We start from the raw sequence: 144,179 nt of genomic DNA on the forward strand, positions 1-144,179 counted from the left end.
CCTGTGGCACTGCCGAGGTGTTATCAATGTGGTGTGACATGGAGGTGATCACCCTGTGGCACTGCCGAGGTGTTATGGAAGCCCAGGTTGCTTTGATAGCGGCCTTCAGCTCATCTGCATTGTTGGGTCTGGTGTCTCATCTTCCTCTTGACAATACCACATAGATTCTCTATGGGGTTTAGGTCAGGTGAGTTTTCTGGCCAATCAAGCGCAGAGATACTGTGGTTATTAAACCAGGTATTGGTACTTTTGCCAGTGTGGGCAGGTGCCAAGTCCTGCTGGAAAATGAAATCAGCATCTCCATAAAGCTTGTCCGCAGAGGAAGCGTGAAGTGCTCTAAAACTTCCTGGTAGATGCTGCGTTGATTCCGGACTTGATATAACACAGTGGACCAACACCAGCAGATGACATGGCTCACAAACCATCACTGACTGTGGAAACTTCACACTGGACCGCAAGACACTTGGATTGATGCCTCTCCACTCTTCCTCCAGACTCTGGGACCTGGATTTACAAATGAAATGCAAAATTTACTTTCATCTGAAAACAGGACTTTGGACCACTTTTTCTCCTTAGCCCAGGAAAGACGCTTCCGATGTTGTCTCTCGGTCATGAGTGGCTTGACACAAGGAATGCGACAGTTGTAGCCCATGTCCTGTACAAGTCTGTGTGTGGTGTCTCTTGAAGGACTGACTCCAGCCGCAGTTCACTCCTTGTGAATCTCCCCCAGATTCTTGAATGGTATTTAATTGACAATCTTTTCAAGGCTGCGGATATCCCTGTTGCTTGTGCACCTTTTTCCACCACACTTTTTCCTTCCTCTCAACTTTCCATTAATATGCTTGGATACAGCACTCTGTGAACAGCCAGCTTCTTTAGCAATGTCCTTTTGTGGCTTACCCTCCTTGTGGAGGGTGTCAATGACTGTCTTCTGGACAACTGTCAAGTCAGCAGTCTTTCCCATGATCGTGTAGCCTACTGAACCAGACTGTTGGACCATTTAAAAGCTTAAGGCCCTTTTACACCGGCCGACACTTGGCCATCATTGATCGGCGCTCGTTTGCTCCTTTCACATGGAGCTATGGATGGGGACGAGTGGTCGTTACTCCGATCGCTCGTCGCCATACATTATTATCATGTCGGTAGTGTGTCTCCCTGTTTACACAGGGAGATGTTCTGCCGACAAAGATAATCTTTTATTTTTTTTAAACGATACGACCAGCAGATGATCCAGCATTTGCTCCTTCATCTGCTGATCGCTGCCCTGTTTACACAGGCAATTATCGGCAATGAGCGTTATATAAATGCTCATCTGCCCGATAATCGTCCTGTGTAAAACCCCCTTTAGGAAACCTTTGCAGGTGTTTTGGTGTGACACCATGAGTCTACAATCTAGAACTTTTAACCAATATTCTAATTTGCCGAGAGACTTTATTTTGGGTTTTCCTAAAAGAAAAAAATGCTGGAAATAGATCACTCTGTGTGTAATGAATCTATATAATATGAGTTTCCCTTTTTGAATTGAATGACTGAAATAAATTAACTTTTTGATGAGGTTCTAATTCAGTGAGAAGGATTAGTATACTGGAGGTAGCTGAACCTGCCCCTGCACAAGAAGTAAATAGTTGTCTATATTTATAGTAAATTCAGTGAAAACAAACAAGTGATTCTTGTGAAAAGCTTGAGTCTTCCTGTTATATAAGACAACATGTTTCTCTTGGTCTTATTTACATGTCCTGAACAGGACTAAATCAAAACGAGGTACAGGGCCGGCCATTACCCTTGGGGGGCCCACTTGGCTGCCAGGCGCTGACACTGCCATCATCGGTGATATCTATGCGCCTAGTACGCATGTGCGTCATCACTGTCCTTGATAGGTGGATGTTTCCAGTCCCTCTGATTGGCTGGACGTCCTTTCCGTCTTAGAGAATAGGGGCTCGTCTGATTGCCCCTATCTCTATTGGTCTCTTTTGTTTTTACGCCCACTGTCATGGCATCCCGTGGTTATAAGAAGGGCTGGCTGGAAACACGCTGTCAGTAGCCCCATTTGAACCCCTGAGGACGCTACGTTCGTAGCGAAACATGTCGGGGGGGCTTCGTTTCATGTTTTAATTCAATGCTCCATTGGCAGTTAGTTATACTCTCTACATAATCATACTAACACAGCGTTCTGCAGGCGCTGTCTCTACTTTGACTCTTAGTACTGCTCTGATAGATTGCTTCATAGCAACGTGTCATGCAAATTCCTCACTGTCAGTGAGCATTGGCTAACTTTTAAAGTGTGTGTTTCTTTGTACTGTCTATTTAGCAAATAATTAATAAAAGTTATATTTTAGCTTACACTATTGCAGCCAGCCGTAAATTAGGACTTTTGTTTGCTTAACAGCAAATTAGTTAAAAATGTTGTGGTAATATAATGCCCGTCGGCTAGCAGGGTCTTCTATTGCTTTAATAGACACTGCCATCATGGCTCCTCCAGGAATGGAATCCCTGGCCAGAGCGTTGAAGATGGTCTGGCCGTTGATTCTGCTCATGGACGAGCCCCAGACAGTGGCATAGCTGAAGCTAGGGGGGCCCACAGCCCGCCCTCCCACACTGGCGCAGTAGCACTGCAATGAATGAATCCCCTACATTGCTGGGCAGGCCCGCCCACTGTGCTGTCCAGCCAATCAACCCGCTTCTAGCTGTTTCCCTCTTCCTCGTGATCTGGAGGGAAAGGAATGGCTACAGAAAGAACTCACCGTGTGCAGTCTGCTCCTCCCCCGCTGTACGAGCCGCAATGTCCCGCTCAGGAATTCTCTCTGACCCATACACCAGATGTAAGTAGCTACTAGTAATGCAGCTATTAACCCCTTCATTGTGTATGTCTGTCATGCTGAGCAGTCACCTCGGGGCTGACTGTTTAGCATAACAGAAAAAGTATAAATAAATACAAATGTGGGAAAGAGAAAGAGAATCACCCACCTCATAAAACTCTTATGTTAATAGGTGTCATTCTAGCAATAGACAGGTCCTGTAATATGACACTGGAGTGGGACCGTCTACCTCAGGGGAGTGTGTCCGGTGGGACACTAATTGTAGTGCACACCAGGTTGCAAGGAGAAGGAAGATCCTATACTCCATCTTTGATTCATGTTCATTACTTATTGCAGGTGAATATGTGAATAAAGAATATAAATCCCGACCGCACCAGCGTTAACTCATTAGGTGGGCAACAAAAATGGCGATGAGGATGGGATTGAGTGACCATTCATAGAAGATACAGGGCAGAATTCACTCAATGAGAGACAGAACAGAAGCTAAAGTGCAGCCATGTCAGTGAGATCCTGCACAGCACTGGCAGAGTCGCCTCAGACTGACCATGGTTGTGGAGAGCTGGATAAAGGACATCACTAAGTCCTTGCTGCAATTAACATTTGATGAATTGGGGGTTGTCAGCAAGTAGATTAAAGTGCCAGAGGAGGAAATCTCCAGAGCCCGCAGGCACCTCCTGAATGCTATCAACAGGCTGTTGAATGAGGTGGGAGAAACAGAGGAAGAAGATGTCACCTGTCTGTTCCTCCAAAAGTTCAAACCGTTTATTATGGATCTGCAGTCAGAGAGGCAGGGGGGTGCGCAGGCTGAGGAAAGAGAGGCCCTCAGAATGCAGGCTCAGTTGGAAGATTTAAAGGTACAGTAGTACCCTGCTCTACAAAATGCATTCCCGGAATCCGGAAAGCTGCTAGAAAAAGCTCTATGTTCTAATAAGACACCAAGTCAAGAAAAACAAGAGGTGGCAGACAAACAAACTAACTGTAGGAGTTCACCACAGAAAATACAGCTGGAAATGACGATCCGGAAAGACTTTAAAATCAGTGGCCAAATTGGTGGAAGAGGACAGAAGGACAAACTGTCTTATACAAATCTCATGCATCAAATAGACATGGGACTGCAAAAAGGTTACAGTGAAGTAGAAGTGATTGAGGCCGTAGTTAAAGCAACAAGCTCTGGCCTGAATATAAGAAATATGTTAGAAATAAAAAGTGACTTAAAGGGAACCTGTCACCAGCATTTTACCTACTGAACTTTACTTATCCCTCACTGGCCGCTGCTATCAAATGTTCATTGCCGTTATCCCCTCTCCTAAACTCTTCCTCCGACTGTAAATAACGGTCTGCAAACATTTTGCGCCTTTTATCGCAATAATCAAGTGTCCTGTTGTACGCACACCGCAGAAGAGGACATCAATGCACAAGTGCAGCATTTTGTGTGCTGGGGGAAGGTGAGGAGCTGTCAATCAAAAGTAAGGAGGCGGGGTAACCTCGGAAAGACTTGAGGAATGAAGATATGACTCTCTTCACACGCAGATTTGACTCTTTTACGCTCATTAGCATAGGATGTGGAAACACAAAAAAAACTGAATACTAAAGCTACAGCGCCGACAGAAGATAATTATAGGTTATATAGAAATGATTTTTCACCCACTACCACCTGATATTGCTGGTTTACTAGGTGAAATGCTGGTGACAGGTTCCCTTTAACACTGCCACAGCTTAGGACAATCTTAAAAGGACACTATAAGGAGGAGAGTACCTCTGGCTTGTACCACCGACTAATAAATATCTCTCATGATAGCAAAGAATCTCCTCTTTCCTTTTCAGGGCAATCAAACGCAAGGAAAGACATGTCTTTACCCCTAAAGAAGTGGTAGCAGAGGAGAAATTTGGAGCTGATTTGATTTAACCAGTTCAGGACCCGGCTATTTTGAGACTTCAGGACCAGACGCCGTTTAGCCCTTTTTAGCACGTGTTAGTTAAATGGCTATAACTTTTTTATTTGTTGGGCTAACAACGTGATTTTTGTGATGTTTTTTCCGTAGACAATGCAGGTTTCTTTTTTTTATATCGTTTTTATACACATCCTTTTTGCTATTTTAGAATTTTTATTCTTAAAGTTTGAAAATAATAGTAAAAAAATAAGCTTTTTTACGTTTCAGCTATTTTTTTTGGTAATACGACAATGATTGGCGGGGGGAACGTTTTTTTGGGGGCGGGTATTTTATGTGTATTTATTATTACATTTTTTTGCACTTTACTTTACTTTTATTTTTTTATTACTATGGTCTGTCAATCAAAGGTCAAAAAAGACCTTTGGGGAACTTTATATATTTTTTTCTTTCTTTTACACCATGCTTTTCCACTGTAACTGGAGCAGCACAGCAGCCCCAGTTACAGGGGAAATCAGCCCTCTCATAGTGACGATTGTCACTAATAAGGCTGTGCTGGGTCTAGTAAGACCCAGCAGCAGTCTGCTACTAACAGCACCCGGCGATCATGTGACCAGTCACATGAACACCGGGAGCAATAGAGACAGCGGCGCGGCCGCTGCCTCTATTCCTATACACAGCGTTCATTGAGCGATGTGTACAAGTGATCGGAGAAGACAGAAGCAGCAAAAGCTGCTTCTATCTTCTCCTCAGGGTCCCTGGCAGTCACTGACAGCCGGAGACCCGACATTCAGCTGCCCGACTGTTTGGGCAGCAAGTTAAAACCCGAGCCGTAAAAAGTCTATGGCTCGGGTTTAAGGACTCTGACCGCTGGCCGTAAAAACACAGCCAGCGGTCGGGAACCAGTTAAAGGAAATTTCTGAGGTCAGTGGAAACAGGACTACTTTGTGAATACATTAAATTCTAACTGAAACACTATTTGGATGATTCCACTGTCACTGATGTATTACTTGAGAAAATGAATGAAGCTGCAAGTATAGAACTAGAGAGAACAGAAATTAAAGAAGTGCTCCTCCAACAAGATCACCAAACTGAATGAATTGCAGGCTGGTACTCAGACCATCCAACAAGGAGTGCCCACAAAAGTGGATCTGTCTGATACTCAAGTCGCTTCACATGCGCCGAAAACAAAGCAAGTCCCACCTATAAGGAATACAGCAGGGACAAACTGGGAGGAGGCTGTGAAAGAACTGAGGAATGAGTAACGCTTGTTGTCATTGCTACAAGTGTGGCAAAGAAGGACATTATGCTAGAGGAGGTTGTGCACCCAGATCTACACTGTTAAAAGACAGGAGGTTGCTGGTGAGGGACAACCAGTACCCTGTGCCAAGCTCCAGTCCCAACCACATCAAGTGACATCCTCAAGTATGGAAGCCGGAGACAATGTATTACACATTAATTTCCAAAATGTGTGTGGGCGCATCAAACAACTGGAGTTTCAACAGCTTCTGCCAATGTCAACGCCTTGCCTGCCACACATAGAAACCTTGCAAATCTTCTTAACATTCGTTGAATGTCTTCTTCTGCCTCTTTTAACTATGCGCTCTGGTATTCTTAGTCCGTGTGCATCAAACTCACCTTTATTAATGACGTATACCTTTCTAACTCTCTCATCCTCCTGGCTCTTACAGAAACATGGCTACACCTGTCTGACACTGCTTCCCCTGCTGCTCTATCTTATGGTGGTCTCCATCTCTCTCATACCCCCAGACCTGAGAACAGGCAGGGTGGAGGAGTAGGTATACTTCTTTCCCCACACTGCACTTTTCAGGTCATTCCCCCGGTCCCCTCACTCACATTTCCCTCTTTTGAAGTCCACACCCTCAAACTCTTTCACACATTCTCCTTCCGAGTGGCAGTTGTCTACCACCCCCCAGACTCACCACTTCAATTCCTGGATCATTTTGCCTGACTTCCACAATTCCTATCATCTGAAACACTATCTCTCATCATGGGTGACTTTAACATCCCCATTTATAACCCAATCGCCTCATCTGCCTCCCAGTTTCCATCTTTTACCTCCTCCCTAGGTCTGTCACAACTTACTAACTCTCCAACACATGAAGACCCGGCATTCTCTTGACCTGGTCTTCGTCCGTCTCTACTCAGTTTCTGCTTTTTAACCCCTTCCCGACATTTGACGTATCCATACGCCAAAGTCGGTTAGGGGAAGTATGGAGCGGGCTCACGGAGTGAACCCGCTCCATATGATGCCGGTGTAGGCTTTTTGTTACAGCCGACACTTCAGAGTAATGAGCGGCATCGCGCTCGAGCGCGATCACGCTAGTTTAACTCGTTAAATGCCGCCGTCAATAGCGACCGCAGCATTTAAATCGTTAGAAGGAGGGGGCGACCCCCTCTAATAGCTCATCGCGCCCCCCGCAACGCAATCGCGGGGCGGCGATGGTTGCTATGGCTGCCTGGGGGCCTAATGAAGTCCCCCAGGTCCACCATCTTTGTGCACCTGTTAAGCGCTGCCTCCGGCAGGGCTTAATAGATGCCTGTCAGAATCACGATATACTGCAATACATTACAGTATTGCAATATATCGTGCAAGCAATCTAATGATCGCTGGTTGAAGTCCCCTAGAGGGACTAATAAAAAAAAGTTAAAATTAGTTAAATAAAGTTTTTTTTGGTGTAAAAAAAATACAAAATATTAAAAGTAAAAAAAAAAAACCTTTTCCAATTTCCCCCCTAGAGCACAGTAAAAAAATAAAATAAATAAACATAATTGGTATTGCCGCGTCCATAAAAGTCTGAGCTATTACAATATATCATTATTTAACCCGCACGGTGAACGCTGTGAAAAAAATAAAATGTAAACGCCAGAATCTCTCTATTTTTTTGGTCACCTAATCTCCCACACAAAATGAAATAAAAAGTGATCAAACCGTCGCATTTACACCAAAATGGTATTACTAAAAACTACAACTTATCCCGCAAAAAATAAGCCCTCTAACCACTTAATCGACAGAAAAATAAAAAAGTTATGACTCTCGGAATTTGGCGACACAAAAGAAATTTTCTTTTTTACACTTAGGTTTTTACTTGTAAAAGTAGTAAAATATAGAAAAAAACTATATATATTTGGTATCGCCGTAATTGTATTGACCCACAGAATAAAGTTAACATGTTGTTTTAATTGCATAATGAATTCCGTAAAAACGGCGTGCAAAAAACCATGGAGGAATCGCTGTTTTTTTTTTCATTTTCTACCCCATAAATAATTTTTTCCCGTTTATTAGTACATTATATGGCAAAATAAATGGTGCTATGAAAATCTACAACTCGTCCCGCAAAAATCAAGCCCTCATAGTACCATATCGATGGAAAAATAAAGACATTATGGCTTTTGGAAGGTGGGGAGGAAAAAACGAAAATGAAAATCTGAAAAAGGGCTGCAGAGGGAAGGGTTTAATAATTCTCCTCTACCACTCTCTGATCACAACCTTCTCTCCTTTACTATCAGAAATTCTCTGCCTCCACAGGACATACCTACCTATCAGATATACTACATGCCATTAACACTCAGCAACTCATAGACAGTCTACAGTCCACATTGTCCCCTATCTATTCCCTCTCCTGTCCCAATCCGGCCGCCAAACATTACAATAACGCTCTCAAAAATGCTTTGGATGAAGCAGCCCCCCGTACACTCTGAACTACCCGGAAAAGACGTCCAGAAACCTAGCACGCGCCTCAATCCCACTTTTTTTCAGCGGTGCCTGAGATGTGCCGAACGTCTGTGGAGAAAATCGCATTTGGCTGCAGATTTCCTCCATTACAAATTTATGCTGAGAACTTACAACTCTGCCCTTCACAAAGCCAAATAATTCTATTTCACCTCTCTCATCTCCACACTATCTAATAATTCATAACGCCTCTTTGATACTTTTCATTTCCTCCTTAGTCCTTAAGTGCAGACTAATCACAGATCTCAGTGCTGAAGACATGGCCGCTAATTTTAAAGTTAAAATTGACAACATCCGGCATGATATTATCTCCCAGTCTCCTAGTAACATCGATCCCCTTCCCTCCCCCACTCCCTCTTATTCACTTTCAGTGTTTGACTCAATAACAGAAGAAGTTGTCTCCAGGCTCCTTTCTTTTCTTGTCCTACTACCTGCTCGAGTGAGCCTATCCCTTCACACCTCCTCCAGTCCCTCTCCCTCTCACTAGTCACCTGACTAAAATTTTTAACCTCTCTCTTTCTTTTGGAATTTTCCCTCCTCTTTTAAACATACCATTATAAACCCATTACTGAAAAAAACAACTCTTGACCAATCCAGCGCTGCTAACTACCGACCTGTCTCTAATCTCCCCTTCATCTCCAAACTCCTGGAACGCTTGGTCTACTGTTGCCTTATCCGCTATCTCTCTGCTAACTCCATTCTTGATCACTTACAATCTGGTTTCTGCCCTCTACACTCCACAGAAACTGCCTTTACTAAAGTCTCAAACGATCTCTTGGCGGCTGAATCTAGTGGAAAATCCTCTCTCCTGATTCTTCTGGATCTCTCTGCAGCCTTTGACATTGTAGACCACAAACTCCTACTTAACATGCTCCACTCCATTGGCCTTAAATACACTGGTCTCTCTTGGTTCTCTTCCTATCTCTCTGACCGCTCAGTCAGCTTGTCATTTGCTGGTTCCACTTCTCCTCTTCCCCTTGCTATCGGGGTTCCTTAGGGATCAGTCCTAGGTGCGCTTCTCTTTTCTCACTACACAGCCCCTATTGGACAAACCATCAGCAGATTTGGCTTCTAGTGCCATTTCTACGCTGATGACACCCAATTATATGCCTCTTTCCATGACATGACCCCTGCTCTAATACAAAACACCAGTGATTGTCTGTCCGATGTCACTAACATCATGTCCTCTCTCTATCTGAAACGGAATCTTTCTAAAACTGAGCTCCTTGTGTTTCCACCATCTACTAACCTACCTAAACCTGATGTCTCCATCTCAGTGTGTGGCACTACCATAACTCCAAGGCAGTAAACCCGCTGTCTTGGGGTTGTTTTTTAATCAGATCTTTCCTTTACTTCACACATCCAATCACTTACACGCTCCTGTCACTTTCAGCTCCAAAACATCCCCAGAATACGTCCTTTTCCTACTGTGGAAACAGCCAAAAATCTCATTGTAGCTCTGATTCACTCTCATCTTCACTACTGTAACTCATTACTAATCGGTCTTCCCCTCACTAAACTCTCCCCTCTCCAATCTATCCTGAATTCAGCAGCCAGGCTCATCTGTCTGACCAACCGCTACACCAACGCCTCTACCCTCTGCCAGTTACTGCACTGGTTGCCCATACCCTTCAGAATCAAATTCAAACGTATTACTCTCACCCACAAAGCTCTCCACAGTGCTGCACCGCCTTACATCTCCTCCCTCATCTCTCTCTTCCACCCTTCTCACGCATCTCTCTCTTCCACCCTTCTGCCAGCGATCTTAGATTAACATCCACCATAACCAGAACCTCCCACTCCCGTCTCCAAAATTATTCTTGTGCTGCACCAGACCTCTGGAATGCACTACCCCAGACAATCAGATTAATTCCCACAGTTTTAAACGTGCCCTGAAAAACACATCTTTTGTACAGGCCTATAACATTCACTAATCTGACTACTTTCCCTAGCCCTCTTTTACATTAATCATGAGAACTTGACTCCTTCATTCAGCATTATCCCCCACACTCCTTGCACCCTAATGCTCTTCATGTCTGTCATACACAGACACTGGCTGGTAACTGGGTCATGCAGCTTTATGTGTACTACCCCATATGTATAAAAGATGGCGGGAACATTGTACTTAACGAGCATTTTTTACATTTTGTGTTTCCCTTATTTCCTCATAGATTGTAAGGGTCCTCACTCTTCTTGTTTGAATTGTAAATTCGTTTTGTCACTATGTAATGTCTGATATTGTCTGCACAATGTACCCCCTGAATTGTAAAGTGCTGCAGAATATGTTTGTGCTATATAAATAAAGATTATTATTACTATTCATGATTCCTCTATTACAATTATTGCATACTATTCACCTAACACTTATCAGGTAGCTTTTTTCAAGCGCATGTGGCACCAGTTGCACCCATTGATGGAAGGCCCGGTAGTTTTAGGAGGGGACACTAATCTGGCCTTGGATATGTCACTCATATCGCGTTCTCTCCACTCTAAATAGGTTTCCCCTAACAAACATAGCCTTCCGATGGCACACTTCCTACATTCTATTGATGTAATTGATACTTGGAGAAACTGTAACCCTGGTACCAGGGATTATACATTTTATTCCTCGGTTCACAAATTGTATACATGTTTTGATCATATATTTATGTTTTCTTGTTTGATGTCGGGAATACAGGACGCTAGCATCCTGTCGACCCCTTGTTTAGACCACGATCCGGTTCAGGGGCATGTGCTAGCCCTGTGTCAACAGCCGCCGATAGTCCCATGGAGGCTTCGCACGGAGTTGGAAGCATACTTTGTATTAAATGAACCACAGGATACCTCTCCTATAAGTAATTGGGAATCTCATAAAGCAACATTAAGTGGGAAAATCATACAACTGGCTTCACGTTTAAAGCAAGCTAAAGCTTCTATTATTCATAAAGATAAAACATATCAGGAAGTGTCACGACAACTTAAAACAAATCAGACTGCCGATCTCAGATTTAGGTAGAACAGACCTTAAAATGTGCCTGACTAGTTGGATGAAAAAGAGTTTGCGGTGGTCTCACCGTCGCTTTTTTACCCAGGGTGATAAGCCTGGAAAGCTACTGGCTAGACGACTGACACCCAGAATGTCGGTGGTGGCACCACCAAAACTGAGATTATCGAATGGTATCTTATCCCAAAATCCTAAAATTATTCCTGAATATCATGATTTTTACTCCACTATATGTGCTCAACCCCCTAATGTTAACTCCCAAAAGGCTCACTCTTTTTTTATCACAAGCCATATCGAAATCCCTGTCCCAAAAAGATAATGAATTTTTAGAGTCTGAATTCACCACGAAAGAAATACTTAATGCAATTAAGACACTACAACCTAATAAAGCTCCAGGCTCAGATGCCTTTTCCTCATCCTATTATAAAAAAAAAATAAAGACATTCTAGTTCCCTATCTGACCCTTCTATTCAATGCTTATATGGAATACCAACAGATCCCTGTCTATATACACCTCATTCCGAAACCTAACAAGGACCATAGTGATAAGGAAAACTATCATCCTATATCTTTGATTAATGTGGATTTGAAAATCATGACCAAGGTTCTGTCTACTATAATTAACTCATTCCTCCCCAAATACATTCATGCAGACCAAACTGGGTTTATACTTCAAAGACAGGCAGGAGACCAAACCAGGAGAGCTGTTGATATTATTACCTCAGTCCGGTCCAATTGGGATAGAGGGAATTCTCGACAGGGAATGCTTCTAAGTCTAGATCTACAGAAAGCTTTTTATTCCTTTTCCTGGTATTACCTTTTCTATGTATTGAATCAGATGGGATTTGGGACACATTTTCTCACGATATTGAAGGGACCGAAAGCCAAAATATACACAAAGGGATTCCTATCCGATTTTTTTTTCTATTAGAAGGGGTACACAACAGGTTTGCCAATTATCACCTGCTTTATTTGTCAAACTTAATACGACAGTATCAAAATATCAAAGGAGTGTCAATTGGATTGGTTGAGCATAAACGTTCCCTGTTTGCAGATGATATATTAATGTTTATTACATTGCCACTTACTACATTGCCAATAATATTTAATTCCCTTGATGCTTTTGGGAAACTGTCAGGCTTACGCGTCAGCGACATGAAGGTCAGGTGCAGTGCCGCATCTGCCATGAGGCCAGGTGAGCCGACGGCCTCAGGCGGCACCACCTACCCAAACGGGGGGGGGGCGGCATTTTCAGCCCGGGACGGCCTGGGAGGGGAGAGACGTGCCGAACGTCTGTAACACTCCTCCTCCTCTCTGACGCTGCACACAGCACATGCAGGCAGAGAGAGAGGAGCAAGTCTGCAGGAGGAGCGACGAGCAGCAGAGGTAAGTTCCTGCTGGGACCGGGACCCGTGACGTGAGTATACTGCAAGGGGGGGGGGTCTGGGCATTTTACCGACAGCAGAGGGCTCTATGGGGCTGGAATAATACACCCCATAGAGCCCTCACATCACTATAATGAAAGGATTAGTGTGGGTGGGGGAGGGTCTGAGCGTCTGACTTACTGCAGAGAGCTCTATAGGGGGGGATTCTGCCCCCCCCCCTTTAGAGCAGTCAGTCAGATGCTCAGACCCCCCCCCTAACCTTTCAGTATAGTAACTAGTCAGGGCTCTATGGTGGGGGGACAATTCCCCCCTATAGAGCCCTCTGCTGTCAGTAAAAGCCCCCCCCCCCCTTGCAGTACTCCTGGCTTTGTAGCTTTCCTGTGCTTAATTAGCGTGGGAAAGCTACAAATAGGGCTGTGACTGGTGAGTCTCACAGTCACTCACAGTGCACACTGAATGCGGCAGCTGCGGCAGCCAGTCTGACTGTGAGTCTCTGACCAGTCACCACCCACACGCAGCAGAGAGACAGGAGAGACTAATAGTAAACCCTCAACTACTACAGTTTCACAAGCATTGACTATGATAGCTTCTATAGTGTAGTGGTTAGCTTGTCTGCCTTACACATGGAAGGTTGCTGGTTCAAATCCCAGCTGGGGTTTTTTTTTGTTTTTTTTTATATTAATATCTTGTATTGGGCTTTGTTCACACTAGCATTAATATATACGTTTACCTCTCTTCCGTCAGAGGAAGAGAGGATCGATACGTTAAACGGAAAGCAACGGTTCCATTAGAATTACCATTGCTTTCAATGGTAATTCTTTTCTATCAGTTGCTTTCCGTTTGCCTCCGTTCACTAGGTTTCCGTTCTTTTGAATGGAAATAAAAGTTCTGCAGACTGCACTTTTGTTTCCTTCAAAACAAACTGAAACTTAGCGAATGGAGACAAACGGAAAGCAACTGATACAAAAGAATTACCATTGAAAGCAATGGTAATTCTAATGGAACCGTTGCTTTCCGTTTAACGTATTGATCCTCTCTTCCTCTGACGGAAGAGAAGTAAAGGTATATTAATGCTAGTGTGAAAGAAGCCTTAGGGCCTGTTCACATCAGCGTTGGCTTTCCGTTCTGGGGTTCCGTTGGAGGTAACCCCGCAACGGAAAGTCAAACTGAAACCACAGCTTCCGTTTCCGTCACCATTAGCGCAGTCGACTGCGCTATTGATTCCGTCACAAAAGCGGAAACCTGCCGGAATGGTGACGAACGGAAACCATTAGCAATGTTTCCGTCACCATTGATTTCAATGGTGACTGAAACGGAAGCTGTGGTTTCAATTTGACTTTCCGTTGCGGGGTTCACCCGACGGAAACCTCCCACGGAACCCCGGAACGGAAAGCCAACGCTGATGTGAACAGGCCCTAATCCTTCCCCATATACCTGCCCCCGCTAATTAAAATAAATATATTATATAATGTATATAGCGCTGTATCCTGTATCCGTCAGGTCAGCGGGTCCTGCAGGATCGAGCTGTTACCGATCACATCTAAGTTCATAACTTAGATGTGATCGGTAATAGGCGACCTAATGGATTCAGGTCTCAGCGCAATATACAGCTGCTCTGTATACAGGATACAAAGCAGCTGTATCTCAAAAAGTGCAAATCATTTTCAATAAAAAGTAATTAAAACTTGCACCATTCGCAGTAATAGATATCTTTATATATCATAGTGACATGTCCGAAGTTTTCATCAGTGGGGGACCGAGCACTGAGGCCCCCACCGATCACTAAAACGAAGCAGCAGAAGTGCTCGGGTGAGCGCTGTGCCGCTTCATTTATGATCGACTTTCAGCCGAGTGAGCGGTGTACGGACTCCTAGACTTTCTATTGAGCCCGTACACTGCTCCAAGGAAAGCCAAACAGAATTGAAGCGGCACACTGTTCACCCGAGCACCTCTGCTGCTTCGTTTTAGCGACTAGTAGGGGGTCTCAGTGTTCGGACCCCACTGATCAAAACTTCTGACATGTCAAAAGTTTTTAAAAAAGTTGTTACACTTTAAAGAGAATCTTTCACCTGCCCACAGATTTGCATTTGAGTGCAGCATGTAATGGTCAGGGCTGCACAAACTCTGGGGCACTTTATATATTTTTTTCCTTCCCTCTTTCCTTACTTAGATATCGATGCCGTAATGTTTGGCGCCGATATTTAAATAACCCCATGAACTGCCAATGGGGCGGTAATCGGCAAGGGGGCGTGTAACATCGCTGTGACACTGTCCAATCAGCTACGGACAATGTCAACAGCAAGAGCTGGAGAGAGGAGAGCATGTGCGCACGCACGCTCTCACTCTTCAGCTCTCGGCAGGCAAGTACAAGACTGTGATCTCAGGTGAGAGATCAGTCTTGTCGTCCTTGTCTGCTGAGAGCTAAAGAGTGAGAGCGTGCGTGCGCGCACAGCTCCGATGCCATGAAACAGAAGAAGAAGAATTAACACTCTTCTCCTGTTCCTTACTGGTGGCGTAGGTGCGCGCTCGCGCGCACGCGCTCTCTGTCCAGCTCTTGCTCTGAAACTGTCTGTAGCTGATTGGACAGTCTCACAGCGATGTTACACGCCCCCTTGCCAATTACCTCCCCATTAACAGTTCAGGGGGTTATTTAAATATCGGGCACCAAATATTACAGCACCGATATCTAAATAACGAAGGAGGCTATGAAAAAAATGTAAAGTGCCCCAGAGTTTGTGCAGCCCTCTCCATTACATGCTGCACTCAGCTGCACATGTATGGGGAGATGAAAGGTTCTCTTTAAAAGAAATGTGTTATAATTTTTTTTTTTATTTGATATGTTTTATTTTATGGGCCTAATTTTTCTTATTATTTTAATATGTTCCGGAAGGTAGCTATTTATTCATATGTTTGTATGTCTGTGGGGGCAGCCAACTTTATTTTTATTTTTCATACTGCTAATTTTTGTTTTGCAGGTTCCGCTGGACCATTTGGACTACGTCGTAGATTCGTTGGACTACTTCGCTGATGTAAGCTTTTTTTCTTTTTTTTTTTTAATAAAATGGTTAAAGTGGATTGTGTGGAAGAGTTGCCATTTCAATAAAATAAATTACTTTATGTCTCTGTTTTTTAATACTTCATTACCGCCTTAGTAATGGCTGCTGTCTGATCGAGAGCGTCCATTACTAAGAAGGGGCTTAGTGTTAGCCAGTAACTAACCCCTATTATTACCCCGGTACCCACCGCCACCAGGAGTACCGGGAAGAGCTGGGTACGATCCAGCACCCGACCATCTGAAGTGAAGGGTACTTGGGTGGCCGCAGGCTGGTACTATCAGGCTAGGAAGGGACAAAAACCATGGCCCTTCCCACCCTGGTGATGCTAGGCTGCTGCTTTATTGTATCTGGCTGGCTATGAAAAATGGAGGGGATCTCACGTAATTTATTTTTCAATTTATTTTTAAAAAATGACGAGGGGTTTCCCCAATTTTTCATAACCAGCCAGATACAATAAAGCAGCTGCAGCCTAGCATCCCCAGGGTGGGAAGGGCCACTTTTTTGGCCCTTCCCAGCCTGATAATACCAGCCTGCGGCCTAACAGTCGTTTCAGATGGCCAGGTACCGAATCGTACTCGACTCTTCCCGGTATCCCTGGCGGCAGTGGGAACCGGGGTAATAATAGGGGTTAGTGATAGCCTTTTTACTGGCTAATGCTAAGCCCCAGCCTTAGTAATTGAACGCTGTCAATCAGACAGCAGCCATTACTAAGGCCATAATAAAGTATTAAAAAAAAACAGACATAATATTTTTTTTTTATTGAAATCAAAACTCCCCCATGCAACCCTCTTTCACTATTTTTATTTTTTTAAAGTAGATCATTGAAGTAGTCCAATGAATCTACGACGTAGTCCAAACGGTCCAGCGGAACCTACCAAAAAAAAGTTAGCAGTATAGAATGTAAAAAAATAAATAATTTGCCACAATAGAAACCCCTGCTCCGCCGTTTGCTCTTGTAGGCCACAGCCTGGTTTAGGCCTGAGGCCTACAAGAGATCGGGAGCACACTGATGACGTCAACTGCCCGGCACGATGACGTCACTGCATCATGCCGACCACGCCGGGCCACTGAACTCTGTTAAAAATCATAAGTCAATTAGGTAATAAAAAGGGGGCATAGAAGATGTTAAACCATTTTCAGTGTTAATGCTGCGTTGCTGATCTATGATACTAAAGTAATACAGTAAAAAGAGTTCTTTAAATCTTCTCTATACATTAAACAGCACTTTACAAATAAACAACAAATGTTTTCCTATTTAACCCCTTAATGACCGGGCCTGAAAAGACCTTAATGACCAGCTCAATTTTTCTGTTTTTGCCTCTCTGCGTTTCAGCAGCCATAACTTTTTTATTTTTTTATTTTTTCATTGACGTGGCTGTATGAGGCCTTGTTTTATGCGAGAGAAATAGTATTTTTTTTTCCCCACAGTTTGGGGGTAAAAAAAAAAATTTCTACGGCGTGAATATAGGAAAAAGCGACTCTCGGAATAGTTTTTTTTGTTTCTTTTTTATCCCGTTCACGTTTCACGCTAAATAACCCATTAGATTAATTCTTCAGGTTATTACGGTCGTGTAGATACCTAATATGCGTAGGTTTTTTGTTTTTATTTAGTGTAGGGGCAATAAAATGTATTTAATGCAAAATAAAGACTCTTTTTGGGACTTTTTTTATTTATTTATTTGTTTTGTTACTTTTTTTTTTTTTAATCACATCAAGGGATAACTTTATTTGTAACTTTATTTTTTACTTGTAATGTATTAGCATACTTCTGTACGCTAATACATTACACTGTGTCACTATGACACAGGCTGCTGATCGGGCAGCACATAGTGTGCCCGAACAGCAGGCACATGGAACAGACAGCTCTGGGGTCCTTTGTAGGTCCCCAGGGCTGACTGCAGAGGGATTCCCCATTGTTTGATCGCATCACTGGAATCCCGGTGATGCGATCAAAGAGGGGAATTCCCTTTGATCTTGCCGCGGTCACGGACCGCGGTAATCAAAGGGTTAAACAGCTGGGGTCCGAATGTGTGCCGACCCCAGCTGTGTTCAGGAGGCTGCTCTAAGCTCAGGAGCTGTTAGTAACAGCTCCTGCTTAGAGGATGAGTGCTCACACAAGCGCTCATCAGCCTAATCTACAGCGACACCAAAAGACGTCTCTGTAGACTAAGCACCCGCACCGCCTGACGTCAAAAGACAGTGGGCGGTCGGGAAGGTGTTAATTTTTTTTAATATATATTGCGTGTTTGATGTGTAAAGGTAGTAATGAGAAAACTCTGATAGATTGGGGGGGGCGCCTTTTTATAGTTCGCCTCAGGCAGCAGAGGGGCTAGGTTCACCCCTGGTCAGGTGACTCAGGTCAGGTGACTGGACTGTCACCGACCCCAGCCAGAAGTGGAAAGCCGCCGCTGCATGTCCTGACCTTCTCGGCTTCTCCTAATGGTAAAGCATGTCAGGCAGAGTGGAGAGCGGTAGGCTGACATGATTTACAGTGTGATATTATTTTATCAAGGTGGGGGGGCTGTGTGGTGCTATTTTCAAGGGGGGGGCAGTGGTGCTATTTTCAGGGGGGGGCAGTGGTGCTATTTTCAGGGGGGCAGTGGTGCTATTTCAAGGGGGCAGTGGTGTTATTTTCAAGGGGGGACAGTGGTGCTATTTTCAAGGGGGAGCTGTGGTGCTATTTTCAAGGGGGGGGCTGTGTGGCGCTCTCAATCAATTACACGTCTTTCATTGCTAGATTAGTTGTAACCCTCAATGATTTTCGTCAGTAAATAAACATCTAATCCTTTTTTAAATGCTGACATAGTATCTGCCTAATAGATGATAGAATACTATTCAATGTGGATGGCTTCTATATCTTAATACACCCGTCAGCTCAGCTCATTAACCCACGAGCATGAAATTAGTTTGATTTGCATATGAAGACTTATTACTATCATTGGGTATTCATGTTTTCATGAACCAGGCTGCAAGGGTCAATCAGACAAGCAGCCATTTCAAAGCAGGACAGCACAATGCACTCAAACTATTAAATAGACATACATAATAATAGATCCATCAACAGCAGATGATACGTTTCCTACACTGTGCAGAGTAAAAATTGCATGGCACAAGAAGTAAAGACAGCAAAAATACTAGAATCATCTTTTAGTCTCTCTCTCTCTCTCTATATATATATATATATATATATATATATATATATATATATATATATATATACATATATATATATGTGTGTATATATATATATATATATATATATATATATATAGTACTGTGCAAAAGTTTAAGGCAGTTGTGGAAAAATGCTGCAAAGTAAGAATGCTTTCAAAAATAGAAGAGCTAATAGTTTTTTTTTATCAATGAGAAAAATGCAAAGTGAATGAATAGAAAAGAAATCTAAGGCCTTGTTCACGTGGCGCTAAAATAAAGATGTGTGAACGTGTCAAAAATGCTAGCGTTTGTACACACTTTCAGCTATTTCTTTTGGCGTGCAATTAGGACTCCCATTGACTATGGGAATCAGGCGTGTTTTCAGCACGTTTTACGCGCCAAAGAATTGACCTGCTGCTTTTTTTCACGCTACGCGTTTTTTAAACATGCACATGTAAAACAACGCGTCGTATGTACTAACTGCACACTGTCCCAATTGCAGGCCGTGTGAACATGGCCTGAATAAAACCAATATTTGGTGTGACCCCTCTTTGCCTTCAAAACTGCGTCAATTCTTCTAGGTGCAATTGCACACAGTTTTTGAAGGAACGCGGCAGGGAGGTTGTTTCAAACATCTTTGAGAACTAACCACACATGTGGATGTAGGTTTCCTCAAATCCTTCTGTCTCTTCATGTAATCCCAGACAGACTTGATAATGTTGAGATCAGGGCTCTGTGGGGGCCATATAATCACTTCCAGGGCTCCTTGTTCTTCTTTACGCTAAGGATATGTCTTAAGGACATTGTATGTTTGTGGTACTTGTCCTGCTGCAGAATAAATTTGGAGCCAATCAGACGCCTCTGTAATTGGTATTGCATGATGGAGAAGTATCTACCTGTATTTCTCAGCACTGAGGACACCATTAAACCTTACCAAATCCCCAACTATTTGCTGAAATGACGCCCCAAACTTGCAAGGAACATCCACTATGCTTCACTGTTGCCTACAGACACTCATTATTGTACCACTTTACAGCCCTTCAGCGAACAAACTGCCTTCTGTTACAGCCAAATATTTCACATTTTGACTCATCAGTCCAGAGCACCTGCTGCCATTTTTCTGCACCCCAGTTCCTATATTATCGTGCTTAGTTGAGTCGTTTGGCCTTGTTTCCATGTTGAAGGTATGGCATTTTGGCCGCGATTCTTCCATGAAGACCACGTCTGGCCGGACTTCTCTGAACAATAGATGGGTATACCTGGGTCCCACTGGTTTCTGCCAGTTCTGGCCTGATGGCACTGCTGGACATCTTACGATTTCGAAGGGAAGTAAGCATGATGTGTCTTTGATCTGCTGCACTGTTTCCTTGGCCGGGCGGCGTGGGCTGATGCCGATGAGAGCGGTCGCATAATCCCGAGCTCCGCACCTAGCCTTCTACACAGCGGCTCCCACGCGGCTATAATTGTCAATATTTTGGCTCCTTAATAAATAGGAACCACCACAGCAGTCTCCGGTGCCTGGAGATCGGTAAAGGAAAGCCCAAGAAGAATGTGCCGGTCAAACTTACCTCTTACTACCAGCTGGCGGGAAGCTCGCAAAATGGTGCCGATCATCATCTGCATGCAGAAACAATGGAGAGGGTTGCTCCTGCACCTCTTTCCACAAATCATCGCTAATCCAGCTCCTCTTCCAGCTCAGGGGGTTCTACAAGCACCTCAGCTTTGCCATTTACAACTGATTACAGGTCAGTCCCTTCCCCTCCTATAATCTCTAAAATTAATACCTCAGCAGAGTGTAGCCCTCATAATGAGCCCGCCATAACCATGAATAACATGAGGAATTTAATGTCTGAACTGAGAGCTTCTTTGCAAAGAGACTTTCAAACAGCTTTTACTTCCTTATCTAAAGATATAAAAGATATTGGAGAACAAACAGCTCATCTTGCATATAAAATGGATGAGTTTACCTCAGCATACAATACTTTAGTGGATGCACAAAATGAAACGACAACATGATGGTGATTAAACTAAAATGAGCTGACCTGGAGGATCGCTCACACAGAAATAATATTCGCTTTTGTGGCATCCCTGAAGCTATTTTACCAGGACAACTCATGGAATTCTTAATTGATTACTTCTCTGCTCTCCTCCCAGAGGCGGATCGAAGAGACTTGATCATAGACAGAGTACATAGACTTCCCAAACCCAAACAATTACCACAAGCCACTTCAAGGGATGTGCTGGCAAGAATCTATTTCTACCAAACAAAGAAATCCATTTTAAAAACAGCATCAAAAAAACAAAAATATTCCTGAGCGCTTTACATGTATCTCCACGCAGATTTATCAGCAACTACTAAATCGCAAAAGAGAAATTGCGCCTGTTACCAAACAGCTACGTGACCAAGATATTCCCTACAAATAGGGTTACGCAGTTAAACTCATTCTTTCAAGGAATGGCACTACGCACATTCTTAATACTCCCACAGAAGCTGAGAATTTGATGAAAAAATTGTTTCCTAATTTTCTGAAGCAGGAGCAATAACACTTCAAGAAATGGAAAGCTCCCTCTCTTTCTCAGGAGTGGACACAAGTTGGATCACTGAAACACTCGGCTTCTCAACCTGGTTGAACATTTCTGAAATAGACAAACGTGTTCCTTTGCTCATCCTGAAATACAGTGGTTAGATCTACTAACACTCCACGATCTAAGTAAATATTCGCTCTAAGTGATGTACTTTTATTTTCATTTTTTTTGTCTTATTTTCTCTGTATTTCAGGCTTGTTCCCATCTTCTTTCTTAGCCTTAAATTTAATCAGAATGCTAGTTAGGCTTTGCAGTTACTATATATTTTTCAAATGTCCTATCACCTTCCCAATAAGCCAAATTTTCTCACAAAAACATGGCAAGTTCATTTTGAATGATAACTTATGTTTGCTATATGGTTTGAATGTTGCTTAACTATGTGATCATTTCACAAAATAATTTGTTTATACTTTTTTCTATACTGTGGAAACATTCTTCTTATGGAAATATTAATATATAGAGTTTTTATGTGGAGAAATCAGCGGGGTAACGTCCTTACTCTCTACGTTTACATAGCACCCTATTGTTCTGCTCACTATGGTTTTCAAAATCTCATCTTTAAACGTTAAGGGCCTTAACAGCTCGTTCAAAAGTTCTGTCTTGTGGAAGGAATGTAAATTGCGCAATTGTGATATCCTTTGTGTGCAGGAAACACACCTTTTAGAAAAAAAGACTCCTATAGGGTCAGAAATAAACAATTTCCTCATATTTTTTGCACCCCTAACAAACATAAAAAGAAAGGGGTTTTAATAGCTATTAAAAATTCTCTGGTCTTTCAACAGATTCAAGTTATTTATGATAAATGGGATAGATTTCATTATAGATAACTAATGACTTCTTCAAAAAGTACTTAACTTAATCCCTCCATAGGGACTAGATCACGCATCAATTTCTGTTAGGGTATGTGCACACACACTAATTACGTCCGTAATTGACGGACGTATTTCGGCCGCAAGTCCCGGACCGAACACAGTGCAGGGAGCCGGGCTCCTAGCATCATACTTATGTCCGATGCTAGGAGTCCCTGCCTCGCTGCAAGACAACTGTCTCGTACTGAAAACATGATTACAGTACGGGACAGTTGTCCTGCAGCGAGGCAGGGACTCCTAGAATCGTACATAAGTATGATGCTAGGAGCCCGGCTCCCTGCACTGTGTTCGGTCCGGGACTTGCGGCCGAAATACGTCCGTCAATTACGGACGTAATTAGTGTGTGTGCACATACCCTTAGAGAACAATTCAATAATGTACCTACTTCTCCATGGTGAATAAATAATTATCTTTAGAACAATGAAGATCGTTGCACTCAGATAGAAAAAAATGTAAAAGATTATTTTAATTTTAATGACCCTAAGGACACTTCTGTCTTTAATAATTGGTGTGCACACAAGGCAGCTCTTAGGGGTCACCTTATAAAATGATCTGCAACAGCAAAAAAACTAAGACAAGCTAAAAGACAAGAACTTCTTCTTAAAATCAAATGAGGACCTTAAAGAGACTCTGTCACCACATTATAAGTGCCCTGTCTCCTATATAAGGAGATGGGTGCTGTCATGTAGGCGACAGTAATGCTTTTTATTTAAAAAAACGATCTTTTTTCACAACGTTAGGAGCGATTTTGTTTTATGCTAATGAGCTTTCTTAATGCCCAAGTGGGCGTACTTTTACTTTTGACCAAGTGGGCGTTGTACAGAGGAGTGCATGACGCTGACCAATCGGCATCATGCACTCCTCTCCATTCATTTACACTGCACTAGCGATATAGTTATATCACTATGTGCAGCCTCATACACAAACCCTAACATTACTACAGTGTCCTGATAATGAATACACATGAAATCCAGCCTGGACGTCATGTGTACTCAGAATCCTGACACTTCTGACTCTTTTTTTGTGAGATTCCGGCAAGTGAAACCAAATCTCGTTTAGCTCCGTGATCTCGCGAGATTTCGTATCCGTTGCTGGAATCTCACAAAAAAGAGTCAGAAGTGTCAGGATTCTGAGTACACATGACGTCCAGGCTGGATGGTCCTGTGTATTCATTATCAGGACACTAGTAATGTTAGGGTCTGTGTATGAGTCTGCACATAGCGATATAACTATATCGCTAGTGCAGTGTAAATGAATGGAGAGGAGTGCATGATGCCGATTGGTCAGCGTGATGCACTCCTCTGTACAACGCCCACTTGGTCGAAAGTAAAAGTACGCCCACTTGGGCATTAAGAAAGCTCATTAGCATAAAACAAAATTGCTCCTAACGTTGTGAAAAAAGATCGTTTTTTTAAATAAAAAGCATTACTGTCACCTACATTACAGCGCCCATCTCCTTATATAGGAGACAGGGCACTTATAATGTGGTGACAGAGTCTCTTTAACAAGTCCACAGTCTCTAAAGAAATAATCTTAGAACTAAAGAAACTGAGAAATCAATTCTACCAATTATTACATCATAAATGTGAATATGCATTGAGAAGAAATACAATGCTTTATTACTGGCAGGGTAATAAGGCTGGGAAAATGCTAGCCAACAAATTTAAAAACAAAACCTTAAAAGCTAAAATCCCTTATATTGTCAACTCAGCAGGGAAAAAAGTCTTCAACCCCCCAAGAAATAGCCAACTCCTTTGCAGAATACTATGGCAATCTATATAACCTTCATAACCGTGGGCTATTGGCAACTTCTTAAAATCTGTAGACCTGCCTCTGGTACCTGCTGATAAGCTGACAAAACTTAACTTACCTTTTTCAATTTTGGAAATCCAAACTGTTATAACACAACTTAAAATTAACAAATCCCCTGGACCAGATGGTCTTACTAACGAATATTTTAAATGTTTCTCCCATATTATTGCTCCGCACCTACTTTTAGTGTATAACCAAGCAATTGAAACTGGCATATTTCCACAAGAGATGCTACAAATCCTAATAACCCTACCCAAACCTTGCAAACCACCACACAGACCCTAGAAGTTTATACCAATCTCACTATTAGGCTATGTTCACACGGAGTATTTTGCAGGCAGAATTTCTGCCTCAAAATTCCGTTTCGAAGTTTGAGGCAGATTTTCCTCTCCCTTCACGATGATTTTTGCGGCGTTTTTCGTGGCGTATTTCGCCCGCGGCCATTGGGCTCTGCGGGCATAAAACGCCACGAAATACGCTTTCCCTGCCTCCCATTGAAGTCAATGGGAGGTCAGAGGCAGAAACGCCCGAAGATAGGGCATGTTGCTTCTTTCTCACGCGAGCCGGTTTTACCGCTCACGGGAGAAAACCGTCCCCGCCTCCCATTGAAATAGACGGGAGGCATTTTCGGGCCGTTTTTTATGAGCTTTTTGGCGCGGTTTCCGCGGCAAAAAACTCGGCAAAAAACTCAGTGTGAACTTAGCCTTATATAGTGATCTAAAAATCTAGTCTAAACTTATCGCTAATAGACTTATTGATATTCTTCCATCTGTAATGAAAAATGACCAAATAGGATTTATAAAAAAAATTGACAGACTGTAGATGGATCCAGGAGACTTATTAAACTTCTTCACTTTGTAGAATTAAACAAAATACCTTCTCTGCTCTTGTCACTTGAAGCAGAGAAGGCATTTGATAGGGTGCACTTGGGGTTACCTCCATTTGGTCCTAGATAAGATAGGCATAAAATGTCCCATGTGTATTGCTATCTTAGCCCTTTACTCTAGTCCTTCTGCTTCAGTTTATGCAGCGTGGTTTCTATCACCACTTTTTACTATTACAAATAATACTAGGCAGGGATGTCCCCTATCCCCATTGATTTTTGCCCTTCTTATGGAACCCTTAGCTGAAAAAAAAATCAGACTTTCGCCATTGGTTAAAGGTATTACTATAGGAAATTATGAACATCGAATCGGTCTCTTTGCAGATGATGTTATAGTAATGTGTTCTTCTCCATCAATATCTCTCCCAGAAAGAAACAATATCCTCCTGGAATCTAGTAATATTTCCTATTATAAAATAAATACAACGTAATCTCAAATTCTCAATATGCGACGCTCTTTAACCCTTTTAGGACTGAGCTCATTTTGGCCTTCAGGACCAGACCCATTTTTTAAAATCTGACATGTGTCATTTTATGTGGTAATAACTCTGGAATGCTTTTACCTATCCAAGCGATTCTGGGATTGTTTTCTCGTGACATATTGTACTTTATGTTAGTGGAAAAATTTGTCAATAAATTCATTGCTTATTTGTGAAAAACACTAAAATTTGCAAAAATTTGCAAAAATTATGATTCTTCTCATTTTAAATGTATCTGCTTTTAAAACAGATCGTAATACCACACAAAATAGTCACTATTTTACATATTCCATATGTCTACTTTATGTTCGTATTGTTTTTTGAACATTCTTTTATTTTTCTAGGACGTTACACGGCTTAGAACTTTAGCAGCAATTTCTCACATTTTCACGAAAATTTCAAAAGGCTATTTTTCAAGGACCAGTTCAGGTCTGAAGTGGCTTTGAGGGGCTTATATACTAGCTAGACTCCATAAATCACCCCATTTTAAAAACTGCACCTCTCAAAGTATTCAAAACATCATTCAGAAAGTATAGGGGAAATTTACAAATTAAATTTTTTTGGGCCGAAATTCATTTTTAATAAAAAAAATTCTGTAACACAGAAAGTTTTACCAGAGAAACACAACTTAATATTTATTGCCCAGATTCTGCAGTTTTTAGAAATATCTGACATGTGGCCCCAGTATGCTAATGGACTGAAAAACAGGCCTCAGAAGCAAAGGAGCACCTATTGGATTTGGGGCCTCCTTTTTTTAGAATATATTTTAGGCACCATGTCACCTTTTCTAGGGGTATAGTTAGGATTTTGACCCCACAGGTTTTTTGCTAAATTTATTGGAGTTAGTCTGTGAAAATTAAAATCTACTTTTTTTCTGAAAAAACTTAGAAATGTTTAATTTTTACAATGAATAAAGGAGAAAAAGAACCACAACATTTTTAAAGCAATTTCTCCTGATTATGACAATACCACATATGTGGTAATACACAGCTATTTGGACCCACGCCAGAGCTCCAAAGGGAAGGAGCAATATTTGGCTTTTGGAGCACAAATTTAGCTGGAATAGTTTTTGGGTGCCATGTCGCATTTGCAAAGCCCCTGAGGGAGCAAAACAGTGGAAACCCCCCAAAAGTGACCCCATTTGGGAAACTAAACCCCTTAAGGAATCTTTCTAGGCGTATAGTATGCATTTAGACCCCACAGGTCTTTTGCAGAATTTATTAGAATTAGGGCGTGAAAATGAATATCATCGTTTTTTCCACTAAAATGTTGATTTTTTTTCATTTTCACAAGGGATAAAGGAGAAAAAGCCGCTCAACATTTGTAAAGCAATTTCTCCCGAGTACGACAATACCCCATATGTGGTCATAAATGGTTTTTCATTAGAAATTAATTAACCCTTTCAGGACTGATCCATTTTTTGCTTTTCATTTTAGTTGTTCCCTCCCTGCTTTCTAAGAGGCATAAAGTTTTTTCTTTTTCCATCAATAGAGTGGTGTGAGGGCTTATTTTTTGTGGGAGGAGTTGTAGTTTCTAGTGACACCATTTAAAGTACCATTTAATTTACTGGGAAACTCAAAATAAAATTCTTTGCAGGCTGAAATTGGAAACAGCTGCGATTCCTCCATTGTTTTTTGGGTTTCGTTTTTACGGCTTTCACCGTGCGGTAAAAACGACAACTTAAATTTTAATACGGCTTAATACGATTAAGGTGATACCAAACTTAAACAGGTTTTTTTAAAATATTTTACTACTTTTACAAAGTAAAAACTATTTGTTAAAAAAAACAAACGTTTTGTTTCACAACAATCCGAGAGCCGGAACTTTTTTTTTGGTCGATTGAGATATGTGAGGGCTTATTTTTTGCGGGACGAGCTGTCGTTTTTATTGGTACCATTTTTTGGTACATACAACTTTTTGATCACTTTTTATTACATTTTTTTAGAAGCTAAGGTAACCAAAAAACGAATAAAAAGTCTTTATTTTTTACGGCGTTGACTGTGCGAGTTAAATAATGCTATATTGTAATAGTGGAGGACCCTTGACGTGGGTTGCGAGTGTATCTATTTCTGCCGCAATATCATTGTATGTTATGTAAGGTAATGGTTAAAGGCATGGTGTGCAGAAATACATACCAATACCTCATTACAATTATGATTTTTTCACTTTTTCAACAAATAAATTTGCAAACACAATACACAGTGTTGACACTTGACGTCAACGCAGTGTAGATACACACTGTATATATGTCCTGCAGTGGCCTTTCTATAGGGACCAAAGCACTTGTCCGAAGGCTGTTTTCAAATAATTTGTTCCTGCTCTCAATAAACTCTTCAATGGCAATATTGGGTAGATTCACAGGAAATTCAGCTTTTTCTGCCTTTCACTTCAAAAGTAGAGAAGGCTGAAATAACTATGATACCTCCCAACATGTATGTTGGCGAAACACACGGAGCTAGAACAAACGAGGGGAAATAAACGCTCCTACGAGCGCTGCGGCCACTTTCAAACAGTACATAGAAGGGGGACCCAGCATTCACAACCCGCCAGATCAGCTATTATTTGAAGAGCTATTCCCAGGATAGTCGGCAATTTTTAAGAGGCAGGATAACCACTTTTACATCAAACAGAATGTTACAAAAAATGAAAATGATAATTTTTGTTGTTGGTTAAAGATAACACACGTTCACAAATGCATATTGCTAAAATCCATACCAATATGACGTGTAATGTGGAAATCGACATACATTTTGCATACAATACAACTAAACATACATTCCACATACAATGTACGTAACCATACATTAATCTGAAATGTATTGTACCTAATAAGCAAAAAAAAAGACAGGGGGCGTGGCTTGGATATGGCGGTGTAGAGACGTGTGTGCTCGGAGCTCCGGACCCATGCCACAGAAATCCCCCGTTAACCCGTTAGTGACCGCCAATACGCCTTTTAACGGCGGCCACTAACGGGCTTTATTCTGATGCATATGCCTTTTTACGGCACTGCATCAGGATAAAGTAAACAGAGCAGGGAGTGTCAAATCTCCCTGCTCTCAGCTGCTAGAGGCAGCTGAGGGCTGGGAGCGTCCCTGCTCTGCCGGGTGAGATCGATATTAGTATCGATCTCACCCGTTTAACCCTTCAGATGCGGTGCGCAATAGCGTGCACCGCATCTGAGTGGTTTTGGAGAGAGGGAGGGAGCTCCCTCTCTCCCCCACCGACACCCGGCGATAAGATCATCGAGTGTCTGTGTCTCCGATGGCAGCCGGGGGCCTAATAAAGGCCCCCAGGTCTGCCTTGAGCGAATGCCTGCTAGATCATGCCGGAGGCATGACCTAGCAGATGTCTGTCCGTTTTAAACGGACAGGCAGTAATACACTGCAATACAAAAGTATTGCAGTGTATTACAATAGCGATCGGAGAATCGCATATTAAAGTCCCCTAGTGGGACTAGTAAAAAAGTGAAAAAAAGTTTAATAAAGTTAGTTAAAAAAAAAATGTGAAAAAAAATGAAAAACCCAGCTTTTCCCCTTACAAACTGCTTTACTATTAAAAAACCAAAATAAAGCAAAAAAGTTACACATATTTGGTATCGCCGCGTCCATAATGACCCCGACTATAAATGTATTACATTATTTAACCCGCACTGTGAACGCCGTAAAAAATGTAATAAAAAACTATGGAAAAATTGCTGTTTTCTGTGAATCCTGACTTAAAAAAAATGTGATAAAAAGTGATCAAAAAGTCGCATCTACTCAAAAATGGTACCAATAAAAACTACAAGTCTTCCCGCAAAGAAAAAGCCCTCACACAACCGCATCGGCGAAAAAATAAAAACGTTACGGCTCTTCAAATATGGAGACACAAAAACAAATAATTTTGAAAAAAAAAGCGTTTTTACTGTGTAAAAGTAGTAAAACATACAAAAACTATACAAATTTGGTATCGTTGCAATCGTAACAACCCGCTGAATAAAGTTATTGTGTTATTTATATCACACGGTAAACGCCGTTGATTTAAGACGCGAAAAAGAGTGGCGAAATTTCAGGTTTTTTTCTGTTCCCCCCCCAAAAAAAGTTAATAAAAGTTAATCAATAAATAATATGTCCCCCAAAATGGTGCTATTAAAAAGTACAACTTGTCCCGCAAAAAACAAGACCTTATACAGGTATGTCCACGCAAAAATTAAAAGGTTATAGCTCTTGGAATGCGACGATGGAAAAATGTAAAAAATGGCTTGGTCATTAAGGTCTAAAACAGGCTGGTCATTAAGGGGTTAAGGGCTTACTCACCGATCCCCGGCGCAGCATGACGAAGGGGAGAAGCCGCAGGAACCCGCCGGATACTTCGGGAACTCCCTCCATCGGCCGATACCTTCGGTCCTCCCTGGATGGGACTCCGCCGCGCTCCTCATCTTCTCCTCCTGTAGGCCGCACTCAGCCTCTGTCGCCTCGTGGGACTTCTCCGCCTCCCCCTCTCACAGGCCAGGATCTGCCCGGCGGCCGCTCGCGCCTTCCTGGACGAGAGATGTCATCACCAGCAGGAGGTCAGTGCTCAGCAGGTGGCCTCGGGTCGGCTCCCCAACTCCAGCCCACGGCCCTTCTCCCTATACTGCCTCAGGCAGCCTCCGGCCAGGGGACATCAGGGGCGCCATTGCACGCGGCCGCACAGCAGCTGCACCCGCCATCACAGCCGTGTGCACTGAGTCAGGACACACCGGCCATCTTTAGGGGGTCGCTGGCCACAACGACACACTCGAGGGAACCCCAGTCAGTCTCTTCCCAGGGTCCGCCGTTATCCATGGAGCGAACTTTAGCAGAATTATGGCAGATGGTCAAAGTGCTCCCCACCAAAACCGACCTCGATCACCGTCTTGCCCGGCTGGAGGAGAAACACGATCGGGCCATTGGTGCGGTCACACAGGAGGTACGTGCACTGACCACAAGGGTGGAAACGTTGGAGGGACAGTATTCCATATCCTCAGTAGACATCTCTGTCTTATCACAGTCCCAGGCCACCCAAGCTACGCAAATACGGGACTTCTCTTTACACTTGGATGATGTAGAAAACAGGGGGAGACGGAACAATTTGAAGCTGAGAGGCATACCAGAGTCTGTCACCCCAGATGGACTTTATGACACTGTGTCACAAATTTTCAACAACCTTCTTGACCGACCGCGTGATATGGCCATCGAAATGGACAGAGTCCACAGATTAGCGGGCCCCCGGAACAGAGACGGCAATCGACCCAGGGACGTGATTTGTAGAGTACATTTCTACAAACAAAAATAAGAAATTGCCAGGAGAACCTGGGAGAAGGGGTCTGTTCCCTTTGAAGGCGCTGACATTACAATCCTGCCAGATGTTTCGAGGCTGACACTTTACATGCGCAGATTAGTCCGTCCCTTGCTGGAGGCGACGAGGGCAGCTGGCGCAACCTACAGATGGGGACATCCCTTTCACATTATTCACCGCAGGTTGGGACAATCCTTTGCGGTCCGGTCCCCAGATGACCTAGAGGAAGCGTTCCGGTTTTTGGAGATCTCACCGGTACGGTTACCTGATTGGACCGAACCTCCGGCACCGTTTGCACTCAGATGGGGTCCGTTTCCAGAAGTCGTGTCCCACTTCCCGCCTCGTCGTGGAGCGGAGCAACCCGTGACCCGACCTCCAGAGCGACGATCTCCGCACGGAGACCGCAGATTCGGGCCTATGGATTCCCGGCCCCCAGGACACCACTCTCCTCGAAGGGACTGATCACCCCTCTGTCTTTACATATGGACAGATAAATGCACCTTTCTCCCTCCTTTTTCTCCTGCAGGGTTCTCATCGAGCGGTGACTGCTGGCGTTGAAGGGGTTGCTTCAGAGACATTGCTCTAACGGAGGGTTTATGTTGGTTGGGGTGGTTACTGCTGTTTAGTTTTGAAGGGGATGGTGGGCCCATTTGATAGATGATCTGGTGGGTTCGGTGCTTCGATGCAATTTATTTGAAATTCTTACTGTTGATTGCTGTGCTTGTGAGACACTGTTTTCTACACTCCTATCCTTCCGCGTTCCCCATTAGGGTTCCGAGATCTGCGCTGTGGCGGGAGGATTCCTCTGGGAAGGCGTAGCTCTCGTAGAGTACTGGAGGTTTTAGCACTCCAACTTTAGAGTGTTTGTGTTTTTCGCTCTTCTCTTCTTCCTTTCCTTCCTTCCTTCCTTCCTGCCCTCCCCCCCCTTTTTTTGCTCATACCTCTATCTGTCACCATGTCTGACATAACTGTTATCTCTCTGAACGCACAGGGACTGAATATTCCCGAGAAGAGGTCCTCCATTCTCCGTCTGCTGTGGAAAAGGAAAGCACACGTGGCGTTTCTGCAGGAGACTCACTTTCGGGCTGACGGTATACAGAGGCTCACAGACTCCAATTACCCGGACGTGTACCACAGTACGTCCCCTGACTCCAAGACCAAAGGGGTTTCTATCTTGATTTCCCGCTCTCAACATTGGGAGCATGTGGAGACTTGCACAGATGGAGTGGGCCGGTACCTCTTCGTGAAGGGTAAGCTAGACAACACACTGTACACTCTGGCTACCTACTACCTCCCCAACACTGGTCAAGTAGCCTTCTTGGAAAGGGTATATGCTACATAGTTACATAGTTACATAGTTTATACGGTTGAAAGAAGACACATGTCCATCAAGTTCAACCAAGTGATGGGAAAGGTGAAGTGGGATGGGAAAGGGGAAGTAAAACATTTCTACACATAGGAGCTAATATTTTTTTGTTCTAGGAAATTATCTAAGCCTTTTTGAAAAAGCCATCTACTGTCCCTGCTGTGACCAGCTCCTGCGGTAGGCTATTCCATAAATTCACCGTTCTCACAGTAAAGAAGGCTTGTCGCCTCTGCAGGTTGAACCTTTCTTTTTCCAGATGGAGGGAGTGCCCCCTTGTTTTTTGAGGGGGTTTTACATGGAACAGGATTTCACCATATTTTTTGTATGTGCCATTCATATATTTATATAAGTTAATCATGTCCCCCCTTAGTCATCTTTTCTCAAGGCTAAATAGGTTTAGTTCTTTTAATCTTTCCTCATAACTTAGATTCTCCATGCCCCTTATTAGCTTCGTTGATCTTCTTTGTATTTTTTCCAACTCCAGGGCATCCTTTCTATGAACTGGATTCCAGAACTGGACTGCATATTCTAGAGGAGGCCTCACTAATGCTTTGTAAAGTGGTAATATTACATCCCTGTCCCGCGAGTCGATGCCTCTTTTGATACACGACAATATTTTGCTGGCCTTTGAAGCAGCTGATTGACACTGCATGCTGTTATTTAGTTTATGATTTACCATTACACCCAGATCCTTCTCAACAAGGGACTCCCCTAGTGTAGCTCCCCCTAGGACATATGATGCATGCAGGTTGTTCGTACCCAGGTGCATAACTTTACATTTATCTACATTAAACTTCATTTGCCAAGTGGACGCCCAAACACTTAGTTTGTTTAAATCTGCCTGCAATTCACAAACATCTTCTATAGTCTGAACTATATTGCATAGTTTGGTGTCATCTGCAAAAATAGAAATAGTGCCATTAATCCCATCCTCTATATCATTAATAAATAAGTTGAATAATAGTGGTACCAGCACTGAACCCTGGGGTACACCACTTTTAACTGGGGTTATATGATATAACCGAAAAAAACAGCATGGATCTGGTCAGCCCAAGAAAAATACAATGCAGCCGTCAGCAAACATGTGGTCAAGTGTGAGCTAGATCCTGGGGCGTGTACCCACAAAGCATCCAAAACATATATATATATAACCTAAAGAAAGAGATGCCAATAGACAAGAGGTGTACGAAAATAGAAAAATACTTTATTCAAGATGACACATAGGTATGCAATGATTTAAAAAGAATCCACAAACCAACAGGTTAAAAAGGACATACAAGCCATGCAACTCACTAAATGAATATGCCATGTAAGCAAAAAGTATGTGTGAATAAACAATGTCTGGTGGCATAACCTAACACTGTATGCGTCTGCAAGCTGTATACTGCCCGCAAAAGTTACACAAAGTTAAATGTATATCTACCATATGAAATGGTGTACAGGTAAGTAACAAAATACATATAGAGGTAACAGCAGGAAATAGACAGTGCTGACAAATAGAACGATGTTTAAAGCAAATTACAATGATTGAGCATACCCATGATAGGTGCCAGAGCTGAGTGCACAGCAAGAAGTCCGCCCCAACGCGCGTTTCGGCGCAAATGTCTTTGTCTGGGGGTGGCGTGCCACTTTTAAGGGGGAGCCAGCCAATCGTTGTGAGGTATCCTAAAACCGGGATCCCGGATGTAAAAAATGTGTATGACTCGCTGTTTACTTACAAGTCGCTGCCTCGAGGTGAACCAAGATGGCCGCGCCGCCGGAAACGCCGGTCATGAGGGGCCAGGAGCCGGATACACGTCACCGCGTCAGCTGACATGGTCCCGTGAATCCGAAGTCCTGCACGTCACAAGCGGCGGAGCGGAGGCCGGTCAATCGTCCACCAATCAAGGGAGCGACACAGTGAGAGACAGGTAACCCTGGATACAACAGAAACATAGGTGGTCTGGCTCATACGACAATAGGATGATGTTTATTAGCTTGACCATAATTATTGGTCAGTCATTGAACACCGGTAATAAACATGATAACATAAGTATATGTAATAAATTGTGAGAGAACATTGATGAATGGTACACAATATATCAAAGGTCCCAAAAATAAATTGAGAAGCGTAAACACAGTGATCATAAGTTACTAAAGTTATTATAGAAAGTAAAATGCATGTGTGGGTGAAAGAAAATGTGTCTGTGAAAAATTGATGCAAAAAGCAAAATGAATGATAAAATGATTGTGTAAGGAAGATTGCATGTGTGAAAAAAAATAATAAGTGCGGGGATGAACAACGATAATGTGAAAACTGAGAAAGGAGGGAGATATTGTAAGAGTGACCCTCCGTACAGTGAAGTGCAATGTGAGACCATATGAAGAAAATATGATGTGGTGCATGGCAAAATAAAATATTGACATGTAGAGAGTGACTGAAATAAAGTGAGATATTAATTCAAATAAACATATTACCATAGACAAATGTGAGTAAAGGATGATAGGACACTGATTGTTATATTAAGGAGAAAAGACCATAACATAAAACATAAAAGCAGTCTCGACAATTGTAGATCAGTAGACACAACGAGAGGCCAAAACGGATAATAATTCACAAGGGCACCCCGATAAAAGTTGGGGAAAAAGGAAATCCAGATGTAATGAAAAAACTCATATTAGAAGTCTAATCTGTAAAAAACGAATATGAAAATGTTAAAATCACAAAAGCACAAAATATACTACAATAATAAAAAATCCAACACCACTAAAAGCTGCTGGCAGTCAGAGAAATTATGAAAACCCCGCGGTCTCATTTAGACCCTTGGGGTGCAAAGTTTGGAGCCTCCAAATCCATTTGCACTCCCTCTGCAATAAGCGTTTTTTAAGGTCACCTCCACGCATGTCGAGATTAATATTGTTAATGCCTTTTACCTTCAACATTTTAGAGCTGCAAGCATGGTGAAGTCGGAAATGTCTAGGGATTGTTTTAAGTTGTTCAACATCATCTGCGATTTTCACATTGTCAATGTCCCTGACATGCTCCCTGACTCTTAAACGCAACTCGCGGGTAGTCATGCCTATATATATCTTTGGACATGGGCAGGTGGCATAATAAATAACTCCTTTAGTGTTACAGGATATGGGCCAGCAAATCTTGAAATCGTTATTCCCACTAGAGTCCACAAAATTGTCCGAGCGCTCAATATTGGGGCAGCTTATGCAATCGCCACAAGGTTTGCAGCCCCATTTAGGCCCCTTAGTGCCAAAAACCTTTCCAGGTTTGGTTGGAGAAAGGTAACTGTGTACCATGGCATCACGCAGATTGGGAGCTCTGCGCGGTGCCATGGCAGGATACGGTGGGAGCACCCTCTGCAAAATGGGGTCAGTCAACAAAATAGGCCAAAATTTGTTCAGGACATCAAGCATTTCTACCCAACGTGAGTTAAAAGTTGTAACAAATCTCACCTTTGTTTCTTTACGATCTTTTGGAGTGACCTGAAGTAGTTGTTGTCAATTAACTTCTCATGCTCGATAACGAGCTTTACGTATACAACGTTGGCTGTAACCCCTCTGAGTGAACCTATCTCCCAATTCATCGAAACAAAATTTGAGATCTTCTTCAGTAGAACAAATCTTTTTAACGCGTAAAAATTGACCCACTGGAATCGCGTCGATGGTATGTTGAGGGTGTGAGGACGGAGCATGCAGTAGCGAATTAGTAGATGTCTCCTTACGATGAAGATCTGTCTGTAAGAGACCATTAACATCTTTCTTGATCAAAATATCCAAAAAATCAATACTGAGATGACTCCATTTATATGTAAATTTGATATTAAGCAAATTGCAATTTAGAGCATTGATAAAAGAAGAAAGGTCATCAGGAGTGCCCTGCCAGATAATGAAAATGTCATTGATGAACCGTACCCAAAACAGGACACGGCTCATCGATGGCCCACGATCTGACAGGAAAAGGTCCCTCTCCCACAGCCCCAGGAACAAATTGGCATAGGAGGGTGCGCAAGCTGCCCGCATAGCCATCCCCTGGAGCTGTAGGAAAAAGGAACAATTAAAAGTAAAAAAGTTGTGTTTGAGAATTATGGTCAAGCTAATAAACATCATCCTATTGTCATATGAGCCAGACCACCTATGTTTCTGTTGTATCCAGGGTTACCTGTCTCTCACTGTGTCGCTCCCTTGATTGGTGGACGGGTGACCGGCCTCCGCTCCGCCGCTTGTGACGTGCAGGACTTCGGATTCACGGGACCGTGTCAGCTGACGCGGTGACATGTATCCGGCTCCTGGCCCCTCATGACCGGCGTTTCCGGCGGCGCGGCCATCTTGGTTCATCTCGAGGCAGCGACCTGTAAGTAAACAGCGAGTCATACACATTTTTTACATCCGGGATCCCGGTTTTAGGATACCTCACAACGATTGGCTGGCTCCCCCTTAAAAGTGGCATATTCAGTGTCCAACGCCACCCCCAGACGAAGGCATTTGCGCCGAAACGTGCGTTGGGGCGGACTTCTTGCTGTGCACTCAGCTCTGGCACCTATCATGGGTATGCTCAATCATTGTAATTTGCTTTAAACATCGTTCTATTTGTCAGCACTGTCTATTTCCTGCTGTTACCTCTATATGTATTTTGTTACTTACCTGTACACCATTTCATATGGTAGATATACATTTAACTTTGTGTAACTTTTGCGGGCAGTATACAGCTTGCAGAGGCATACAGTGTTAGGTTATGCCACCAGACATTGTTTATTCACACATACTTTTTGCTTACATGGCATATTCATTTTGTGAGTTGCATGGCTTGTATGTCCTTTTTAACCTGTTGGTTTGTGGATTCTTTTTAAATCATTGCATACCTATGTGTCATCTTGAATAAAGTATTTTTCTATTTTCGTACACCTCTTGTCTATTGGCATCTCTTTCTTTAGGTTATATATTCTTGGAAAGGGTGCTTGGAGGGACGGCTTTCTGGAAGGCACCCTAATACTGGGGGGGGATTTGAATATCACACTTGACCCCTTGTTAGACTCTTCGAGAGGGCATTCCTCTCTATCCCGGGTGGCACACCGTCGGATGCGTCGGCTGCTGTACGAACACCAGTTAGTGGACACGTGGCGGGTCCTGCATCCTTCGACAAGGGATTATACGTTCTACTCGGCGCCCCATAACTCCTGCTCCAGACTCGACTACTTTTTTCTGCGCCACACACACCTCCCTAGCCTTACCTCGGCCTCCATTGACAGCATCACACTCTCTGATCATGCCCTCATCACTCTCACTCTTTCCCGTCCCGCTGCCTACTCTCGCTCTTGGCAGTGGCGACTGAATGACTCGCTTCTCCAGGATCAGACGGTGGTCTCGGAGATTCGTATGGACTTAGTGGAGTACTTCGCTTTAAAAACCACATCAGGGGTAGATCCCTTTTGCATCTGGGAAGCACACAAATGCGTGGTGCGCGGGGCCTTTATCCGGGTGGGTACTAAACTTAAAAAGGAATTTAGGGATTTATTGACTCGGATACATCGCTTGGAACAGTCACATAAGACAACCCAGGATAGGTAGGTGGGGGCGGAACTGGGACAGTTGAGAGAGCAGGTGCGTTCATTATGCCTGGCGAAGGCAAGGGCCTCCCTAGTTAAATGTAGACGTCACTTTTATGAATTTAGTAACAAACCCGGAAGGGCTTTGGCTAGAGCACTTAGAAAGACCCGCACCCGTACATATGTCCCATATGTTCTAGGTCCACAAAATCGACGCCTCCAGCTTCCACAAGACATCTCAGAAGCCTTCCGTGCCTACTATCACGCTCTTTATAATCTTACCCGAGCACCTCCTTCTTCGGAAGGTGGTGGTCACCTGGAGAAGATTGACCAGTACCTGCGGTCATCAGGGATGAAATGTATCCCTCCTGAGGTGATCGCGGCTCTGGAGGCACCCATTTCCCCAGAAGAACTGGCATGGGCACTGAAGGACTCACCCACTGGGAAGGCCCCGGGCCCGGATGGTCTGCCCCTACAATATTATAGAGCCTATCCGGACTTGCTCTCGCCAGGCATTCAATTCTATTACTGAGGGGGGGCCATTCCCCGAGACACCTTGAGGGCCCATATTACGGTCATACCGAAGGAAGGGAAGGATTCCTCCCTGTGCCAGAATTATCGTCACATTTCGCTACTTAATATGGATTTGAAACTATTTGCTAAGATCCTGGCACAGAGGTTGACTCCTCTATTGCATAACGTGAAACATAAAGACCAGGTGGGCTTTATGCCATCGCGTGAGGCACGGGATAATACCACTCGAGCGATTAATTTAATGTACCAAGCAGCCATTGCTACCCCCTCCCACTTGCTTTCTGTCGACGGATGCGGAAAAGGCCTTCGACAGAGTCAACTGGGATTTTATGCAGGCTACCTTGCGGCACGTGGGCTTAGGGGCACACATGATAGATTGGATTTCGGGTCTCTACTCCTCCCCGTCGGCGCAGGTCAAGGTCAACGGATATTACTCCCCATCATTTGCAATCACCAATGGCACAAGACAGGGCTGCCCTTTGTCCCCATTAATTTTCATTTTATGTTTGGAGCCCTTCTTGTGCCATATTCGCTCCGAGTGCATATGGTGGCGGCCTATGCGGACGACCTGCTCTTCTTCCTCACGGCTCCCAGGATTTCCTTGCCCAACCTAATGGCAGAGTTAAATAGATATTCGAAATTATCTAACTTTAAGGTCAACTATCAGAAGTCCGAGGCTCTCAACATTTCGTTGTCGCAGAATTTGGTCGACGATTTGTCAGAGTCATTTCCATTCAAATGGGCAAGAGACTCCCTTAAATATCTGGGGGTGCAGCTTTCCGGGGACCTGTCTCGCCTTTACGCGGTGAACTTCCCTCCGCTGCTTCAACGGGTGAAGGGTGATCTGGACTCGTGGACTTCGGGTACTTTCACATGGTTTGGGAGGTGCGCAATTTTCAAAATGAATATTTTGCCGCAGATTCTGTGTCTCTTTCAGGCCCTTCCGATACATGTCCCACGCCCGTTCTTTCAATCTCTGTTGTCTCTCCTACACAAATTTATCTGGGTGGGGAAACCTGCGCGTATTGCCCATTCCATGCTTTTTCCTATAAAGTGGGAGTGGGGTGTGGGTCTTCCGGACTTTATCTCCTATCATCACGCCTCCCACTTGGCACGAATCCTAGACTGGTGCAGACATAATGAGATCAAGGAATGGGTGTCCATGGAACAGGCATTTCTAACTGTCCCCTTGCAGACTTTACCGTGGTTAGCTAAACATACTCCCCTGGCCGCACAGACACACCCGACGATCGGGCCCACCTTGGCAGTTGCGGCACGGCTTTTTCCTAGGGCAGAGATCTCTCCATCCCCCTCTCCCCTGTACCCGATTTTGGGTAACTCTGCCTTTCTGCCGGGGCAGGAAGGAGGTCCTTTCCTGCTATGGCTGAGGGCGGGTCAGGGACGTGCGACGCACTTCTTGCAGGAGGAGAGTTGGATGTCGGGCGCGCAGTTACAGTCCTTGTCAGATCCTGTCTCCTTTTCTGCATGGCAGGTCACCCAGCTACGACATTTCCTGGCGAGCTTAAGTAATCCGGCGGCGTATTCGCGTGATAGCTCCCCATTCGAACTCTTATGCACAGGCACGGGCACGGTGCGACACTCCCTGTCTAAACTATACAGGCTTTTGGTTTCGCCCTCTAACCAGTGAATCCCTTCATATTTGCTCAGCTGGGAACGTGATTTGGGGCTCTCATTCACTCCTGAACAGCGAGATCGTCTGTTTCTCATGACACATAAGTCCTCAATGGCCAGTAGATATCAAGAGGCAGGGTTTAAGATTCTGTCTCGTTGGTATAGGGTGCCTTCCAGATTGCACGCTATGATTCCAGCGGTTTCACCTCTGTGTTGGAGATGTGGGGACCATGTGGGTACAATCTTACATATTTTTTGGGACTGTCCACTCTTGGCTGATTTCTGGTCCGAGGTGTGGCGCATTTCCTCTAAATTTACGGATTTTTCCCTTCCAAGATCACCAGACCTTTTTCTGCTTCATCTGTGTGAGATGCCTTTGTCCATGTATAGGCGCTCAGTCGTCCGCAACTTGGTGAACGCGGCGAGAGCATGTGTACCTGCGTTGTGGAGACAGACCTGTCCCCCGTCGGTTGGCATGTGGTGTCACAAGAGCCAGGAGATTATGAGAATGGAGGACCTCACAGCATTGATGAAAGGGTCCCATTCATCCTTCCTCAAAACATGGCGGGAATGGATCAGGTTTCAATCCTCCGAGGAATACAAGGCCATCATGACTCTGGGTCCCCTTTCCTAGGCTCAAATATGTCAGACTCATGTCTACCCTTCCCTTTCTTTCCTTCTGTCCTTGTATTATTCTTTCTTTCTTCACTATATCTCTGTTTTACAATGGAGTCTTATGCATCGCTGCGGGTTCAGGGTGCATAGCTGCATGCCTTCCACAACCATTCTGAGAGATATTGCACTTGTTTTTGTTCTCACTGAAACTTTTGCTATGTAGGTAACTGCCCTGAGGCCGATGTCAATACCACATTGATGTGTTCTGAAGGTTTTGTCTGATTGTCTGTTTATCTTTATGTTACAAAACCAAAATAAAAGAATTTATAAAAAAAAAAAAAAAAAAGACAACGCTAATTTTTTTACTGCAACAATTTTTTAAGTAAAAAAATCACAATTTAAAGAAAAACAACAAAAACAGTCCCAAAACATAAAAAAAACTACAGACGGACAAAGTCCACAGTAGAAGGCCCTGCCACATTACCACCTTGCGGTTCCCCTCCCTACCCTTGCTGGTATGCGTATTGGCCACTGGGAAACTGGCGGGGGGCACTGAACGTGGGCCGATCCATGCAGAATTGAGGCTGAGAGGAGGGCACATATCCACGATAGGTGGAGGCACACAGCGGCGGTGGGGGTGGAGTGGAGAGAGGTGCTACATGCATGACATACCTGCTCCGATAAAACTGTATTGCACTGCAGAGTTCCATCTGAGCAGGATTGTTCACGAAGGCCTCCAGTACACCAAGTATTGCCGATTGACATCGTAGTTGCCTTTCACAAGGCATCCGTTTAAAATGTAGAATAACTGTATGTCCAAACACGTCCTCCAGACTGTCCTCTGCTCGTCACTGGAGATGGGCCAGCACCTGGGCGTCTATGGACAACCTCGTCTCCTCTTCTTGACGTCTTCATTTTCGACTACGTGGTGGGGGCGATGTAGTATCTTCAAGCCCAGGCTGATCAGTACTTTCTATTTGTGTGTTGGGATTCGTGGTCCCTGAAGGAGACTCCACCAACGTCACGTCAGAGTCCCCTTCCTGAAGGTTATCGGTAGTTCTATGTTTAATAAAAATTTCTGGAATCAGTTCAATATAGCTAGCTAAAATATTATTACAGCTTTTTTTAAGGAAAAAAAAAACGGATGGAGCTATGCGATGTCCAACAGGTACTTGTGGGACATAACATATCCCCATGCGTCTAAAATAAACACAATAGCATGTGACATTTGACATAATTGTATACTTACGGCCCAATGTCCATCACAGCTTTTAGAAACTGTAACTGCTGGGTGTAGATGTATGGCCTTTTTTTGGTCTGTCCATCCCCGCTGCGGCCTTGGGACACTATCTCCCGCCCGAACTGATCGCGGCAGCTGCTTCATTGCGACTTAGCATTGGCCACTGTGAGAAAAAAAAACAAAAACAGAAGTTTGATGTATAATACATTTTAATTAAAAAAAAAAGGGTGATTGCAATAACATTTGGGGGAGGGGGTGGCAACTTACCTAGTTTGCGGCTCTCTCCCATTCCTCCGGGTGGAAGGACTTAACAACCTCGTTCCATGCTTGTTCTTTGACCACATTATCTTTATAGTCTTCCAGCCTTTTGTCCAATATCACAGGGTATTCCTTGAATAAAATGAGGCTTTCAACTTGGAATCAGGCTGTGGCCTGCAGATAGGGTAATCCCCTAACGTCGCCTAGCAACGCTCCCGTAATTACGGGTGCACACATGTAGCCACCCGTAATTGCGGTAGCCCCATAGACTTCTATAGGCCTGCCCGTGTCATAATTCCGGCCTGAAATAGAATATGTTCTATATTTTTCTACGGCACGGGCACCTTCCCGTAAGCAAATAGGAAGGTACCCGTGGCCAATAGAAGTATATGGGCCTGTAATTACGGCCGTTTTTACGTTAGTGTGCATGGGGCCTTAGTAAGTATGGCCTTTTCTGTGTTTTTGAAGTTTATCTATGTCCCATTTTTTCTGCTGCCGTTTTTAAATTAGGAACGAAAAGTTCTAGTTAGGGACTCGCAAGGCACTGGGGACCCTTGATGTTGGATTGCGAGCTCTGCGTATCTTGGCCAAAATAACAACTAATACCCCATGTTTCATGTATATTTTTACTAGATATACTTTTTTCAGGACGTAGCCAGGTCTTATAATGCTGGGAGAGCATGATGTGCTAGTGTTTGGTTTGGCATGCAGAGCACCCCGCCTTAGCTGACACTAAGGGCGTTACAAATATGCTGTGATAAGGCAAGATATGCTATGCCTGACGACTGGCACATTATTCCTCCATGTATTACACATAGTAATTACACCCCATGAACTATTCACAGCACTGACCCCCATTCATCAAATTTTTTTATTTTTTTTCATTATCACACACAGTTTTGACACTTCTATACCACACACACTTCTTTTATACCACACTCTTGCACTACACTAATACTGACACCCATTTATCGCACACTTGTGAGCACTAAGTTTGCCACTGCCCTCAAGACTAGTGGGAGTGGCTATCACTATTTAATGCACTCTCCTTCTGAAGCGTTTTTGACCTGTCTGCGTCCTGCTGGGAACGGGTTTTCACCTACCCACTTATTAACCCTTTCAGGACCAAGGGACATCAATACCTCAATGACCAGCCCCATTTTTTCAAATCTGACATGTGTCAGTTTATGTGTTAATAACTCTGTAATGCTTTTGCCTATCCAAGCGATTCAGAGATTGTTTTCTCGTGACATATTGTACTTTATGTAAGTGGAAAAATTTGGTCAATAAATTCATAGCTTATTTGTGAAAAAAAACAAAATGTCAATAAAATTTGCAAAAATTATAATTTTTCACATTTTAAATTTAATCTACTTGTAAAACAGATAGTAATACCACACAAAATTGTTGCTAATTAACATCCCCCATATGTCTACTTTATATTTGCATTGTTTTTTGAACATTATTTTATTTTTCTAGGACGTTACAAGGCTTAGAACTTTAGCAGCAATTTCTCACATTTTCAAGAAAATGTCAAAAGGCTATTTTGTCAAGGACCAGTTCAGTTTTGAAGTGGCTTTGAGGGCCTTATGTACTAGATAGACCCCATAAATCACCCCATTTTAAAAACTGCATCCCTCAAAGTATTCAAAACAGCATTCAGAAAGTTTATTAACCCTTTAGGTGCTTCACAGGAATTAAAGCAAAGTAGAGGTGAAATTTCCAAATTTTATTTTTTGTGCCAAAATTCATTTGTAATACATTTTTTTCTGTAACACAGAAGGTTTCACCCAAGAAATGCAACTCAATATTTATTGCCCAGATCTGCAGTTTTTAGAAATATCCCACATGTGGCTCTAGTGTACTAATGGACTGAAACGCAGGCCTCACAAGCAAAGGAGCACCTAGAGGATTTTGGGGTCTCCTTTTTTTTTAGAATATATCTTAGGCACCATGTCAGGTTTGAAGAGGTCTTGTGGTGCCAAAACAATGGAATCTCCCCAAAGGTGGTTTTGGTAACTACACACCTCAAGGAATTTATCTAGGGGTATAGTTAGCATCTTGACCCGACAGGTCTTTTGCTTTATTTATTGGAATATGTCTGTGAAAATGAAAATCTACTTTTTTTCTGAAAAAATATTAAAAAATGTCATTTTGAAAAGGAATAAATAATAAAAAGCACCCCAAAACTTGTAAAGCTATTTCTCACGATTACGGAAATACCCCATATGTGGTAATAAACTGCTGTTTGGACCTACGGCAGGGCTCAGAAGGGAAGGAGCGCCATTTGGCTTTTGAAGTGCATATTTTGTTTGGTAGTTGTTCTGTTTGGGGTTTTGTTGGTATTTCAGTTTATAATGTGGATGTAAAGGATCTGCCAGGTACTACGTCTGTGTATACTCCCGGGATTAATCAGTCGACACCTGAGGCCAGACCTCTTAGACTGACACCGGCTCCCACCAACCAGGGTGGCAGGCTCAGGAGTGGGAGAGCCTATCGCGGCCTGGTCAGTCGGAGTTAGCTCCGCCCCCTGTCCATTTATACCTGCTGTGTTCTCTTCCTCAGTGCTTGTTATTCTTCTTGGATTCCTGGCCCCACTGCTGCCTTGCTCCAGCCTGCTTCTGCCGTGCTTCTGCCTTGCTTCAGTTCCGCTTATCCTGCTTCGCTTTGCCCCTGGCTTGCTTCCTGCTCCGTGCTCTCGTTGGTATACTCCACTACATCCTGATCCTGACTGACTCATTCACCGCTCCGTTTCCTCGCGGCGTTCCGTGGGCTACTGCCCCTTCCCTTGCGTGTTCCCTGTTTGTACTCCCTTGCACTTAGACAGCGTAGGGACCGCTGCCAAGTTGTACCCCGTCGCCTAGGGCGGGTCGTTGCAAGTAGGCAGGGACAGGGCGGTGGGTAGATTAGGGCTCACTTGTTCCCTTCACCTCCTTCCTGCCATTACATTGGAGGTATATGTAATTTGTGCGGAGTACATCAGGGCATAATAAGAGGGTATAATAATGTGGTAAATAAATAATAATTCATAGATATGTGGCCGGTTTCGCACTGATAAATGGTGCCCGATCTCATCCGCTTTTGGACACTCTGCACAATTTCTGTCGCTATATTCTGAGCGGCAGAAGTTTTTTTTATTTTTTTCTCCATCGGAGCCGTGTGAGGGCTTATTTGTTAGGTTACAATCTGTAGTTTTCATTGGTACCATTTTAGGGTACATGTGATTTTTTTGATCACTTTTTATTTGATTTTTTGGCAAGCAAAGTGTCAAAAAAGCCATACATTTTGACAATATGTTTGTCTTTTATTTTTTTACAGTAATCACTGTGCGCTATAAATTACATTTTACTTTATTCTGCAGGTCGGTACGATTACGGTGATACCATATGTATATATTTTTTTTATGTTTTGTGGCGTTTGCGCAATAAAATCACTTTTCTATAAAATTATTTATTTTCTGTGTCACCATATTCTGAGAGCCATAATTTTTTTATTTTTTAGTTAAAAAAGCTGTGTAAGAGCTTGTTTTTTGCGGGACGGGTTGTAGTTTTTATTGGTATTATTTTGGAGTACATGCAAATATTTGTTCACTTTTTATTCTATATTTTGTGAGGGGTGATGACCAAAAAAAATAGTGATGCTAGTATTGTTTTTTAATTATTTTTTTGCGGTGTTCAGCGTGCGGGAAAAAGAATATTATAGTTTTATAGTTGGGGTCGTTACGAACGCGGTTATACCAAATAAGTGTACTTTTTTAACGTTTTATTTTTTTTCCTATAATAAAAGACTTATTATAGGAAAAAAATAATTTTATGTTTTTGTAACTTATAGCTTGTTTTTACACTTTTATAAAACAATTTTATTACTTTTTTTTTTTTACTTGTTTTACTTGAAAACCTGCAGCACTGATAGCTGCTTTAATAAATTACACTACCTAGGTAGTGTAACGTGTTATAAACTGTCAGTGTGACATTGACAGTCACACTGACAGGAAGCCTATGAGGGCCAGCTGGTCTTCATAGGCTTCCGTGCATGGCAGACCTGGAGGCAGTTGTATGGCCTCCGGTTTTGCCATGCAAGCGACGGCAGCACCCGCAATCGGTCCTCGGGAAAGTTTGTTGTAGCAACAAACTTTCCAGTTTGTTGCTACAACAAACTTTCCCTGCGATCACATGATCGGGACCTGAACCAATCAGGTCCCGGTCATGTCTCCGGGACCAGAGGCAGGGGTTGACAGCGCGATCCGGGTGTCAGCACTTCTCTGAGACACCCGGATCGCGCTTTTAACACCCACTGTGAATACACGTCGGCGCTGTACAGAGCCCAGCAAGCGCCGACATGAATTTACTGTGGGCGGTCAGGAAGCGGTTAATACCGGTGATCATATTCTCTGACAGTCGCACCAATCGGTTCGGCTGTCAGAGAACAGGTTGTTGGGGAGCCGCAGACACTGACCCAGCCGGCGTCAGAGCGAATTTCACAGCGCTATGCCGGCTGGAACAGACATCTGTATATACACGTCATGGCAGCACTGGGTATGTGCGAAAAGGACGTTTATGTACAGATTGTCGGCATGAAAGGGTTATGTATGGCCTTTTCTGTGTTTTTGGAGCTATAACAAATTTAGAGAACGAACTTAAGTAGAAACAAAACTGAACATCACTAACTGATGCTAGTCCTGTAACACTATATATTAGTGCTAAAAAACTGTAGAAAAAATATACTGCAGTACTGGGGCATAACTAGGAAAGACTGGGCCCCATAGCACACTTTTGACTGGGCACCCCCCCAGGTGCCACACACAGCCCCCCTTATATATATAGTGCCCCTGTAGATTGTGCCATACAGCCCCCCTGTAGACAGTGCTATAAACCCCCGCCTGTAGACAGTGTCACACCCCACTTGTAGCTCCCCACCTCCCCCTTGTAGATAGTGCCATACAGCCCCCCTGTAGATATCGCCAAAAAGCCCCCCTGTATATAGCGCCATACAGCTCCCCTTGTATATAGTGCCACATAGCCCCCTCCCTTGTATATAGTGCCACACAGTCCCCGATAGTAGATAGTGCCACACAGCCCCCCCTTAGTAAATAGTGCCACACATAGAACCCTGTAGATTGTGCCACACACAACCCCTTGTATATAGAGCATATATGGACCCCCCTTGTAAATAGTGGCCTGCAGCCCACCTATTAGATAGTGCCACACAGCCCACCTTTAGTAGTGCCACACAGCCCCTTGTATATAGTGCCACACAGCCCCCCTTGTATATAGTGCCACACAGCCCCCCAAGTAGTACAAGGCAATGGTGCATCTTGGAAAGTTGTATCAGCCAGGGGGATGTCAATCATACATGGAAAGGTGGGTTTGGAGGCAGGACTATGTGACTCTTCAGGATAGCGGCACTGCCCCATGACCCTTTAATGAGTAATTAGCATATAGTGTGCGCCTTTTTAAAAGTTGATTTCATAGATTTTGCTGCATCTGAAAAAAACATACGTTTGGAAATATTGTCAGATCATGTATTACCGCATGGTGGCAGTTCAAGGGGTTAAAAACTACCAGTCAGGTTCCCATAAAATATACAATTTAAAACAATTCCATCAGCCCTGCAATTTTGTTATTATAAATATATCCTATATGATTACAGATCCAGAACCAAGCTCATACATATTTACAGTACCACAACCAAGCTCAGTACATAAATGCAGCACTCGAACCAAGCTCATACATATATACGGCACGAGAGCCAAGCTTCATTTAAGTGTTCTAATTGTACATTGTGTTTGCTAACTGTGTTAGAAGGCTAATGGATGATTAGAAAACACTTGAAAACCCTTGTGCAATTATGTTAGCACCGCTGTAAACAGTTTTTCTGTTTAGAGGAGCTATAAAACTGACCTTCCTTTGAGCTAGTTGAGAATCTGGAGCATTACATTTGTGGGTTCGATTAAACTCTCAAAATGGCTAGAAAAAGAGAGCTTTCATGTGAAACTCGACAGTCTATTCTTGTTCTTAGAAATGAAGGCTATTCCATGCGAGAAATTGCCAAGAAACTGAAGATTTCCTACAACGGTGTGTGTACTACTCCCTTCAGGGGACAGCACACATAGGCTCTAACCAGAGTAGAAAGGGAAGTGGGAGGCCCCACTGCAGAACTGAGCAACAAGACAAGTACATTAGAGTCTCTAGTTTGAGAAATAGACGCCTCACAGGTCCTCAACTGACAGCTTCATTAAATAGTACCCGCAAAACACCAGTGTCAACGTCTATAGTGAAGAGGAGACTCCGGGATGCTGGCCTTCAGGGCAGAGTGGCAAAGAAAAAGCCATATATGAGACTGGCTAATAAAAGGAAAAGATTAATATGGGCAAAAGCACACAGATATTGGGTAGAGGAAGATTGGAAAAAAAGTGTTATGGACAGACGAATCGAAGTTTGAGGTGTTTGGATCACACAGAAGAACATTTGTGAGATGCAGAACAACTGAAAAGATGCTGGAAGAGTGCCTGACTCCATCTGTCAAGCATGGTGGAGGTAATGTGATGGTCTGGGGTTGCTTTGGTGCTGGTAAAGTGGGAGATTTGTACAAGGTAAAAGGGATTTTGAATAAGGAAGGCTATTACTCCATTTTGCAATGCCATGCCGTACCCTGTGGACAGCGCTTGCTTGGAGCCAATTTCATCCTACAACACAACAATGACCCAAAGCACACCTCCAAATGATGCAAGAACTATTTAGGGAAGAAGCAGGCAGCTGGTATTCTATCTGTGATGGAGTGGCCAGCGTAGTCATCAGATCTCAACCCCATAGAGCTGTTGTGGGAGCAGCTTGACCGTATGGTACGCAAGAAGTGCCCATCAAGCCAATCCAACTTGTGGGAGGGTCTTCTGGAAGCATGGGGTGAAATTTCTCCCGATTACCTCAGCAAATTAACAGCTAGAATGCCAAAGGTCTGCAATGCTGTAATTGCTGCAAATGGAGCATTCTTGGACGAAAGCAAAGTTTGAAGGAGAAAATTATTATTTCAAATAAAAATCATTATTTCTAACCTTGTCAATGTCTTGACTATATTTTCTAGTCATTTTGTAACTCATTTGATAAATATAAGTGTGAGTTTTCATGGAAAACACAAAATTGTCTGGGTGACCCCAAACTTTTGAATGGTAGTGTGTATATATATATATATATATATATATATATATATATATATACACATACACACACACACACACACACACAAATCCCTTGGCCCCTCTGGATACCATATTGCACAACATTACCATATTTGAAAATTCCTTATTTAAAGAAAGTTTTAAAACCAGGGGAAAAAAAAGCATTGGGACACTATTATGATCCCAATCCACCAGTAACATGTCGGGCACGCAGGCCCAAAATTGTAAAACAAATGTAAAATACTGCAATGGGAAGCAACAAAAGGTACCTTAACCCCTTAATGCCAAAGGACGGATATATCCGTCCTCTGCAGCTGCTAGTTCGCACAGGAGGACGGATATATCCGTCCTGCGATGGCACGGGTACTGCCACTGTACCCACGCGATCAGCGGCAGGAGCACGGCTGTTATACACAGCCTGACTCCTGCTGCAACTGCCGGAATTGAAGCGCGCTCCGATTCCGAAAGTTTAACCCATTAAATGCCGCTGTCAATAGTGACAGCGACATCTAATGTGTTTGACAGAGGGAGGGAGCTCCCTCTGTCACCCCATCGGCGCCCCCGCAAAGAAATCGCGGGTCGCCGTCGGGTTTCCATGGCAGCCAGGGGTCTAACAAAGACCCCAGGTCTGCCTACAGCAAATGTGTAAGGGTGCACCCGTACTTACCTCTCCCCGGGGGCCAACGCAGGAACACGGGCTTGTCGGGCGGCTCAGAAGTTCGGCGCCGGACTGAGGAGCGTCTTGGGCGTCATAGCAACAGCCCCCCTGCCGACAGCCATGACGCATGCGCCCAACAGGAAACAGGGCGAAGTCTCGCAATGCCGGGACTTGGCACAGAGGAGGAGGGACACGGCCGGAAGTGAGGGGAGTGCGGGAAGAGAGGGGGTGGAGCAAGGGAGAGAGAGCGGGAGCGAGTGGTAGGAGGAAGAAGGTCAGGTGACCGGCCCACAGACAGAGGGAAAGGGAGAGAGGAGCCGACAGCGTGAAAACAAGAGGAGAGACGATAGAGGCTGCCGGATCAGCAGCAGAGAGGAGAGATAGCAGAGTGGCAGCATCAGGGAATCTACAGGAGGAACGTGCCTCCCTGCAGTGGAGAGAGACAAACAGGGGTGCGCAAAAATGGAGGACTGACCGGAGCAGGAGTGGAGTGGAGCATCAGCATCCACTACAGGTACCAGCCACACCACGTAGCCCTGACTAGGACCCTCAGACCTCCCCAGGAAAAGTACCAGTAGCCACAGTACAGCCTGACCCTCCAAGAGTAGTACGGCCCTCGTCTATCCTGGTCACAGAGTACGTTAAAGACTAGCCTTGCACTATCCTCGGATGTTGTAGCCTGAATTAGGCCTAGTACAGGCTCGCCACCTCATTAACCGCGCCAGTGTCCCTGCGTGTCCTCCAGAGTGTAACCCACTGTAACCCTTGCATGGAACTGTTGTTGATGAATCCCCACCTGTAATCCTTGCATGGAACTGTTGTTGATGAATCACCGCCTGTAATACTTGCATGGAACTGTTGTTGATAAATCTTGTTGGAACAGGAGCAGACAGAAGGAACGGTCGGGTTGACGGGACTTTATTGGACTATTAGCTGGACTTTGTGTAAACCTTAGCGTCAGCCCGCCAGTTCAGTTGCGTCCTAGGGGGGTCCATCGTTCGGACCACCGACTGAGGAGAGAGAGGGTTTGTCATGAAAGGTAGCGGATAGCTCCGCAAGGACCCGTGACGGTGCTAGTAGGTACGGTAGTTCACTGATTCCCATGACGCGACCCGTGGGCCGAGAGTGTGACTCTTACCCTAGGGTAGGCTGCCAGTAGCGGGTAGCTCCCGCCGTGACTGAGAGTGGCGTGTTCGTAGCCAAGCCGGCAACGTGGGGTCAGGCACAACCTCTCTCCGGGGGACTTCCAGCGGGATCGAAGTCCTCAACCTCAGGATTCCTGTCTGCCCCATAGAAGAGAATTTACTGTTACCTGCTCGCTGAAGTAAAGAAGTTGAACAAAAGAAGGTGTGTCTCTTTCATTGCGTGCCAACAGCGGTAATCCCTCCTACAAATGCCTGTTAGGCCATGCCGGAGTCATGACCTAACAGATTGCCTGTCAGTTTTACACTGACAGGCAATAATGCTTTGGTATACTAAGTATACCAAAGCATTATATATGCGATTAGCAGATCGCATAGTGAAGTCCAGTGGTGGGACAAAAAAAAAAAGTAAAGCAGTTAAATAAAGTTTGTGAAAAAAAAATATATATAACTTACAGCCAAAATAAAATAAAACAGTCAAAAAGTGGTTTTATTTAGTAAAAGTGTCAAAACAAATAACACATACACATATATGGTATCCCTGTGATCGTAACGACTTTAACAATAAAATGAAAACGTTAATTAAACCGCCGGATGAACGGCGTCCAAAAAAACGCAAAACACAATGGCAAAATTCTCTCTTTTCTCCCATTCCCCCCATAAAAAAATTAAATAAAAGTTAATCTATAAGTCCTATGTACCCCCAAAATAGTACTAATAAAAACGACACCTTGGCCCGCAAAAATCAAGCCCACATACGGCCACATTGACGGAAAAATTACGTCTCTTGAAATGCGGCGATGCAAAAACAAGTAATTTTTTTCTAAAAGGGTTTTTATTGTGCAAACGTAGGAAAACATATAAAACCTTTACATATTTGGTATCCCTGTAATCGTGCCGACCCATAGAATAAAGTTATGTTATTTACGCTGAATAGTAAACGGCGTAAATTTATAATGTGAAAATCAATGCTGGAATAACTGCTTATGTTAGGGATCTGCCAGGTACTACGTCTAGGTATACTCCTGGGATTAATCAATCCACACCTGAGGCCAGACCTGTTCGACTGACACCATCTCCCACCAACCAGGGTGGCAGGCTCAGGAGTGGGAGAGCCTATCGCGGCCTGGTCAGTCTGAGTTAGCTCCGCCCCCTGTCCTTTATTACCTGCTGTGTTCTCCTCCTCAGTGCTTGTAATTCTTTTGGATTCCTGGCCCCACTGCTGCTTGCTCCAGCCTGCTCCTGCCGTGCTTCTGCCTTGCTGCTGTTCTGCTTAACCCGCTTTGCTTTGCCTCCGGCTTGCTTCCTCCTCCGTGCTCAATTGGGTATACTCCACTTCATCCTGGTCCTGACAACTCATTCACCGCTCCGTTTCCTCGGCGTTCCGTGGGCTACTGCCCCTTCCCTTGCGTGTTCCCTGTTTGTTCTCCCGTGCACTTAGACAGCGTAGGGACCGCCGCCCAGTTGTACCCCGTCGCCTAGGGCGGGTCGTTGCAAGTAGGCAGGGACAGGGCGGTGGGTAGATTAGGGCTCACTTGTTCCCTTCACCCCCTTCCTGCCATTACATAATTACAAGCCCCTTACCTAGTCTACCATTTCCCCTACGCTGACGCTATCATGTACCCCCTTGAGACCCTGACCCAGCAGATGCAGGGCCTCTCCCTACAGGTCCAGGCCCTGGCCCAGAGGGTCAACCAGGGTGACGCTGCCGTAGTAGTTCCCCTCACCTCACCTCTAGAACCCGACCTCAAGTTACCTGACCGGTTCTCAGGGGACCGTAAGACGTTTCTCTCCTTCCGGGAGAGTTGCAGACTGTATTTCCGCCTTAAACCCCACTCCTCAGGTTCCGAGAACCAGCGGGTGGGTATCATCATATCCCGACTCCAGGAAGGGCCCCAAGAGTGGGCCTTCTCCTTGGCTCCTGACGCCCCTGAACTTTCCTCTGTTGATCGCTTTTTCTCTGCCCTCGGACTCATTTACGACGAGACTGACAGGACTGCTTTAGCCGAGAGTCAGCTGGTGACCTTACGTCAGGGTAGGAGACCGGTTGAGGAGTACTGTTCTGATTTTAGAAAGTGGTGCGTAGCTTCTCGGTGGAACGATCCGGCCCTAAGGTGCCAGTTTAGGTTAGGATTATCTGACGCCCTGAAGGTTCTGCTGGTTAGCTACCCCTCTTCTGACTCCCTTGACCAGGTTATGGCCCTAGCAGTACGACTTGACCGACGTCTCAGGGAACGTCAGCTTGAACGCTTCAATGTGCTCCCCTCTGACTTTTCTGCGATCCCCCCCGAGGTCCCGTCTCCTCGCCCCTCCACGGAGGACTCGGAGGTACCTATGCAACTCGGGGCCTCCATGTCCCCTCGACAACGTAGGGAGTTTCGCAGAATGAATGGTCTCCTCTTCTACTGTGGGGACGACAAGCATCTTCTGAACACCTGTCCCAGGCGCAAGAATAAAAAGCCGGAAAACTTCCGCGCCTAAGTGATCATCGGGGAGGTCACTTGGGCGCACAGGTATTTCCCGTTAATGTGAAACGCAATAACATTTTGCTTCCCTTTCAGGTCTCGTTTGCTGGCCGGTCTGCCACTGGCAGTGCCTTCGTGGATTCTGGCTCATCTGCTAATATCATGTCTGTGGAATTTGCTATGTCTCTAAAAATGCCTTTTATTGATTTACCTTATCCTATCCCTGTAGTAGGTATCGACTCCACTCCTCTTGCTAATGGTTATTTTACTCAGCATACTCCTGTTTTTGAACTCCTGGTTGGCTCCATGCATTTGGAGCAGTGCTCTGTACTGGTGATGCAGGGATTATCGTCTGATCTGGTATTAGGTCTTCCCTGGTTGCAGTTGCATAATCCCACGTTTGATTGGAATACTGGGGATCTCACCAAATGGGGTAGTGAATGTCTTATGTTATGTCTTTCTGTTAACTCTATTTCTCCCCGGGAGGAGGTAAACACGCTTCCTGAGTTTGTTCAGGACTTCGCCGATGTGTTTTCTAAGGAGGCCTCCGAGGTGTTGCCCCCCCATAGAGATTACGATTGCGCCATCGATTTGGTGCCTGGTGCCAAGCTTCCTAAGGGTAGGATATTTAATCTTTCTTGTCCTGAACGTGAAGCTATGAGGGTGTATATCCAAGAATGCCTGGCCAAGGGTTTCATTCGCCCCTCGACTTCTCCTGTAGGTGCTGGCTTCTTCTTTGTGGGGAAGAAGGATGGTGGTCTTAGGCCGTGCATTGATTATCGTAACCTGAATAAGGTCACCGTAAGGAACCAGTACCCACTTCCTTTGATTCCGGATCTTTTTAATCAGGTTCAGGGAGCCCAATGGTTTTCTAAGTTCGATCTACGGGGGGCATATAACCTTATCCGCATCAAAGAGGGGGATGAGTGGAAAACTGCATTCAACACACCCGAGGGTCATTTCGAATACCTGGTCATGCCCTTTGGGTTGTGTAATGCCCCTGCTGTCTTCCAGAATTTTATTAATGAAATCCTGAGAGATTACCTGGGTAATTTTCTTGTTGTGTACCTTGATGACATACTGGTGTTTTCCAAGGACTGGTCCTCCCACGTGGAGCATGTCAGGAAGGTGCTCCAGGTCCTTCGGGAGAATAATCTGTTTGCTAAGACTGAAAAATGTGTCTTTGGGGTACAGGAGATACCATTTTTAGGGCAAATCCTCACTCCTCATGAATTCCGCATGGACCCTGCCAAGGTTCAGGCTGTGGCGGAATGGGTCCAACCTGCCTCCCTTAAGGCGTTACAGTGTTTTTTAGGGTTCGCCAACTATTACAGGAGATTTATTGCCAACTTCTCGGTCGTCGCTAAGCCTCTTACGGACCTTACTCGCAAGGGTGCTGATGTCCTCCATTGGCCCCCTGAGGCCGTCCAGGCCTTTGAGACCCTCAAGAAGTGCTTTATCTCGGCCCCCGTGCTGATTCAGCCCAACCAAGAGGAGACATTTATTGTGGAGGTTGACGCATCCGAGGTGGGAGTGGGGGCCGTCTTGTCCCAGGGTACCAGCTCCCTCACCCATCTCCGCCCCTGTGCTTACTTCTCTAGGAAGTTTTCGCCCACGGAGAGTAACTATGATATTGGCAACCGCGAACTTCTAGCCATTAAATGGGCTTTTGAAGAGTGGCGGCACTTCCTGGAGGGGGCCAGACACCAGGTAACGGTCCTTACGGATCACAAGAATCTGGTTTTCCTAGAATCGGCCCGGAGGCTTAATCCTAGACAAGCTCGGTGGGCACTATTCTTTACCAGATTTAATTTCTTGGTTACCTATAGGGCTGGGTCCAAGAATATTAAGGCTGATGCCCTGTCACGTAGTTTCATGGCCAATCCTCCTTCCGAGCAGGATCCTGCTTGTATTTTACCCCCTGGTATAATCGTTTCTGCCACGGATTCTGATTTAGCTTCTGATATCGCGGCTGATCAGGGTGCAGCTCCCGGGAACGTCCCTGGGGACAAACTGTTTGTTCCCCTGCAATACCGGCTAAGGGTACTCAGGGAAAACCATGACTCCGCTCTATCTGGTCATCCTGGCATCTTGGGCACCAAACACCTCATTACCAGAAACTATTGGTGGCCTGGGTTGCCTAAAGACGTTAGGGCTTACGTCGCCGCTTGTGAGGTTTGCGCTAGGTCCAAAACCCCTAGGTCCCGACCTGCGGGCCTACTACGTTCCTTGCCCATTCCCCAGAGACCTTGGACCCATATCTCCATGGATTTTATCACCGATTTGCCTCCATCTCAGGGCAAGTCGGTGGTGTGGGTGGTAGTAGACCGCTTCAGCAAGATGTGCCACTTTGTGCCCCTTAAGAAGCTACCTAACGCCAAGACGTTAGCTTCTTTGTTTGTGAAACACATCCTGCGTCTCCATGGGGCCCCAGTCAATATCGTTTCTGACAGAGGGGTACAATTTGTTTCCTTATTTTGGAGAGCCTTTTGTAAAAAGTTGGAGATTGATCTGTCCTTCTCCTCCGCCTTCCATCCCGAAACTAATGGCCAAACGGAGAGGACTAACCAGTCCCTGGAACAATATTTAAGGTGTTTCATCTCTGACTTTCAATTCGATTGGGTCTCATTCCTTCCCCTTGCTGAATTTTCCCTGAATAACCGGGTCAGTAACTCGTCAGGGGTCTCCCCGTTTTTCTGTAATTTCGGGTTTAACCCAAGGTTCTCCTCCGTTTCCCCTGGTTGTTCCAATAATCCTGAGGTAGAGGATGTTCATCGGGAACTGTGCACTGTCTGGGCCCAGGTGCAGAAGAACCTAGAGGCGTCCCAGAGCGCACACAAGATTCAGGCGGATAGTAGACGTTCTGCTAACCCCCGGTTTGTCGTCGGGGATTTGGTCTGGTTGTCGTCCAGGAACTTGCGCCTTAAGGTCCCGTCCAGGAAGTTTGCTCCCCGATTTATTGGGCCTTATAAGATCATTGAAGTCCTCAACCCTGTATCCTTCCGTCTGGAGCTGCCCCCATCCTTTCGCATACATGACGTCTTCCATGCCTCCCTCCTTAAACGCTGCTCCCCGTCCTGGTCCCCCTCGAGGAAACCTCCTGTTCCCGTTCTCACCCCTGAGGGGGTGGAATTTGAGGTGGCCAAGATTATGGACAGTAGGATGGTCCAGGGCTCCCTCCAGTACCTGGTCCATTGGAGAGGGTACGGGCCGGAGGAGAGGACTTGGGTACCTGCCCGTGATGTTCACGCTGGGGTATTGATCAGAAGGTTCCACCTTCTCTTCCCTACTAAACCGGGTCCTCTTAGTAAGGGTCCGGTGGCCCCTCATAAAAGGGGGAGTACTGTTAGGGATCTGCCAGGTACTACGTCTAGGTATACTCCTGGGATTAATCAATCCACACCTGAGGCCAGACCTGTTCGACTGACACCATCTCCCACCAACCAGGGTGGCAGGCTCAGGAGTCGGAGAGCCTATCGCGGCCTGGTCAGTCTGAGTTAGCTCCGCCCCCTGTCCTTTATTAGCTGCTGTGTTCTCCTCCTCAGTGCTTGTACTTCTTTTGGATTACTGGCCCCACTGCTGCTTGCTCCAGCCTGCTCCTGCCGTGCTTCTGCCTTGCTGCTGTTCTGCTTAACCCGCTTTGCTTTGCCTCCGGCTTGCTTCCTCCTCCGTGCTCACTTGGGTATACTCCACTTCATCCTGGTCCTGACAACTCATTCACCGCTCCGTTTCCTCGGCGTTCCGTGGGCTACTGCCCCTTCCCTTGCGTGTTCCCTGTTTGTTCTCCCGTGCACTTAGACAGCGTAGGGACCGCCGCCCAGTTGTACCCTGTCGCCTAGGGCGGGTCGTTGCAAGTAGGCAGGGACAGGGCGGTGGGTAGATTAGGGCTCACTTTCCCTTCACCCCCTTCCTGCCATTACAGCTTATTTTCAATTTTCTCCTAAAATAAAGTTAATAAAAGTTAATCGATATATTATATGCATCTAAAAATTGTGACATTACAAAATACAACTCGTCCCGCAAAAAACAAGCCCTTATATGGCTATGTAGACTGAATTTAAAAAAAGTTACGACTCTTGGAATGCGACCGTGAAAAAACAAAAAATAATCCTTGGTCATTACCGCGCAAAATGGCCTGGTCATTAAGGGGTTAAAGAGTACAAGAACTATATACAAAAATAATGTACTGTGCTCATACAGTTGGATGAGAAGTATACATGTGTTATTTGCGGTTAAACCTATTGAGAGAAAAGGGGTAAGGAAATAGAAGAAGCCAGTAGTGCATTAGTCTAAAGCCAGGTTGCCTCTAGCTGCCCGACAAGGACCCCATACTTCCACAAATCTAGAGTGCCTTCTGTCCTCCCAACTGGCGAGCTCCTCATTCTACACAAATGATCCATCTTATCAACCCACATCCGAATAGAAGAGGGATCTGTGGATTTCCATTTTAAGAGAATCAGCAGTTTTGCTGCAGTAATCATGAAAGTCACTAAATCACGATTAGAGGACTTAAAAACTAGGCCAAGTTTCCATAAGAGTACTAGTGTGGCCGGGAGATCAATGGTTTTGTTGCATATATTTTGAAATAAAGAAGAACGCCAGCCAGAAAGGCATTATTTTAGGGCAGCTCCACCAAATGTGTGATACCAAGCCAGTGTGACTATTGCAGCGCCAACAGAGGTCATTGGAGGGGAGGTCTATTTTAAACAAGGATTCTGGTGTTCTATACCATCGGGTAAGGATTTTGAATGAGTTGTCTTGAACTCGCAGACATCTGGTAAACCCGTAAGAGCTACAGAGTATTTGTTTCAGGTCAAAATCATCTAGGATCACACCAAGTTTAGTTTCCCAGGCTAGTATAAAGCTGGGTTTCATGGGTGCCTTGCGAAAAGTAATGTCAGAGCAGATCTTGAACAGAAACCTCATGGGGGGGGACGGACGGAGAAGGACATAAAGCCAGGAGAGCTCAGGGAGTTTTGGATATCTATTTTTACAATTTTTACATAAACCTCGGAAACTAGACACATGCAAAATGTTGTTCAGGTAGTCTGGGGGCAGTGGGGGCTAAATTTTGTAAATTGTCAAAAACATCTGAGAGATGGATCTCCTCCAGCAGTCTCCAAATTTACTCCAAAGGGGGTCTCGCACCTAAAATTATTGGTATCATATTTAAGGAGGCGCTTGGGGAGAATTGCTTTAGAGGTTCAAAAGATGTAAATATTTATGAAAAGCTAATATAATTCCTTTAGATAATAGGTTAATATCCCTCATAACTGGTAAGTGAGCAAAAAGTCCCAATAATAATGGGGTGTGGGTATGGCAAAAGAGAAAGCGATTGACCTCCAAGCGTGGAGAGCTCTCAGTCTTCCTGCAGAGGGAGACCCATCTACTCAGGTGCCTGGCAAACAAAAAAATGAAAGCAGCACAAATCCTCTCAGACTCAGGCTATGAGCCCATAGGAATAGAACAAAAAGAATTGAGGCAGCACTCCAATTTAGTGAATAAAGAGAACGTGCGTTTATTCACCCCAACAGCGACGTTTCGATCTGACTCACTGGGATCTTTCTCAGGCTAGATGTGACATACAAGTGAGGGTTTAAATACCCTTGTGCAACAGTGGTCTAAATGGTAGTTAATACAATACATGTGGAGGAAAAAAACAATAAACACTCCAAAAATCATCATATACAGTGCATGTGTATACAGTCTCAATAGTGAGAGATATAAGTGCAGGCTTAATTATGCATGGCATAAAACACATTTGCCCATAACATGTGAAAAAATACATATATCTGCTAACCTAAGCTTGAGGGTATGTTCACATGCAGTGTTTTCAGACGTAATTCGGGCGTTTTATGCCTCGAATTACGCCTAAAAAAATGCCCCTAATACGCCTACAAACATCTGCCCATTGCTTTCAATGGGAATTACGATGTTCTGTTCCCACGAGCCTTTATTTTACGCGTCGCTGTCAAAATACGGCACGTAAAATGACGGCTCATCAAAACAAGTGCAGGACACTTCTTGGGACGTTTTTGGAGGCGTTTTTCATTGACTCCATTGAAAAACAGCTCCAAAAACGGCCGTTAAAAATGCAGCGAAAAACGCAGCGAAAATCCGAGTGGCTACAAAAACATCTGAAAACCAGAAGCTGTTTTCACCTGAAAACAGCTCTGTATTTTCAGAAGTTTTTGGTCACTACATGTGAACATACCCTAAGGGGCATAAGATGCCTGGCAAGGGAATAATCATATAAGCCTCATCCGGGCTTAAGAGAAAGCAGTCGTACGGCAATCTAGAATTTTTTTGGACCATAGAAAGTGGATAAAAAGGCTTTTTAATTTAGTGAAGAAGAAGTAAGGGAGGTAGATGGGTACAGTCTGGAGTATATATCTCTACATATAATAAAACTGTAAACTTTGCGTGTCCATACATTGAAAATATTAGCGAAAAAATATAATTGCGGGGATGAAGGATAAGTGATAGAATGCATTAACCTCTTCCCGCCCAGCTCCGCAATAGTACGTCCTGCAGAGGGGATAGTTCCCGCATCAGGACGTACAGTTGCGGAGTAATTCCCGGCGCAGACTGTCCTAACGGACAGTGTCTGGGAACCGGAAGGTCAGCTGTCCCCGACAGCTAACACTCCAGCCTTGCCGGTCAGCGGACCATCGCCGCTGATTTCGGCAAATAACCCCATAAATGCGGCGACAGATTGCCGTCGCCGCATTTAAGTAGTTTGAAGCACATCGGCAGCCTCCACGAAGTGATCGTGGGGGCTACCGATGCTTGTTATGGCAATCGGAGGTCAGACAATGACCTCCGGGTTGCAATGTACGGAAGCCTCGGAGGAGCGGCCTCCGGCCGGTACCCCGAGGCTTCCTGTCAGTGTGACTGTCACGTCACAATGACAGTGGAATGCATTACACTACTTGTGTAGTGTAATGTATTCCAGCAGCGATCAGAGCTGCAAGTCCAAATGGCCCCTAATGGGACAAGTGAAAAAAGTAAAAAAAAGTAATAAAAATGTTTTAAAAAAGTGTAAAAATAAAAGTTATAAGTTATATAAACAAACTACATTTTTTTCCTATAATAAGTATTTTATTATAGGGAAAAAATGAACGCGTTAAAAAAAGTACACATATCTGGTATCACCGCGTTCGTAACGACCCCAACTATAAAACTGTAATGTTATTTTTCCTGCACGCTGAACACCCCAAAAAAATCTATAAAAAACGACACCAGAATCGCTTTTTTTTTTTTTGGTCACCACCCCTCACAAAATAGAGAATAAAAAGTGATCAAAATGTCGCATGTACCCGAAAATAATACCGATAAAAACTACAACCCATACCGCAAAAAACAAGCCCTTACACAGCTTTTTTGACTGAAAAATAAAAAAGTTATGGCTCTCAGAATATGGTGACAGAAAATAAATTATTTTATAAAAAAGTGATTTTATGCGCAAACGCTGCAAAACATTAAAAAAACTATATGCATATGGTATCGCCGTAATCGTACCGACCCGCAGAATAAAATATAATGGTCATCTATAGTGCACGGTGAACGCTGCAAAAAATAAACTAAAAAACATTGTCAGAATTGCTTGTTTTTGGTCACCCGGCTTGCAATTTTTTTTTATAAAAAGCGATAAAAAAAAAAATCGCATGTACCCCAAAATGGTACCAATGAAAAGTACAGATTGTCCCGCAACAAATAAGCCCTCACACGGCTCCGGTGGAGAAAAAATAAAGAAGTTCTCTCTCAGAATATGACGATGCAAAATGTGCAGTGTTTTCTAAATGCGGATAAGGTCGGGCGCCATTTATCAGTGCGACACCGGCCACACATCTATGAATTATTATTTCTTTACCGCATTTTTATACCCTCTTATTATGCCCTGACAGATTACATATGCCCCCACATTATAAACTGAAATACCATCGAAACCCAAAACAGAAAAACTACCAAGCAAAATCTGCGCTCCAAAAGCAAAATGGCGTCCCTCCCTTCTGAGCCCTGCAGCGTGCCCAAACAGCAGTTTGCGTCCACATATATGGCATCGCCGTACCCGGGAGAACACGCTTAACGTTTTATGAGGTATTTGTCTTCAGTGGCACAAACTGAGCACAACATATTATGCACTAAAATGGCATACCAGTGGAAAATTGCAATATTCACACCATCCGCTGTGCATTAACCCTTTTGCGTACTATGACTTAATAGCACGTCATGGTGCGGGGGTTGATGTATGGAGCGGGCTCACGTGCTTAGCCCGCTCCATACGCTGCGGGTGTCAGCTGTGTATTACAGCTGACACCCGGGACTAACGGACAGGAACAGCGATCGCGCTGTTACAGGAGTCTGTAAAAATAACAATATACTGCAATACATTAGTATTGCAGTATATTGTACCAGCGATCCAATGATCGCTGGTACAAGTCCCCTAAGGGGACTAATAAAATGTGTAGAAGAATTAAAGTTATTAGTAGTGAGAAAGAAAAAAGTTTAAAGTTAAAAAAAAAAACCTTTACCCATTTTTCTTCTAATGTAAAAAAATAAACAGAATTGGTATCGCTACGTCCGTAAAAGGCCGAACTATTACAATATACCATTATTTAACTTGCACGGTGAACACCGTAAAAAACTTAAATAATTTAAACCGCCAAAATCGCTGTAGTTTTCGTTTTTACCACACGGCGAAAGCTGTAAAAACGAAAACCCCCAAAAATGTAATCAGATTTTTTTTCCTATATCACTATATTTTCCTATTTTTTTTCAGTTTCCCAGTACTTTTTATGGCACTTTAAATGGTATCAATAGAAACGACAATTCTTCCCGCAAGAAATAAGCTCTCACATCACTCTACTGACGGAAAAAGAAAAAAGTTATGGCTCTTGGAAGGCAGGGAGTGAAAAACGAAAATAAGAAAGCAAAAAATGGATCAGTCCTGAAAGGGTTAATTCATTTCTAATGAAAAAAATGCAAAGGCGGCATGGCACCGAAAAACAATCCAGCAAAATCCGTGCCCCAAAATCCAAATGGCGCTACTTCTCTTCTGCGCGCTGCCATAGGTCCAATCAACAGCTTATTACCGCATATGGGATATTGCCGTAATCAGGAGAAAATGCTTTACATGTGTTGTGGTTCTTTTTTTCCTTTATTCCTTGTAAAAATTTAAAATTTCTATGCTTTTTCAGAAAAAAAGTTGATTTTAATTTTCACTGCCTAATTCCACTAAATTCTGCAAAAAACCTGTGTGGTCAAAATGCTAACTATACCCCTAGATAAATTCCTTGAGAGGTGTAGTTTCCAAAATGGGTTCACTTTTGGAGGGTTTCCCCTGTTTTGGTCTCTCCAGGGCGTTGCAAACGCGACATGGCACCGAAAACCAATCCAGCAAAATCAGTGCTCCAAAATCCAAATGGCACTCCTTCCTTTCTGAGCCCTGCTGTGGGTCCAATCAGCAGTTTATTACCACATAATGGATATTGCTGTAATCAGGAGACATTGCTTTACAAATGTTGGGGTGATTTTCTTTATTATTCCTCATAAATATTAAAAATCTCTATGTTTTTTCAGAAAAAAAGTAGATTTTAATTTTTACAGACTAATTCCAATATATTTAGCGAAAAACCTGTGTGGTCCAAATGCTAACTATACCCCTAGATAAATTCCTTGATAGGTGTAGTTTCCAAAATGGGGTCACTTTTGGAGGGTTTCCCCTGTTTTCGTCCCTCCAGGGGGTTGCAAACACGACATGGAACCGAAAACCAATCCAGCAAAATCCGTGCTCCAAAATCCAAATGGCGCTCCTTCCCTTCTGAGCCTTGCTGTGGGTCCAATCAGTAGTTTATTACCACTTATGGGATATTCCCGTAATCGAGAGACATTGCTTTACATATGTTGGGGTGCATTTTCTTTATTATTTCTTGTAAATATTAAAAATTTCTATGTTTTTTCAGAAAAAAAGTAGATTTTCATTTTTACAGACTAATTCTAATAAATTTAGCGAAAAACCTGTGTGGTCAAAATGCTTACTATACACCTAGATAAATTCCTTGAGGGGTGTAGTTTCCAAAATTGGGTAACTTTTGGGGTGTTTCCACTGTTTTGGCACCACAAGACCTCTTCAAACCTGACAAGGTGCCTAAGATATATAAAAAAAAAAAGGAGGCGCAAAATCCACTGTGTGCTCCTTTGCTTCTGGGGCCGGTGCTTCAGTCCATTATCATACTAGAGCCACATGTGGGTTATTTCTTAAAACTGCGGAATCTGGGCAATAAATATTGAGTTGCATTTCTCTGGTAAAACCTTCTGTGTTACAAAAAAAAATGTATTAGAAATGAATTTCGGCCAAAAAAATAAAATTTGTAAATTTCACCTCTACATTGCTTTAATTCCTGTGAAACGCCTAAAGGGTTAAAACACTTTGTGAATGCTGATTCGAATACCTTGAGGGGTGCAGTTTTCAAAATGGTGTGACTTCTGGGGATTTTCTAATATATAAGGCCCTCAAAGCCACCTCAGAACTGAACTGGTCCCTGAAAAAATAGGCTTTTGAAATTTTCTTTAAAATATGAGAAATTGCTGCTAAAGTTCTAAGCCTTGTAACATCCTAGAAAAATAAAAGGACGTTCAAAAAACGATGCAAACATAAAGTAGACATATGGGAAATGTTAACTAGTAACTATTTTGCATGGTATTACTATCTGTTTTACAAGCAGATACGTTTAAATTTAGAAAAATGCTAATTTTTGCAAATTTTTTCTAAATTGTGGTGTTTTTCAGAAATAAATAGCAAAATTATTGACAAAATTTTTTCACTAACATAAAGTACAACATGTCATGAGAAAACATTCTCAGAATCGCTTGGATAGGTAAAAGTATTCCAACGTTATTACCACATAAAGTAACACATGTCAGATTTAAAAAAATTGGCTGGGTCCTGAAGGCCAAAACAGGCTGGGTCCTGAAGGGGTTAAGATCATTTTTGTCTGTTTGTTTGCGCATGCATCACGTAAAAACAACTGACCCAATTTGGAAAAGTGGAGTGTTTTATTCACCCCAGCAACTTTTATATCCGCCTCAATGGGGTCTTTCTCAAGCAATATTTGACATACAGGTATGGGTTTAAATACCCTTGAAATACAGTGAATATATTCAATAATTAACATAAATTAACTATTCAAGAAAATCGTCAGGTACAAAACATTGTACTAATTAATGTGCAATATATATACACATTTCATTTGTGAAAGCAAAGTTCACATTCAAACAGTGTTATACAATGTGAAGATGTGGTATCTTTACATATAATAAAACTGTAAACTTTGCTTGTCTGTACTTTGAATATATTTCCGAAAAAATAATAATTGGGGGGATGAAGGATAAGTGATAGACTGCATTAAGATCATTTTTGGAATTTTTGTCTGTATGTGTAATGTCGGGGTAGGGAAACAGACAAGTGAGCCCTAATCTACCCGCCACTCAGTCCCTGCCTACTTGCAACGACCCGCCCTGGGCGACGGGGTACAACTGGGCGATGGTCCCTACACTCAATAGGTGCACGACAGACAAACAGAAAAGGGTACAAAGAAGCCAGGGAAATGGGGAAGTTGCCCACGGGAACACCGTGAGCAACAAGCGAGGTGAACGAGCCGAGTCAAACCAGGAGATTAGCGAGGTACAAAAACGCAGAGCAGAAGAGTGGTCAGAAAAGCCAAGGTCAATCACAAGCAGAGGATCAGTAGCTCAAGAAGCTGCAGCAGGGCCAGGAAACAAACAGAGAAGAATCACAAGCAAAGGAGGAACAGGAAAGGCAGGTATAAATAGACAGAGGGCGGGAGCTAGCTCCGTCTGGCCAGGCTATGATAGGCTCTCCCACTCCTAAGCCTGCCATCCTGGGTGGTGGAAGATGGAGTCAGTCTCACAGACATAGAAGCAGGTGCAGACTGATTACCTATGGGCGTCGACACAGAAGTTGTGTCTGGCAGATCCTTTAAAGTATGTTTGATTGTTTGTGCACGCATCACGTAAAAACTACTGACCCAATTCGGATGGAAACACATAGGGGTCAACATGAAGTAACATTTTGTTTTTATTTCATCGCAATAGGTTCACTCAATCAGAAGATATGCGAATTTCATGTTTTAAAAAATTTATTTACATTGCATTAGTACAACAACAACAACAAACACATGGAAACCATGGCAACCAATCACATTTTTACTTTCATTGTGTATTGTCTTGGAAAAATAGACACCAGTAGGTTGCTATGGGCAACTGCTCCAAATTTCATCTATACTGATTTTTATATAAGGGAGAGGTTGCAATCAATCAGATTGCTCCAAATTTTTCAATCTGCCTGAGACAAATTACAGCTGTGATCTGATTGGTTCCTAAGGACAACAACTCCAACTTTCGTCTATATTGTTTTTTTTATGCATCGTATATAACTACCAATCAGGTTTCTGCTTTCATTGTCCAAGCTGCCTCAGAAAAAAAGAACTATAATCTGATTGGTTGTTATGGACAACAGCTCCAACATTTGTCTACATTGATTTTTACACATAGTAAGGAGATATAGCAACCAATCAGATCGCTGCTATCATTCACCTGCTGCCTCACAAGAATGTAAACTACAATCTGATTGGTTGCTATGGACAAGAGTTCCAACATTTGTCTGTATTGGATATTACACATAGAAGAGAGATAAAGCAACCAATCCGCTCGCTGCTTTCATGCACGTAGCTGCCTCAAAAAACTGTAATCTGATTGCTTGTCTCAAAGGGCTCGGACAGAGGCCTCTCGGTCTCAAGAGAGTAAATGCCTTCCAGAAAAAGATAAAATATTTCTCAATATAGCAGAAATGCAAAAAGAATGAGATTAATTAGGACTCAAGAATCTGAAGAAGATCATGAGTCGACACTTACTGCAGTTCAAGAACGTCAGGCCAGAACTCGAGCATCAGAAACTTATACCTAGCGTGAGTCTCGGCTAAGTACACAGCGTGCTCACATGGCGATCTCTGGAGAGCAATGAGAAACGCGAAGCATGACTATCTGCTGACCGAGAGCGCCATGCATCGTCACGCGAGTCTGAAACTTTCAACTTGCTTGAGTTGTCAGAGAGCTTGCACAGCGGCCTCTCGAGAGCTTGAAAGTAGTGAACGTGAAGCGTGATTAACCGCCGATCACAAATGTCACAACTATGCCAGAGCTCTCGAAAGTGAAGACCAATATCAACGACGATTGGAATCAGCTAGAGAGAATTATGAACGCACGCGCCAAGATATTGAAAGTTATTTATTGACTGAATGGGAAAGACTAAATGAAATACGGCAGGCAGAAAGAGCACAACAACGTCAATCACGCTTAGAGGCTGATCGAATTCGACACTCTCTTAATAGAATGTCTATTTCATCAGAAGATTCAGATGAGTCTCAGGAGTATGGTGTGGAAAACAATGTTGTTCCTTGAGTCAATAAGGAAACAGCAGGTTTTATGTATTCCCCTGGGATTGACTATGATGAATTCGCTTCTGTAGGTGGTATGGTCGTAATTTTCCATTTTCAATTTTTGCGGTGCTCTCAAATGGAGAAAAGAACCAAATGGAATCTGTTGTTCAAGTGGTGAAGTTCACATTGAAAAATTTCAAGAACCTCCAGAGCTTATAAAACAACTTTTAAATGGTGACCATCCACAATCAAAACACTTCTTAGACAGTATCCGTTTATATAACAGCGCATTCCAAATGACATCTTTTGGGGCAAAACTAATTACAGAGGGACCATTCATGCCAACCTTCAAGGTGCAAGGTCAAGTTTACCATCTCATCTTTGCTACCACAAGATGAGCCAAAATGTCTTCAGATTTGAATAGTAACAGATTACAATGAACAGGCCAATATCAGAAATCAGAACTTTCCAGAACTAAATAGTAACCTTATATCTCCACTTCAAAACATGCTGCATCAGGTAAATCCGTACGTGCATAGTTTCAAAGCTGCATTACAGTCTATTCCACAGGACCAAAGCAATGATTATAAAATGATCATCAGCGCAGATAGATGTCCCGTTGCTGAACACCGCGCCAGGTATAACGCTCCCGTCACAGATGAAGTTGCAGTGGTTTTAGTTGATCAGTAGTGAGATAGGCGTGACATCGTGTTGCGCACTCACGACGGTCCCCTGCAACGCATTTTCGAAACACACAGAGTTTACGACGCCCTGGTACAATTGATAGGTACAATTTTCGACCATACCAAGTTAATACTACTACTATGGTAACAAATTTTCATAAAAATATATCAGCTCAGCAATTTTATTCATACCTGCTGGAGATAAGACGTAATCGTTTTATCTATTTGAAACGATTTAGAGGATTGTTCAGCCAATTTATTGTGGACGTATATGCGAAAATAGAGACGGAGCATTTAGTGAAGGACCGCACTAACCAGACAAGTTTACGCACTGAAGATTACGTGCATCTGCGAGACGCAATGCAACAAGATCCAGCTCTTGATTTTCAGGCGTTTTTTAATCAAACTCAAGTTTTTCACAGCGTTTTTGACGGACGTTTTTGGAGCTGTTTTTCTATAGAGCTCTGTTTACAGTGTGGAGTTAAGTACAAGGGTGGAGTGTGGAGCTATTTACAAGGGGCAGCAGGCTGTGTGTGTTCTGTGGCACTATTTACAAGGGGCAGCGGACTGTGTGTGGCACTATCTACAAGTGGGGGAGTGTGCTGCTGTTTACAAGGGGTGGAGTGTGCCGCTATTTACAAGGGGGGAGTGTGCGCCTATTTACAAGGGGTAAAGTGTGCCGCAATCTACAAGGGGAGAAGGGGGGCTTTGTGGCGCTATTTACAAGGGGGACTGTGTGGCGCTATTTACAAGGGGGGCTGTGTGGCGCTATTTACAAGGGGGCTGTGTGTGGCACTATCTACAAGGAGTGCTGTCTGTGGCGCTATTTACAAGGAGTGCTGTGTGTGGCGCTATCTACAAGGGGGGCTGTGTGGCGTTAACTACAAGGGGGGCTGTGTGTGACGCTATCTACAGGGGGCTTTTGTGTGGCCTCTTTAATTTATTTTCTTTTAATTTATTTTTATGTTAACTCCCTTATATAACTATATCACTTGTAAAATGTAGAAATGCTATTATGCTCGAGTTACATTAAAAAAATTGTGAAAAAAAAAAATGACACCTCATTGATTGGTAGAGAAAGCAAACATGGCGAGGGGGAAGGAGATGTCGGGAAATAAGTTGGGGGGGGCGCCAATCTGAATCCTTGCCCCGGATACAGGAGAACCTAGCTACGCCTCGTGTGTGTGTGTGTGTGTGTGTGTGTGTGTGTGTGTGTGTGTGTGTGTGTGTGTGTGTGTGTATATATATATATATATATATATATATATATACTGTGTAACAGGTTTAGGGCGGATTTACACGAACGTGATATACGTCCGTGCAACGCGCGTGATTTTCACGCGCCTCTCACGGACCTACATTAGTCTATGGGGACGTGCAGACAGTCCGTGATTTTTACGCAGCGGGTGTCCGCTGCGTAAAACTCACGACATGTCCTATATTTCTGCGTTTCTCGCGCATCACGCACCCATTGAAGTCAATGGGTGCGTGAAAGTCACACGCACCACACGGAAGCACTTTCTTGGGACGCGCGTGATTCGGGCAACAGCAGTAAAAAGTATGAATGAAAACAGAAAAGCACCACGTGCTCTTCTGTGTACAAACATACAGAGTGTCATAATGATAGCGGCTGCGCGAAAATCACGCAGCCGCGCATCATATGGTGATGACATACGGAGCTGTTAAGTGCCTTTTGCCCGCTCAAAAAGCCGCGTTTTTTGCACGCGCAAAACGCACACGCTCGTGTAAATCCGCCCTAAGAGGGTTAAATCTGCCAAGGGAGATATATCCCTAGACGACTATTAAGGGGTTAACATAGGGTCTTCCCACCCCACAGGTGGAGGGTAATTAACTAAGAGAAAAGCTGCTGGGCGAGTGTGTGTCAGAGAGAGAGGGGAAGCAGAAAGGTGAACTCTGTTTTTTCTGCTGAACAGATCTGATGTTTACAGAGGGGTAGGGGGTGAGGGTGAGGTTGAGGGCGAGGGCGAGGGGGCGAGGGCTAACCCCTGCAAAGGGCCGGACTATGTGAGTTATACCTGGACTTTTGTTACGTGAAATGTTTCTTGCTATTCTAATCTTTGTGTATGCTGATGAGACAAGCTACCATTGTGTTTATTGGATTTCCCTGATTGAAAGAGAAATAAATTCTCTAAAGTCCTGTTTAAACAGAATACTGCGCTGAGTGTGTCTCTTTGCCTATCTACATTCTACAAACTGCTACATATGGTGGAGAATGGCATACTGTCTGCGCTAGTTTGTGGTTGCTAGGAGCAACGACAGAAATAAACCCTTTCAAGAGCCAGCAGTGAATATATGTCCTGGGTAAAACCTGCTACCCTGATGTCCAGACCATCCGCCAACATGGAAGAGTTAATCCAGCAGCTGGTACAGGCCACTGTGCAGCAACAAGAGGCCACTGTGCAGCAACAAGAGGCCAATGTGCAGAAACAACAAGCTCATGCTGAGGCCATGCAGGCCCAACATCAAACCAACAACCTGCTCATGCAGCAACTGGCAGCATTACAACTAACTGGGACTATCCACCAGGCCTCCTCTCAGACCGTTGCCCAGAGCAACCCCAAGAAAGTGGTGCAGAGGGCAATGCAACGGATGGTGGAAGGAGAGGATGGCGAGGCCTACCTTTCCCTGTTTGAACGTACTGCAGAAAGGGAACATTTGCCGGTGTCTCAGTGGGCTGAAGTCGTTACTAGCAGGTGAGCCGCTAAAAGCTTATTGTGACTTGTCTGCAGAAAATGCGAAAGACTGTGTGTTGCTTAAAGCCGAGATACTTGCATGGCTGGGTGTTTTTCATGGTTCATGCCCAAAGGGTACACCAGTGGCAATATAATACCAATAAGCCTTCCAGGTGCATGACCTGATGAATCTTATCGATAAATAGCTTGAACCAGAGAGGTTGTCTCCGCGAGAGATAGTGGATGGGATCATCATTGATCCCCAGGGAGTGACAATACTGGTTGAAGCAAGCTGATTCCTAGACCTCTGAGCAAATAATCTCTGCCCTGGAAAGACATACAGTGACGGAGAGATGTACTGGGAAAAAGGCAGAATTTCGCTTACCACAGAACTATACTCGGGTGGCCCCAGTGCTGGGGAGCGTGCAGGGGAATACTAGGAGTCCAAGGTTTGCTGCTCCTCCGGTTTTTCTATCCAGTACAAGCCCACAGCTTGGGGTCATCCCACCCCAACACCTTCCTAGGCTGCGCTGCTGGAGATGTCATGAGGTTGGGCATATCGCAGCTCAGTGCCCAGAGGCTGAGGAGCCCATTGACTATGCTGTGGCAGAGCACCAGTCACTGTTTGTCCACTCTGTCTACACTGCAGTGGCACTGGACCAATGGCAGATTTGTGAGGTGTTGGTTAATGGCCAGCAGGTCGTAGCCCTCCTTGACACAGGCAGCGTAGTCACCTTACTCTGGCTACCAGTCCCCATCAGGTGGTGCACCCTGGAAAAAAAATGGTGGTACACAAAGGAGTACCCCGTTGTTCAGGCCCCCGTGGAAACCCCTAATGGGACTGTGACCTGCGATATGGGGGTTATACCTGGATTGGTACATGAACTTGTTCTCGGCTGTGACTTTCCAACATTCTGGCTAATGTGGGAAAAGACACTGACAGATAAGGACGAGCCTTCATCCATCTCCTTAAATGATGATAATGTTATTGCTGATAGCATTGGGAATAAGGTATTTCCCTTTTGTGTCTGAGCTGGTGATGAGCCTGTGGATTCTCTCTCTGAGCAGGAAATCCCTGACTTGGGAATTTCTAGGACAAATTTTGGCCCTGCACAGTTGAGAGACCCAAGTCTAAAAAAAAAAAAAAGCATTTTAGAATGTAAAAATTGTGAATGTTGTGGCCCAGGAGCCTGAGGGAAATATGCAGTATCCATATTTTGTGTTGGTCAATGATCTATTGTATAGTGTGGATAAGGCTAACAAGAAGGTTACTGAATAGTTTGTGGTGCCACAATCTTACAGGTGCAAGGTCCTGGAACTGGCCCACACACATGTTTTAGGAGGACATTTAGGGGTGGAAAAAACACAGGAGCGCATCTTGCAGAGGTTCTTCTGGCACGGTGTATACGGAGAAGTGAAAGACTTCTGTGGTTCCTGTCCTACCTGCCAGCTGAGGGCCCCAATGCCTCATTTCCGCAGCCCCTTAGTCCAACTTCCAATCATTGAGACCACCTTTGAGCGCATAGCGATGGATCTCGTGGGTCCCCTGGTCAAATTGGCCAGCGGGCACCAGTATATCCTGGTAATCCTGGATTATGCAACTAGGTACCCAGAGGCTATACCATTGAGGAACTCCTCTTCAAAAGTAATTGCAAGAGAGTTATTTACTACAACAGGCTTACCAAAGGAACTTCTGACAGACCAAGGTACCCAATTTATGTAAAAAATAATGAAAAAATGGTGTAAATTGTTTAAGATTAGACAATTGCACACTTCTGTCTACCAGCCTCAAACAGACGCCCTGGTGGAGAGGTTTAACAAGACCCTCAAAGGCATGTTAAAAAAGGTGGTGGAGAAAGATGGACGAGATTGGGACATGCTGTTGCCTTATTTACTTTTTGCTATCCGTGAAGTACCCCAGGCATCCACTGGATTCTCACCGTTTGAATTGGTCTACAGTCGGCATCCACGTGGACTGCTTGATGTGGTTAAGGAAGCCTGAGAACAAGAGGTCAGTCCTTATAAAACTGTGGTGGAACATGTGTCCCAGATGCCGGACAGAATGCAGGCCATAATACCCGTAGTAAGACAGCACTTGCACCAAGCACAGGAAGCTCAGTGCAGGGTATACAATCAACCTGCTAAAATCCATGAGTTCAGCCCCGGTGACAGCGTGTTCGATCTCATCCCAGCGGTAGAGCGCAAGTTTTTAGCTAAGTGGCAGGGACCCTTTCAAATTCTAGAGAAAATCGGACCAGTGAATTATAAAGTGTTTCAGCCATCTAAAAGAAAACAATATCAAATTTATCATGTCAACCTGATTAAGCCCTGGAAGGAGAGGGAGTCCTTTTTCACAGGGATAGTGCCCAAAAAAGGTGGTGACATTGAGATAAACAAAGTGAAAATGGCGGCTACCTTGTCCCAACCCCAAAAACAAGAGGTAAAGGAGTTTCTCCAAAGAAGTAGAGATTTCTTTACTGAGGTACCAGGTCAAACCAATGTAATACAACATGAGATTCTTACAGATCACCAGGTAAGAGTTAATGTACGTCCTATTGAATCCCAGAAGCTCCACTTCAGGCTGTCGCAGCAGAAGTAAGGACAACGCTTGAGCTTGGTGTCTTTGAGGAATCCTCCAGCAGGTGGTCCAGTCCTACGGTACTTGGAGGTTCTATAATGACTTCAGGAAACTTAATGAGGTCTCTAAATTTGATGCGTAACCCATACCCAGGGTTGATGAATTAAATGAAAGAATTGGTCAAGCACCGTATTTTACAACCCTAGATCTCACCAAACGTTATTGGCAAATTCCTTTGTCTAAGGAGTCCAAAGATAAAACGGCCTTCTCTACCCCAGATGGCTCATTTCAGTATATCAACATGCCATTTAGTCTACATTTGGCCATTTGGGAGCCCCGGCCACCTTTCAACAGGCTATGGACAGGGTCCTGAGGCTTCATAGAGAATACGCGACTGCGTATTTAGATGACATTGTGATTTGTAGTACAGACTGGGACAGCCACTTAAGCAAGGTTCAGAATGTAATCAACTCCCTCAGAAAGGCTGGATTCACATCTAATCCTGAAAAATGTGCTATAGACTTAGAGGAAGCCAAGTATCTTGGATATATTGTGGGCAGAGGAGGGATTAAACCCCAGTTAAACAAGGTTGAGGCAATTCAAAAGTGGCCATGTTCCACTTAAAAAAACAAAAAACAGGTGCAAACATTTTTGGCCATTGTGGGCTACTATCGGTCGTTTGTACAAAATTTTGCCACCCTTGCAGCACCACTTACTGACCTAACAAAAGGGTCTAGGCCTACTGCAGTACACTGGACTCGTGACTTGGAGAAAACCTTTACAGTACTAAAATCGGCATTGTGTCAACAACCGGTTCTGATAACTCCCGATTTTAAGAAAGAGTTTATTGTTCAGACCGATTCTTCAGATGTAGGACTGGTTGCAGTGTTTTCATAGGTGGTGAACGGAGAAGAACATCCGGTGATTTACTTGAGAAGAAAGCTGTCACCAGCAGGGAGAAATTACTCGATTGTGGAGGAGTGCCTAGCCGTAAAGTGGGCTCTCTTTAGAAGCGGAATCCCCGGCTAGTGCGATCTGACACAGTGGATTCCGCTCCTAGAGTCAGTTCATGTGGCATAATCTACAGTGGGGCGTGTGATGCTATCTACAGCAGGGGGGTTGCACTATTTACAGCGGGAATGGGGAGACGGCGGGGGCTCCCTCTAGGAGGGGAATCCTCGGCCGGGGATTCCGATGCTGGAGGGAGCTTAGGTGGCGGTATTTACAGAGTGTTTTGTGCTGCCTACAGGGGATTGTGGGTGGCACTATCTACAGTGGAAGGTGTATTCCGGGGCTCTCAAGGCCCCGGCCGACTTGAGAGTGCAGTGCTGCTCACATTGAAGCAGCACTGCACTCATCAAAGCCATTCCAGGCTGTCAACGTTTATGCACGTGCTAACTGCATGGGGCATTGGCAGGTAGAACATGCAGTGAAGGAAATAAGTATTTGATACCTTGCTGATTTTGTAAGTTTGCCCACTGTCAAAGACATGAACAGTCTAGAATTTTTAGGCTAGGTTAATTTTACCAGTGAGAGATTATATTTAAAAAAAACAAAACAGAAAATCACATTGTCAAAATTATATATATTTATTTGCATTGTGCACAGAGAAATAAGTATTTGATCCCTTTGGCAAAGAAGACTTAATACTTGGTGGCAAAACCCTTGTTGGCAAGCACAGCAGTCAGACGTTTTTTGTAGTTGATGATGAGGTTTGCACACATGTTAGATGGAATTTTGGCCCACTCCTCTTTGCAGATCATCTGTAAATCATTAAAATTTCGAGGCTGTCGCTTGGCAACTCGGATCTTCTGCTCCCTCCATAAGTTTTTGATGGGATTAAGGTCTAGAGACTGGCTAGGCCACTCCATGACCTTAATGTGCTTCTGTTTGAGCCACTCCTTTGTTGCCTTGGCTGTATGTTTCGGGTCATTGTCGTGCTGGAAGACCCAGCCACGAGCCATTTTTAATGTCCTGGTGGAGGGAAGGAGGTTGTCACTCAGGATTTGACGGTACATGGCTCCATCCATTCTCCCATTGATGCGGTGAAGTAGTCCTGTGCCCTTAGCAGAGAAACACCCCCAAAACATAATGTTTCCACCTCCATGCTTGACAGTGGGTACGGTGTTCTTTGGGTCATAGGCAGCATTTCTCTTCCTCCAAACACGGGCGAGTTGAGTTAATGCCAAAGAGCTCAATTTTAGTCTCATCTGACCACAGCACCTTCTCCCAATCACTCTCAGAATCATCCAGATGTTCATTTGCAAACTTCAGACGGGCCTGTACATGTGCCTTCTTGAGCAGGGGGACCTTGCGGGCACTGCAGGATTTTAATCCATTACGGCGTAATGTGTTACCAATGGTTTTCTTGGTGACTGTGGTCCCAGCTGCCTTGAGATCATTAACAAGTTCCCCCCGTGTAGTTTTTTGGCTGAGCTCTCACCTTCCTCAGGATCAAGGATACCACACGAGGTGAGATTTTGCATGGAGTCCCAGATCGATGTCGATTGACAGTCATTTTCTATGTCTTCCATTTTCTTACTATTGCACCAACAGTTGTCTCCTTCTCACCCAGCGTCTTACTTATGGTTTTGTAGCCCATTCCAGCCTTGTGCAGGTCTATGATCTTGTCCCTGACATCCTTAGAAAGCTCTTTGGTCTTGCCCATGTTGTAGAGGTTAGAGTCAGACTGATTAATTGAGTCTGTGGACAGGAGTCTTTTATACAGGTGACCATTTAAGACCGCTGTCTTTAATGCAGGCACCAAGTTGATTTGGAGTGTGTAACTGGTCTGGAGGAGGCTGAACTCTTAATGGTTGGTAGGGGATCAAATACTTATTTCTCTGTGCACAATGCAAAGAAATATATATAATTTTAACTATGTGATTTTCTTCTTTTTTTTTTTTTTTTTATATATAATCTCTCACTGGTAAAATTAACCTAGCCTAAAAATTCTAGACTGTTCATGTCTTTGACAGTGGGCAAACTTACAAAATCAGCAAGGGATCAAATACTTATTTCCTTCACTGTATATAGTCATATGGCAGTCGTGAAGGGGTTAAGGTTACCATGCTTGGTTGTTCCAGCGGAATCTCTGGATTTGCTAGGACCAATTTTGACCATTATAAGATATGATATAGCTTGTAAGGATTGGCAAGCTACCTGTGATGGGCAGAAATTATAGCACGGTTAGGCCGTATCAAGCCAAGGTGGAGAGAACGGTCTCTTAAGTTCATGTAGACTACAATCAGCAATCCTAAAAAAGTTAGAGCTCTGCGCTTAATAAAGTCTGTTCAATACTATTGAGCAGGAAACATTGTGAAACAGATGTTTATAGATGACCGCTAGGGAAGTCGTAAAATATTTGGGCAATACCCTTACTCACTGTAGGTGTAGCTGTTGTGGGTCTGGAAGGCGTAGGTCCCGGGGGTGCTCAGGTCTTGGGGCCCAGTTCAAAGTGGCGAGGATTGTCAGCAGGACAAGAAAACAGGTCTATGTCCATAAAAGGCAGTTCTAGGCAAGTCTTAACATAATAGCTTACAACCAACTTCTCTGCTCTCCTAGTCACTTGCCTCCTCAGCCTGATGGGGGTAGAGCTGGGTCAGGGACCGGAAAACTATAGTGTGGCCTAAACAGCGAGGGCTGCGTCTCCCATGTGGCTGACTACTTTAGTGGCAGTGTACCAACCTTCCCATTTACGGAGCTGTTATAGTCAGTGTCAGGGACCAGATGTTTCCCGGCGGAACAGGTGGCTGGTCAGAGGTCTTCACTGGGAATTCTCTGTAGGCCGGGCTAAGTAAGCGGTGGCAGACGCTAATTGAGACCGCGGCTTTAGGCCACGTGGTAGGCCCAGGTCCGACAGCACCCATAGTTCACAATTGAGGGCTTAAAATGTACAGTGGGAGTTTCTAAGGTAGATCTCGGTCCAGGAGTTCAGGTTAGGTGGAGTCGGGTAGTGTGGAGCTAGGTCTTCGTGCGTCCTCCTGCTCTGCCATCAAGCCACGTCCCCATTACCGTATTTGGATTTAAGGTCAATGTATCGAAATGTGAAATGCTGATTTTAAAAGTCCCTACAAGAACGACTTGGTCCTCCAGATCCAAATTTCACTCGAATAGCAATCACCTATTTGGGTATTCCTATTACAAAAAAAAAACCTAAAACCTTACATAAACATAATAAAGGATCATTTATATCATATCTGGAGTCCCAACTTAATACCTGGAAAAATGTCACTTTAATACTGGGTAGAGCCAATTTATTATAGATGGTATTATTTCCTAAACTACTATACATCTTACAGTCTTTACCGCTTTACCTCAGACCTCGGGACATCAATTGCATCAACGGATTGTTTCAACACTTTATATGGAAGGACAAGAGACCAAGAATAGGGCTACACATCCTACAACACAAAACGAATGGAGGAATAAACTTCCCTAACATTCAACTATATAACTTAGCGACTCCGCTTTATATCGTGGGAGACTGGCTAAACCGTTTCATCCTTCTACACAGATCTCATGGTAGATCAACAAATTGCTCCCAAAATATCACTAATAAATCTTTTATATCTTTCACATATGGAATTGCCTGACTGTGCCTCTAAAAATCCATTGTTAATGACCTTCTGCAAAGCCTGCACCAAAAGTAGACAGATATTGTCACTTGATGTAAGACATTCCCTGTCCTTACAACTTCTAGGTAATCCCGCTTTTCAGAGGGGAAAACCACTTCCCATATTTAGATTGTGGAACGTAGACGGACGGATCTGAATAGCAAATTTTGAAGACAGATTAAGCCAACTGATCCACATGTTTAACAACTTGAGAATTAGCCATGACATGGTACACACACTTCTTCCATTTTTTTACAAGACCAAAGTTACAGTCCTAGTGTCTTAAAAACACCTAGCAGATAAGGATTAGGATGACCCGTTCTTGGCCCTTACACCCTCCCTTCAACTTCAACCTAAACAAATTACGAGCTACTATAGTTTAGTTACTCAAAAGTTTGATTACTCTACCTCTTCCACAGGTCTTGCATATTGGGCTAACACCATTGAGGATGTCACCATTGACAACTGCAAACTGCAGCTAAATATCTACCCTTTTCTATGTATTGGGAAATGACATACACATTTGACATATAGGGCTTACCTATCTAAAAGCCCCTGTGTGGAGATATGTAACACTACAGATCACTCTGTACCACAGGGAATGAGGGGGCCCATGCTGCCCAACCAAGGACATTATGGGCCAAGAGGACATGGGCCCCATCATTTCGTGGCCCCATAGCAGCCGCTACCCAGTGGCATAGTTGCTACACCACATTCAATAGTGTCTGCGTCCTTCGGATGCAGATACTATTGAACACTATGACAGAGCAGGGAGGTATCAACGTAGCATTGTTATGTTATGTTATTATTTTTCTATTTGGCACTATGGGGCATTATACTGGGTAGGGTAGGAAAGGGAAAGGGGGGCTGATATGGTGGCTGCTATAGGAGCATTTTACTATATGGGGCGGCATTATACTGTATGGGGGCATTATACTGTGGGGACAGCAATGGGGGGCATTATACTGTGGGGACAGATATGGGGGGGAATTATACTGTATGGGGGCATTGTACTGTGGGGACAGCTTTGGATGGCATTATATTGTGGAGGCAGCTATGGGGGCATTATACTGTGGGGGCAGCTATGGGGGGCATTATACTGTATGGGCAGCTATGGAGAGCATTATACTGTGTGGGTGCTGCTATGGGGTATTATGCTGCATGGGGGCATCTGTGTGGGCATTCTACTGTATGGGGCAACTGTGTGGGCATTATACTGTATGCGGCATTATACTGTATGGGGGCATTATACTGTGTGGGCTGAACCGGGTATGTATGAGTGGGGATTGGGTGGGATTAGAGGTGTGCCACATCGATTGTCCCTCTATGTGATACTTGAAAGTATATCACAGTCTACGGGGGGGGGCTGTATAGCACAGTCTACAGGGGGGCTGTATAGCACAGTCTACAGGGGGGCTGTATAGCACAGTCTACAGGGGGGGCTGTATAGCACAGTCTACAGGGGGGCTGTATAGCACGGTCTACAAGGGTGAGGCTGTATAGCACGGTCTACAAGGGTGAGGCTGTATAGCACGGTCTACAGGGGAGGGCTGTATAGCACGGTCTACAGGGGAGGGCTGTATAGCACCATCTACAGGGGAGGGCTGTATAGCACCGTCTACAGGGGAGGGCTGTATAGCACCGTCTACAGGGGAGGGCTGTATAGCACCGTCTACAGGGGAGGGCTGTATAGCACCGTCTACAGGGGGGGCTGTATAGCACCGTCTACAGGGGGGCTGTATACCATAATTTACACGGGGACACTATCTACAAGGCCAGGCTGTGTGGGGCACCCAGGAGAGGGGACCCAGTCAAAAGTTTGCTATGGGGCCCAGTGTTTCCTAGTTACACCCTGCCGCTACCGGTAGTTCCGCCACTGGCGGCAGCTGTACCAACGGCACCTGGTCAGTAGCGGCACTGCGGTACCCCCCTTCTCTCCCAGTTGTGCAAGAGGCACATGTCTACCCATCGGCCCTAATCTTTGTGTCATATCATGTTGTAGGAACTCTGCCAGCCCTAACCTCTGTATGACCATGCATTTGTTTATCAAATCTGGTACCTCGCTTAAGATATTCCATCTGCAAGCGGTCAGCGGGTGCTATTGGAGAATAATTTGGAGACATGGCCTGTACAAAGCCTATAGCCCCCGTGAGGGGCTTTATGAGTTAAGCATTGTAAAATTTTATAGACTCCGCCAGCGGTTTAACTCTAGCCAATTCTAATAGTGACACAGTGGAACCACAATCTTATTCCAAGGCCTGACCGTGAAACAGGATTTGTCCAAAGCTGCTTAAAATAAAAAGATGACATTCTGGAATGCTGCTGCTGCTAGTCAATAGATCAGATTATGAAAGTATGAGGCCTACCACAGTGATATGGTTTCTTTATTTAAGAAACCTTGTATTGATTTTGACGAACTCCCTCCTCAAGCAGTTGAATAAATATGGAGTAGTCCCAATTAAAACTAACCCCTGGGCACTATTTAAAAATCACTTGAGACTAATGGGAGAGGGGTAGAAAAGGTGAGGCTAAAGCTGGCCATATAGACGGTTTTTAGATGGCTATTTTTTTAACAACTTTTTGTGGAGCAGAGCTACAGCACCCCTTCCTAACCATTCCCCCTTGCCCCTGGAACTCCACCTCCCCACAGCACCTCTCCGCAAAGAGCTTCCCTCCCGCTGACATCAGAGGAAAGCAGTCTTTTTCGTCCACTTCAAAGTGTTGTGCTCTATCAGGCACGCCCTCCATGGAAACCAGGAAGCTTCTGGGGCTTAGAATGCTTCAGACTCCCTCGCTAGTCCCGGTACTGTGACTTGCCCGGTGCTGTGTAGTACACACGGTGCTCATGCTTCTCACATATCCTGTGCCAAATTGCAGTCCCGCCTGTCAGGATGGAGTGTCAGGTACCTAAGGTGGCGGAGATGGATTACAAAAGCCGGATACACAGTGGGGATCAGTGGGGGACTCTGTTTATTCCCCCCCCCCACGTCATCTTCTGTTATGTCAGTATGACATGTCATACAGGCATAACAGAAAATTACATGGGGAGTGTGGGGTTTAAATTAGCAGAGTACTTCCACTGACATGAGGGGATTTTAGCAGGAATTCCCCTTTTAAACCATCTGTCATTAGGCCCACTCATCAGGGGGGACGGGGCTAAAGTGGGGCCCACTTCGGCCTCAGATGTGTTTCACCCACCCTTTGCTAAACCCCTCGCCAGTGTCGTGGTCACGCTTCTAATTGTATTTGCGTCCTCAGGACGCAAAAACCTCTCCGTTTATTCACTGGAGAAGGATGTCCTCCACCCGTCATGGGAAAGTGGATAGGTAAGTAATTATGTTATTATTTTTCTATTAGGTATGTACATATGGAGGCATTATACGGGGTATGGGAGGGGGCTCATATGGCAGCTGCTGAGGGAGTATTATAATATATGGGGGGCTTTATATTGTAAGGGACAGCTATGGGGGGCCTTATACTGTATGGGGGGCACTATACTGTATGGTGGGGCATTATACTGTATGTGGCAGCTTTGGAGAACATTATACTGTATGGGGGCATTATACTGTGTGGGACAGCTATGGGGGGCTTTATACTGTATGGGGGCATTATATGTGGCAGCTATGGGGGCATTATACTGTATGGGACAGCTATGGGGACATTATAGTGCATAGGGCAGCTATGGGGACATTATACTGTATGTGGCAGCTACGGAGAGCTTTATACTGTATGGGGGCATTATACTGTATGTGGCAGCTATGGGAGTATTATACTGTATGGGGGCATTATATTGTATGGGGTGCATTCTACTATGGGGAACATTATACTATATGGGGAGCATTATACTGTGGAGCCATTCATGGGGTCTGTCGGGCAATGTGGCTGGGCATAGGTGTGCGCAGGGGTCTAGTGGTGTTGGGGAGAGGGGGCCCAAGCTGAATTCATGCACCAGAGCCCTTTAGCCTTTAGCTACGCCCCTGTACCTAGCTATCCCTTCTGGGGGGTGGGGGGAGGCTGTCCCTGATAACTGAGGTTTGGGTCACATCCTCTTCAAGGGTATTATTGAGGACTACGCTGGCGCAGCGCAGGCCCCCTTCCCTTCTTGTATCTCTCTCATCTCCCCCTGTTAGTCAATATTTCACTTTGAGGATCAACTACAATAACAATCAGTTTATGGATCCTACAGTATTTGACCAATAGTTACATAGAGGTCACCGATTTCATTCTATTATTCTGTACTACCTTTTCTGCAATGTGACAATATTGTGCTTCCTTCATTAAAACTCGAGTAAAAACAAATAAAAAATAAATAAAAATGAGGCATCCTGGGTCTACTGAGGAAGAGATTACACTAATGACAAGGTAAGTGGAGGTAAGAGCGCAGGCACAATTTTTAGCGTTCATTCACATGGGGTGGTATGCATTCGCTGCAATAAAAAAAAAAAACTACTTGTATCTACAGTGAAATGTCAGGCCAGACTTGGGGATGCCAAGTGTGGCTTGACATATCACTCTAAATACAAGTGGATTTTTTTTTATTACAGAGAAAGCACCAAAACATAGATTCTCTATGCCAAGTCCTGCTGGAAAATGAAATCAGTATCTCCATAAAGCTTGTCAGCAAAGGGAAGCATGAAGTGCTCTAAAATTTCCTGGTAGACTCTGCGCTGACTCCGGACTTGATATAACACTGGACCAACACCAGCAGATGACATGGCCCCCAAACCCTCGCTGACTGTGGAAACTTCACACTGGACCGCAAGACACTTGGATTGATGCCTCTCCACTCTTCCTCCAGACTCTGGGGCCGAGATTTCCCAAAGAAATGTAAAATTTACTTTCATCTGAAAACAGGACTTTGGACCACTGAGCAACTGTGTTATGTCAAGTCCAGAGTCTACCAGGACATTTTTGAGCACTTAATCCTACCTTCTGCTGACAAGCCTTATGGAGATGTTGATTTCATTTTCCAGCAGGACTTGGCACCTGCCCACACTGGCAAAAGTACCAATACCTGGTTTAATGACCACAGTATCACTGTGCTTGATAGGCCAGCAAACTCGCCTAACCTAAACCCCATAGGGAATCTATAGGGTATTGTCAAGAGGAAGATGAGACACCAGACCCAACAATGCAGACAAGCTAAAGGCCGCTATCAAAGCAACCTGGACTTCCATAACACCAGAGCAGTGCCACAGGCTGATCGCCTCCATGCCACGCCGCATTGATAACACCTCAGCAGTGCCACAGGCTGATCGCCTCCATGCCACGCTGCATTGATAACATCTCAGCAGAGCCCCAGACTGATCGCCCCCATGCCACGCAGCATTGATGCAGTAATTCATGTAAAAGGAGCCCCGACCAAGTATTGAGGGCATATACTGGACATACTTTTCAGTAGGCCATCAATTGGGCTTATTTAATGTTTTCATTTTCTGAGACATTACATTTTGGGTTTTCATTAACTATTCGCCATAAACCTCAACATTAAAATAAAAAAAATGCTGGAAATACATCACTCTGTGTGTAATGAATCTAGTTAATATATACGAGTTTCACTTTTTGAATTGAATTACTGAAATAAATTGGCTTTTTGATGATATTCTAATTCATTGAGAAGGACTAGTATCTATTGCAGAATTTATCCATTTCAACAAAATGATTTAGAATAAAAGTATCATGTGAAAATCTGACTGCCATTTTTGGGCAACCATCCATACCGTCTAAGCACATGTGCAAGTTCTTCCTTTTCATATGGTCCATCATGGAGACATACAGGATGATTGGGCACAGGCTGCTTGCTGGGTATGTGTGTAATTGGTTAATTTTTCTGAGGTAATTAACTCCTAAATAGATGGAAATGACTTATTTCAGAGGGATGTGGTTGCTGAATTGTACAACTGTAAATAAGAAGCAGGGAGAGAGTGAGGTCATGCATTTCCTGAAATTAAACATTCTTCTGGCGCTGGTCTCCGCTCTGCTTTCAGTAAATAACACTTACAAGCAGTCGGGTAAACACGCATGAGTGAGCGCTGCAAGTCAGTATGACCTTCTCTTGTATGTTGACATGACACACTTGTAGGGAACTGGTTTGGTGAGAGAGTAACGTTTAGACATATGCATTTAATATCTTTAGAACACAGATAATTTTGTTTTTCATCAGAAGTGAGCACTTAATTCTTTTATAATTTTTTAATTCTGTTATAATCATTCAATGGGTCCCCTACTATCACTTTCAAGGGTTTTTCTTAATTAATTCTCTCTTTTTACTAATTTAAGTAATTTTTACATTCACTCATTTTTTTAATTTTCACTTCCAGTAGCACACCAAGTAGTAGGACATGTCAGAAATCTTTGTCTTACTTGGGTCAGGGCTATGATCAGTAGCTACTTACACTTGTGCTTGCATTGGCCTGGACGCATTTACACCCCACTCAAGCCCAATGCAAATGTAGTTCCCTGAAATTCCGACACACCCCTTAAGACGGACGTGCACAGCATTACAACCTCATGCACCTGCAATATTGGCTATGGGGAAAAGGAATAGACCAAAAAGGTAATTATTTATCTGTATCTAAATAAAACAGTCTTTACATAGATTTATAACTTTTGAATGTTACGGAACACCCCTTTAACCAACATATCTACCATATAAGATTATTATTATTATTATTATTATATGCTCTATTAAAAGGGTATCCCACCAAAAGACATTAATGGTACAAACATCTGTTTCTTTGCATATCCGGAAATTACAGGTGCAATGAACCTTGATTTTGTTCTTGCCACACTGACAGAATATAAAATTTGTCAGTTTATATCAACATTGACTATATGCCATGAGTAAGGACACGAGCTGTGTCTGAAACGCGTAGGCAAAATATCATTGCAAGCCACTCTTTTCACATATTGAAGATTTTAACTTATTTAAAATAAAATTGGAATACAGTTTCCTCTTAAAATTGTCAGAGCTGGATCAAAGTTCCTCTATTTTTCTGTGATTCCTACAGTGTGCCGTCACGAGGATCCGGGCGCAGTCTGAACTGAGACAGCAGTGGTGAGCTGGAGGATTCCTCCTATTTTTTTCTGTCAATGTGATCTCAATGTCCATCTTCAGAATACCCCATTAATATTCTTCTGTTCTTGGAAATGCTCATTTTGAGCTGCACCACTGATGGTCGTTTAAAGGAAAATTCTCTCAAACTTTTCAGCAATCGTTCAGTAGACACAGGATGCTCTGTGACAACCTGTGCCGGTATCATTGGTAGAATGGGTAACTCAATAAACAATAGCGTGTATTCTGCTGAGCTGATAGACCTGTAGAACAATGACCGGAACTTTGATTTCCCCACTGCCGCATTGCTCTTTTATCTGATCACTCCCACTTTTAGAGAGATCTATTCCAATAACCAAAGTATACTAGGGAGTTGCTATGAAATATAGCTTCCAGTAGACAAAGAGGACTTTCATGACATATCAAAAGTTTGGATCGGTAGAGGTCCGGGTGCTGAGACCCCCACTGCTGCTGAAACGAAGGTGTAGGAGCTCTCAGCTGAGCGCTTTGCACCTTTTGGCTGTGATCAGCACTCATGGTCAGGCTGCCGACGGCTGAAATAGAATGTCTTGGTGAGCCGTCTTCAGCCTGACATGGAACGCTGATCACAGCCAAAGGTGCAAAGTACTCAGCTGAGCGCTCCTGCACATTTAATTCAGCAACGGTGGGGTTCTCAGCACCCGGACCACCACCGATAAAAACTTTGTATATGTCTCTGACAATTTGATGAAAGCGCAGTGAGGCTGTACCTTATATTTGCATTTTATATATACTATTCTGCACTATCACCAGAAAAAAACCAAAAACTTATAATAAATAATATACTAAACATTACCTTAGACTCAGCATTGTAGTATGTAACATTAATACAGATTATACACTTTAAAGTCAAGTGACTTACAATTTCACAAAATGTACAAAAATGTTGTGATATAGATTCACATTTTCATCTTGGTGTTCGTTAATAGTTTGTGACTTCTTATAGCTAAAATGAAAATACATACAAGGATCATTTATATAACTTGACATTGTAACACAAATATAAAGATCTTAGTGAGCATTTTTATAAAATTTTGCAGCCTATCTACAACATCATAATGAACTTATTCAGATGGGTCCCTACGATAACATTATACCTGTACAACTGGAGTCTCACCTCTCTTGTACCTACTGTACAAAATTACATAACATAGATGGGGACCGGCGATTGCCCAGATGTTTTTAGGTAATCACCATGTAGATGTAGCATAAATGTGCCATTCGGCACTAATTTTTTATATATATATATACATACATACATACATACATACATACATACATACATATATATATATATATTATCTCATGCATAGATACACCCACCCTAGTCCTTCTCAATGAATTAGAATATCATCAACAAGTTAATTTAATTCAAAATGTGAAACTTCTACATTATATAGATTCATTACACACAGTGATCTATTTCCAGCATTTTTTCTTTTAATATTGATGATTATGGCTAGCAGTTAATGAAAACCCCAAATTTAGTGTCTCAGAAAATTAGATTATGTAAGCCCTATTTCAAAAATGATTTTTAACACCGAAATGTTGGCCTACTGAAAAGTATATACAGTATATGCCCTCAATACTTGGTCAGGGCTCCTTTTGCATGAATTACTGCATCAATGCGGCGTGGCATGGGGGCGACCAGCCCGTGGCACTGCTGAGGTGTTATGGAAGCCCAGGTTGCTTTGATAGCGGCCTTCAGCTCTTCTGCATTGTTGGGTCTGGTGTCTCCCATCTTCCTCTTCACAATACCCCATAGATTCTCTCTGGGATTTAGGTCAGGCAAGTTTGCTAGCCAATCAAGAACAGTGATACTGTGGCTATTAAACCAGGTATTGGTACTAAAATTTCCTGGTAGACGGCTGCGTTGACTCCGGACTTGATATGACACAGTGGATCTTAAAGGTGGATGGCAAATGCCCTACAAAAAATAGAAATTTAATATAGTAAGAGTTAACCACAAATGATGTACACTACCAGTCTATATATAGTATGCTAGGAGGGAAAAGATGGAACAGTGTTTGGTTATTGGACGGTATAGATTAAAATATTGTACTTTATTAAACTATTTATAATGTAAAAAGTCCTATGTTGATATAATTGTCGGACTGTTTAAATACAATGTCTTGCCAAGTTTTTAGCTTTATGCTAATGAGTTTCTCAATGGACAACTGGGCGTGTTTTACTTTTTGACCAAGTCGGCGTTGTGGAGAGAAGTGTATGACGCTGACCAATCAGTGTCATACACTTCTCTCCATTCATTTACACTGCACATAGCGATATAGCTATATCGCTATGTGCAGCCACATAAACACACTATAACATTACTGCAGTGTCCTGACAATGAATATACATTAGCTCCAGCCAGGATGTGATGTGTATTCAGAATCCTGACCACGTCTCTGCACTTCTCTGTGAGTTACAGCATAGCAGGCGTAGTCTCGCGCGATTATACTGTAAACTGTCATTTATAGCGAGATCTCGCTGTGCTGTGCTGTAGTCTCACAGAGATGCTACAGAAGTGGTCAGGATTCTGAATACACCTCACGTCCTGGCTGGAGGTAATGTATATTCATTGTCAGGACACTGCAGTAATGTTATTGTTTGTATATGTGGCTGCACATAGCGATATAGCTATATCGCTATCTGCAGTGTAAATTAATGGAGAGAAGTGTATGACGCTGATTGGTCAGTGTCATACACGTCTTCCACAACGCCCACTTGGTCAAAAAGTAAAACACGCCCAGTTGTCCATTGAGAAACTCCTTAGCATAAAGATAAAATTATTCATAACTCATAGGCCAAAAATGATCGTTTTTCTAAATAAAAAAACACTGCTGTAATCTACATTACAGCAACGATCACATCATGTACAAGATAGGCCACTTATAATGTGGTGACAGAGCCTCTTTAAACACTTTTTGCTCTCCTATCGTGAGGTTCTTGTGTGGTATGATCAGGGAGCGTAAGAATATCTGTGCTCACTAAGTCAATAAAGACCTTGACTGCATGTGTCTAAAGGTGCGATGCAGTCCGACAAGTGTGGAAATGTAGTCATCTGGCCCAAGGACAAATACAGCCAAAAGACAACTTCTTGATAGAAATGGTTATAGACTTCTGTGGGGAGATCCCACGGCACAATTATTATAAGAATACAAGTCAATGTTAGATGAGGGGTTCAATTCAGGAGCCATTACCCAGAATGAAAATAACTATCTGTCCGTTAAGGACCCCAGAATCGCCACCTTTTATATGCTTCCTAAAGTCCACAAGAATATTGACAATCCACCCTGGAAGGCCTATTGTCTCTGGTGTGGGAAATCTTACAGAGAAGTGTAGCATCTGGTTGGATCAAGAACTGAGGGACATTATATGCCAGCTCCAGGGGCGTAACTAAGAGAGACTGGGCCCCATAGCAAACTTTTGACATGGCCCCTCTCCTCTGGGTGTCACACAACACCCCTTGTAGATGGTGCCTCCCTGTAGATTCTGCCACACACAGCCCCCCCCCCCCTGTAGATCGCGCCATACAGCTCCCCTGTAGATTGTGCCATACAGCCCCCTGTATATCGTGCTATACAGCCCCAACCTCCCCCTCAAAAAAAAAAAACGGCCTGTAGCCTATGGGTTGTACCGCAAAACACATGTATCCCCTATCCACAGGATGGGGTACACATCTGTGATAACTATACTATCCTGTGGATAGGGGATACATGCGTTTTATGGGACAACCCCTTTAATGGCAGAGCGGGGAGATACCTCCCCACTCTGCCGTAGTGTTCAGGGGCATCGTTACCTTTGTAGAAGCCATAGCGGCTGCTAGCGGCGCCTCCGGCTATGGGGGGGGGTCGGAGGCCGAGGCTCATGCTGCGGGCCCCGTAGCAGCTGCTATGGCTGCTACAGCGGTAGTTACGCTACTGGCCAGCTCCCTGTCTACACCAGAGACACAATGCAAATTCTGAAAGAGGTTGATGGCATCAATTTAGATCGGGATGAGATGCTTGTCACTTGCGATGCGGAGAGTTTATATACGAGCATAGACCACGACAGAGGCTTTGCAGCAGTAGATTATTTCCTCTCGAGAAATGAAGAATACAACTCAGTCAGGAAAGACTTTGTTATCCGTGCATTAAAATTTATCTGGACACGGAATTACTTCCTGCTCGATGACCGCTTTTACCTGCAAATACGTGGCACAGCTATGGGGGCGTCAGTGGCTCCCACGTTCACTAATATTAATCTCGGATAGTGGGTAGAGGTGATAGTTTTCAATGACAACATGAGAGTATACACCGATATGTAATGATGCCATAGGCGAATGTTATTTTAATTATCTCAGGTGGCACGGTTTCCAACCTACAACAATTTTTTAATCTATTAGACAATACATACAACCTCAGACTAACGTTGGAATACAATCAATACACGATTCCTTTTGCTAGATATCAGATTTCATACAGATATCACTGGAGAGATCAACATTGATCTGTATAGAAAAGAAACCTCGACTAACAGCTTATTGGAAGCTAGGAGTGCACACTCAATTCATACAATAAGAGGGATCCCCAGAGGAGAGTTTTTGCGTCTCAGGCGGAACTGCTCGACCTTAGCTGTTTTTGAGGGTTGAGTGAAGGAATGCAAGAATTGACTATTAGCAAGGAGTTATTCAAATAGGAGCATTAAAGAAGCATACAGTATAGCTTTGAGAACCAACCATGAGGACCTATCAGTGCCTAAAAAGAGAGAAGATTTTTCCCTAGAGAACCTACATTCATCACTGATTATCATGATGACTGGGACTTGATGCTAAGTGTTTTTAACAAACATTGGCATGCTCTAACAACAGACGTAGATTTAAACTAAATTCTGGGAAATAGAGTCCCTTTAGGGCAAAGGGAAAAGAATGTAAAATGTCCTCTTTTCTAGTCATTTTGTTTGCCGTGCTACCAAAACCACAATCTTGACCCCTGGTTTCTTTCCGTGCAAATTATGCAGGGCATGCAGAGCACTCAAAACCACAAAGAAATTTCAAGATGGTTTTGGGAATCAATTTTCCATCAAAGAACAAATTGGATGTACACCAGAGGGTGTGGTCTATTGCCTGGAATGCCTGTGTGGCCTAAGATATGTAAGCAAGACTATAAGGGAACTCAGAATTCTGATCAGAGAGCACGAGAGAGTGTGAGAGTCCAAAATAAACCCTTTACTTTAACTCCAATTGCCAGGCCCATGCATAATTTGGACTGGACTAGCCTTAAAGGATGGGCAAGTTGTCAGGTATGTTTTAGCATCAGAGGAGGGAACCTTGATGTAGCCCTCCCAAGAGAGAGAGTCTTTGGATTTTTCACATGGATTCTGTTAGTCCCTGAGGTTTGAATGAGAATTTCAATTTTGGCTGCTTCCTATAATAATTGTGAACAAACCCTCCTCTCAATGTGATTGAGCTCATCCCCTTAACCAAATCAAAACGGGGATGCTTTAACCAACCCCGGGATCCTTTTTCCTTTTCCATCAATTCTATTACTTGCCCCTTCATCTGAGAATTAGGAGAACTTTAGAATTCATAGGCATACATAGCTATACGTATATGCATATGATTTATCTTCACATTTTATTGTAAGAACAATGGGGAGTTGGTCACAGGGGATCAAGAGAAGGCAGAGTAACTAAATGGGTTCTTCAGCTCTGTATATACAACAGAAGAAAGACCAGCTATAGCCGGTGCCAGTGCTGTTAATATATCAGTTGATATACTAAATTGGATGAATATAGATATGGTCCAAGCTAAATTAAATAAAATAAATGTGCACAAGGCCCCGGGACCAGATGGGTTACACCCTAGTATTCTTAAAGAGCTTAGTTCAGTTATTTATGTCCCCCTTTTCATAATATTTAGAGATTCTCTAGTGACTGGTATAGTGCCAAGGGACTGGCGCAGGGCAAATGTGGTGCCTATTTTCAAAAAGGGCTCTAGGTCTTCCCTGGGAAATTATAGACCAGTAATCTTAACATCCATCGTGGGGAAAATGTTTGAGGGACTATATACAGGATTATGTGACAAAAAATAGTATTATAAGTGACAGCCAGCACGGTTTTACTAAGGACAGAAGTTGTCAACCTGATCTGTTTTTATGAAGAGGTGAGCAGAAGCCTAGACAGAGGAGACGCTGTGGATTTAGTGTTTTTGGACTTTGCAAAGGCATTTGACACTGTCCCCCATAGACGCCTAATGGGTAAATTAAGGACTTTAGGTTTAGATAGTATAGTTTTGTAATTGGATTGAGAATTAGCTCAAGGACCGTATCCAGAGAGTTGTGGTCAATGATTCTTACTCTGAATGGTCCCCGGTTATAAGTGGTGACCCCAGCGTTCAGTGCTGGGATCACTATTATTCAACTTATTTATTAATGATATAGAGGATGGGATTAATAGCACTATTTCTATTTTTGCAGATGACACCAAGCTATGTAATATAGTTCAGTCTATGGAAGATGTTCGTGCATTGCAAGCGGATTTAAACAGTGTTTGGGCGTCCACTTGGCAAATTAAGTTTAATGTAGATAAATGTAAAGTTATGCATCTGTTGGAAAAAATACAAAGAAGAGCAATGAAGCTAATAAGGGGCATGGAGATTCTAAGTTATGAGGAAAGATTAAAAGAATGAAACCTATTTAGCCTTGAAAAAAGACGACTAAGGGGGATATGATTAACTTATATAAATATATTAATGGCTCATACAAAAAATATGGTGAAATCCTGTTCCATGTAAAACCCCCTCAAAAAACAATGGGGCGCTCCCTCCGTCTGTAGAAAAAAAGGTTCAACCTGCAGAGGCGACAAGCCTTCTTTACTGTGAGAACTGTGAATCTATGGAATAGTCTACCGCAGGAGCCGTCACAGCAGGGACAGTAGATGGCTTTAAAAAAGGCTTAGATCATTTCTTAGAACAAAAAAATATTCGCTCCTATGTGTAGAAATTTCTACCTTCCCTTTTCCCATCCCTTGGTTGAACTTGATGGACATGTGTCTTTTTTCAGCCGTAATAACTATGTAACCATTAATGGAACGAAAATTAATAAAATGGTTGATAAGTAACCTTATGTCATAGTTGCCAATAAAATATAAATTTTGGTTCCCATATTTCACTATTGGGTTTTTCAATGCAGTATCAATGTTATTATTGATATAACAATTTTTTGTGATTTATTGTTATACTTTACTCATAAGAGCTATTATGGTTGTTTTCCAGTCAATTAAAGAATAATTATCAGGCTCTCTTGGAGTAGTAGTCTTTGAGATGAAAAGGTTATTGTCTTTTTTTCTTTTTTCCATTACCTAGTAAAAACATAATTAATTGTCATAGACAGAGCTTTGTACTTCCAAGCTTTGTTACCACACATTGAGACCTAGTATCTTTTGTAAATTTTCTTTTCATTGGCTCTTTGTGATGTCAATCATTAATTGACTTATAAAAGCTATTAGTTTGGCGATCGCCACCACTAGAAGAAGCCGTAAATGCCGAAACGCGTGTCGGTTGTCACAATTTTTTAATCCTATGTTGTTAGCCATATAACCAATATGTATACCTCCCTCATAATACCACTCCGCATATTACTAGAGAGCGCTGAGTACAAAAGGATTAAACTGAGCTATCAGTGCACGGATTAGAATTGAACTCAGTGCACCCACAATTGAACGTAAGGGTTTACATTACTATACCTGCTTTGTTTGGAGTCTTACCATCTGCAATTTTATAATACAATCTATAATAGTCACATGTGGGATTGCACTTGCCACTCCAGTTAGAATTTAGCCTCTATCACCAGTGCAATTTATAGAACTATACAGACCATATTCAGGTATTTGCTACGTGACTTAACATAAGGCATTAATTGCCATAATTATTTTTAGATGCCATACTGCATCACACCATTAGGGTGATCTGTCCACACTGCATGTGTTAGAGTAAAGGTGTCATGTGCAGATACTTAGACAAGAGCTCAAAGCAATTATAGGCATACATATTGCACAGGCCTTATGTCACGTTGGGTGCGTGGACCCACTGGGCTGTACCGCCTTAACGGTATAGCAGCTGGCCAACACTACACAGGTCAAAGTCTATAGTTAAAATAGGTGTACCTGTGGCAACTTCGGACAGCAGCAAGATATGCTCGAATGAGACTTTGGCAGCAGGCAGACACCAGGCATGGTGTTACAGGACAGGCATAGTACTTAGCGCAGCCCAACTCCAACTCTATATGACACTTGGTTCTGGATAGCACGGGACAGAGGATACAGGTAGCAGGAACGGGAACACTGTGAACTAGGAAACACTAAGGGACCATTTGCAGAGACAAACATAGGTAAATGACATCAACGCTCAGGCAATGCAGTAAGAAGCCGGGCCCCTCTAATAGTCCAGGATGCTCATGGGCTAATTTGATCTTTAATTCAGGTGCGCGCACTAACCCTTTAAGAGCGGGCACGAGCATGCGCGCATACCCTACAGGACACAGCAGAGTGAAGCGGAAGTGAGCGCTGGCATCTACTGAGGCGGAGATGGCTGATCCATGGCTGCGGCCGTCAGGAGGTAAGTAAACCTGGCGGCTCGCGGCCATGGACATTACACCTTATAACAGAGAGAGGCATAGAATACAATTAGGTTGGGCATTAATTCTTCATTAGGGCCAATAGTGATCCCTATAGAATACAGACAAAGGGGGTCCTCTGCATTCGTTACAATTATATCAACATAGTACTTTTTACATGATAAATATTTTATTAAAGTAAAATATTTTAATCTATACTGTCCAATAACCACACACTGTCCCATCTGTTCCCTCCTAGCATACTATATAACACAGTTGCTCAGTGGTCCAAAACCCTGTTTTCAGATGAAAGTAAATTTTGCATTTCATTTGGAAATCAAGATCCCAGAGTCTGGAGGAAGAGTGGAGAGGCGTCAATCCAAGTTGCTTCGGTCCAGTGTGAAGTTTCCACAGTCAGTGATGGTTTGGGGGCCATGTCATCTGCTGGAGTTGGTCCACCGTGTTATATCAAGTCCAGAGTAAAATTTCCCTTTTAGACTGCTGCGCTGACTATGGACTTGATATAACACAGTGGAACAACACCAGCAGATGACATGGCCCCCAAACCATCAGTGAATGTGGAAACTTCACACTGGACCGCAAGACACTTGGATTTATGCCTCTCCACTCTTCCTCCTGACCTTGATTTCAAAATGAAATGCAAAATTTACTGAAAATTGGACCACTGAGCAACTGTGTTGGTCGACTGTGTTATATCAAGTCCAGAGTCAACGTAGCCGTCTTCAAGGAAATTTTAGAGTACTTCATGCTTCCCTCTGCTGACAAGCTTTATGGAGATGCTGATTTCATTTTCCAGCAGGACTTGGCACCTGCCCACACTGCCAAAAGTACCAATACCTGGTTTAATAACCACAGTATCACTGTGCTTGATTGGCCAGCAAACTTGCCTGACCTAAACCCCATAGAGAATCTATGGGGTATTGTCAAGAGGAAGATGAGACACCAGACCCAACAGTGCAGACGAGCTGAAGGCCGCTATCAAAGCAACCTGGGCTTCCATAATACCTCAGCAGTGCCACAGGGTGATCACCTCCATGCCACGCCGCATTGATGCAGTAATTCATGCAAAAGAAACCCCGACCAAGTATTGAGGGCATATACTGTACATACTTTTCAGTAGGCCAACATTTTGGTATTACAAATCATTTATTTTCGGCTTATATAATATTGTAATTTTCAGAGACATTACATTTTGGATTTTCATTAACTGTTAGCTACAACATTAAAAGAAAAATAATGCTGGAAATGGATCACTCATTACGGTGTTTAATGAATGTACACTGTGTTCCAAATTATTGTGCACATTGGATTTAGGTGTTATAAACATTTAATTATTAGTTTTCAATTAAACTCATGGATGGTATTGTGTCTTAGGGCTCTTTGGATCATTGTAATCAATCTCAGACACCTGTGATAATTAGTTTGCTAGGTGTGCCCAATCAAAGGAAACGACTTAAGAAGGACGTTCCACATTATTAAGCAGGCCACAGGTTTCAAGCAATATGGGAAAGAAAAAGGATCTCTCTGCTGCCGAAAAGCGTGAAATAGCTTGGACAAGGTATGAAAACGTAAGCGTGATCATCGTACTGTGAAAAGATTTGGGGCTGATTCAGAGCACAGACGGGTTCATTCAGATAAAGGCATAATGAGGAAGGTTTCTGCCAGACAAATTAATAGGATTAGGAGAGCAGCTGCTAAAATGCCATTGCAAAGCAGCAAACAGGTCATTGAAGCCGCTGGTGCCTCTGGAGTCCAGCGAACCTCAAGGTGTAGGATCCTCCAGAGGTTTGCAAGTGTGCATAAAGCTATTATTCGGCCACCCCTAAACAATGCTCACAAGCAGAAACGGTTGCAGTGGGCTCAGAAATACATGAAGACTCATTTTCAAACCGTGTTGTTTACTGATGAGTGCCGTGCAACGCTGGATGGTCCAGATGGATGGAGTAGTGGATGGTTGGTGAATGGCCACCATGTCCCAACAATGCTGCGACGTGAGCAAGGAGGTGACGGAGTCATGTTTTGGGCTGGAATCATGGGGAGAGAGCTGGTAGGCCCCTTTAGGGTCCCTGACGGTGTGAAAATGACCTCTGCAAAGTACATAGAGTTTATGACTGACCACTTTCTTCCGTGGTACAAAAAGAAGAACCGTGCCTTCCGTAGCAAAATTATCTTCATGCATGACAATGCACCATCTCATGCTGCAAAGAATACCTCTGTGTCATTGGCTGCTATGGGCATAAAAGCAGAGAAACTCATGGTGTGGCCCCCATGTTCCCCTGACCTCAACCCTATTGAGAACCTTTGGAGCATTCTCAAGCAAAATATCTATGAGGGTGGGAGGCAGTTCAAATCAAAACAGAAGCTCTGGGAGGCTATTCTGACATCCTGCAAAGATATTCAAGCAGAAACTGTCCAAATACTCACAAATTCAATGGATGCAAGAATTGTGAAGGTGGTATCAAAGAAGGGGTCCTATGTTAACATGTAACTTGGCCGGCTAAGTTTTTTTTTATTGAAAGAACTTTTGATTTCTGTAAATATGACCTCCTGATGCTGCAAATTCAACAAATGACCATTTTAGTTCTCTTTACAACCTTTAAAATGTTTTGATCTCTGTTGCGCATAATAATGTGAAACAGTGCATTTTGAGTTTTTTACTTCTAAAAAAAAATCTGTTATCATTAGGAGATTTGTTCAATAAAATTTGCATTATACTCCAATGGTTGATGGCTTGAAGATTATACTGCCTGTCATTTGCATCGACTATTTAAGAAAATCAGCGAAAAATAACATTTGCATAATAATTTGGAATGCGGTGTATATAATACATGAGTTTCACTTTTTTAATTGAATTACTGAAATTAACTTTTTGATGATATTCTACTTCATTGAGAAGGACTAGTATATATACATACACATATCCGCAGGTACCCCATGTCATCATGTCACAATTGATGCAGAAGAGTTAAAAACAATTTCACCTCTGCTACATTTGTACATGCCCTGTTGCTGACACAAGACAATGGGTGGTTATTTGAAACCCTGGCAAAAATCCCTAAATTACTAAAGATGCATTAAAGATTTGTGGGGGTACTTATGCAATGTATTTAAAAGCTTGCAGCCAAAATAGGCGTTACTGAAAAGGAGCTATGTAGTTGCAGGTACATGGTTAGTATGGTTGAAAATATGACACAGGTCCATTAAAGCACCATTATCATGAGATAGAATCGGTATAAGTAAGGGCAGCTGGAGCATTTCATTGAGAGGTTGCAGAGTTCAGGGGTGGTTTTCACCACTCAGAGTCCATTTAGAACTGAAGGGTGAACACTGTTTGTTGGGAGAACCCTGTGAATAAACACTCCTATTGACTCTCGGTAAACTCTTGAACGCCAGTTCACATGTTGATAGGAAAAAAAAAACAAGCGTACAAAATAAAAAAGAATCCTAGTAAAGGCTAGGTTCACACCACATACATATATGCCGGGAAATCTACCAACATATATGTCCAACATGCCTCAACGTGAATACAGTTGCATACATCTGGGGAAAAATGGCAAACAGTCCCACAGAACGCAATTGGCCAACGTGTTGCGAGCCTAGTTTAAGCCTGCTTGATCCAGAAGGCCGCAAAAAAGACCTTTACCCATGGCCTAATTTGTCCTAGAAGGATAAACGTTCCCTTCCGTCCTCTAGTTGTAATAAGGCTGGATCAATGTTCAAGTTAGGATTTTATATATTAAGATAGAAGTCTTTTATATAAATATCCAAACTTGAAGCAATCTGTTTCTCCTTAATAGATTTCAAGGTAGCATCTTTTTCAACATTTCAATGAAAGAAAATTCGGACTAGAATTAACAGTACAATTACAACCTTGAGGCAATTCGGATAGATTCCAGAGAATTTTTTTTAGTACATCATGTATATGCAAGCCTTGGCTGAATTAGAGCGTGTAAGGAATATTTTAGTGATGGACTATTTCACAGCTTCAGAGCTCCTAGGCGGAGGTCAGATACGTCGTTTTGTCACACAGCAGATTCGGTACCAAATTGCACACAATTTTTTTCACCTTATGTCTTTCTTATTGATTTATATGTCATACAACACTCGAAGAAGATATTATGAGCATCATAAGAGCATGTTCCCAAACTCTGGAAGGGGTGTGGAAGACAGCTGCACAACTACTGATTACTGACTACAATATTTTACCACACTTAGGGTATGTGCACACACACTAATTACGTCCGTAATTGACGGACGTATTTCGGCCGCAAGTACCGGACCGAACACAGTGCTGGGAGCCGGGCTCCTAGCATCTTAGTTATGTACGATGCTAGGAGTCCCTGCCTCGCTGCAGGACAACTGTCCCGTACTGTAATCATGTTTTCAGTACGGGACAGTTGTCCTGCAGCGAGGCAGGGACTCCTAGCATCGTACATTAGTATGATGCTAGGAGCCCGGCTCCCTGCACTGAGTTCGGTCCACTACTTGCGGCCGAAATACGTCCGTCAATTACGGACGTAATTAGTGTGTGTGCACATACCCTAATGTTCAGTTTTAAAAAAAAATGTTTTTGGAAAATGTCCTTCGGGTATGGCCACACGGTGCATCGTTGATGCGGCTTTGTTGCGTTTGAAAACCGCATGCGGTCAACTGCATGCATTTTTTGTCTCTGTAATGCTGCAGTTCTGTTGTGTTTTTTTACACACATAGTTTTAACTGGTGTTGAAGTTTGTTAGGCGCTTCCTCTATATAGTTCATTACAAGGCATTGCAGAACTGTTAGCAAAAACGCAAGCAGTTCAGCAACAACTTTGGCATCGCGGTCATTATGAAGAGGCAGTTAACCGCACAAAAAAACATATTGTAATTTAACAGCAGCAGTCTGTCCATCACACAAATTTCACCATTGACTTCTATTGAAGAATGAATTGCTGAGATTTAAAAACGCAACAAATGTAACGTGGCTGCACCGTGTGGCCTTACCCTTAAAGTTGCTTCCAAGGGAAACCGCACCATACTTTCCCATGTTGTTAATGCCGTGATTCTCCCATACTTGTTAAAAACTTCAAAGAATAATGTTTGCTTCATATTCTAGAATTCGGGACCTTATCTGCAGAAAAATAATACAGATCCCAAATGCACAACATAAGTGTGACAAAAGCCTATAAACTACCTATAATGGATTTTCTTGGAATGAGTCTTCCACTTAAAAATCAAGTGAGTTTTAACTGCCTTGTGTGAATGGGATTTTTAAAATTCTATTTACTACAATGGTAGTCTGAAGTTTACCGCAGTGGAGAAACGCAAAAAAAAGACGGTAAATCTGAATATATTTTATCTTATATATATGTATATATATATATATATATATATATATATATATATTATATCACACACTACACTTACAATCTTAAATGCAAATCAATCACCAAAGTAAGGTAAGGGATGGGATCTATTTCAGTTATCTCGCCTCATCTGCAAAGAACAGGGATCTGGTTGGCTACTGCATATGTGGTGCTGTGGGTACAGACTCGTCTCAATATTGATTCTCCTTAGGAAGAAATAGCATAAAAAGAGGCTTAAGGCTGTGTTCACATCACTGTCACTTTCCGCCGAGGGGTTCCGTCGGAGGTTTCCATCTCGCTAACCCCTCAGCGGAAAGGCAAACAGCTTCCGTTTCCCTTACCATTGAACTCAATGGTAACGGAAACCTAGCTAATGGTTTGCGTCTGTCACCGTTGTGACAGGTTTCCGTCATTTTGACGGAATCGATAGCGCATTCGACACAACGGTGACAGACGGAAGCCATTAGCTAGGTTTCTGTTGCCATTGATATCAATGGTGAGGGAAACTAAAGCTTAGGTTTCGGTTTGCCTTCCCGTTGAGGGGTTAACCCGCCGGAAACCTCCGTCAAACCCCCTCAAGGGAAGAGCAACGGTGATGTGAACAGGCCCTTAGGCGATGTTCCATAATAGGCGTAACGAAGATTTAATTCTATAGAGTGACATCAGTGAGTGCGTTTTCAAGTTTGTAAGGGAGAATTGGTGTAGACAGGAATGGTGCCTGAAAGACCAGTCCTTTAGGAAACCAGTACTATAAATTTTAAGTATAAAGCAGGCATGTCCTGTTGTGGATTTTCCATAATGTCCAAAGAACCGTTTTGTGTTATGGCCTCCGCTCCGAACTGTCGGCGCATCATACTTGCACGTCCCTGGCGTCCCTCTGACTTCAGCATCTGGTGGCTGCTCCAGCCGCCGATGCACTCCACTGTGTTTTAGTGTGAGTGCGGTGACCCTTGTATTCTTAAAGAGAAAGCGCCAGCTAATTTTCAAAATCCATCACCTGATACTATAAAAGTCCTGCCTGCTCTGGAACACATTGCAATAGCAATTTGGTTCTTTTGTGTTGCCAGTGTACCAAAGATTATCCTTGCTTTTTTCATTGTATTACAATGTACTGACACTTTTACTGTTTTTGACCATCTGTGCCTGCTGCCTGCCCAGACCTATTGCTTCGTTAATGACTGTGCCACTGTGAATGTCAGCCCTTACCAAGGGAGACTAGTCCAGGGGTAGCAACCTGGGGTTCCCCTGCAGAAAATTCCACATCCCTGTACAGGGGTTAAAGAGTGAAGACCTTTGGTTCCCTTAGACTTTGCTCCCCAAAGTAGCCCCAAGTTAAATTCCTTGGTGACCAGGAGGGTTCACACCACCCTCTGTTGCATTTTGGAGAAGTCTCTGGTTTGCTTGATATAAGTTAATTTGCATACTTTTTTCCCATGGAGCATTGTTCATAAATAATTAGCCATACCATATCACAAAAGAAGGACAATAAACTTAGTGATGTCATAGCTAATGGCTAAGAGCCACATTGGTGTCACAGTATAGGTATAATAACCAAAGAATCATAGTACAAGGATGCAGTGATGTCACAGTAAGGACTAATGAACATAGTGATTTCTCAATACTGGAATAATTAATGACGTGATGACACAGTCAGGTTTAATAAACATGATGGTAAAGCTAAAAGATAATTCCCAAGGGCGTTAGGCTGGCCCTACAATTTAGATACAATTGTTCGCCTGACAGCGAATTCGTCCTGACACCTGCATGCTCTGTATCAAGCTACTAATGAACAAAAGGATCGAGAGTGTTGAAATGCAACATGACCGACCCTTCTTTCCCCCAACATCTGCTGTTGTGGGGAGAGTTGGTACGCTAGCATACATATTATGGGTGAAATTGACGGGTTCATCCAACATACGTCAAATGTGTATGCTCAGCCTTATTCTCAAAGTCTAAATTTAATGGGGGATCACTAATAATCATTTAAAATTTCTCATACACCAATCCCGTGGTCCACTAATTTGATACCCATGTAATGTTAGTTTAGTTTCTTAAAACATAACCTTTATTAAATAGCTTTTAAAAAAAAAAAAAAAAAGTTCTCTCTCTTTCGAGTCTCTAGGGTGACAAAAGTTGTGGGGTATTCTTTAGTGTCCCCGTGTATACATAAGACCCCAACACTATGTCCCCTGAATATCCCAGGGTCTACCAGGCTCGCATGTACTAGGGTAATCAAGCCCCCAGAATAAAGTACAGCATTCACAGAACACCTTTCCACTTTGAGGATACACGTCTGTGCATCAGTCTCCGGGACAGCCTCAGCAGAACAAACAGGATGTACAAACAAGGACAACTGTCTGGCTGTATCACACTCCATCAGCTTAGTAGTCAGGGGACAACTTGCAGCAACATGCCCAGGTCCATGACTCTGCCAACACTATGTGTATGCAGCCCCGGTCCCCAACTTGAGGTCCAGGTCTGGACCTCCGTGTCCCCTTGGAACTTGTTTGTGCTATCTATTCCCCCTCTGAGCTAACACCCTTGAAGACATTTGCTACCCATTTAACCAATAGAACAGTCTTACCAGATGCGCCAGGCGACTTGCCGTTCTTTAAGTTGGAACGTCCAGGAAGCACCTCTTGGAGAAGATCCTCAGTAGCTCTGTACCTTTCAATCAGGTTGACTAGCTGTTCTCCATCATTCGGGTCTCCTTGACCAATGAAACGCTGGATCCTCGGAGGTAAGGAATGGATGTACTTGTCCAGTACCACTCACTCTACGATCTGTGCAAGGGTTTACTCTTCTGGCAGCAGCCATTTTCTTACGATGTGGATGAGGTCATACATTTGTGACCGAGCAAGTAAGGGGTCAACAAAAGTCCAGTTGTGCACATGCCTAGCACACACATTCAGATTAACACTCAAGTGAGAAAGAATCTTACCCTTCAGCTTGGAGTAGTCCTTAGCATCACGCTTATTTAGGTCAAAATATGCATTTTGGGTTTCTCCGGTTAGGAAAGGCGCCCCCACTTCTGCCCACTGGTCTGCAGGTAGTTTCCTCACTCTTCTACTCTCTCAAACACCACTAGATAGGCCCCAACATCATCCATGAGAGTCAACTTCTGCAAAGACGTCTGTACTGCCACACGTTCAGTTGGGATCAAACTTTGAGCCCTTTTGGCTTTTGCCGCTAAGGTCTGAATTTTGTCTTGCAAACGGTGATTAATATGCTGCTGTTCCTTTCAGGCCAGTCTGTCAGCTCCACCCAGCAGAGTATTGGTTTCAGCCTGCGCAGGCATGGCTTCCTCATGCACCCTTTGCGGACTTGTGCTGGCTTCTTGCAGAGCAGTGCTTATTTTCATCTGGTTGGCAGCTGCTTGCTGGAGGCTAAGATTAGCCTGAATCAACTGTTTAAGTTTTCAAATGATTATTAATGTCCATGCGTTTTTTTTTTTTGCAAGACATTAACAATCATTTGGAAAACGCGCCGCATTGTGATAGAACGGCATGTGCTACGTGTTATACTGGACACTAGCATATAACCATTTGCAATATAGTTATATAAGGGAGTCACCATAAGGCCTTATTCACATGAACAGATATTACGTCCGTGATACGCGCGTGATTTTGTCACATGGACCTATGTTAGGCTATGGGGACGTTCAGACTGTCAGTGATTTTCACGCAGCGTGTGTCCGCTGCGTAAAACTCACGACATGTCCTATACTTGCCCGTGTTTCACGCAGCACGCACCCACTGAAGTCCATGAGTGCGTGCAAATTGCGCACGGCACACGGAAGCACTTCCGGGTGACGCGCGTGATTCGCGCTACAGTTGTTAAAGAAGTGAAGGGAAACCTAAAAGTCCCTCCTTCTTTACTGTTTCGTAACATGAAAACAGAGTGTCATAATGATGCCGGCTGCGCGAAAATCACGCAGCCACGCACCATATACAGATGACATTCACTGAACTTTTGCAGGCGCAAAACGCAGCGTTTTTTGCGTGTGCAAAACGGACAAGTTCGTGTGAATAAGGCCTAACCATAAATTAAAAGAAAATAAATTAAAAAGAGGTCACACACAGCCCCCTTGTAGATGGTGCCACAAATCCCTCCCCTTGTAGATAGTGCCTTGTAGATAGTTCTACAAGGCCACACACTGCCCTCCTTGTAGATAGTTCCCCTGCAGATCATGCCCCCCTGTATATAGTGCCATACAGCCTTCCGTAGATATTGCTATAAAGCACCCACTGTAGATAGCGCCACGCAGCCCCCCTTGTAGAAAGTGCCACACAGCCCCCTTGTAGAAGGTGCCACACAGCACTACCCTTACAGATGGTGCCACACAGCCCCCTTGCAGACGGTGCCACACAGACTCCACCCCCCCCTTGCATACGGTGCCACACAGACACCCCCTTGTCGACGGTGCCACACAGACCCCAACCTTGTCGACGGTGCCACACAGACCCCCCCCCCTTGCAGACGATGCCACACAGACCCCCCCCACTTGTAGAAATAAATAAAAAAATTACTTACTTAGATCCGTTACATTCTCCGAGACCATTGCGTGATCGAGTGACGTCATCACACCAGCCTGCGCTGAGACTTCGTATGATATGACCCGTAGCTTAGTGATGGCGGAGCAGGGAGCTGCTCAGCCATAGTAGTCCATTGTATCTGCATCCTGAGTACGCAGATATAATTGAACGTTTATTGGTGACAAAATCCAAACACAGGGTGGGGGGCTTGTTGTATGACTATGTTCGGCTGATGCCCTCCATGGTTCGTTGTTGTCATCTTTTGTAGGTCCAAGACTGATCAGGTGGGTAGGGGTGTGTGAATTGTACTGGGTGAGTTGCCTGGGGCTCTCTTGGTTGCCCGGTGCGATGTCTTAGACAGTTTTCGGAGGTGCGGCCGGTGGTCGGGGGTACTTTGCTTATTCATGGTTCATTCTTGTCACAGTATCAGTTTGTGGCAATTTTTCAAAAATGTCTGTGGTTGAAAGGTTTGTCCAGCTCAGAATTCAGTTCACATTCCTTCTGGATTGGTGCCGTGACTGAGGCGGCGCGTTGGGGTGTGGGTGACAAGAGGATTATGTGCATTGGACGCTGGGAATCTCAAAGTTTTAGTCTGTACATTCGTCCCCATCTGTTATGAGTTACTGTATGTGGGGTTGATTCGGGTTACAGGGCAGTGTGGCAGTACTGCACCTTGCTTGTGTTAGCATATTTTTGTTAGTTTTTCAGGTGCCGGGCCCTGCTTGATTTGGATCGTCGGCCATTCATACATATTCTGGGGTGCTGTGCTAGCTGATGGTCGTTAGTCGGGTATCGGTTGGTCATTGGTTCGGCGCATAAAAGTAAGGGGCATGTTGTGGAGTCATCTCTTACAGGAAGTTCAGTTTCACGCTGCGTTAGACAGGCCTCCTGATATGTTGGTTATGCATGCAAGTGGCAATGATCTGGGTGTGCGTCCGTCTCCCAGAGTCGATTCGGGATGTGAAACTGGTTATGCTTCACTTGTGGTCTACCTTTCCAGGATTACTGATTATTTGGTCCGACATAGTGGCGCGCAAGGCCTGGAGGGGGGGCAAAGTCGGTTGTTGCTTTAAACAAGGCATGGATGAAAGTCAACAAGGAGGTTGCTCGTTTTGTGAAAAAGAATGGGGGTATTGTTTTGCGTCACAGAGTTGGAAGGTGTGAGTGATGATTACTTAAGAAGTGATGGAGTGCATCTCAATGCCATCGGCATTGATATGTGGTGCTTGTCTTTGCAGGAATGTATGGAGACTGCTGTTCGGGTGTGGATGGATGAAAATGTATAAGGTGTCATACATTTTCATTTGTGGCAGGTAAAGGGACTTTGGAAGTATGAATACGATCAGTTGAAGGATGGAGGTTAACAGCTGTTTATGGTACAGCTACAAGTTGGAACTCGTGGTAGTTTGGGGTCTCAGGAGGTTAAGCAGTGCCATTCTTGAATTTGCGTACCCTTGGGACAGGCGTTAGCGGCTAAGGGTAAAGGTCAGATGCTGGCCGTAAAAAGAAGGTTGCGATTTTTGAGGGTTGGGAAAAAAAGGAAGATGCCTCCAAGGACTCTTCCTGTTAAAAAGTTATTTATTGTATTTATTTTATACAATTTCATGGTTATTTGCAATATTTGCTTTGTTTGGATATTATTTATAACTTGGTACAACAGGTGGTAAGAAAAATAAAGTTGGCTGTCGTGGCCTTTTTCAACTGGAAATTTATGTCTGTAGTTTTTGGGTAGGTTAAAGAGTAGGGGGTTGGATAAGAAGGGGTAAATAAAGGAAACAAAGTTCTAAATCCCTCCAGTCTTTCTTCGGAGCGCAGCCCAGCCCAACCTCCTGTTATGATGCTGTAGTCCATGTGACCTCTGCAGCCTTTGATTGGCTGCAGCAGTCACATGGGATGAAACTTCTTTCCAGGAGGCCGAGCTGCAATCAGAAGAGAGTATCGTGTCGCTAGAACTACGGGAGGGTAAGTATGGGCTTTATTTTTTAATTTCAAAATAAAAATATATTTTTTGCGTTCTTTGCGGTGGAATCACAGCATTTCCGCTGCAAAAGTCGCAACACAAAGCCCTTTTTGTGGGTTTTGCCATCCTATTGAATTTGATGGGTTAAACCCGCAACAGAAGAGCAGCAAATTAATACTGCGGTATTAATTGACATGCTGCAGCGTCAAAAAATTAAATCGCAGGTAAATTTATTTTTTGGGGCTTATTTTTTCTTTTTGTGTGGATGAGGCTTGTTCAAATCTCACCCACACTGCTGCTATTGTATTAGGCTGCGGATTTCCCGCCGTTAATTCCATTGCAGAAAATCTGCGTGTCTATGCTGTGTGTGTTCTTACCCTAAGGCTACATTCACACGCCCATTTTCAAAACAATGATGTTCTATGGCTATATTCACATGGCTGTTTTTTTAAGGGCCCGTATATATTGGCCGTCAAAAAATAGGACATGTCTTATTTTGTCCGTTTTCACGGCCAGCTGGCCCCCATAGTTAGTGGATCCGGTTTTTAACTGTTAAAAACTGATCTGTAACATGGGGATTCAAGAGGCAAGGGAACTATTGGTTCCCTTGCTGGCTATCGCCGGCGCGATGACGCTGAATGCCCTATACACTCACCGATGAAGGGCCGTCTTCTTCAGGTGTGGTATCTAGTCTTCACGGGTTCTGCAAAGGCGACGCAATGACGTCATCGTGCCGCCTTTGCAGATCCAGAGAAGATAAGAGGCCACATGTGAAGAAGATGGCGCTGCATTGGTGAATGTGTTGGGTATTCAGCCAAAAGTTTATTAATACATTTTGGGCTACAGGGGGGCTGTAAATAGTGTCTCGGTGAACATGTGACCCTCCTTTGGGTGTTTTCAGGGGGTTGGGACAAAAAAAAGCCTGACAAATGAAATTCATCCGTTTTTTTAACGGCAATGAAAAACTGATGCAAAAAGGATGTCAAATGGTCATCAAAAATGGACAGATGGGCTGGAAATGGATGAAAATTTAGCGACAGACTGATGCAAAACAGCCATGAAAAACTGACAGTTGATCAGTTTTTAATGGCCATTTTTTTCCCCAGTCATGTAAATGTAGCCGTAGGAACACACAGCGTAAACACTGCAGATTTTCAGGAGGCCAGGCTTCTCTCAGAAGAAAGAGATGTGTTGTCATGACTACGGGTGGTTAAGTATAAACAATTTTTTTTTTATTGCAGTGGGATTTCCGCAGCGGACGTGCCGCTCTGAAAAACTGTACCACAATTCTATTGCGGCTATGAGGGCAGATACGCTGTGTAGCTTTATGCAGAGTATTCGTCCCAATTCCGCCCAGTGTGTTCATACCCTCAAAGTTGTCGTACCGTTCAAGACTGCCATCAAATTAAAAATCAGATGATTGATGTGTGAGCTAACATGCTTACAGAGTGAGGGTGAGGACACAAAGGGCAGATACGCTGAGTAAAAGTACACAGCGCATCTGTCCTGGAAACTGCAGGGAATTTCAGTACCACAGAAAGTCTGTACCAAATTGTGGTGCAGTTTTTAAGGCGGAATGTCCGCTGTGGAAAAAAAATAATTAACACTTACCACCCGGGCGTTGTCATGGAAACACGTTCAATACAATATGATGTGGATCAGTATGAAGGCAGAATAGTACTGAGCGACCACAGCAAAAAATTGGGTCAATGACCACAAAATATTGCTATAACGCAGAAGAAATGCATGCAGCAACAAACCTGATACATGTAGAGTAACAAGGGACCATCAGCCCTGGTTAGGGCCCAAAACAGCAAGAACGGTTATACTTTGGAAAGATTCCCCAAAAGCTAAGGAATGGGTGATTCAGAAAGTACTGGACTGGCATAGTAATGTAGATATATTGTAACTTCTATGGCCGCGGACCGTCAACCTGACTTACCCTCTGACGGCCGCGGCCATGGACGAGCGAGTTTCCGGCGGCATCTCCCTCCTGGGAGATGCCGGCACTCCCTTCCTGGTCCGGACACTATCTCACGCAGGGCGTGCGCGTCCGCACGTGCCCAGCCTTAAAGGGCCAGTACGTGCACAGTTGCAGAATACTGCAATTAGCCCAGAATGCTTCGGGACCATAAAAGGGGCTCTCGATCCTTGCCTGAGAGTTGTTGTGTTACCTAAAGTTTGTCCTTGCAAATGGTCTCCTAGTGTTTTCCAGTTCCCAGTGTTACCCGTTCCTGCTGCCTGTACCCTGTATCCCATGCTACCGTGCCTCTGTGCCGTCAAGAGTTGGAGTCGTGTTGTGCCCTCCGCTGCACCTATTGTGTCGCACCCTGCCGGGTGTCTGTCTACTGTCGGAGCCTCATCTTAGCTTGAATCTACCGCTACTGTCTACATTGCCTCAGGTACCCATTCTGAACTATAGACATTGCATTGTACCTGTTTGGCCAGCTGCTATCCAGCTACGTGATACGGCCCAGTGGGTCCATGCCAACATAGTACGCTCAGGCCATGGACACCGCTGGTCAATTCAAGGGCCTGTCACCCTCTCAAGCCATGCAGGCGGACCTGCAGGACCTGCGAACACGACAGGATCAATTTCTTGTGGCAGTAGACTCCATGGCACTACAGCTAGGGGCGCTAGCTGCTTCCGTCTCTGCTCCTGTTCCAGCTTCTCTGACTGATCCACCTGCTACACCTCCTGGCAGCACCGGTTCTGACCCTTGGTTCTCGCTGCCACTACCACCTCGTTTCTACGGAGACGCAAGCGCGTGCATAGGATTTCTCAAGCAGTGTAATATGCACTTCACCCTGCATGCCAGGGCATTTCCCTTAGACGGCGCCAGGATCGCCTTAATTATTTCTCTACTTGCCGGCAAGGCCCTGGCATGGGCGAACCCAATCTGGGAACGACAGGGACCCGAGACCCGAGACTTCCATGGATTCGTGCGGTTATTCCGCACTGTGTTCGAGGAGCCTGGACGAGTCTTGTCGGCAGCTACTTCTATACTGAACCTTCGCCAAGAGGACACCTCCATGGGCGAGTACACCATCCAGTTCCGGACCCTGGCAGGAGAGCTGTCCTGGAACAACGAGGCGTTAGTAGCTTCCTTCTGGCATGGTCTGTCATCCGAGATCAAAGATGAACTAGCTGCTCGTGATCTACCACCTACCTTGGACGACCTAATTTTACTTGCCACCTGGGTGGACATGAGGCTCAGAGATGGATCCCAAGAGGTGGTCAAGAGAGAAGGCTTCCTAGGTTGGCTCCCAACTTTCAGCAGCCCCTCTTGTCCTCATCTGCTGCTCCACCCAAGGTTCCGATGCAAGTAGATCGGCTTAGACTATCTGTCCAGAAAAAAAAAGCGCAGGCGCACTTCTGGACTCTGTCTATATTGCGGCCCCTCTGGCTATGTCGTGCGTCTGTGTCCCCAGAAGCCAAAAAACTCCAACGCCTAGGAATGGTTGGAGAGACAACCCTGGGCGACACAGCATTTGACAGAAAACTCTCCTCCAAGCTGTCCATCCCTGTGACTATTGTCGCTGGCGAGAGACCCCATCTGGTCTCTGCCTGAAGGCTTGAGAAAGACCATCCACTTGTCACGGGTCGAAACATTGCCCTTTTTTTTACTGGATGTTTAACCAATAAAAGAACATATTGACTGAAACTTGGGAGACGTGTGCTGCTGTTCACTACGCCATCTTATTTATAGTCACTCGCTATCCAGGTATACGGGATTAGTGGTCAATCACATCCGCGCTATTCCCTATGGTTAGCGACCCAGGATATTTCCAAATTGTGGATTTTTCTACAAAGTCAAACAGACATACGTCCATGCAATGTCCATCCAAATACAGGGCAACCCAAAATGGCACCCAGCACCTGGTCTCAGACCCGCAATAGGTGAGCGGAGAACAGCAGACAAAAAGATGGCAAGACACACTGATCCCGGGCGTGTGACGTCCAAACATGTGTGCCATGCGCACTGACTCGTTTCGTCACTACGTGACTTCCTCAGAGGATTTCGTAGCAAAACCAGGAAGGGGTAAGTATTTAATATACAGTCAGCCAATAAACAGCTTGGTGCAAAACTCAACATGGTTAACCCTTCCAAGGATATAATGTGAATGTAGATTAACACATGTATAATAAAAACACACACAGGTGATCCCTGCTCCATTGGGCGTCGCATATGCAGGGAAGAGGGAAGAGTGATGACAAGAAAAAGCAGAAAATGAAAAATAAAATCAAAACAACAAACTACCTGTCCGGTAGTTTTAGCCCCTTGAAAAGCCACCATGCCTGACCATATTACATGACCTGACAATATTTCCAAACATTGCCCTGTATGTTTTTTTCAGATGCAGCAAAAATCTATAAAATAAACTTAACTGTGCACACTATATGCTAATTACTCATTAAAGGGTCATGGGGCGGTGCCGCTCTCCTGAAGAGTCTCACACAGTACTGACTCCAAACCCACCTTTCCATGCTTGGTTGATCTCTCCCTGGCTGTTCTACATCACTACCAGACTCCTCCAAGTTTCTCAGATGCACCATTGCCTTGTACTCCATGGGCACTCACCGTGCAGGGAGGTGTGCTCTGCCTGGCTTTATCGCTGCACTGTACATGCCAGGGGAGTACAAGGCAACGGAGGAGGCTTTTAGTGATGTAGAATAGCCATGGGCTGGGCAATCAAGATCTGGGGGGTGCCACTTGAGTTTTCGCCTCAGGCAGCAGAAAAGCTAGAATCGGCCCTGGTCAAATCGAGAAATATATGTAATATTGGATGGCGACCCAACAGAGGAATTCCTCTCTTTGATTAAAAATATACTAGATTATGGTCTTAAAAAAATTTGTATTTCTTCTATGGAATTTAAATATCTGATGATTAAACATTCAACTATTGCCACTTTTTACGCTCTTCCCAAAACATAAAAATCATTGATTCTCCAGGGAGACCCATAGTTTTTGGGAAAAAATAACCTTACCAAACACATAATTATTCCTAAGGGATACTGGGGAGTTGATCACAGGGGATCAAGAGAAGGCAGAGTTACTAAATGGGTTCTTTAGCTCTGTATATACAACAGAAGAAAGAGCAGCTGATGTAGCCGGTGCCAGTGCTGTTAATATATCAGTTGATATACTGAATTGGATGAATGTAGAGATGGTCCAAGCTAAATTAAATAAAATAAATGTGCACAAGGCTCCGGGACCAGATGGGTTACACCCTAGAATTCTTAAAGAGCTTAGTTCAGTTATTTCTGTCCCCCTTTTCATAATATTCAGAGAATCTCTAGTGACTGGTATAGTGCCAAGGGACTGGCGCAGGGCAAATGTGGTGCCTATTTTCAAAAAGGGCTCTAGGTCTTCCCCGGGTAATTATAGACCAGTAAGCTTAACATCCATCGTGGGGAAAATGTTTGAGGGGCTATTGAGGGACTATATACAGGATTATGTGACAATAAATAGCATTATAAGTGACAGCCAGCACGGTTTTACTAAGGACAGAAGTTGTCAAACTAACCTAATCTGTTTTTATGAAGAGGTGAGCAGAAGTCTAGACAGAGGGGCCGCTGTGGATTTAGTGTTTTTGGACTTTGCAAAGGCATTTGACACTGTCCCCCATAGACGCCTAATGAGTAAATTAAGGACTATAGGTTTAGAAAATATAGTTTGTAATTGGATTGAGAATTGGCTCAAGGACCGTATCCAGAGGGTTGTGGTCAATGATTCCTTCTCTGAATGGTCCCCGGTTATAAGTGGTGTACCCCAGGGTTCAGTGCTGGGACCACTATTATTCAACTTATTTATTAATGATATAGAGGAAGGGATTAATAGCACTATTTCTATTTTTGCAGATGACACCAAGCTATGTAATATAGTTCAGACTATGGAAGATGTTCATGAATTACAGGCAGATTTAAACAAACTAAGTGTTTGGGCGTCCACTTGGCAAATGAAGTTTAATGTAGATAAATGTAAAGTTATGCATCTTGGTACCAACAACCTGCATGCATCATATGTCCTAGGGGGCGCTACACTGGCGGATTCACTTGTTGAGAAGGATCTGGGTGTACTTGTAAATCATAAACTCAATAACAGCATGCAGTGTCAATCAGCTGCTTCAAAGGCCAGCAGGATATTGTCGTGTATTAAAAGAGGCATGGACTCGCGGGACAGGGATGTAATAATGCCACTTTACAAAGCATTAGTGAGGCCTCATCTAGAATATGCAGTTCAGTTCTGGGCTCCAGTTCATAGAAAGGATGCCCTGGAGTTGGAAAAAATACAAAGAAGAGCAACGAAGCTAATAAGGGGCATGGAGAATTTAAGTTATGAGGAAAGATTGAAAGAATTAAACCTATTTAGCCTTGAAAAAAGACGACTAAGGGGGGACATGATTAACTTATATAAATATATTAATGGCACATACAAAAAATATGGTGAAATCCTGTTCCTTGTAAAACCCCCTCAAAAAACAAGGGGACACTCCCTCCGTCTGGAGAAAAAAAGGTTCAAGCTGCAGAGGCGACAAGGCTTCTTTACAGTGAGAACTGTGAATTTATGGAATAGCCTACCGCAGGAGCTGGTCACAGCAGGGACAGTAGATGGCTTTAAAAAAGGGTTAGATAATTTCCTAGAACAAAAAAATATTAGCTCCTATGTGTAGAAATTTTTCCTTCCCTTTTCCCTTCCCTTGGTTGAACTTGATGGACATGTGTCTTTTTTTTTCAGCCGTACTAACTATGAAACAGTAGGCCAAAAAAGGGATGAACCCCAGCGCTGCTGATATCAGAAAAGGACACTTCTTTACTGTCATTTATTGTGGCTACACGTTTTGAAACCGGACCAGCGTCTTTGTCAGGCTATTAATAAGTTAACAATAAAACACAGAATAAATATGTTTTTAAAAAAAACGCCAAACTCTCTACAAGATTGAAGTTATTTTGGTGTGGTTTTTTTAACATACAGTACCAGTTCTCAAACTTTTTTTTATTTTTTATTACAGAAAAGCTGAATATAAAAACATAACAGTGCAATGTTCTTGGCTACGCAGAGCCAATATGCAATTGTCAATGCAAATTAGAAACAGTGGGGTTAAAGGGAAGTAGGGAGGAAAGAGGCCATAGTATAGGACAATGAGGCAGTGTAGGGAGAGAAATGTGGTTCCAGTTATAGCTCCTTGTATGTATCTCATATGAACAGTGGTAAATAATAGTACAGTATAACCAGTGTAGAGGTTGATTAACATTCTTATGGATTTTTTAATAACCAAAGGGACAAGTCACGTTATTTGCAACAGCGTGTGAGATTCAGTATATGTAAGCCAGGGAGACCAGGTGTCTAAGTATTTATTTTTCGTCAGATTCCCAATGAGCTAATTCTTCTAATCTCTGAATTTCAGAGACCTTATCTGACCATTGGTCAAAAGAGGGTGAATAAGTTTCTTTCCATGGTGTAGGAATAAGCAGTTTTGCTACTGTTATATTAGTTGGGATATATGTTTTTTTTGGTGTGAACCTGTATATAGGTTTCCATAAAAATATCAATGCAGGTCCTAGTTTAATATTATGGGCAGCATGGTGGCTCAGTAGTTGGCACTATTGCCTTGCAGCGCTGGGGTCCTGGGTTCAAATCCAACCAAGGACAACATCTGCATGGAGTTTGTATGTTCTCCCCGTGTTTGCATGGGTTTCCTCTGGGTACTCTGGTTTCCTCCCACACCCCAAAAACATACCCATAGGGAATTTAGATTGTGAGCCCCAATGGGGACAGTAAAAAAGTGGACCTCTGTACAGCGCTGCGTAATATGTTGGCACTATATAAGTACCTTTAAATTTAATTATTAATGGAACATATGTTATTCATAGCGGTTTCTATTTGTTGCCGTAATGGTTGGATGATGGAACAATGCCACCATATGTGCGATAGTGAACCTGTGACATTATTACATCTCCAGCGTTTATCTGACATTGAATTATTTATAGTATGTAGTACAGTTGGTGTTTTATACCATCGTGTGGTTAACTTAAAAGAGTTCTCCAGTATTCCCATACAACGAGAGAAACCATGGGTGTTCGCTAATATGAAACGTGTTTCAGGCTCAGTAAGAGTTCAATTCAATTCTTCTTCCCATTTTGTAATATAAAGTGGTTTATACTCTATGCATAGTTAAAGGATGTTGATATATCTGGAAGAGTCTGGGCGTATTATATGGGTTTATAGTGAACAGGACTGCCAGTCAAGTAGTGGGAAAAGGCATAACTAGAGACTTCCTTAACTTTTGGCACTCCTTATGGAATTGTTGTTCCAGGAGGAAATTTACGGGTTTAATGTTAGCTCTCAAGAAATTTGACAACTGATAGTCAGGTTGGGTGAAATATCCTAAGGATCCGGTAAGGTTTTCCCAGGACCATGTCGGTAACATGGAGGCAAACATAAGGGCAGTAATGGGGAGGGAGTAGAGTAGGCTGGAATATATGTTCACCTCTTGCCACACTGAAATGTTACCCCTGATAAGATCATTAGTGTACAGCGTGTGGAGAGTGACAGGACGTAATCAACATAAGGCTAGTTTTTCCATAGTGGCCTAGATCTTCCAAGGGTCATTATGTATTAAAATTGTCCATCTGCGAAGACGATTGGCCCTATAATAGGACAAGAGGCCCGAAAGACCAAATCCTCTAAATCGGGAGTTCGTGATTAGATATTTATAAGATAGCCTAGGACGTTTGTTGTTCCATATAAATTCAGAACAGATCTATCTAACAGTCATAAAAAAGCATTTGGGGAGCCAGATTGGTACGGTTTGTAGTACATACAATAATTTAGGTACAATAAAAGTTAAGCAGAATCCTCCTACCCATCCACGAAAAAAATGGTATATTTAAAGATTGCAACTGGGTTTTTATGTTAGCCAACAATTTTAGATAATTTAATTTGTATAGAAGAGAGGGGTCTTTAGGGATTTGTATTCCTAAATATTTTATAGACGTCTCTGGCCATAGATAGGAGAGCTGTCTTTCAATTAGGTGATAATTGTTTGGGGGGGGGGGTGTCGAAATGTTAAGGGCTTCTAATTTACTGAGACTAATTAAAGTTGGAAACTTTTCCGAATTCAGGGAAGAGGCGAGTAATACGAGGGAATGAATGTTCAGGATTGGTGGTGATTATCATAAGATCGTCAGCAAAGGCAGCTGTTTTATGTGTATATGTGCCCATTGATATACCTTTGTGTTAGGGATCTGCCAGGTACTACGTCTAGGTATACTCCTGGGATTAATAAATCCACACCTGAGGCCAGACCTGTTCGACTGACACCATCTCCCACCAACCAGGGTGGCAGGCTCAGGAGTGGGAGAGCCTATCGCGGCCTGGTCAGTCGTAGTTAGCTCCGCCCCCTGTCCTTTATTACCTGCCGTGTTCTCTTCCTCAGTGCTTGTAATTCTTCTGGATTCCTGGCCTCACTGCTGCTTGCTCCAGCCTGCTTCTGCCGTGCTTCTGCCTTGCTGCAGTTCCGCTTAACCTGCTTTGCTTTGCCCCTGGCTTGCTTCCTTCTCCGTGCTCACTTTGGTATACTCCACTTCATCCTGGTCCTGACTACTCATTCACCGCTCCGTTTCCTCGCGGCGTTCCGTGGCTACTGCCCCTTCCCTTGCGTGTTCCCTGTTTGTTCTCCCGTGCACTTAGACAGCGTAGGGACCGCCGCCCAGTTGTACCCCGTCGCCTAGGGCGGGTCGTTGCAAGTAGGCAGGGACAGGGCGGTGGGTAGATTAGGGCTCACTTTCCCTTCACCTCCTTCCTGCCATTACACTTTGATTATGGGATCCCATAAGTGTCTCCATCACCAACACAAACAATTTAGGCAGTAGGGGACATTCTTGCCTCATTCCATTTGTTATATTAAATGGTTCCATTCACTCTAACTTTTGTGCTAGGGCAACTATATAAAGATTGCATTGCTTGTATAAAAGAGGGTATGCCAAATTTCTCAAGGGAAGCCATCATGTAGGGCCAGTCCACCCTATCAAAGGCTTTCTCCGCATCCGTACTGAGGACTAAAACAGGGGCATAACTAGGAAAGACTTGGAACCATAGCAAACTTTTGACTGGGACCCCCGTCACCTCGGTGCCACACAGCCACCCTTGTATATAGTGCCCCCTGTAGATAGTTCCCCCTGTAGATTGTGCCATATAGCCCCCCTGTAGATTGTGCCATACAGCCCCCCTATAGACCGTGTCACAACCCAACTTGTAGATAGCGCCATACAGCTCCCCCTGTAAGTAGCGCCATAGCGCTCCCCCTGAAGATAGCGCCATACAGCTAAATACAGCTCCCCCGGTAGATAGCGCCATACAGCCCCCCCCCCCCTTCCTGTAGATAAAGCCATATAGCAACCCTCCTTCTGTAGACACCACCCGGACGGAGCGCTGCATGGCCTCCGGTAGATCTTGCGCAGGGAGTCTTAAAGGCTGCAGGCCTGACGTGGGCTTCAGCCTTATAGTATTCATTTGTATCTGTGTCCTGAGGATGCAGATACAAGTGAACTTGGTTGTCACTAGCACTGGGGCTCCCTCCGGTGCTAGCGACACCACCGAGCAAGAGGGGGCCCGTGCGGTCCGGCCCATAAATATCAGCCAGACGGGTTTGCCCCCCCTTGGCCACTTCCTGTTTGCCAAGTTTGCCCCCCCTAACGCTAGCCCTGCCTGTACCCTAGTAAATGGCAGAATGCTCTGCCATAGCGTTCAATAGTATTTGCGTCCTAAGAATGCAGATACTTTTGAATGTGGTGTTGCGGCTGCTAGCAGCGCCACCAGGCACGGGTGGGGAGCCATGACGATGGGCGGCACTGGCCCCCTCATGCCACAGACCCTGTAGCAGCCGCTATGGCTACTACAGTAGTAATTACGCCACTGGATTAAAGGCATCCGAGTTTGAGGCATATTGCCCAAGTCCCAGGACATTAGATGATTTGTTTTCCGATCCCTGCCTTCCCTTGACAAATTCGGCCTGCTCAGGGCCTATAATGTTAGACAAGAAAGGGCTCAATCGGGAAGCTAAGGCTTGCGCCCACGACTTGATGTCTGTGTTTAAGAGAGAAATGGGCCTGTAGCTGCCACATTGCGATGAGTCTTTCCCCACCTTAGGAATAATTATGTGTGCTTCTAAAGCTTGAAAGGGTAGTCGTGAGCCTGTTAAGCGTGAATTACACAGAGAGTTGAGCAAATATATTAGTACGTCTTTGAATCTTTATAATAATTTATAGTGTAGCCATCCAAGCCCGGACATTTGCCTGACGGAATACAGTGGAGAACCTGTAATAATTCTGTTGGGGAGAAGGGAGTGAGTAGCACTTGGGCTTCCTCCTCAGATATACGTGGGATTTCAATAGAATCTAAAAACAATTTTATGGCATGTTTGGTGGAATCCTGAGAGGCCCAGGGATGGGTTTTTCGAGATTATATGGTTAGAATAGAATTACTGAAAGGCTTCAGCAATTAATTTTGTATCAGTTATAATATGTCCTGGTTTGGAGGAGATTTGTTGTATAAATGATTTTTCCTGTTTTTTATTAGGGTAGACATCGTTTTGTTGCCTTTATCCCCTTGTGCATATAGTTTAACGCAGGAGATTAGAGGATTCTATATTGAAAAGATTTTTAACTTTAATACGTAAGGAGTGTAGATCCTCTTTAGTAGATATGACTTGGGTGCATTTATAGAGGTTTTCTAATATGGATATTTGGGAAAAGAGGGAGTTTAGAAGTGCAGATCTGTTTTTAACATATGTACTAATTTCCGCTGTGGACATTCCCGCCAAAAAACAACCACAATTTGGTTCGGTTTTTCGCTTGGAATTCCCTTTAGCAACCTTAAGGCTATGTTCACACAAGACAGATACACTGCCTAAGAGCACACAGCGTATCCGCCCTGTGCACCGCAGGGAATTCTGGCCAAAAAAAAATGCACCAAATTGTGGTGCAGTTTTTTTGTCCGGAATATCCGCTGCGGAAAACTGCACAGAAAAAAGTCATGGCGACATATCCCACCGCTATCCTGCAGTGTCCTCCTCCAATGGAAGCGCTGATGAGGGCAGCAGGGGTTGCTGGAATGTAGGAGCAAGGCTAGGAAGTCTTCTGGCCCGGCGTACCTCTTGAGACCGTTCCTTGATCCTCATGTTAATCCTGATGGCTAGAAAAATTAGGTCATCTAGTGTAGAAGACAGATCTTGAGCGGCAAGCTCATCTTTGATATCGGAGGCTAAACCCTGCCAGAGGGTGGCCACTAAGGCTTCATTGTTCTAGGTCAGCTCTGCCGCCAGGGTACGGAATTGAATGGCGTACTCATCCACAGAGGTGTCTCCTATTCGAAGAGTCAGCAGGGATGCAGCTGCTGAAGGGACTCGTCCAGGTTCCTTAAATACAGTGCGGAAAGCCTGTAGGAAACACTGTAAGTCACGGATCTCTGGTCCCCAACGTTCCCAGATGGGGTTCGCCCATGCCAGGGCCTTGCCAGTAAAAAGAGAGACTATAAATGCGATCCTTGTGCCATTGGAATGAAATGCTCTGGCATGTAGACTAAAGTGTATCTGACATTGGTTCAGAAATCCCCTGCAGGTCCTCGCGTCTCTGTCGTAGCAAGGAGGTAGTGGCAGAGAGAATCGGGAATCGGTGCTGCCAGGAGGTGTAAAAGGAGGAACAGCAGGAGCAATAGGAGCAGGTTCCATAGCTGCTTCTTGCGTATATAGCCGATGTGCAATTATGTTCACCGCCTGGAGGAGTTGGTCGTGATCGGAGGTCTAGCATATCCGCCCGCTTGACTTGTGATGTCGTCATGGTCTTAGTTTGACCAGCGGAGTCCATGGCCTGAGTGTACAGTCACGATCTGTGGGTATGTGGACCCACTGGGTCGTACCGCCGTAGCGGGATAGCAGCTGGCCAAACAGCGTACCAAGTCAATGTCTATATAGTCCAAGCATAAGTGTACCTGTAGCAGTTCAGACAGTAGTAACGGCTAGGCTCAGACGGGACCTTGGCAGCAGACACCAGGCGTGGTGTAACACAGCAGGCGTGACCGATGGCATAACACGACTCCAACTTTCTAAGACACAGGAACAACGGCAGCACAGGATACAGGTACGGGAACACTGAGAACAGGATAACACTAAGGGACAATTTGCAAGACTAACACTGGTAAACTAAACAACGCTCAGGCAATGAGAAAAGGGCATGTGCGCGTGCTGGCCCTTTAAGGCTGGGAATGAGCGCGTGCGCGCACCCTATGAGAAACAGCAGAATGGAGTGGAAGTGAGCGCTGGCGTCTCCTGGGTAGGAGATGCGGACCAGCACTCACAGATCCATGGCTGCGGCCATCGGGGGTGAGTAATCGCGATGGTCTGCGGCCGTGGACGCTACAGTAACATTACACCTTTAAATATACTGATCTATTGATCCCTCCCAAAAGTTCAGTACTTGTGAATATCGGTCCATAAGTTCCTCTTCTCCTCTCCCTAATCTAAACATATGATTTTTTCTCTCAGTGGTCATAAATAACTTATTCACCTTAATTGTATGGATCTTGCTGAACATTTGTGCACTTTGTATTCACTAACATTAGATGGCGCTACACAGTATTTATATAATTTATTCACCTACTGACTAACATCAGTCACATTTGTTAAGGTTCTGCCAGATACCGCTTCTGTGTCGACGCCCGTGGTTAATCAGTCTGCACCTGCTCCTAGATCTGATAGAGTGACTTGATCTGCTACCACTCAGGCTGGTAGGCTCAGGAGTGGGAGAACCTATCACAGCCTGGCCAGATGGTTCTAGCTCCCACCCTCGGTCTATTTATACCTTCATTTCCTGCTTGTCCTCTGCCTGTGATTCATTCCTGTTTCCTGGCTCTGCTGCTCCTGCTATTATTATTGACCTTGCTTAATTTTGACCCTGGCTTTACTGACTACGCTCCTGCTCTGCGTTTGGTACCTCGTACACTCCTGGTTTGACTCTGCTCGTTCACTACTCCTGTTACTCACTGTGTTGCTGTGGGCAACTGCCCCATTTCCCTTAGCTTCTGTGTACCCTTGTCTGTCTGTCGTACACTTATTGAGCGTAGGGACCGTCGCCCAGTTGTACGCCGTCGCCTAGAACGGGCCGTGCAAGTAGGCAGGGACTGAGTGGCGGGTAGATTAGGGCTCACCTGTCTGTCTCCCTACCCCGACATTACAACATTACTTTTAGAAAAATTGCGTAAGGGTGTCATCAATTGTATCATCATGCGATTGATGAGCAGCGCTACCGCTGTTAAGCGATCTCACCTGTAGCTGCGTTGTCACACGGCCACGCCCCCAATTGTTTTTAGTGATCATGCGTCATTATATACCCACACCTCCATGCGTGTGCAGTCATCACGTGCTCCATATGGGTTGTTATGCGTGATCTGTAATACACACCATGTGCTTTTGTTTATATCAATGGGGCATTTGGAGTGTAATTAATTGAAATACACTGCTCTATAGAGCGTGCTGTGACATTGAGATATGGATTCCAGATCTTATATAGTCAGTTATGGACCAGTTTCCTTTGTGTGTACTATGGTAGGAACCTTTTATTTTTCTGTAATGCAATGGTTAATTGCAGTTTTACATACTACACTCTTGCTATTAATTTGGACAGCAGGTACTCCCATCATCTGATTCACCTGGGGGCATTTCTGGACTGCTTATTTAAATCACAGCAGTCCAGCGCTGTTTGCACCACGCCTCCCCAGGAAGTCATCACAGACCACGTGGAATGCCAAGTCGCCATCTACAGCGTCTACAAACCAGCATGCCTTGTAAAATGGATCATCTTTATCCACCTGTTCCTTCCTCAACCAATTGTCATCTTTACTCTCAGGAGTCGTGAGCTGTAATCTGCCACAAATGTGCCGATACAAGCAAATATTTATTATATATTTATCTATACCATTATAGGTCTCCAATTACACATCTACACCGCATTCCAAATTATTATGCAAATGTTATTTTTTCGCTGATTTTCCTAAATAGACGATGCAAATGACAGTCAGTATAATCTTCAAGCCATCAACCGTTGGAGTATAATGCGAATTTTATTGAACAAATCTCCTAATGATAACAGATTTTTTTTTTAGAATTAAAATAATCAAAATGCACTGTTTCAAATTCTTATGCACAACAGAGATCAAAACATTTTAAAGGTTGTAAAGAGAACTAAAATGGTCATTTGTTGAATTTGCAGCATCAGGAGGTCATATTTACAGAAATCAAAAGCTCTTTCAATAAAAAAAAAACTTGACAGGCCAAGTTACATGTTAACATAGGACCCCTTCTTTGATACCACCTTCACAATTCTTGCATCCATTGAATTTGTGAGTATTTGCACAGTTTCTGCTTGAATATCTTTGCAGGATGTCAGAAAAACCTCCCAGAGCTTCAGTTTTGATGTGAACTGCCTCCCATCCCATATTTTGCTTGAGGATGCTCCAAAGGTTCTCAATAGGGTTGAGGTCAGGGGAACATGGGGGCCGCACCATAAATTTCTCTCCTTTTATGCCCATAGCAGCCAATGACACAGAGGTATTCTTTGCAGCATGAGATGGTGCATTGTCATGCATGAAGATAATTTTGCTACGGAAGGCACGGTTCTTTTTGTACCACGAAAGAAAGTGGTCAGTCATAAACTCTACGTACTTTGCAGAGGTCATTTTCACACCGTCAGGGACCCTAAAGGGGCCTACCAGCTCTCTCCCCATGATTCCAGCTCAAAACATGACTCCGCCACCTCCTTGCTGACGTCGCAGCCTTGTTGGGACATGGTGGCCATTCACCAACCATCCACTACTCCATCCATCTGGACCATCCAGGGTTGCACAGCACTCATCAGTAAACAACACGGTTTGAAAATTAGTCTTCATGTATTTCTGAGCCCACTGCAACCGTTTCTGCTTGTGAGCATTGTTTAGGGGTGGCTGAATAATAGCTTTATGCACAATTGCAAACCTCTGGAGGATCCTACACCTTGAGGTTCGCAGGACTCCAGAGGCACCAGCGGCTTCAAATACCTGTTTGCTGCTTTGCAATGGCATTTTAGCAGCTGCTCTCCTAATCCTATTAATTTGTCTGGCAGAAACCTTCCTCATTATTCCTTTATCTGAACGAACCCGTCTGTGCTCTGTATCAGTAACAAATCTTTTCACAGTACGATGATCACGCTTAAGTTTTCTTGAAATATCCAATGTTTTCATACCTTGTCCAAGGTATTGCACTATTTCACACTTTTTGGCAGCAGAGAGATCCTTTTTCTTTCCCATATTGCTTGAAACCTGTGGCCTGCTTAATAATGTGGAACGTCTTTCTTAAGTAGTTTTCCTTTGATTCGGCACACCTGGCAAACTAATTATCACAGGTTTTTTTTGGGGGTGGATCTCGGCTGTGGCTCTTCCCGCATTCATCATGGGTATGTCATATCCCTACGATATGCTTCATTAACGTCATCATTTTTTCCTCTTCCCTTCAATGTACATTTGACCTATTTTATGCACATTGTACTTATGTTGCTCATCATTACGCTTGTGCACCTATAAAACGTTGCTTATTGTTATGACCTACTAGGTAATGTCTTCCATTGAGGGCATACATGCTCTTATAGTATTCCTTATATACACTGTGTCCATATAGCCTAAGGGCTACATTTATATGTGGTGTTTACACCATGATTATACTACTCTGATGGGCCATATTTGCATCTGAAAATGCATTACTTTTGATGACTACTTTTGTGTGTATATATATATATATATATATATATATATATATATACACACACTACCGTTCAAAAGTTTAGGGTCACTTAGAAATTTCCTTATTTTTGAAAGAAAAGCACAGTTTTTTTTCAATGAAGATAACATTAAATTAATCAGAAATACACTCTATACATTGTTAATGTGCTAAATGACTATTCTAGCTGCGAATGTCTGGTTTTTAATGCAATATCTACATAGGTGTTTAGAGGCCCATTTCCAGCAACCATCACTCCAGTGTTCTAATGGTACATTGTGTTTGCTAACTGTGTTAAAAGGCTACTGGATGAATAGAAAACACTTGAAAACCCTTGTGCAATTATGCTAGCACCGCTGTAAACAGTTTTGCTGTTTAGAGGAGCTATAAAACTGACCTTCCTTTGAGCTAGTTGAGAATCTGGAGCATTACAATGGCTAGAAAAAGATAGCTTTCATGTGAAACTCGACAGTCTATTCTTGTTCTTAGAAATGAAGGCTATTCCATGCGAGAAATTGCCAAGAAACTGAAGATTTCCTACAACGGTGTGTACTACTCCCTTCAAAGGACAGCACAAACAGGCTCTACCCAGAGTAGAAAGAGAAGTGGGAGGCCCCGCTGCACAACTGAGCAACAAGACAAGTACATTAGAGTCTCTAGTTTGAGAAATAGACGCCTCACAGGTCCTCCACTGGCAGCTTCATTAAATAGTACCCGCAAAACGCCAGTGTCAACGTCTACAGTGAAGAGGCGACTCTGGGATGCTGGCCTTCAGGGCAGAGTGGCAAAGAAAAAGCCATATCTGAGACTGGCTAATAAAAGGAAAAGATTAATATGGGCAAAAGCACCCAGACATTGGACAGAGGAAGATTGGAAAAAAGTGTTATGGACAGACGAATCGAAGTTTGAGGTGTTTGGATCACACAGAAGAACATTTGTGAGACGGAGAACAACTGAAAAGATGCTGGAAGAGTGCCTGACGCCATCTGTCAAGCATGGTGGAGGTAATGTGATGGTCTGGGGTTGCTTTGGTGCTGGTAAAGTGGGAGATTTGTACAAGGTAAAAGGGATTTTGAATAAGGAAGGCTATCACTCCATTTTGCAATGCCATGCCATACCCTGTGGACAGCGCTTGATTGGAGCCAATTTCATCGTACAACAGGACAATGACCCAAAGCACACCTCCAAATTATGCAAGAACTATTTAGGGAAGAAGCAGGCAGCTGGTATTCTATCTGTAATGGAGTGGCCAGCGCAGTCACCAGATCTCAACCCGATAGAGCTTTTGTGGGAGCAGCTTGACCGTATGGTACGCAAGTAGTGCCCATCAAGCCAATCCAACTTGTGGGAGGGGCTTCTGGAAGCATGGGGTAAAATTTCTACCGATTACCTCAGCAAATTAACAGCTAGAATGCCAAAGGTCTGCAATGCTGTAATTGCTGCAAATGGAGCATTCTTTGACGAAAGCAAAGTTTGAAGGAGAAAATTATTATTTCAAATAAAAATCATTATTTCTAACCTTGTCAATGTCTTGACTATATTTTTTAGTGATTTTGCAACTCATTTGATAAATATAAGTGTGAGTTTTCATGGAAAACACAAAATTGTCTGGGTGACCCCAAACTTTTGAACGGTAGTGTATATATATCTTATACAATTATGGTGCTTAAATAATTCAATGTTACATCCATACATGGTCACTTTACTAGTCACACACATGTTCTCTTTTGAAGGGTTAATATACATTTAAACTTGTAATTCGTGCTTATTTGGTAGACACCCAGCAGAGTTTCCTTTTTTAACTGTTGGTCTATGGATTTTTTTCATTTTTACCATTGTACTGTATCTTGTATGTTAATAAAGTATTTTTCTATTTTTTCATTACTTTTTTGTTTCTCAGCATCCATTTTTTCTCGGTTTGATATATTCAGTTGTGATGCTTTTTGGGTTTAACACCCTAGGCTCAGCCCATATAATTTAACACACATTTTCCTTATTTTCTGTGTTAATTGGGCCATATTGATTCATGCTGCTTTTTCGGTTTGGTTAATTATCACAGGTGTCTGAGATTGATTACAATGATCCAAAGACACAATACCATCCATGAGTTTAATTGAAAAACTAATAATTAAATGTTTATGACACTTAAATCCAATGTGCATAATAATTTGGAACACGATGTAGGTTGGGTAAACGCGTTGGGACGGTTATGAAGTTTCAGTGTAGTGATTATTTTATGCAATATTTTGTACTTAAAAATTACACTAATTGTGTGTGATAGAAATTTTTGTATCCCTGGAGTTTGTCAATAGGTGGTGTATGGTACAGCGCCATCTAGATATCATTTTCTGGAAACTGCAGGTGATCATTGTGTATTGTTTATTTGATTAAAACCTGGTTGTGTCAGGGGTATTTGCATTCAAAAGAATTACGCAGAGTATTTTAATCTTAATAATGAATAATGGTTATGTTTTATGAGGAGTTCCTACTCTGTTATACTACTTGTTTCTCTGAGGAAACCACATATTGATTTCAGTGATAATATTCATCCTTTTGTCATTTAAAATGAGTTCACTGAACCATCACTAATCACCATCTGGACTAATATCTTAATTGCACAGAATGTTATGCGCAAGTAAAATCCAGGCACCCTATTAAAGGCAGCAGCTAGTGACTAATGAACTTTGGGACCGTGCCAGTGATGGGCCAGGCAGGCCAAAGCAAACGTAACAGAAGCCATTTAAAATTGACCCAAAAGCGCAAGCAATGTCAATATCGCAATGTATTTTCTGGAATATTGATACGCACATTTCAAAATAGAACATCTCCTGTCATTATTATTAAGGATATTAACGGTTTAGAAAATTAACAGCTACATAGTAAAGAGTTGCGAGCAAAGCAAATTGCATGTCATTATTGGATAAATTATGCAGACCTGTCAAATAGGTAAAAGAGATCAAAATAATTTCATTTTGATCTCCGCTACAATTTAATAAAAATTATCTTTTGAAATAATGAAACTTTATACTGAAAATGGCCGCACAATTCATTTATATGGTATATAGAGTCGAGTGTTGCTGAGCTTTGTCCCTTTAATTCAATACAATTTCCTATTAAGATTTTATGTGGGTCACAAAGTATTTTTGTTAAAACAATGAGGGGAATTAATTCAGACGTGCGTTTCATAGGCCAGTCTTAATAGCAGGTTGGAATATCTTTTGGCCGCCCGCCATCCATTCCCCTCCCCCCCTTTTGCCCATAAAATAAAGAAATTACACATACTCACCTATATAGAACATGTCCTATTCTTGTCCGTAATTGCGGCACAGACTCAACCATAGAAGTCTATGGGCGCTTCTGCAGTTGCGGGCGCCTACGGTTGTGCATCCGTATTTGCAGATCCGTATTTGTAGACAGTAAAAACCCTTAGGGTCGTGTGCATGAGGCCTAACAGTACAATAGTGTCAGTACCTGCACAAGAATTTCAGGGCAGGATGACCTAAGACCTCTTGCACAAGTGACCGGTATCTTCAAGGGAAAACAGACTTTCTGAAAATGTTCTTTTGAGGGAAAGGGCAAAGTCCATTGTGCACGCCCGCTCCTTCAGCTAGGGGTATGTGGTGTAGAGGAATACCACAACTTATCTACTTTCTGCTTCTGCTGTATATGTGAGATTTGTGTCTATTATATTCTACACTTAGAAGACTTAGAGAAAAAAAGGAAGTCATTACGCCACAAGTATAGTAAAAAATTAACAAATTTTATTAGGGACATACAAACAAAATACAAGTATGTAAAATACAAAGAAGGATCCGAAAAAAAGAAGGAACGCAGTGTGATGGCTTCAAGAAAAAGTAGAAGTAACGGTATAAAGCCCTCCACAACAGGAGTTCCCTGGCACAAATTCACTATCAAATATAGGTCATAGGTGGTATGGTCTAAATGGTAAAATGCGTAACTATGAGTGAATCATAACAGCAAAGTTAATCATAACAACACGGTTAACATGGGGAGAGGGATCCCTCAAAGACCAGATGTATCTAAACTAGCTGGGGTGTAAAGAGTTAGTTACCATAAGTTTTACATATAAGGATAGACCAGAGCCGGAAGTCTCATAACAAGGCTGTGGTTGCCAGGAAAAAACGTCAAATATACATAGCCTGTGTAGATCAAAAAAGAGTCTACACCGGACATTAGAAGTGAATGAAGGGAGGCTTACCCATGAGAGTGACCGTTATAACCGCCCCACACTGCAGCCTGAAAAGGTTGCGCCCCGACGCGCGTTTCGCCAATCTGGCTTTCTCAGGGGGTAGTGTTAGGTACTGTCCATGTCATGCTTTAAATACGGTGAGATTGATTGTGAAATGTCAGACTCCGGTGTCTGTCCTCCAGTTCCTGGTCTAACGGCACATGCGCGGGAACCTGACTTGAGCCGCGAGATCCCTGTCCTCTGTCGTCATGCCCGCAGTGCGCCTGCGTGCCCCCAAGGACGCGTGTCCATGGAGACCAAGCAAACACAGCGCGGGCGTGGAGACGACAGAGAACCAGGGCGAGCCTCCCAGGTTCACTCGCAACATGCGCGACCCCAGGGCAAGAAGAAGTATTCGGATCAGTGTAAGGCTGTATTCTATATTTACGATATTAATGTAACTAGAAATGTAGAGATTCTTCTAATGTGATGTAAAAATCCCCAGAAAGAAAAAAGGGGAGAACGAAAGAAAGAGAAAAGGGAGGTGGGGAAGGGGAGGAGTAGGAGGGAAACAGTAAATAACGGGAGAAGAAAGGAATGGCACAGAACCTGGAAAAACCACATAAATACAAGGGTATATAACCAAAAAGTAATGTAACAATTTAGTAAAATTACATCATATAATGCACAAATGTGTGAGAATATATCAGACAGTACAATATAATACTTTTTAGGAAGAGCTAGTATTGTGACAGGTATAAACGTTATTAATATGGAATTATTTACCATAAGGAAGAAAATAAAAAAGAAGAAAAAAAGGGGGATGAATGACGGCAAGAAAAAGGGGGAAAGAGAATGGAATGGAAAAAGAAAAAAGAATGAAAAAAGGGGAAAACGAAAAAAAGGAAGAAAAAAGGGGAGAGAAAAAAAAAGAAAAAAAGAAGAAAGAAAAGAAAAGAGAAAGAAAGAAAAAAAAAAAAGATCGCAAGACGCCAAGGAAAACGTAAGTACAGAATTATATAACCAACACTAAATTGTGACAATTTAATAAAAGTACAATTCATAATAAACATATTGTGTGAAAATACATCAACAAATAAACAGTAATAAATAGAATACTGGAAAATATCAGTATCATAGAAAACTAACAAGAATTACTAAGTTATTATACAACACATTAATGAACAAGTGAAATAAGAAGATCATGCATAACATGAATAGAAGACGCGTGAAAAATATATATCTATAAATTAGCGATAGGTGAGATACAAAATCAGGTACAAAAGTTAAAAATGTGCATGACAATAATAATTATAATAATTAGATAAAAAAAAGGGGGCGGGGGGGAGGGGTATACATCATTTAGATATTTAGAGTAATTGAAAAACAAAAAATCCAAAAAGGTACATAGAAAATTAATTGTTTTTTAATAGTATTTAACAAAGTACAAAATGAAAATATAACAATAGAGAATAAATAATAAATAAGTAAAGAATAAAAAATACAAAATACTCAAAAGTAATAAACAAAAAATAGGAAAATGGATCATAGAAGACACCATAATCCGTATAGTTAGACTTTTCTTGTCCGGGTTAGCTGGTACATCGGAGATGTAGTTCCGTAGTATGTCAGAAGAACCGCAAAATTGGGATCACTCGATCTAAACATGACACTGCAGAAAAAACAGGCATTAATAATGATTAAAAACATTTAAAATAAAATTATGAGTAAAGGGGAAGAAGGTGTAAAAGGAATTTGCTAGCCAAGTCGTGTTCCCAAAGGGACAAAATAGTCTGTTACAGAAAAGCAGAGAAACTTAGGTTTTCATTGAGGCCATGAGGACTCATGGTACCCAAAGTGATGATCCACCTGCACTCTTTTTGTGCAAGAATCTTTTTGACATCCCCCCCTCTGACACCGCAATGTACCCGGTCAATACCTCTTACGTGAAGGGTTCTAGGGTCACATCCGTGTTTTAATTTAAAGTGTCTTGGGATGGTTTTTAGAGTCGTCAGGTCAGCTACATCTTTGGCTTCCGATATGTCCCGTACATGTTCCCTTACACGTAATCGTAACTGTCTAGAGGTTAAACCTACATAGACCTTGGGGCAGTCACATGTGGCGTAATATATCACGTGAGTGGTACTACACGAGATATATTGCAATATTTTAAAGCGTCTGTCCGTCTTTACAGAGTCAAAAGTTGTAGTCCTCAAAATATTTGGACACGCTATGCAGTCGCCACAGGGGAAACAGCCTTGGACCGGACCTCTGGCCGAGAAAGGGTTCATACGTTTAGGGATATAATGGCTCTGTATAAGGATGTCCCTAAGGTTCCTGCTTCTTCTTGCTGTCATTTGAGGATGTGAGGGTATACTGATGTACAGAAAAAAATAGAGTCTCCAAGGCGCTGCTGCACTGGGAAGGCAATGAGCATGAAAGATATGTGATGTATAAGTAATTTATTGAAAACAAGGCTACGCGTTTCAATGCCGCACCGACATCTTCATCAGGCCAAAAAAGAAACATATCAACTGCACAGTTTAAATACACACTGAACACTGAAAAAACCCGCCAATGTGACCGGGGTCAAAGTGCTCGGATGACGTCACAAATGAAGGGAATGCAACCATTCACACGAGGCAGTAGATCGTATAATCAGCGGTCAGGACCTTGGACAGCAGCAATGTAAAACATACGCAACCGAATCAAAGGAAACACATGGCAAAAAGAACAGCAATGGTACATAGAGTATAAAATTACAAATGGAAATAAAATATTATTAAAATACTCATTTATGTCGGAGCCGTATAAATCTGAAAAATATAAAAGAAAAAATTATATATATATGTACGGCAATAAAATTACTTGGAAATGAAAGCATCCAAATGGATGTTAAAAAGACAGCATCTAAATGAATGTGGAAAAACAGAATAATATTAACAGACTGATGTTAGAAACATCTAAACATATGCTGAAAGTGATAGCATCCAAAAGTATGCTAAAGTGACAGCGCATTTATGAATAGAAAGACGGGCATCCATTAAATCTGTACTCTGAAAAGGATAACACAATGTAATACAATAGGATACCATTATGAAATAATGTTATGAAGAAATAATATACAATTATGGAATACAATTATGTAGGTACAATACAATAGGTAAATAAACGAATTATTGGTATAAAAACAGGATAAAAGGGAAACAGGTGTGTGTCAACCAGTATACAGTTAGATCATCAAATAGCTAGGTGAGGTAGAAATTAAAAATGAGGGATACGAAGGAAAATTAGGATATCGAGAAGATGACATAGCGGTAAGGGAGTAACACTAATAATCTCTATGTAATTGCAAAAAAGCCGCTATATCGGAATAACCTGAATTATGAACTAAACGAATTGGAAGGAGTGCATGGAGCTAGGAACTGCAAGGCAATGGCAAATGAGTGGAAAAACGGACCCAAACGAACGAGCACAGAAATTACTGTTGGATGGATAAACGTAATTATGTTTATCAATAATCATTAATCTAGGGAAGATTCAGTGAGATCATTCAAACCATATGGTTGGAGAGTCCGGAGTTTGAAAATCCAATAATTTTCACGCTGCTTACGTTTATTAAATCTATTGGCAGTATTTAGTGAAATTAGTTCGATGGGTGTGACTGTTATTTCATTAAAAAGATTATTATGAGTAGAGGCAAAATGACGGGAAACACTATGTTTCATAAAACCAGAAGTTACATTGAACCTGTGACTATTGATTCTGGTTCGTAGGCACTGTGTAGTGCGGCCAATGTATTGTAGACGACAGGGGCATTCAAGCATATAGATAATATATGAACTCCCACAATTCAGGAAACTATTAATCTTGAAAGATTCATCAGTCACTGTGGATGTATACTTTGTGGCTCTATGGGTGATCACAGCACAGCACATACAGCGCTGATGGCCACATTTAAAACAGCCTAATAGTTTAGGGAGCAAAGTTGAGCTGGTCACTGAAGGATTGCTCAGTCTACTCGGAGCCAAAATATTTTTTAACGATTTTGAACGTCTAAAAGTAACTATAGGTTTACTGGGCAATTCACTCTTAAGATAGGGATCACTGGTCAGGATATGCCAATGCCTCTCTAGGATTTCCCTGATTTTCTTATTACCACTATTGAATGTGGTGATGAAATTGTTACTAAAATTTTGGGCAGTCCTCTTGTCTACCTTTTCCTCAATGCACGATGCTTGGGTTAGTAGGGCAGCTTTGTGCCGAGCTCCTTTTATGAGATTCGTTGGAAAATTCTTCTCTTTAAATCTTTTTTCTAAAATATTACATTCCCTATTAAAATCCATATTAGTAGTACAGTTTTTTCTTACCCTCCTAAATTGACCAAAAGGGACATTCTTGATCCATGGTGGATAATGAGCACTATTAAAATTGATGTAACTATTGACATCTACCGTTTTAAAATGAGTCTTCGTATTGAATTTATTGGAGGCAGTGTCAAAAGAAATAGTTAAATCCAGAAAATCAATGGACGTGGTTGAAAAGGTATGTGTAAAAGAAAGCCCATACGTATTCTGATTAAGAAATTCAAAAAAAGATGCAGCCTCAGACTCATTACCCATCCAAATGAAGAGAAGATCGTCAATATAGCGTTTATACAATAAAATCTTATTTTTGAAGCGATGATCCTGGTGAATATAATGATCTTCAAAATTTCCCATATAGAGGTTGGCATATGAGGGTGCGAACCTGGAACCCATAGCACACCCCTTAATCTGGTTATAATTTTTTTTATCAAAACTAAACGAATTATGGTGGAGAATAAAATGAACGCATTTGGTGATAAAATCAATCTGAACAGTGGGCATGTTGGTTTTGGTGTTTAGTGCAGACTCAATAACCTCAAGGCCTTTGGAGTGGGGGATATTGCTGTATAGAGCAGTGACATCTGCAGTGAGAAAATTAATGGGGTGCATGGAATTAGTTACATTAGTAGCAAGAAGCTCTCTAATAACTTGCGTCGAATCCTTAAGATATGAAGATAGGCCGACCACTAAGGGTTGTAAATGCAGGTCAACAAAATGGGAAAGGTTGCTGGTCAAGGACCCAATACCAGAAATGATGGGGCGTCCGGGGGGATTAGTGATGGATTTATGTATCTTGGGAAGATGGTACATAAATGGCAAACTAGGAAAAGGCATATAGAGAAAGCCCTTTTCTTTTTTTGTAATAATGCCATCTCGGAACGCTGTCTCAATTAGATTAGCATATTTTAACCGGTTAAGGACTAGGCTGTTTTACAGCTAAATGACCAGAGCAAATTTCACAATTTTGCTATGCGCTTCTTTAGATGACTATAACTCAGCAGGTGAATAAAGTTCATCTTTGAATTTTACACTCTTTTTAAAGGACAGATAGGGCTTTGTTTTAGTGGCATTTGTCAGTATATATCATTTTTTTTTTTGAAGGTTTCCTTCAAGGGGTTTATCATATTTTTAGCAAGTCCAGTTTTCTTCTGAAAGTTTCTTGAATAAGATGGAACAAAATAAAATCAGCACTTTTTTAGCAAATGCGTCAGTTTAGGCTAGTATTTTTCACACACGGTATAGACCACGGCCAAAATTCATCTCCTTTCACGTTCTTCCACTTCTCCCGTGCATGTGGATACCAAATATGTGTGCCTTATTCGCTGTGCGGGCATGTGCCAGGGCTTGGCATAAAAGGAGGCTTTTTGGCCTTTTCGGTCCAGGAATTTTGCATTTGATTTTAGAGCCGCATACTGTTTTCTGGGGGGCCTAATGCTGCTGAAACATTAGAAACACCCCATAAATGACTTCATTCACACAAGTAGACCCCACAAGGTTTCCTTCAAGGAGTTTATCATATTTTTAGACAGTCCAGTTTTCTTCTGAAAGTTTCTTGAATAAGATGGATCAAAATAAAATTAGCAATTTTTTAGCAAATGCGTCAGTTTATACCAGCATTTTTCAAACACGGTATAGACCACGGTCAAAATTAATCTCCGTTCACATTCTGCCACTTCTCCCGTGCACGGGGATACCAAATATGTGGCCTTATTTATCACATAGAGATGTAGGAGGGCGGAGGATAGAAGAAGATTATTTCACAAATCGCTTTTTTTCAAAGCTGGTTTTACAAAACTCAACAGAGTTTCTATAACACTTCCAAAATATCTGCTCTTGAAGCAGAAATCCCAAAATATTCATCTAGGGGTATAATGGGAATTTATTTTTTGGGGTTTTCTAAAATAAGAAATTTCAGGTTAATGCAAATGGAGCTCTCCAGCAGATGAACTTTAGAAAACATCAAACAAGACATCCACCCCCCACCCATTCCCTCCCTCACCCTTGGAGTAAAATCAGGGGAAAAATAAAAACGTAATGTAGGGCAAATATATTTTCAACAAATTAACTAAAATCTAATAATTCAGAACAGTGTGGTATTTTTTAAAACATGGCTCAATGCACAGGCCTGGTTGCGAGGGACATGAGGGACAGAAATATCGGGAATCTTTGCGGTGCCCGTCTTTTCTGCAGACGCGGCACTTTTTCTGAGGGTTGCTTCTGGTTGGTGTTGGGGGAATCCGACTGATGAAGTGTCTTTCAGTCAGTCGCGTGACATCCTCAGACTGGGGGCATTCTCGGGTGTCCTGAACATCAAAAATGAGGCCTTCAATAATTTTTTCCTGGAAATCCAGGTATGTGTCTCTGCCTCTGTTTTTTTTATAGAGCACAAATGAGTTGTGGATGGCCACCTGTAACAAATAAATGGCCACCTTTTTGTACCAGGTTTTAGTTTTGCGTTTTACTAAATAGGGCTGTAAAACCTGGTCGCTTAAATCCACCCCCCCCATGTACTTGTTATATTCGGACACGCTCACTGGTTTGTGCTTGTCCGATGTTGCCCCTCTTTCCCTCACTGCCACTGTTCCTGCGGTATGAATCGTGCTTAGCACATACACATCTTTGCGATCCCTGAACTTGACCGCCAGCAATTCTTCAGATGCATAAGCACAGGAGTCCCCCTTTACCATGCGCTTCCCCACTAATTGCTGTGGAAAACCAATTCGGTTTTTGCGCATGGTACCACATGCCCCAGTCCTTGCAGCATGCAAATGCCTAAACAGGGGCACACTCGAATAAAAATTATCACAGTACAGGTGGTACCCCTTGTGAAGCAGAGGCTGCATTATCTCCCACACAATCTTACTGCTGGTGGAAAGATCAGGGGGGCATCCAGGAACATTTATTGTGCGGTCCCGCCCTTCATAAATCCTGAAGGCGGTGGTATATCCTGACCTGCTTTCACACAATTTGTAGAGCTTAACGCCATATCTTGCCCTTTTGGAAGGTAGATATTGGCGAAAGCTAAGTCTGCCATGAAAGTTGAGGAGGGATTCGTCCACACTTACATTCTGCTCAGGGGTGTAGAGTTGCAGAAATAAATTATTCAGGGAATTTATTAGCGATCTTATTTTGAACAACCGATCCCGGTTTGCATCGGTACTTGGGGGGGCCTGTGCGTTGTCATTGAAGTGGAGGAACCTCATTATTGTCTCATAACGAGACCTGGGCATTACTGCAGAATATACTGGGGTGGCTTGGGCGGGTCTTGTTGACCAGTAAGACCTAATGGAGGGCTTTTTGACAATACCCATATTTAGGGTGAGCCCCAAAATTTTTTTTAATTCCTGCAAATTGGTGGGCGTCCAATCTCTGGCATGGGTGGATGAAGGTTTCTGCCTTATATATTGCGTGGCATATAAATTTGTTTCGTGGACAATCTGATTTAGGATGTCGTCCGTTATAAATAAATGGAAGTAATCCATTTGGACAAAATTTGTATTGTCCACGGTTATGCCAGGAGTGGCCGTAAATCCGTGGATTCTAGGCCCAAAAGATGGGGCAGGTGCCCATACAAGAGCCTGGACTGGAGGGACCAGGCTGTCCCGTGCTACAGCGCTACTTGGCCCTGCGCTTTCATGTTCTGCAGTTTCGACTGCATCAGGGACAACGTCCCCTGAAGATGAACCTGAAGTGACGCTGTCATCGTCACTACCTAAAACAGGTTCCATCTCGGACGCCATCTCTGATGCGGTCTCCGACTCAGACCACAGCATGGCGTATGCCTCCTCGGCGCTAAACAACTTCCTCGCCATAACGTAACTAACACTAACACTAACTAAACAAATTTTTTTTTTTTTTTTTTTTTTTTAATAAAACACACAAACTAACTGCTATATATATCTACACTACCGCTAACAAAAAAATAAACCGCTATTGCTATATATATTATATATATGTGGATATATATATAATTATATACTCCCTACCTGCCTATTCTAATAGAATAAAAGAAAGAAAGGTAGATAGATAGAAAAAAAGATAGATGGATAGATAGATTGTATAGATAGATAGAAATCTATCTATACAGAGAATGTTTTAGTGTAACTGTGTTTTTTTTCACTGTATTCTTCTGGCAGCAATTCTCCCGAGTCTCTTCTTCTCCTCAAACTGAAACAATGTTTGAGGAGAAGAAAAGAGGCAGGAGATTTACTGCCAGAAAAGTCAAAATAAAACAAATGTGGTCGCTGTGATAGGTTTTCACAGCGACCACATGATCAGGGACCATCAGATTGGTCCCTGATACTCTGCCCAGTGCCCAGAGCTGTTGGTAACAGCGTGGGCACAGGGCTGTGTGCACGCGATCGCGTGCACACTGTTTTATAAGCAGGAATGCATGTGATCGCTGTGATTGGTTGTCACAGCGACCACATGTTCAGGGACCATCAGATTGGTCCCTGATACTCTGCCCAGTGCCCAGAGCTGTTGGTAACAGCGAGGGCACAGGGCTGTGTGCACGCGATCGCGTGCACACTGTTTTCTATGCAGAAATGCATGTGATCGCTGTGATTGGTTGTCACAGCGATCACATATTCAGGGGCCAAAAGATTGACCCCTGACATTCTGCCCAGTGCCCATGGCTGTTAGCAACAGCCAGGGCATAGAGCTGTGTGCACGCGATCGCGCGTGCACAGTCTCTGAAGTGCGGCCGTATATATACTATACGCCGGACTTTAGAGACCCTGACCGCTGGCCGTATATTTACGGCCAGCGGTCGGGAACCTGTTAATGAGTGGTCGTGTAGGGGATTCGCTGTCAATTGAACATAGAAATTAGTGTCTCCCAGAATCCTGTGGGTCTCCCCCAAGTATTGGTCTATGTTCATAACTACAATGCCTCCTCCTTTGTCAGCTGAACGAATCGTGATATTATCATTTTTCGCCAATGTTTTAAGGGAATTTCTTTCCTGATATGTTAGGTTATCAGATTTGTGTTTAGGTTTGCCAAGTGATCTGAACTCATTACCTACGAGAGTGGAAAAAGTTTCTAAAAGGGAGCCCTGGTGATGCAGGGGATAAAAGCAAGATTTAGGTTTTAGATCAGTAGTGATAACTGGCGGAACGGGGTCGTATGTGATTGATTCAGGCGCAGGGACAGATGTTGCATGTGTGGGCACCATTTTGGAAAGAGAAAAGTGTCTAGTAAGAGTTAATTTGCGAATGAACCTATTGAGGTCCATGAAAAGATCAAAATTATTGGGTGATGCGACCGGACAAAAGGAAAGGCCTTTATTAAGCAGACTAATCTCATGTGGATCCAAAATGTGAGAGGATAAGTTAAATAGTTTCATTTTTAATGGTTGATCCGATGTTTCTTTAGAGTGGTGGAAAGGGGTCGTTTTGTTGCGTTTGCGACCTCCTCTTCTTCCTCTGTATCTAATTTTCTTTTTATGGAGATTTTTTGTACCAGTGGGAAAAAATGTGTGATAGTTTGTATTTTCGGGCTTAGGAGGTAAGTCACAAGTTTGTCGTCGCTGTTGATAGTGGGTGTAACAGGTGGCATGGTTAATTGGGAGGGGAGTCCTAAAAAAGAAGTGGTGGCTTCCAAGAAGGATATGGGAGCTAAAAGAGGGGGATCAGAGTTGCCATAGAGTGCATCATTAGGGGGTGATGTTGCACAAGCCCCTTCTATATTCGTGGGAAAAGAGTTATCCAATAAATTGGTAGAGGTATCATGAGTGGATAATTGCAACAGAGATGTAGATACATCATGCTCTGAAAGTACCATGGAGATGTTTGAGGATGGTGAAATGATAATTGGAGTGGAAGGATTTTCCAGGGTGGATTGGAACTGTAATAAACGAGTTTCTATTTCAGAGGACCTAAATGCATTGACAGGAATATCAGAAAGGTGGTTAATGGAGGGCATACAATCAGTAACTTTGGAGTGGGTGGAAACAGTGCTCTTAGTATTAACCTTGGTTGGAAGAAACATAGATTCAGTGGTATGGGACATTACTGAAAAATTAGTAGAGCGGGTAGGATTCATTGGGAGCTCAACAGAATTCCTATTCCTGTAGCTGTTTTTAAATGATCTACTATGGGGTGAAAACCTGCGTGATTCACCCTCTGGGAAACCATTGCGGGGGTACCTACGAGATATACCCTCAGTCAGGGGGAAAAAAACCTTTTTTCCAGATCTTTCGTTGCTGATGGTAGATTGATCAATTGTTATATCAATCATAGGTGCTGTATGTGCATTAGTGTCACCAATAACATTGGTTTGGTGCTCACAACGATCTCTTTTAAATTTATTAGATTTTCGGAGAATCAGATCTTTCTCATAGGTACTGAGCCTATTATTAATAGATGATTCTATTTTTAAGAAATCGGGATGGTCAGAGAATTTAGACAACTTATCCTTAATCAAGGAAATCTCGGTTTTCAAAGAGTCACTGATGAAAGTCCTCTTACGGAAAAGCAAATTCAAGGCACCTGATTGACAATTGTCTAACAATACCTTCCAATCAGAGCTAAAACCTATGTCAGAGGGATAAGGGTTAGTAAGCATAATCCTCAGCCCCCTGGGAGTGATGCTTTCAGCGATGTACGTTTGCAAAAACAGGCAGTCTATGTTCTGTTTAGCTTCATTTTTCAGGAGATCCTCCAATGTTAAAAACAAGTCAGTCATCACTTTAGTCAATTCGGGAGTATAGGTATTACTCACAATTTCAGTTTGATCCGTAGTATCCAGAAGTCCCAGTGATTGCATGATCCATTGTTCACGAAAGTGTCTCCTATCATTGATAAAATCAGTCATAATTGGTGTGAAACTTCCTCCAGAGACACAAATCCTCGGTGGGATAAAGGTAGATGATTCACGGATACTTGCTTCAGTGGAAGAACGGAGTGGCAGCCAGTGAGAAAGAAGAACTTCTATGGTGTGGTTCACACAGGAGAAACCACAAACGCAATGGAGCAAATCTTTGCAGCGGGATGTCAGATCCAAAAGGAAAGTTTCATCCCGAACTAGGCAGATAGGAGATAGAAAACACAGGATGTGAGGGTAGGACTGGAGCAAATGCTGTCTCCAATTGTAGGATAGGCCAGTGTTTTTGTAGGATTTCTCTCATAGTTTGCCATTGGTTATTATGAGTCGAGATAAATCTAATCGGGCCAGGCGTCTTTTCCTTCAGTTCTAGAGGTGGTGGATTAAGTAGATGTTTACGTGCCATTCCCTTAGCCCGATTGTAACCCTTTTTAATACAGCGATTGCTGTAACCCCTCTCTCTGAAGCGATCCCTTAGATCTTGGGCTTGATTTTCAAAGCTGCAGTCCGAGGAGCAGATCCGCCTCATCCTCAGAAACTGGCCAATCTGGCTTCCTCAGGGGGTAGTGTGTTAGGTACTGTCCATGTCATGCTTTAAATACGGTGAGATTGATTGTGAAATGTCAGACTCCGGTGTCTGTCCTCCAGTTCCTGGTCTAACGGCGCATGCGCGGGAACCTGACTTGAGCCGCGAGATCCCTGTCCTCTGTCGTCACGCCCGCAGTGCTCCTGCGTGCCCCCAAGGACGCGTGTCCATGGAGACCAAGCAAACACAGCGTGGGCGTGGAGACGACCGAGAACCAGGGCGAGGCTCCCAGGTTCACTCGCAACATGCGCGACCCCAGGGCAAGAAGAATTATTCAGATCAGTGTAAGGCTGTATTCTATATTTACGATATTAATGTAACTAGAAATGTAGAGATTCTTCTAATGTGATGTAAAAATCCCCAGAAAGAAAAAAAAGGGGAGAACGAAAGAAAGAGAAAAGGGAGGTGGGGAAGGGGAGGAGTAGGAGGGAAACAGTAAATAACGGGAGAAGAAAGGAATGGCACAGAACCTGGAAAAACCACATAAATACAAGGGTATATAACCAACAAGTAATGTAACAATTTAGTAAAATTACATCATATAATGCACAAATGTGTGAGAATATATCAGACAGTACAATATAATACTTTTTAGGAAGAGCTAGTATTGTGACAGGTATAAACGTTATTAATATGGAATTATTTACCATAAGGAAGAAAATAAAAAAGAAGAAAAAAAGGGGGATGAATGACGGCAAGAAAAAGGGGGAAAGAGAGTGGAATGGAAAAAGAAAAAAAAAGAAGAAAGAAAAAAGGGGAAAACGAAAAAAAGGAAGAAAAAAGGGGAGAGAAAAAAAAGAAAGAAAGAAAAGAGAAAGAAAGAAAAAAAAAAAAGATCGCAAGACGCCAAGGAAAACGTAAGTACAGAATTATATAACCAACACTAAATTGTGACAATTTAATAAAAGTACAATTCATAATAAACATATTGTGTGAAAATACATCAACAAATAAACAGTAATAAATAGAATACTGGAAAATATCAGTATCATAGAAAACGAACAAGAATTACTAAGTTATTATACAACACATTAATGAACAAGTGAAATAAGAAGATCATTCATAACATGAATAGAAGACGCGTTAAAAATATATATCTATAAATTAGCGATAGGTGAGATACAAAATCAGATACAAAAGTTAAAAATGTGCATGACAATAATAATTATAATAATTAGATAAAAAAGGGGGGGGGCAGGGGGAAGGGGTATACATCATTCAGATATTTAGAGTAATCGAAAAACAAAAAATCCAAAAAGGTACATAGAAAGTTAATTGTTTTTTAATAGTATTTAACAAAGTACAAAATGAAAATATAACAATAGAGAATAAATAATAAATAAGTAAAGAATAAAAAATGAAAAAAAAAAATACAAAAAAAAAATACAAAATACTCAAAAGTAATAAACAAAAAATATGAAAATGGATCATAGAAGACACCATAATCCGTATAGTAAGTATAGTTAGACTTTTCTTGTCCGGGTTAGTTGGTACATCGGAGATGTAGTTCCGTAGTATGTCAGAAGAACCGCAAAATTGGGATCACTCGATCTAAACATGACACTGCAGAAAAAACAGGCATTAATAATGATTAAAAACATTTAAAATAAAATTATGAGTAAAGGGGAAGAAGGTGTAAAAGGAATTTGCTAGCCAAGTCGTGTTCCCAAAGGGACAAAATAGTCTGTTACAGAAAAGCAGAGAAACTTAGGTTTTCATTGAGGCCATGAGGACTCATGGTACCCAAAGTGATGATCCACCTGCACTCTTTTCAGGCACACTGCTATGTAAAAAAAACTTCTGACTGGAACACGTTACAGTTTGCTTCTTTCAAATATAACTCACTTCTTTACACTAAGCATTCTGCACTTTACTTCTTATTTTCAACTATTATATCTCTCAGACCAGTTTCAATCCAACGTAATACAGGGGTTCGGTTCTAATGAACCAATTGTACTATGTAACTATATCTGGAGGGGAGGCCTTATGCATTTCATCAATGGGTGCAGCATTGCTTATTGACAATATCAAATATCTTTTAAAGTATTTGTAACCCCTTCACGACTACCATATGGCTATACACGTTCCAACTGCCGATGCCCCGTGTAGTTGTCACGTATATAAACGTTGACATCTTGGAACGATGAGTGCAGTGCTGCTTCATTGTAAGCAGCGATGCACTCTTATGTCTGTCAGGGCGATGAGAGCCAAGCAATACACCCCCCCCCCACTCTAGATAACGCAACACACAACCCCCTGTAGATAGCGCCACTTATGCTCCCTCTAGGATTTGAATCCCAGCCAGCAATATATGGACAGCGACACCAGATGCTACTCCTGGAGCGGAATCCCCGATCCGGCAGGGGATTCCGCTTTTGGTGTTAACCCCTGACGACAGAGACATCAGGGGCTCCCTGTAGGAGTGGAATCCCCAGCCAGAGGGATTCCGCTCCTTCAGGGAGCTAGTGATGCTATCTACAGGAAGGGGATGCTATTTAAGGGTGGTGTTGGTGGTCTACAGGGGGGGTTGGTGCAGTCTACGGGGGGATATTGCTGTCTGCAGGGGGATGTTGCTATCTGTAGGGGTTGGCGCTATTTGCAGGGGTTGGCACTATCTACAGGGGCTGTGGTGCCATCAACATGCCATCAACATGCTATATACAGGGGTGTGGCACTATCTACATGGGCACTGTGGCATTATATGGGCACTACCTACAGGGGACACTGTGTGTGTCACTATGTGGGCACTATCTACAGTGGGAACTGGCACTACGTGGGCATTATCTACAGTGGGAACTGTGGCACTATGTGGGCACTGTGACGCTATTTACAGTGGGCACTACCTATGTGGGCACTAACACTATCTATGTGGGCAATGTTGCACTTTCTACAGTGGTATTGCATCACTATCTACATGGGCACTGTGGTGTTTTCAGGGGGTTGGGGAAAAAAAAACCTAACGGTTAAAATTCATCCATTTTTTTAACGTCCATGAAAAACGGATGGCAAATGGTGGTTAAAAAGTATAAGACTACCGGGGATTGGATTCAAATTTTGAGACAAATTAATGCAAAAGAGCCATGAAAAACTGACCATTGATCTGTTGTTAACCTTTTTTTCACTGTTGTGTGAATATAGCCTAATAGCTAATATCTTCACTGCGCAGAGCGATCCAGCGTGACGGAAAGACTAAATGTTACAGAGATGTAGTGTGTATATGTGTGTATATATATATATATATATATATATATATATATATATATATATATATATATATATATATAGCAAACAAGAAGGCAGCAGCACTCACATAAGAATGATCGACCAGGTGCCCAGCAAAACGTCCCGATCCTCGGACGTGTAATAATATAGAAGAAGAAAATTTGCAGCACTCCAACATGAAAAAAGTGGTGGTTTATTCAATCCAAAACAACAGCAACGTTTCAATCCTACAATAGGATCTTTATCAAGGCTTGATAAAGATCCTATTGTAGGATTGAAACGTTGCTGTTGTTTTGGATTGAATAAACCACCACTTTTTTCATGTTGGAGTGCTGCAAATTTTCTTCTTCTATATATATATACATATATATATATATATATATATATATATATATATATATATATATATATATATATATGCACTACCGTTCAAAAGTTTGGGGTCACCCAGACAATTTTGTGTTTTCCATGAAAACTCACACTTATATTTATCAAATGAGTTGCAAAATGACTACAAAATATAGTCAAGACATTGACAAGGTTAGAAATGATGATTTTTATTTGAAATAATAATTTTCTCCTTCAAACTTTGCTTTCGTCAAAGAATGCTCCATTTGCAGCAATTACAGCATTGCAGACCTTTGGCATTCTAGCTGTTAATTTGCTGAGGTAATCGGGAGAAATTTCACCCCATGCTTCCAGAAGCCCCTCCCACAAGTTGGATTGGCTTGATGGGCACTTCTTGCGTACCATACGGTCAAGCTGCTCCCACAACAGCTCTATGGTGTTGAGATCTGGTGACTGCGCTGGCCACTCCATTACAGATAGAATACCAGCTGCCTGCTTCTTCCCTAAATAGTTCTTGCATAATTTGGAGGTGTGCTTTGGGTCATTGTCCTGTTGTAGGATGAAATTGTCTCCAATCAAGCGCTGTCCACAGGGTATGGCATGGCGTTGCAAAATGGAGTGATAGCCTTCCTTATTCAAAATCCCTTTTACCTAGTACAAATCTCCTACATTATCAGCACCAAAGCAACCCCAGACCATCACATTACCTCCACCATGCTTGACAGATGGCGTCAGGCACTCTTCCAGCATCTTTTCAGTTGTTCTGCGTCTCACAAATGTTCTTCTGTGTGATCCAAACACCTCAAACTTCGATTCGTCTATCCATAACACTTTTTTCCAATCTTCCTCTGTCCAATGTCTGTGTGCTTTTGCCCATATTAATCTTTTCCTTTTATTAGCCAGTCTCAGATATTGCTTTTTCTTTGCCACTCTGCCCTGAAGGCCAGCATCCCGGAGTCGCCTCTTCACTGTAGACGTTGATACTGGCGTTTTGCGGGTACTATTTAATGAAGCTGCCAGTTGAGGACCTGTGAGGCGTCTATTTCTCAAACTAGAGACTCTAATGTACTTGTCTTGTTGCTCAGTTGTGCAGCGGGGCCTCCCACTTCTCTTTCTACTCTGGTTAGAGCCTGTTTGTGCTGTCCTCTGAAGGGAGTAGTACACACCGTTGTAGGAAATCTTCAGTTTCTTGGCAATTTCTCGCATGGAATAGCCTTCATTTCTAAGAACAAGAATAGACTGTCGAGTTTCACATGAAAGCTTTCTTTTTCTAGCCATTTGGAGAGTTTAATCGAACCCACAAATGTAATGCTCCAGATTCTCAACTAGCTCAAAGGAAGGTCAGTTTTGTAGCTCCTCTAAACAGCAAAACTGTTTACAGCGGTGCTAACATAATTGCACAAGGGTTTTCAAGTGTTTTCTAATCATCCAGTAGCCTTCTAACACAGTTAGCAAACACAATGTACCATTAGAACACTGGAGTGATGGTTGCTGGAAATGGGCCTCTATACACCTATGTAGATATTGCATTAAAAACCAGACATTTGCAGCTAGAATAGTCATTTATCACATTAACAATGTATAGAGTGTATTTCTGATTAATTTAATGTTATCTTCTTTGAAAAAAACTGTGCTTTTCTTTCAAAAATAAGGAAATTTCTAAGTGACCCTAAACTTTTGAACGTGGAAAATGTGATCTGGACGCAGGGGTATCAATGAACCTTGGTCATGAAAGGGTTAATCATTTTTTCCAGTAGTTCAACTAGTGTGGAGATTATGAACCAGTCTTTACACATTTAGGCTGGGTTCACACGACCAATTTTCAGACGTAAACGAGGCGTATTATGCCTCGTTTTACGTCTGAAAATAGTGCTCCAATACGTCGGCAAACATCTGCCCATTCATTTGAATGGGTTTGCCGACGTATTGTGCAGACGACCTGTAATTTACGCGTCGTCGTTTGACAGCTGTCAAACGACGACGCGTAAATGGACTGCCTCGGACTGCCACGTAATTTGAGCTGTTCTTCATTGAACTCAATGAAGAACAGCTCAAGATTTACGAGCGTTTCAGACGGCTCGCAAAATGCGAGGAGGAGCATTTTCGTGTGAAAAAAGTCTGTCTTTTCACACGTAAATGACAGCTAGCGTGTGCACATACCCTTAAGGAATAAGCATTCAATATTCAGCAATGAACACATTAACCTAAGCCGAGATTACATATTTCTTCTTGCCTTACCTCACTTTTAAATATCTTCTTTATCTGTCCTCTCCAATTCAACAAATGACATCATATAAAAACAAAAACTCTACACAATTTTGTCAACACATAAAACACATTTCATCTAAATAGCTGCACTATAAGAATGACACATAGGCTATGTTCACACATAAAAGCACACTTTGTCGTATACGCCCTGGGCGCCGCAGGGAATTGTGGCCAAAAAAAAACGCACCAAATTGTGGTGCAGTTTTCGGCCGGAATGTCCGCTGCAGAAAACTGCCATAAAAAGAAAGTTTCATACTTACGTAGCCATGGCAATGCGGCCCTCTGTCATCTCCCATGCCAGCCTTTTGGGATGACTTTTCATCCCATGTGACTGCTGCAGCCTATAATTGGCTGCAGCGGTCACACGGGATGAAACATCATCCCAGGAGGCTGGCTTGGACGAAGAAA

This window comes from Rhinoderma darwinii, chromosome 12, assembly GCF_050947455.1.
Source record: "Rhinoderma darwinii isolate aRhiDar2 chromosome 12, aRhiDar2.hap1, whole genome shotgun sequence".
NCBI classification, from domain to species: Eukaryota; Metazoa; Chordata; class Amphibia; order Anura; family Rhinodermatidae; genus Rhinoderma; species Rhinoderma darwinii.